This window comes from Drosophila mojavensis, unplaced genomic scaffold (assembly GCF_018153725.1).
Source record: "Drosophila mojavensis isolate 15081-1352.22 unplaced genomic scaffold, ASM1815372v1 contig_136, whole genome shotgun sequence".
NCBI classification, from domain to species: domain Eukaryota; kingdom Metazoa; phylum Arthropoda; class Insecta; order Diptera; family Drosophilidae; genus Drosophila; species Drosophila mojavensis.
Window position 1 is genome coordinate 13,151,207 of NW_025318667.1, and position 139,907 is coordinate 13,291,113.

The 139,907-nt window shown below is 41.9% G+C and overlaps 17 protein-coding genes across 24 annotated transcripts in view; 9 read left to right on the forward strand and 8 right to left on the reverse strand.

Moving 5' to 3' along the window:
• Positions 1–328: 328 nt before the first annotated feature.
• Positions 329–11,991, forward strand: LOC6583719 (probable G-protein coupled receptor Mth-like 1). Of its 2 annotated transcripts, XR_004364456.2 has the most exons (3): positions 329–3,518; positions 9,921–10,255; positions 11,479–11,991. XR_004364456.2 is itself a non-coding variant. In XM_015161418.3 (2 exons), the coding sequence occupies exon 1, from the start codon at positions 1,469–1,471 to the stop codon at positions 3,515–3,517; it is 2,049 nt and encodes a 682-aa protein (XP_015016904.1). In that variant the 5' UTR covers positions 329–1,468; the 3' UTR covers position 3,518; positions 11,479–11,991. The 2 variants fall into 2 exon arrangements, 1 of the variants encoding a protein (XP_015016904.1); XM_015161418.3 differs by lacking the exon at positions 9,921–10,255.
• A 2,957-nt stretch (positions 11,992–14,948) lies between these two features.
• Positions 14,949–17,101, reverse strand: LOC26528407 (inositol polyphosphate 5-phosphatase K). The gene is made up of 2 exons (XM_015161707.3): positions 16,865–17,101; positions 14,949–16,784 (listed from the first exon to the last, which is right to left on the reverse strand). The coding sequence occupies exon 2, from the start codon at positions 16,781–16,783 to the stop codon at positions 15,296–15,298; it is 1,488 nt and encodes a 495-aa protein (XP_015017193.2). The 5' UTR covers position 16,784; positions 16,865–17,101; the 3' UTR covers positions 14,949–15,295.
• Positions 17,102–17,351: 250 nt separating this feature from the next.
• LOC6583720 (mitochondrial uncoupling protein 4) lies at positions 17,352–20,441 on the forward strand. Of its 2 annotated transcripts, none has more exons than XM_032732168.2 (5): positions 17,352–17,373; positions 17,992–18,364; positions 19,167–19,276; positions 19,498–19,986; positions 20,049–20,441. In XM_032732168.2, the coding sequence occupies exons 2-5, from the start codon at positions 17,999–18,001 to the stop codon at positions 20,221–20,223; spliced, it is 1,140 nt and encodes a 379-aa protein (XP_032588059.1). In that variant the 5' UTR covers positions 17,352–17,373; positions 17,992–17,998; the 3' UTR covers positions 20,224–20,441. The 2 variants fall into 2 exon arrangements, with proteins under 2 accessions (XP_032588059.1, XP_002009385.1); XM_002009349.4 differs by lacking the exon at positions 17,352–17,373 and adding an exon at positions 17,380–17,590.
• Positions 20,442–21,084: 643 nt separating this feature from the next.
• Positions 21,085–24,409, forward strand: LOC6583721 (thioredoxin domain-containing protein 5 homolog). The gene is made up of 3 exons (XM_002009350.4): positions 21,085–21,363; positions 22,668–23,076; positions 23,137–24,409. Exons 1-3 carry the CDS (start codon positions 21,176–21,178, stop codon positions 23,758–23,760), a joined length of 1,221 nt encoding a protein of 406 aa, XP_002009386.1. The 5' UTR covers positions 21,085–21,175; the 3' UTR covers positions 23,761–24,409.
• A 496-nt stretch (positions 24,410–24,905) lies between these two features.
• Positions 24,906–28,705, forward strand: LOC6583722 (BTB/POZ domain-containing protein 17). 2 transcript variants are annotated; one of them, XM_032732265.2, is made up of 4 exons: positions 24,906–25,471; positions 25,572–26,571; positions 27,343–27,500; positions 27,569–28,705. In XM_032732265.2, exons 1-4 carry the CDS (start codon positions 25,121–25,123, stop codon positions 27,821–27,823), a joined length of 1,764 nt encoding a protein of 587 aa, XP_032588156.1. In that variant the 5' UTR covers positions 24,906–25,120; the 3' UTR covers positions 27,824–28,705. The 2 variants fall into 2 exon arrangements, with proteins under 2 accessions (XP_032588156.1, XP_002009387.3); XM_002009351.4 differs by having other exon boundaries at positions 25,575–26,571.
• Positions 28,706–31,040: 2,335 nt separating this feature from the next.
• On the forward strand, positions 31,041–46,701 carry LOC6583727 (synaptic vesicle 2-related protein). The gene is made up of 4 exons (XM_002009356.4): positions 31,041–31,296; positions 43,700–44,218; positions 44,318–44,971; positions 45,748–46,701. Exons 1-4 carry the CDS (start codon positions 31,254–31,256, stop codon positions 46,128–46,130), a joined length of 1,599 nt encoding a protein of 532 aa, XP_002009392.2. The 5' UTR covers positions 31,041–31,253; the 3' UTR covers positions 46,131–46,701.
• Positions 32,999–37,716, reverse strand: LOC6583723. Its single transcript, XM_002009352.4, has 2 exons — positions 37,404–37,716; positions 32,999–35,346 (listed from the first exon to the last, which is right to left on the reverse strand). The coding sequence occupies exons 1-2, from the start codon at positions 37,627–37,629 to the stop codon at positions 34,490–34,492; spliced, it is 1,083 nt and encodes a 360-aa protein (XP_002009388.1). The 5' UTR covers positions 37,630–37,716; the 3' UTR covers positions 32,999–34,489.
• Positions 41,653–42,099, reverse strand: LOC6583725. Its single transcript, XM_002009354.3, has one exon. It carries the CDS (start codon positions 41,960–41,962, stop codon positions 41,726–41,728), a length of 237 nt encoding a protein of 78 aa, XP_002009390.1. The 5' UTR covers positions 41,963–42,099; the 3' UTR covers positions 41,653–41,725.
• Positions 46,702–52,657: 5,956 nt separating the features above from the next.
• LOC6583729 lies at positions 52,658–77,239 on the forward strand. 2 transcript variants are annotated; one of them, XM_044006954.1, is made up of 8 exons: positions 52,658–53,137; positions 54,541–54,703; positions 65,256–65,361; positions 72,225–72,378; positions 72,447–72,574; positions 73,344–73,491; positions 74,251–74,373; positions 74,450–77,239. In XM_044006954.1, the coding sequence occupies exons 3-8, from the start codon at positions 65,284–65,286 to the stop codon at positions 75,811–75,813; spliced, it is 1,995 nt and encodes a 664-aa protein (XP_043862889.1). In that variant the 5' UTR covers positions 52,658–53,137; positions 54,541–54,703; positions 65,256–65,283; the 3' UTR covers positions 75,814–77,239. The 2 variants fall into 2 exon arrangements, with proteins under 2 accessions (XP_043862889.1, XP_002009394.1); XM_002009358.4 differs by lacking the exon at positions 52,658–53,137 and having other exon boundaries at positions 54,527–54,703.
• LOC6583730 (farnesol dehydrogenase) lies at positions 67,001–68,035 on the reverse strand. Its single transcript, XM_002009359.4, has 2 exons — positions 67,389–68,035; positions 67,001–67,304 (listed from the first exon to the last, which is right to left on the reverse strand). Exons 1-2 carry the CDS (start codon positions 67,962–67,964, stop codon positions 67,125–67,127), a joined length of 756 nt encoding a protein of 251 aa, XP_002009395.1. The 5' UTR covers positions 67,965–68,035; the 3' UTR covers positions 67,001–67,124.
• Positions 77,240–78,400: 1,161 nt separating the features above from the next.
• On the reverse strand, positions 78,401–86,551 carry LOC6583731. The gene is made up of 3 exons (XM_044006952.1): positions 86,411–86,551; positions 81,238–81,610; positions 78,401–81,180 (listed from the first exon to the last, which is right to left on the reverse strand). The coding sequence occupies exons 1-3, from the start codon at positions 86,528–86,530 to the stop codon at positions 79,580–79,582; spliced, it is 2,094 nt and encodes a 697-aa protein (XP_043862887.1). The 5' UTR covers positions 86,531–86,551; the 3' UTR covers positions 78,401–79,579.
• A 16,955-nt stretch (positions 86,552–103,506) lies between these two features.
• Positions 103,507–105,878, forward strand: LOC6583733 (insecticyanin-A). The gene is made up of 4 exons (XM_002009362.4): positions 103,507–103,830; positions 104,828–104,965; positions 105,361–105,484; positions 105,540–105,878. The coding sequence occupies exons 1-4, from the start codon at positions 103,672–103,674 to the stop codon at positions 105,857–105,859; spliced, it is 741 nt and encodes a 246-aa protein (XP_002009398.3). The 5' UTR covers positions 103,507–103,671; the 3' UTR covers positions 105,860–105,878.
• Positions 105,879–106,119: 241 nt separating this feature from the next.
• LOC6583734 (protein wings apart-like) lies at positions 106,120–115,812 on the forward strand. 2 transcript variants are annotated; one of them, XM_044006950.1, is made up of 8 exons: positions 106,120–106,752; positions 107,207–108,385; positions 109,834–112,656; positions 112,760–113,608; positions 113,777–113,949; positions 114,008–114,096; positions 114,607–114,797; positions 114,868–115,812. In XM_044006950.1, exons 2-8 carry the CDS (start codon positions 107,339–107,341, stop codon positions 115,219–115,221), a joined length of 5,526 nt encoding a protein of 1,841 aa, XP_043862885.1. In that variant the 5' UTR covers positions 106,120–106,752; positions 107,207–107,338; the 3' UTR covers positions 115,222–115,812. The 2 variants fall into 2 exon arrangements, with proteins under 2 accessions (XP_043862885.1, XP_032587872.2); XM_032731981.2 differs by having other exon boundaries at positions 106,120–106,290.
• A 907-nt stretch (positions 115,813–116,719) lies between these two features.
• Positions 116,720–139,907, forward strand: part of LOC6583740 (centrosomal protein of 162 kDa) — a 29,610-nt gene continuing 6,422 nt past the window's right edge. The window contains exon 1 of one of the 2 annotated variants that reach the window (XM_015161420.3): positions 116,720–117,929. In XM_015161420.3, the coding sequence (XP_015016906.1) occupies positions 117,012–117,929 (918 nt within the window). In that variant the 5' untranslated portion in view covers positions 116,720–117,011. Of the gene's footprint in view, positions 117,930–121,024; positions 121,158–139,907 lie in introns of those variants that run through there. The other variant, XM_002009369.4, reaches the window with a different exon arrangement.
• LOC6583736 (carboxypeptidase B) lies at positions 118,521–123,132 on the reverse strand. The gene is made up of 4 exons (XM_002009365.4): positions 122,683–123,132; positions 120,046–120,530; positions 119,819–119,978; positions 118,521–119,393 (listed from the first exon to the last, which is right to left on the reverse strand). The coding sequence occupies exons 2-4, from the start codon at positions 120,467–120,469 to the stop codon at positions 118,628–118,630; spliced, it is 1,350 nt and encodes a 449-aa protein (XP_002009401.1). The 5' UTR covers positions 120,470–120,530; positions 122,683–123,132; the 3' UTR covers positions 118,521–118,627.
• Positions 126,212–129,755, reverse strand: LOC6583737 (carboxypeptidase B). 2 transcript variants are annotated; one of them, XM_032731990.2, is made up of 3 exons: positions 129,298–129,755; positions 127,327–127,693; positions 126,212–127,179 (listed from the first exon to the last, which is right to left on the reverse strand). In XM_032731990.2, exons 1-3 carry the CDS (start codon positions 129,710–129,712, stop codon positions 126,411–126,413), a joined length of 1,551 nt encoding a protein of 516 aa, XP_032587881.2. In that variant the 5' UTR covers positions 129,713–129,755; the 3' UTR covers positions 126,212–126,410. The 2 variants fall into 2 exon arrangements, with proteins under 2 accessions (XP_032587881.2, XP_043862892.1); XM_044006957.1 differs by lacking the exon at positions 129,298–129,755 and adding an exon at positions 127,769–128,119.
• LOC6583739 (fibrous sheath CABYR-binding protein) lies at positions 130,905–136,127 on the reverse strand. Its single transcript, XM_032731982.2, has 5 exons — positions 133,497–136,127; positions 133,218–133,406; positions 131,944–132,085; positions 131,359–131,884; positions 130,905–131,289 (listed from the first exon to the last, which is right to left on the reverse strand). The coding sequence occupies exons 1-5, from the start codon at positions 136,000–136,002 to the stop codon at positions 130,996–130,998; spliced, it is 3,657 nt and encodes a 1,218-aa protein (XP_032587873.1). The 5' UTR covers positions 136,003–136,127; the 3' UTR covers positions 130,905–130,995.

The following is a 139,907-nucleotide window of genomic DNA, read 5'->3' on the forward strand; positions in this document are numbered from 1 at the left end:
GCTTATCCGTAGCACAATCCAAAATGCAAAAGCTCTCCAGGCCTTTAAAAATGCCGCCCAAAACTATGCAATACAATTGTAAACAGCCAAAAACAGAACCAAAATGAAAAACTCCAAACAGCTTATCCAGGACTAGCACCAGCTAACCAAGCTCTAGAGCAAGAGCTGTTGGCGCGACAAAGCAGTGCTGAACAATACCGGCAAGAAGCGCGCCAAAGTATCGATAACAGCGAGGTGGTAAAGCATATCGATATAACAACAACTACAACAGTGTCCGAACGTAAGCAGCTGCACAACGTGAATGCATGCCTGTTAACAGTTAACAGTCCGCTAGTCGGTTTTTTGTAGTCGCTCAGTGCAGGCGTGCAGCTCGCCGTGAAATTTTTTGTATGTGCGTTTTTTTTTTCGATTTATCATCTTTTTTTCGAACGACGCGCTTGGAATTCAATTTGTGGTTCGTTCAACAGACGCGAAGTTAAACCGAGTGTAGCCAAGTTAAAGAAGCCAAATTAAAGCATTTGATTAGTAAGTGTTAAACAAATGCAAATAAAATGCCATTGATGAGCGACGGAGGAGAAAAGTGAAAAGCAAATTTTCTGCTACGCTTGAGAACCGAAACGAAACAGCAACAAGAAACAGAAGAAGAAGAAGCAGCAGCAGAACAAGACAATTGAGCGAGACGAAGACGAAAGCGAAAAGCTGAAGAGAAGTAGAGAAAAAGATCATGCGTGCTTGACGACGACGCTGGCAAGGCCAATACATGCAGTAGAGGGGCGGACAGCGGGCGAGACAACAACAACAATAAATAGTGCCAAACACAATGCACAAGATAGACAACAAGAAAACGAGGAGCAACAACAGTATTTGTATTTCCACATAATTGACAACGAGCGCCTGCAAACGTGCGCACAAGAAGCCACACAAGAGAGAGCCCACGAAATTAGATGAAGAAAATAAGACACAAAACAACAACAAAATTACCGCTCAGCATTGCTCAAGCATATGTATATGTGTGAATATATATATGTGTGTGTGTCTCTCTCTCTCAGTCTCTGTGTTTTGAAAGTACAGCGAAGGCAACAGGCGTCTAACAGTGTTGTGTGCAGCAGCTAAGCTTACCTTCAGCTGGGCTCAGACAAACAGGAGACACCGCTACGAAAACAGTGTTGTGTGCAGCAGCTGCAGAAAAAAGTAGTATTATGACGAACTAATGCAAAGGAGGCTCTTAACAAGAAAAACATTGCAGGAAATGTAGCAACCAATGCAATTAGGCAATTAAAACTGTGTTCAATCAATTTCGATTTTGAATTGTTAATATAAACATATTTATTATATTGAAAGTGCAGTAAAAACAGTGTTGCGTGCAACAGTAAAACTAGGCATACAAACAAACGAGGATTGAGAAACGAAGCCTTGCGCAATACATTTTAAATTCCACTCCCTCACACACACAAACGCACACACAAAGATGAAGAGCTTTTGGCTTTTGCTAGCGCTGCTGATCGGCACTGCGAACAGCCAAGAGGATTTGCTCACAACAACAACGACAGCGGCGTCGCCTGGCAGCGCGTCGGGTCGGCCGCCTCCACCGCGTGTTTTGATAAACAAGTGTTGCCACCATGGCGAATATTTGATTGGCAGCACTCTGGAGTGCGTCGCTGGCTCGTCTGAGAAGTGGGTGCCGCTGGTCTATCTGAAACAGCAGAATCGCTTCTTTGAGCCCAGAGGCGCCAAGCCACGGTTCATGAAGTTCCTGCCGAACGTGCGGCCGCCTTGCCAGGCGCAGGGCCAGCAGCAGGAGCTGTTTAGTAGCCGTGACGCGAATGTCGTACTCCTGACCAATGGCACGATGAAGGTGCACGAGCGTGGCCTGTTTATCGAGCCCTCTCGCTACTGTGTGGATCAAGGCGTGGCGCTGGTCTGCCTCGACAAGGACAAGAACAATGATCTTGAGACCCCAGCGGCTGCTGATGGCACAGGTGCATCAGCCTCCACTGACGATGCACTGCGACCGGCCAGCTCGACAGCGCCCATGCTGCGTCTGCGCAAATGCTGCGGCAAGTGTTGCTACTACGATACCGTGGCCAAGACCTGCAGCGTCCTGACGCCCGCCGAGCGCAGCTCGGACAGTGGGCAGCTGAATCTGCCCAATCTGGAGACAGGCAGTTACCAGACTACCTATGAGCTGCCCGATTGCAAAGGCAACGGCACTGGCTATGCCATAGCCGGGGACTGGCACGAGGCGACACTGAACCGGAGCAGCGGTTCCCTCCAGCTCAGCCACACGAATTTGACGGCTGCGCAGTTCTGCCTGGAGCACACGCAGCGAGCAGGAGAGGTGAAGATCATTGCCTGCACCCAGCACTTTGCCGATGACCACAACAATGTCTCCTATGGCGGGGCAAACGGCAATCTGCAAAAGGCCGTGCTGGACGTGGGCATCATCATATCCATTATCTTTTTGGCGGCCACTCTGGTTGCCGGGTATATGCTGCCGGCAGTGCATCATGCACTGCACTGGCGTTGCCAGATCTACTACGTGTTCTGCCTGCTGGTGGGCAAGATTCTGCTGGCCATTGAGGAGCTGAGCACAAGCCTGGAGCCGGGCACAGCAAGCTGTCTGCTCATTGCCATTGGCATGCAGTTCTTCTTCCTGTCCGCCTTCTTCTGGCTGAACACGATGTGCTTCAACATCTGGTGGACATTCCGAGACTTTCGGCCCAGTTCGCTGGAGCGCAATCAGGAGTCGATTCGTCTGCGTCTATACTCCGTCTATGCCTGGGGCTTGCCCCTGCTCATCTGCGCCATTGCCGCCTTTGTGGATCAGCTGCCGGAGACGGAGACCTCGATGTTGCGGCCGGGCTTTGGTCAGCCGTTTTGCTGGTTCGACAATCGCTCGCTGACCATCTTCGCCTACTTCTACGGCCCGATCGGACTGCTGTTGTGCGCCAACATTGTGCTCTTCATCTCCACCACGCATCAGCTGACGTGTGGACTGTGGAAGCGCGACGATGTCAAGTCCACGTCGGAGAAATCGGCGCTGGGTCGCGTGTGCCTGAAGCTGGTGGTGGTGATGGGCGTCACCTGGATCTGGGACATCATCTCGTGGCTGGTGGGCGGGCCGCATGGTGCCTGGCTGTTGACGGATCTCATCAATGCGCTCCAAGGCGTCTTCATATTCATTGTGGTCGGCTGCCAGCCGCAGGTGTGGACCGCCTGCAAGCGCATCTGCTGTCCGCGCCTCCGACACGACATCACCAACACCACCAATGGCGTGCAGCACTCGAGCAGCTCCCAGGGTCTGCCCTCCATGGCCAATGGCACCGAATTCACCCAAAACATATCCATGAACAACACGATAACAACCATGACACCTGCCAGCCCCACCACAGAGGAGGCCCCCACCTCGATACCTGCGACGTGCAGTCCAACTACCCAACCCCCATCCATACCCCAAGGAGGAGCAGCAGCAGCAGCAACAACAACAGCAAAGATACCCCTGGAGACCATTTGCTAAGGTGAGCTATTTGATCAGTATTCATATAATGGGACTCATAAAACTAGGAATTAGGAACTAGACATTGTGCGGGCTGCAGACATAACTGTTGATCTAGTCGAGTACATAGTTTATATGATATATGTACATACATATCATAGGCTTAGACAATACAATTATGTAAGGAATCTCTCCAGACGGTCTTTAAGACCATACCCAACTTTATGGCCAGCACTGTGCTGATAAGATTATGAGCGTGTGCGTGTGTGTGTTTGTGTTTGTGTGTCTTGGACAAACAGACGCACAGGTAAATCTTGTAATCGAGACACACCTTTAGCAAAGATAAACAGCAATGCAAATGCAAATACAAATATCCAGTCATAGAGCCGTCAATTGCCTCACTTTCTTTCGCTCGGTGGCAAACAGAACTTAAAAGCATAAATAACACAGATATCATTATTTAAACTGAAAATTCCATTTGCCTGTCGCTCAGATGGAGTCAACAAAGCTCTGTTTGTCATGCCACGACGATGAATTCATCGCGCATCTATGGCGAAGATTTAACAGCTGTATCAAATTATTTCGCATTAGTTGCTCTCTAATGAGGTAATACGACCCCAGCTGAAGTTGCGAAACCTAACAGAGAACTCGAGGGAGTTACTCATTGGTGAATAATTTAAATGAATAAATTGCATACATGTGTGGGAACATATTTTATATATAATTCAGTTGCTATATCTGTCGATCTTTGAGAGAGACTTGGGTAGATGACAATCCTGGTAGACAATCCTTGTACGACTGATTTATATGGCAGCGATAGTTTCTATACTGTTTTGATACGACTTTCTAGATAGCTCGACTAAAGGCAGCGAAGCACGTAATTGCCAAAGATAACTCACGAAGAAGAAAAACGTCTCATATTATGCCCCGATTTCATTTAAACTAGTAGAGTAGACTGGAGTATATTGTTTAGCCATGTATATGTGGGATGCCTGATAGAGCTCCTAAAGTCAAGTATCATTAAATATAAACATTTCAGTTATAGACAGTTTCTAGTCTTCTACTATATGATGAAGTATAAAGTATAAGAAATGTTTTCCAACTACTTAATTGACTAACCCTGAATGAGTAATTTATATCACTCTTCCTGCTTACGAATGAATTGGTCTCTATTTAAAACTTTATTTCACCATAGTTAGTTATCTGAACTCTGCTAACTGTACTGCTTGGCATGGATGCCTGAATCAGCTAACAATGATGAGGTAGCTCTTATATGAATTAAAGCTAGAAAATGTATTATTTATGGATCAAGTAAATCAATTCAACTAATCGAATTAAATAGATATAGATATAGATATAGATATAGATATAGATATAGATATAGATATAGATATAGATATAGATATAGATATAGATATAGATATAGATATAGATATAGATATAGATATAGATATAGATATAGATATAGATATAGATATAGATATAGATATAGATATAGATATAGATATCGATATCGATATAGATATAGATATAGATATAGATATAGATATAGGCATGGATAGATATGAATCAATAAGGATCTATGTATATGTAGATCCATCCATATCCATGAATACGGATATGAATATAAATGTAAATAGATTTATGTTTACCACGCTGCAAACATTTCCCACTCATTTTCTGCGCTTCACATGGAGTCAATTAAAATCTGCAAATGGGTTTTCTCTATTTTCTTTTACTGCTCTTGAGTAAGCGCGATTCATCCATTAAGTACGCCCACACAGTGATTGCTGCCGGGTCTGATTCCCTGTGACTTTTGCAATACGCCCAAAGATGGGAAATGAAAATTGCAATTGCAATGGAAACTTGATGGGAAATAACAGGACATATGGAAATCAACGGCAGGCAGACATATGTGTGTGTGGTTATTTCAGTTTCGGGAAATTTTCCAACACTGTCGGCGAAGGCGCCGCGGCGCCTGCTGTTGAAATTCTCGTGCGTGTGTTGACCATGCTTGGCCTAGGCTTGTTTAATTATTTTACAGCTATGCGCCAAGTTTACAATTGCGTCTACTGCTGCTTCTTCTTCTGCATTTATTGCGCTGCGAACGAACCACTTGAGAGTGCCATAAAAATCAAGACGGCGAAGAAGAAGAAGAGCAACAAAAAGAGGCGTAGGAATGTGAAATGTGAAATGTTTTTCATTGTTTTTCAATGGAAAAATGCTTGGGCAGTGCCGTTGGCTATTCGGACATTTCCTGTAGATTTCCACATGGCCATAAAATAATCAGCGCAACCCTTGACACACACACACACACACACACACACACACAGAGACATAGTGTGTGTGCGTGTTTTTATGGCATCCTCTTGAGTCAATTTAAATGTTATGCATATTGATAGAAGAAATGGACACACGTTTAACACGCCGTGATAAGAACTTTTTACTTGATTCCCCCCGAGCCATCGGCGACGACCTAACACCCGGAACACCAACCACAACAGCACAGTTCCCCCACCCCTCCTCTCAATACAAGAGAGTGTTGCCTTGGACGCTGCTGACACAGTTGGCTAACAAGAAATATGTGCTCGACTAGCAAATACCTCGCAGGCCTGAGATACTCCCAGCCTAAAGAGATCTAAGAGGTAATTTCATCAGTTATATGCAGTTTGGATAGTTGATATAATTATAATATTATATAATAGGACTTTTAGCATTTTTTATTGTTAGCAACAGAAGAAATATTTCAATACTTTTTGCTATATATATTTTGGTCAGTATTTGTATTACTACCATTATTTGTATACATATTTGTGGGAAATGATCTGATAGAACCTATATCATTTTATAGATGATTATATAAATAATGGGTTAAGAATTTGACTATTGTACAATGATCTGATATGATATGAGCAATGAGCAATATCATCATCAACATCGTGCTGTTATATAAATCAATGGTAAACTGGATCAAATTATTTCTGTATTAATATATTTAAGTATACATATCTGTATGTATATATTATCCATTCCATTATCAATTCATACCTTCATTGACTCACACAAAATGAAATCAAATTGTTCTGCGATTTCGTAACAAATTTCGTTCAATTCCCCCAAAACGAAATCGAATATCAAGCATAAATCACCAGATATAGGAAATATTTATTCACGACTGTACATCAATTAATTGCGAAATATACAAGCATGATTATACCAAAAATTTCGAATGGCTACAGGGTAGAATGCGGAAAACCATAATGAAATCGAAATCGAAACTGAAATTGAAAATGAAATTAAAATGAAAATGATTTTTAATATACAATATACAATATATATGTATATGTAAATATATATACATACAAACATACATATACTGATTTGTGTGTACAAATTTGTGGACTGCGTCACTGCAGCAACAGAAACAGAAACAGATGTCGGAGCTGCCACGGGGTGGGTGTTACATGCGGGGGGAGGCGACCAAGGGGGGCGGTTGGTATGTTTACCAAGCCAATAATCAAGGCGATTCAAAATGTGCCGAGAGCAAATGAGTGTGCGTGTGTATGTTTGTTTTTGTTTTTGTTTATTGCGGTGGTTTTACCCGGTCAACACTCACACACACACATAACACACATGCACACTATATATGAATGTATCACAGCTCCGGCTTTAACCTGCCCCATGGGCCATTATCGTCTCGAGTATTATGCAAGAAACATTTTGGGCAATGCCATAAAGTCGACGCATCCACCGAAAAAAAAAAACCGGGCTTAAAACTGTGCCGGGTCACAAGCACTCTTAACACGACATACAAACATATATACATACATACATGTGTACACGTCTGTTCGGTTAAGAGCTCTCTTCTTATCGAGCACATGTCACGGACGGTCTTCAACTCACAATTAACATACATATCGTGGCACATTAAAGCTATTCATGGGATTCTGTTTCATTTTTATGACTATATACATGATATCTTAACTGCTTCTATTATTCATAGTTGATAATTGAGCAGTTCTACTTAAATGGGGTTCTTCAAAATTAAGATAGGACGGGAAAAGTTGCACTTACAAATCTCAAATTTAGCTCTTTCACTAATTAATATGAGTGTCTCTAGAGGTTATTCTAATTGGCTTAAAATTTATAAAGCAAACCGCCTTTGCTCTAAAAGGAATACAACTAAATTTATGTATATTTGTAATATAAATATATTGATGTCTAGAGATCTTAAGGATAGATGAAAGACTCCCTCCTGCATTCATTGTATTTATTGGAATTTAATTTTAGATCAGAGAGTTCACCACATGACTTAAATTAAAAAATTAAATTAAAAATTAAAATTAACCTTAAATATATTTTCCGATAACATCTAAAATTTGTACCATGTATTATGGTATATTGGCTGTAGTCAATGGCGGGATCCTACTAGATCGCTAAAGTACAAGTCTTACGACTTTTAACACAGGGGATCATTTTTAAGTAGATAAAAAACCTCCTTTTCATATATCACACCTTACCACAGCCAAAGGAAACATATGACAGCCTGCTATATCACTAAACTCAAGCGACTGATTGATCCCAAGTATATCCTATTTTGATGCCCAAACTAAATGTTTATAAATCGTACCATTCTCAACGATATTTGCTTGCTTTCACTCAACTCGTCTTCAATTTAAAGCAACTTTCCAACGGAACCCATTGAGTATGCATAGACCACATACGAGATAATCGGCTGTTTATCTTTGCCCAGAATAGCTCGCTGTCAAGTATTCAATTCATGTACCTAAACCATCAATGCAACAATATCGAGCACTTGTTTACAATTTATATGTCTGCATGTATGTATGTGTGTACAATTGTTTAAACTATATACATACATCTATATAGTACCTATCTATACCTTTCAGCTAGAGCCAAGCCATGGCTGATTGTCGGTTAACTTTCCAACACTGTTGTTTACTCAAACCAAATGCTATGGAAATTGTTTACTATAGAGACTGCGACTTGGTCTATGACTATGACTACGACTACGACTACGACTACTTGGAATTTGTTTTCCTCGTTTCCTTGTGCATGTTTATAAACAATTACACCTTTATTTACCTGCATTTCCTCATTCAAATGTGAATGCTGTTGACTTTTTGTTTAGATTTAGCATTTCTTGGCCCCACTGTGCGTGCCACAGCTGCCAGCGAGCGTTGCAGTTGCAGTTGCAACTTCGTTGGCTTTTTTGCATAATCCCCATGCAACGTGTCACCGTCACGCTCAGCAGCCGTGCCGCAGTCGATCCGCAGATCTAAATGAGCTATATCCATATGGAGGGGCACTGAGATAGCAGACCGAGAAAAAGAAGAGAAAGAGTGAGAGGGAAAGAGATGGAGATGGAGATGGAGATGGAGATGGGGTCAGGGGCAGGGGCGGCGGCAGGTGCAGATGCAGATGCAGGGAATGAAGCATCTTTCGTCAACCGGTACGCGCATATCAAAGTCTTCTTCTTCTTCTTGGTGTTTTTGTGGCTGTGTATCTTATAAATACGAATGTATCGGATAAATGCGAAAGTATCTTATGGATGCGAATGCGAATGCCAGCTCGAGTTCGAGTACGTGTCTGTATCTTTGAGTACTTTTTTGTCAAATAAGCAAATGCAGCGAAAATGCAAAGCGTACAGCATTTACACACACACACACACATGCACGCACATACATATGTGTGTGTATGTATATGTTGAGGTATAAACAGACTTCGTTCATTAATCGAGTTTGGCCGCAATTTTAATTTGTTCGTTCTGCAGTTTTTCAAGTTATAATTGCAATGTGGCCCATTTACATTTTACGCTCAGCTCTTTTTATAATACCCTCAACGAAGCAAGCGTGGCAGAGACTATATAGTACAATAAATGTATGTATGTGTATGTGTGTGTCTTGTGTCTGCCTGAACTCCACATTCCTTAACATCAAATTTACTGTGAGACCATGATTAATCTATGCAAGATTTTCTGCAGATCATCAAGAGATCAAGCCACATACATAAATATATACATATGTATGTATACATATATCTGTGTAGATACAATCATATATGCACTAGAGCATAAAAACTTCGTTAAACTCAAGTAAATTGTTCTATCCGCTTTTAATTTGCGGCTCAAGTGGAAGTTCTTAAGCGAGGGCAGTTTCAAAAAATGTATAGCTCAGAAATATGTAAAATGATCTGAATTTATAATTATAAAAAGAAGAAGTGTATATATAGTTATTAAATTTCCTGTTTTGTTGTATATACATACCTGATAATAGTCACCATATTCATTTCTTTTAAGTTAGTAAAAGTTTAATGAACTTGTTGAGCAGCCCTCGCACGTTCATGTACGTGAATATCTTGGTAATCATTTGTTGCCCTTTTGTTGTTTCTTCACATTTTGCAGAAAACTGAGACGAGCGACAATGCGAAAGTAAACCGAGTCCTACAACAACTACAACAGCAGCAGCAGCAACAACAGCAACAACAATGACAATGAAGGCAGCAACAACAGCAACCACCGCAAGCGGGCAGGCTTGCGCAATAGCAGAGACAACAACAACAACAGCAGCAGCAGCAGCAGCAAAAACAACAGTAATAACCGCAATAAGCACAACATTCAAGCACGCGCATTGACCGAACGAGCGAGAGGCCAACTTGACTGCCCAGCCCCAGGCCCCAGGCCCGAGCCCATGCCCAGGCCCATGCCCATGCTCAGCTGGCCAAGCTCTTTCTTGCAATGTAAGTGTATTGTGTTGAGCTGTAAGTGCGCAATGTGTGTGTGTGTGTGTGTGTGTGTGTGTATGAGCGAGTGTTTGTGCTTTTCAAAATCAGTTTTTAGCCGCAGTCAAACAAAGACGAGCAAATTACTTACAAACACAAACACACGTGCATATGCGACTGTGAGTCTGTGTATGTGTGAACAGCACAAAAGAAATGCCTTAATTTATACAAATAACGGTGTGCAATAGGATATGGGCTGCAGTAGAAGGGATAAAGCAAGATAGCTGTATATGTATATAAGCATATGTACATACATACATACATATGTATGTATGCTTGTACAACAAATGCAGAGCGCGAGTGCTGATTGAGTGAGGAGAGCAAAGGCCTCGACTTGAGCAATTTGCTATTCTAATTGAAAAGTCACAGGCAGAGGCAGCGGTAGAGGTAGAGGCAGAGGCAGTGTTGCAAAACGCCACTGGCAGCCGGGTAGGCGTCAAGGAATGCCCACAAATAACAAAATACAAGACAATGCGTTGCTATTGTTGCAAAGACTTTCAAATGGCAATTAATAAAAGCAACGAACACACACACGCACATACATACATACATACTTTCTAAGCATTTATGCATGTGTTTTGTTTATGAAAACGCAACCAATAGCAACAGCAGCAGCCACAGCAACAACAACAACAACAACCGCAGCAGCAGCAGCGGCGCCCAGCCACAAGGAATTTATTGTTGAGGCATTTTTTTCATGCTTAGGTCTTTTATTATTGCTGTGGCTCTGCTCCCTCTTCATCTATTATTTCTTAGTGCTGCTCTGTTTTGTTGGTTTTGCTTTTCTTATTTTCAAGTGCTACCGCCGCTTGTCAGCCACAAAAATGCTTCGAGTGTGAGAAAACGGCAACATTTAAATTAGCCGATTCTGATTGGAATTGTGGTTGCGCTGCATTTTACGTCATCGCACGTACGAAAACGTTAGCGTTTGCGTGTGTGTGTATGTGTGTGTTTGCTGTGTATACATATACATACATATGCATGTGTGTCGCTGCTTTCTGTCATGTCGATTGCTTAATCTATTTTGGAATTCTTGTTGTTTGCTAATTGGAGTTTTGTAATTGGACTTTGTTTATTATACAAAATAGCGAATACCTAGCCTAATAAGACTTTTTAGACTTATATAAATATGTCTTTAATTGATTACTAATGCAAACTTGCTATTTTATTTTTTATTTTAGAATTTACCATCAACTGATTTCAATTGGAAGGAGTGGATCTTGTCGTTTGTGGAACATGGAAGCTGTGGATCTTTTATGGCTTGCCATTCCAGCTAAAAGCAGAGGATGTAACTGTAAACACTGGAAATCAAATTGTTTAGGTGTGTGAATGTGTGTGTGTATTGTTTTTTAGCGCGCGTTTAATTAAACAAACATTGAGAACGGTTAAATAGTTTACTTTGATATGCACACATACACACACACAAGCACACAGCAAAGTCATAACAATAACACACACACAGGCCCAAAAGTTCAACGGAATGAAAACTGATCAAGGTTAAATGGCGCAGAGCAATATAAAAAAAATAATAATATAAATAGAAGCGAAATACAAAAAAACAACAACCACAAATAGACAAAAAGCAGAGATAAAGAAGATGCCAAAAGAAGAAAGCGCGTTTAATTAACCGGACGCACAAACACACACGCGATGCACAGTTAAGTTGGTGCAGTTGCCAGACCTGCGCGCAGAGCTGCCAGATCAGCTTTGCTCAGCTGTTGCAGTTGTACGACTTGCAAATGCCCTTACCCCGCCCTAATTTAACAAAATGTATTTATGTTTACATTTACAAAAAAAAAAAAAAAAAAAAAAAAAACGCAGAAACTAAAAAGAGTACAATTATCAACCATTTTTTTTTTTTTTTTAATTTTTTAATATTTTAATTTATTAGTGCGTTAAACGCATGCAAAGAAGATAGAGCAAAAAAAGTTAAAAATGCGTTTTGAAAACCAACAAAAAAGAAAAACTATAGAAAAACCCGAATGTAAACTAATTTTTTTTATAGTTGTTTAAGAACATTTGTATTATGCTAGCTGTATTCGTATAATTTACTTCCAAAGTGTTCAGGCCAAAAGTAATTTTCCCCTCTATTCCCCCTCCGCATTCTTATACCGTGAACGTCCTATATTTAAGTACATTTAATTTTGTTTATTTGATGTTTTTTCTTCGCTCTTTTAAACAATTTGTAAAGAAACTACAACGAATATTTTTAAATTACCAACTGACTGAGGCAAAGGCAGCGAATACATATACAACTAGATTTCTTATATATATATATTTATATATATATATATACTTTTTTATATAGAGCACTCGATTATAAGATATTTCTGATACTACGAACAAACAGTCAATTGTATATAACTGTGTATATATATTTTGTATTAACTATTGTAATTGAACAATTGAACAATTGATGCATGAAATTTCATTAACACATTTACTCGAATAATCATATATGTATATATGTATGTAAATATGCATATATATCATACGTAACTGATCAATGAATATATTGTAGAGCATAACTAATATATAAGCACATTATTTTTACATACACATACACAGAATATATATCATATATTTATATATATATATATACATATATCTTACAAGTATTCCAAAAGAAGAAAAAAACTTAGCTCGAAACAATTTGAAATTGAAAAAGTCTGCAAAATAAAAAATATTATATAGAGAAAAAACTGATAAATATTAAAAAGATATTATGTCAAGTGAATTGCAATATTTTGTATATTTTCTTTCATATATCTTTGATGATTATTTATGGAGCGTACCGCCCTCCGATCTTCCTATCTTTGCGCATTACTTAAAATTTATTGCGCACGAAATTTCGATGTGAGAATTGTTAAACGAAATCGAAAACTGAAAACTGAGCAAATAATTTAATGAGCTTTTCTCTCATATATATATTTATATATATGTATATAGGGAAGTGTGTGTATATATCTATATAGCATGTATGTGTATTATCTAGTATTTCGTATTTGTGCATAAAAGAGTCATGACTAACTAGCGCAGGCAACTATATATCATGTATTTATATTTATATTTGTATTTATATATAATATTCTTATCTAAAAATTAAAAAAAAAAAAAAATAAATAAAAAACAAAAAAATAAAAAGAAAAACCATCCAATAAACTCAATCAAAAGTAAAGTTAAATGTTTTTCAATTGGAAATAAATATATATATATTTATATATTATATATATTATCATTTTTGGGACATGGGGAATTTGTCATCATTTTCGTATGCAAATTGGGTCTGCAGGTGTGGCAAGACGTTTGCGACGTCATTAGACTTAATGGGGATTACGAGTGCAAAAACAGGTTTCCTTTGAAAGCACTTCAAATGCTTCGACAGCGCACATCATATATATAAATAAAGATCAGTGCAGAAAACAAGGCAGAAACCGGAAAGTATGCGTCAGCCAATTGAGATCGACTAGCAGATACCCTGGCAGGCGTTATGGCGAGTTTACTTTATGTAGTCAATCTCTTGAGATTATCTAAATAATCAATTATCAAACTACTTTAGTTTTCAATCGATTTTTTATTTTAGTATTAAATTGATCTGCATCTGCTATAATATATACATCCAAAATTCAAGACTTTAGATGCTATAAATAGAGATCCAGATCGACAATTGATATATACATACATACATAGACAGGTCTATATACATATTTATATTATAAGTATCTGAACGAACGCTAATTCTAGATTTAAGTAGCTAATGTACCATATTTGGGCATATAACTATTAGTTTTTAATATATATATATATATATGGAACACTATATCAGTCTACTATCTGACATATGCGTATATATAGGTGTTTCCTTTATAATGAGCATCTAACATCGAACTTCGATCATTATTAACTAAGCAGAATATTTAGAGAAGTTTAGTATATTTATATAACAATCAGATATTTAAAGAAAATTGTGAACAGCAGATAGATACGTAAAGCCTATTATAGTTGCTCAATATAAATATAGTCTATAAACATTTCTTATCTACAATACCATAAAACCAATATAAAATTCTACAGAAAATCATAATGCCCACTTAAGGCAGGGTATACATGCAGATAAATGTATTTTAGGAACTGCAACAAGTAATGCTCAGATAATAGCTGTATGTCTACTACACTCAAGTTTTATTAAAAGAGATAACGCGAAAAAAGTGAGCGAGTTATGTAAGCAGATCATATATCATATAATATGTGTATGTGTAAGCACTATATCATTTTTAGGGCACATATGTATATGTACATATATACAAAAGTAGCGATGCGAATTGCTTGAGAAATAATGTATAGCTCAAGAAAGAGCAGCAAAACGTTTAAACTGGATATAACTATACGAAAAACCTTGGTATATGCGAACAATCTGTTGAAACTGTATATAAAAATGATATTATATATCAAATTGGGTAATGAAAACCTTAGGGCTTTGTAAATGCCGCCGAATTATAATATGGGATATGAATATATACATACATATATATATATATATAAGTATCACATATACATTATATTCATATATATGTATAAAATTACGATTTAATAAAAGAAACGAATATACAAATTCGTATTCAGGTGTATATGTGTGGGAACAGTCTGACAATTGGTCTATATCGTGTAGTCGTATATTTGTGTATTATATAACAATTATATATGTACATATATCAAACAAAATAATAATAATAAACATATATAAAAATCACGTAGCGTGTAATGAAATGTATAAGCATAGATGGTCATATATGTATAGGTTTACATAGATCGAAGACAATTACAGATCGTTAAAAAGAAATGCATTCACATGAATCATATTGCGAATGATGTACATATACATATGTATATATGTATATACGTATATATAAGATAGAATAAGGTTTAACAAATTAAGGCATAAGAGTTAAGTGCTTGATCTTGCGACTAAAGTATATAGATATCGAGGGCCTCCGCTAGCTAGTCGACATGGTACTCGGTGCGATGCGGCGATCCGCTGCGCTTCTCGGCCACAAAGGGGCCGGAGATGTGCGCGATGCTGGTGACGCCGCGCAGTCCGGTGCTGCGGAAGTAGATAAGCACATATTGTTCGCCGTGGCGCAAGTCGACGTCGTCGGCGAAGTCAAGGCGGACCAGCTCCTCGTTGGCCTCCTGCTGGCGGCGCAATCGTTGCCGGTTGCGATGATGATGGTGGGAACGATGCGGGGTCGGCGCTGGCATCTCAAAGTAGTCCCTCTCGTGATTCGAGTCCGAGGAAGTGGGCGACTCAGCCTGGTTGACATACTCGTAGGCCACATAGTCCGCCAGGCTGGCATAGTCGATGCCATAGATGGCGATCCAATCGTTGGGCCCCTCCTCGAATTCCGCGTGCTTGCGGTACTCAACGGTATTCTCGTCGCCAATCTTCCACACTGAGACCGGACTAAATGTAATGCCCGGTGCACGATAGTTGGGATACAGCTTGATCGTGAAGTCGCTGGTGACCGGCTTATGGTCGCTGATGTTGTAGGCGGGGTGGGATTTGTAGGAGCACTGCTCAATGGCCAGCTGCATGCCAGGCTGCCGGTTGAGCGGCTGCACGGCGTACATGATGCGATCTGTCCATGCAGGCCGGCGCTTCATATCGTATTCGGAGGTGCCTTCCTTAAACTTGAATGTGGGCGGAAAGGCGGGCAGACGCTCGTGCAACACCTGGAATGCCTTTTGCGTACGCTCACGTACCTGATACAATTGATCCCGCTGCAGCAGCTCCTCGTGCTTGGTGTCGTCGCGAAGGGCGTCGCGCACCTCGGTGGCGCTGTCGTTCCCCTCCAGTCGAAAGTTGAGATCACCGAACCAGAAGACGTAGTCGTGATCGTAGATCTCACGATAGCGCTTCACATGGTAGTGATGGCTCTCAAGAATCTGCTTGTAGTCCTCGATGCGCTCGTCCAGCTGGTGATCGTGCGCAGCCAAGTGGGCCACCACAAACACCAGGCCACAGCCGTAGAGCGTGAAACGCACACTCACTGCTCCCTTGTTGCCCCAGATGCCGCCAAAGCCAGTGCGCGTAAACTCCGCCTCGATGTCCTTCAGGTGCTCAACATGCGGCCGGCGGACAAACATGGTCAACAGCAGGCCCTGCATCTGCTCTGTCTTGACGGCGACATAGTTGTAGTCGCGCAACAGGTGCTTCGCCTTGTGCGTCCATGGATCCTCTTTGAAGAGGCCTAGCACCTGATGCTGTGGCTGTGCGTTCACCTCCTGTAATCCGATTGCATAGATGTCGGGCAATTCCTGTGCCGCATCGCCGCTGGCTTCGCCTTGCAGGCCCAGCAGCTGACGCAGCGAAATGTTGTCCGGGAATCGGCTACCAACATTCCAGGTGATCACATAGACTCGATACGTTTCCAGTTTCTGGCGTGCGCTCGACTCCACTTTGGGTGCGGCTGTCTCTGTCTTGCTCATGCTACGTCATAAACACATACACAGACACACATATGAATAGATTACTTATTAGCTTTTGATTCATACCATATTGTTACTTACATTTAACGAGTTCTTTTCTTGTTTTTTTATATACTGTTGTTGCTGCCTTTAGCAATCGGATGTTGCAATTGGTATTCGATTTGGTAATTGCAAATATAGTTTGATTGCTGCTTTAGTTACTAAGCTGCGCTATGAAGTAATCAGCGTAATAACGTACGCAATGTGCATAGTAAATAAAGCAACACAAGCAACAGCAGAGCCCGTTTTTGAACAGCAATTAAGTCATAAACAGCTGTTCGCTGTGCGGCGATCGTTATCGATAGTAAGCGATACATCGCAAACTGCGGTACATGCACTGTTAACTCGATTTTCAAAATTCTGCCTATAAAATAAATAATGCAATTTGAAAATGCATCATCACCTCAATGAGACAAAAAATTTTTACAAAATGAAGCTACCTGAAAATTTATTAATTGTGACTAGTTTTTAATTAGTTTGAGCTTTTTATTTCGTATACAGCACTTACCCTACGCAGTCAGACCGTTTTACAGCACTGCGTTCAGTTTTGGGTTTGTTTTTGTTTTTGTGCAACACATATATATTTTTTTGTTTTATTGATGCACAATTGATAAGCGCTCATAAAGCCGTAAAGCAGAAAAAATACACACCCTGACAAGCAATATCAGTTTTAAACATACAAATCAATTCTGCAATGCGTACGCGGCCAGGTCGTGCGTTTAATTGAAGACAAGACGCCGATATACGCGGGGCTGCGGGAATAACAAGGCGAGCATAACAAACACAACAAAAACTAATTTTGGTTTTCGACTTTTTTGTGTTGTTTTTGTTTCTTCGCACATTGACGTCGTTGGCAGCAGTTGCCGCTGCCTGTTTTTGTTGTTGCTGCTGCGGCTGCTGTTGTCGTTGTTATGTAAAAATATACAAGAGCCAATTGTGCGCACAGCATCATCCTTGAAAAAAGTTGAACTGTAAATCAAAGCAGCCTCTGCATTGCTTAACAAGTCACGCGATCTTTGCGCTTTCAATTATTGGCTTGAGCCGCAGTTGCAGCAGCAGTAACAACAGCAGCATCGCCGCTTGCACAGTTTATTTTTAAACAGCCAACAAAACTATATAGTTGAACAATATTTTGAATTGAATTTGTTAATAAATAAATGCAATTGCAGCGAAGAGATGCCAGCGCCACAGACGATTGCAGTAAGTGCCGCTGCCATAACCACGACCAATGTGCCCAGCGCAGAGGCCAGCACCAACGCCGCAGCGCCAACTGCAACGGCCTCAGCTACGACGGCAACGGTAAACACCACCGTCAGCAGTAGTGGGCGCCATCAGTTGCGACCCGTTAAGTACGATTATGCGGACTCGTTTGCCTGCACATATGTCGTTTCGGTGGTGGCCGCCTCCGTAGCCGAGCTGGCCACGTATCCGCTGGATCTCACAAAGACCCGCCTGCAAATCCAAGGCGAAGCGGCCAGTGTGGCCGCCATTGCCAGTACCGCTAACGCCACCAGTAGCGTCACCGGCGGCGCCAAAGCGAATGTGAGTACTTTGCACATATTTAGGTATATATTTTTTTGTTGCATACTTTTGGTATTTTGGTGTTTGTTATTGTGTTGGTCTCTCATGCATGCTATCTTTTTGATCCTGGCTTTTGCTAACAACCGTTACCCTTGCAGGACCGTTAACCCAAATCGAACGACATCCGTCCATCCGCTTGCCAGTGTTGACAAACGTCCACAACTCGTAGTCTTGTGCAGCCTGCGAGGATAACTTATCGATACTCAAATCCATGATAAGCGCTTCGGCGTGCCGAACTTAATTTTAGCCTATTTATTTATTTATTGTTTTTTATTTCATTATTATTATTATTTTTTTTTTTTTAAGTTCTTATTTTTGATCAGTCATGCGTCTTATCAACATGCTGATAAGATAAATGTGGTGCTGGCATTTCATTTTGTCATCATTTCTTTTTCTTATTTTGGGGGGGAGCGTCCATCTGGGCGTGAGATAAGGTTTTCTAGAGAGCTTCAGACTAGTTGACTGCCATAAACCCAATCGACCAACACCAACCACCCACCTACCTACCCCACTAGCTGCCCGATATCCATAAATCCATCTCTCTGTGCGTTTGTTAAATGTGGAACGTAAAATGACAAAAAAAAAAAAAAGAAAACCAAAACAAAACAAAAGCTTGAATCCACGTTCTATACATGTACATGTGCCTGTATGTATGCGTGTGTGTGTATGTATAGGATAGGTATATGTATATGTATGTATATACACAATATGAGCTGCACATATATATATGTTATGTAACTGAACCACAACCCCCCATTACCAGATGCAATATCGCGGCATGGTCGCCACGGCCTTTGGCATTGTACGCGAGGAGGGCGCCCTCAAGTTGTGGCAGGGCGTGACGCCGGCGCTCTACCGACACGTCGTCTATAGGTGGGCATTCAATCAATCAATCAATCAATCAATCGATTGCTCAAACAATCAATTGAACCAACCAGCTACAAACCAAGTACTATTATTGAAATTCAAATGATCTGTGCCACTCTTTAAGTAGCATCCGATGCGATTGCCTCAAGCATTCCAAAATGACAAATTCGCTCCACATGTGCCAGTTGCAGCTAGCTTGAACTAATCTCGTCCTCCTCCATTGACAGTGGCGTGCGCATCTGCAGCTATGATCTGATGCGCAAGGAGCTAACCGAGAATGGCAGCCAGGCGCTGCCCGTCTGGAAGTCGGCTCTCTGCGGCGTCACAGCCGGCGCTGTGGCTCAGTGGCTGGCGTCGCCCGCGGACCTGGTCAAGGTTCAAATCCAAATGGAGGGCAAGCGGCGACTGATGGGCGAGGCGCCGCGTGTGCATGGAGCCGCGCATGCGTTCCGCAAGATTGTGCAGCGCGGCGGCATCAAGGGCTTGTGGAAGGGCAGCATACCGAATGTGCAGCGTGCGGCGCTAGTAAATTTGGGTGATCTGACCACATACGACACGATCAAGCATCTGATCATGCGTCGCCTGCACATGCCCGACTGCCATACGGTCCATGTACTCGCCTCCATTTGCGCCGGCTTCGTGGCTGCCATCATGGGCACTCCGGCGGATGTGGTGAAGACGCGCATCATGAACCAGCCCACCGACGAGCTGGGACGGTAAGCAAAAAACCTCCAGCAATGTCTTCGACTCCCATTCTTAACCATATATCATTTTGCAGCGGCTTGCTCTATCGCGGCTCGGTGGATTGCCTGCGTCAGACGGTTGGCAAGGAGGGTTTCGTTGCTCTCTACAAGGGATTCCTGCCCTGCTGGATACGCATGGCGCCCTGGTCACTCACCTTCTGGCTGTCCTTCGAACAGATACGCAAAATGATTGGCGCCTCCAGCTACTGAGAGCCCTTAGTTATTAAAAATCAAATACTAAATGCTTAGCATTGAAAAAGAATCAAAAAACAAACCACAAAACAAAAAGGATGAAATTGCAATCGATTTTTAAGCAAAAAAAAAAAAAGAGAATCCTGTTTAATTGTTAATAGTATATTATTTTCTGGTTTTTGTTGTAAACAAGTTAAACAAGTGCCATTCGCTTTAAATGGTACAAATACTCTGAAGACTGTTTTTATCTATGCCTCCCCATTTGATTCTCGCTATCCTCAAAATTCGGCTGATGATCCACAGAACTAAAAGATTGATCCATCAAACATATAAATATATATACAAATAGAATCGTATGCAGAACCCATATATATAAAAAATGCAGAGAAAAAATTGCAGATTATAAATAATTTGTAAGAAATCTATATACATATGTATTGTTTAGGCAAATATATATATTTCTTAAAAGAAGTTTTAAAAACACGTAATATATTGTGTGCGGTTTTTTTTTAACCTTAAATATATTTTTTATGTCTTTTAATGAATGTGCTAAATATACATATTTCCTAAATTTTTGGCCTTTCTTAATATTTTGAAATTAAAAAAATATATATATTTATTTAAAACAAAAAGTAAATACACATATATACATATTATACATTATTCCTAAATGTATCATTGATTATATAAATTATACGGATTTTAATGTTTATGTTTTGCATTAAATATTTAAAAAATAACGCAAAATAAATGAATACCTAAATATATTTTTAAGCTTCTCTTCTTATCGAATATATTTTACTAGTTATCGATATCAGTCGGAGCAGTTCGTTCATTTTGTGTAGGCGGCAAGCTAATTTAGAATACTTGTGCCAACTGAAGCTGGTCACACTGCCGCAGACGGCCAACATTTGGTGTAGTGTATTTAATAAGTGCAAAGACGACAGACAAACATTTTCTACACTCCACAATGTTGTTTAAATCAATTATACCGCTGGCCATTTGTGCGCTCACCTTCAGGCCATTTTTGGCAGCCGCATCAACGGACGAATCAGCAAAGCCGGCCGATGAGAAACAATTCGCCGTTGAACTCGATCCGGAAACATTCGACGAGGCCATCGGAGCCGGCAATGTCTTTGTGAAATTTTTTGCGCCATGGTAAGCAATGAATTTTAAAACGAAAAGAAAAAAAAAAACGCAACTGGCGCATCGAGCAATATGCAAACTCTGCAAGATTTCATGGAATTGCAGTGAACCAAGCACACGCACACACACGCATGCAGACAAAGCCACGCAATCTTAAAGATACGTACATTCATACATGCGTATGAAAACATAGGAAAAACAAAAACAAAAAACACATTTGCTTGTTGACACATATGGATGCACGCACACACGCTTGCAAATTCATCTGTGTTGACTTAGTGAAGTAAATAAATTGCCGCTATACGACTTGAAATTATTTCTTGTATTATTTACACACATATGTTTTTGACATACATAGATCTACGCAAAGAGCTAATAAATGTGAGGCTAATTATATTTCTATGTCTTACTCTCTCTCTATCTCTTTTCTTCTACCACTTTTATTAAACTTTTTTTTTTCGTGTCACGATATCTTCCAGACTTTAGAATTTTTCTAAAAAATGAGAAGTTATTTTTATTCCCTTTCTCATTTTTAATTGCCTCTTATTCTAATTTTAATTTCGGGTTTCGTGTCACGAATGCCGCACTCGAAATCTAGCGATAGCATAGAAGTACACTTTATACTATATAAATATTTTATGTGACGAATTGAGGATTAAAACTCTTTTTTTTTTTTTTTTTTTAATTTCAAATACCACGTACTTTGATAAGGGCGCTACGAGCGGTCAAAGGGGCTTTCACTTAGGTTTTTTTCATTTTAGTTTTTCAGCTTGACTAAAGTCAAGAAGTGCCTTTGATTGACACACACTAAGCACGCACACTCACATGCACACACACACGCACACACACACGCACACACATTCGCTCACGCATATACGATTTCAAAATTTACAATCGTACAGCAATGGCGCTGTTATCTGCGTTTACATATAGACATACAGATATTTAGACGCATATCATGAGCTCTTTGTATTCAAAAACTGGTCGATGCCCGCTTTGTTATACCCCTAATCCATAGAGTGTGCTTTGTCTACAATCATACAAAGCTTCCACACTTCTTATCTTAAAAAAAAAAGCAACTTGTAATAGTTAAACAAAAGCTAATTTAATTTAATGAAGGCGATAATATATGTATGTAAGTAGAAGTGTTTCGAAACGATTTTATGATTTGTCGGCTTGCAATATAATTATGTCTATTAAAATCAAAGCTAAAATCGAACTATTACGGATTTTAAATACTTTTAATTAAATTTCGACAAAGAATTGACTTTGGGAACTCGACAACATCTCAATCGATTGTACAACTTTCGTTTCAGGTGTGGCCATTGCAAGCGTCTGCACCCGCTGTGGGAGCAGCTGGCTGAGATCATGAACATCGATGAGCCAAAGGTGACCATTGCCAAGGTGGACTGCACCAAGCACCAGACGCTGTGCGCCGACCATCAGGTGACCGGCTATCCGACGCTGCGTCTCTTCAAGCTGGGCGAAAAGGAGTCCGTCAAATTCAAGGGCACACGGGATCTGCCTGCCATTACGGATTTCATTAACCAGGAGCTGAATACACCAGCCGAGGAGGACCTCAGTGAGCAGCAGCTGCAGGAGGGCGGTGACAAGAATCCCAATTTGGGCAAGGTCGTTGACCTGACCGAGGACACGTTTGCCAAGCATGTGTCCAGCGGCAATCACTTTGTCAAGTTCTTTGCACCCTGGTGCAGCCATTGTCAGGTAAGAGAATCCATTTGCCTTTTACTCCTGAACACATATTAATTGCATTCGATTGTGCAGCGCCTGGCACCCACCTGGGAGGAGCTGGCCACAGAGCTGATCAAGGAGCCGGATGTAACGATTTCGAAAATCGATTGCACACAATATCGCAGCATCTGCCAGGACTTTGAGGTCAAGGGCTACCCCACGCTTCTCTGGATCGAGGATGGCAAGAAGATTGAGAAATATGCCGGTGCCCGTGACCTGACCACGCTGAAGAGCTACGTGGAAAAGATGATCGGTGCTCCCAGCACCAACAACAACGACCTGGACGATGCGACCAAAGAAGCGCAAGATGAGGCCAAGAAGCAAACGGTGCAGCAGCTAAATGGCAGCGAGGAGTTCGAGAAGGCCATCGCCGATGGCATTGCCTTCGTCAAGTTCTATGCGCCGTGGTGCGGACATTGTCAGAAGCTGCAGCCCACCTGGGAGCAGCTGGCCACAGAGACGGTAGGCATTGTGATTGCCAAGGTCGATTGCACCTCGCCGGACAACAAGGAGATCTGCGTCGACCAGCAGGTCGAGGGCTATCCGACGCTCTTCCTCTACAAGAACGGCAAGCGCCAAAACGAGTACGAGGGCAGTCGCTCGCTGCCGGAGCTGCAGGCGTACGTCAAGAAGTTCATTGGCCACGACGAGCTGTGAGCTGTACATCAGCATGAACGCCGAAACCAGCTCCAACACCAACATCATCTACATCAAATGGTGAACAAATCCAGATACGGAATCACATGCGAATGTTATAAACAAAATGGAATGCAGTTGCAGCCTCTGTGAGGGAAGTGTAGTCATCCATTTAGACAAAAAGAAAGATAGAAAGAACATAAATCAATCAGAAATAATAATTAAAAAATCTAATTAAAATTAAATGATCAAAACAAAAACAATTAAATGTACGCCACAAATGTAAATCTGTTTGTGTTGTGACTGTCCTATTCTGTTTGCTGTGCATTAGCTTCCTATGTATTTTTTTGTCTTTTTTTTTTTTTTTTTGTATTGTTTTGAAAAGTTTTGTTCACATGTGCCAAATATTCAATTGCAATTTAACTAATATATGTATTTCTCTGACAACTTTGATATTGTATCGTGAATTTAATATTAATTAATTATGATGTAGAGAAATAGGCATATATACATAATACATTTGTAGAAATCCGGCATATTTGATCTCAACTTGAGACATTGAAAACCAATTTGTTCACTTTGTTGTTTATCATTTATAATTTCTTGTTTTAAAACAATTCCTAAAATTTATATATATTAAAGAATCCAATAAAGACAATAAGGACTTTAATCTTTTATTACACTGCGATTGCGATCTGGCAATTAATGTTTATCATTTATATTGAACGAAGCAATATATGAGGACTGTTTCTTTCGAAATTAATTTTTTAAATATCACTTTCAATTTTGTTTCCTTTCAAGTAATGCCCATCATTTTTACTAATGTTCTTTACGTAAATTAATTTTTTTTTTTTGAAAATTGCGGTTTCATATTAAATACTATTTGCTTCTTGACGTTTGGTATTTTGGTTTTTGCCTTCGCTAAAATACTTCCAGGCAGTGTTTCTGGCTCTGTGTTTTGGTATTTTTTCAGTCACTTATTATATTATATTTCATGATAATTACTTACGTTTGTCCTGTGCGAAGAACGCTCTAGGTGTACTTTTTATTTTAATTAATATTTTAAATTTCTTTTAATAAACAGGATTTTCTTATATTTTAATCTAGATACTAAATGTTTGTTAACGTTCGGTATTTTTGTGTGCACTGCTTTTCAGGGTTTTGTTATAGTGCAATTAAAACGGTCACACGGCACTGTCACACAAACGCAATTTGTTGTTTTATATTGCTTGAAACTGAGATTCACCAATTGGGCATGTCCTGCGAGACGAACACAAACTTTCAGCAAGAGTTGTCAAACCAATTGAACCTGGGCTAGTAACGGAGCTTGTGTCAGCTTGTGTTTACCATGAGGTAAACAGAAGCGAGTGCAAAGATTTTTATGAACGCAAATAGTAACGGTGTGGCCGCCTCTGGTGGAGCTGCTGCCTGTGGTGGCGGTGGTGGTGGAGTTGCAGCAGCAGCAGCAGCCGCTGGTGTTGCTGGCGCTGCTGCGGCAGCTGGTGGTGCAGCAGCCGCTGCGGCTGCTCCTGCTGTTGCAGCGGCTGCAGCTGGTGCGGGCGCTAGTCCAGCTGCTGCAGAGCCCAACAGTGGTACCAATGGATCCCCTGCAGCAGCGGCAGCAGCTGCAGCCACCAATGGCACAGAGGGCAGCACAGCCCTCAACGATGACCAGGATGCCAAGCGGCGCAAGTGCCTGGAAACAGACGAAGCTCAAGATGGAGCGAGCACCGTGAGTATGCAAATGGCAACTAGTCCCCGCCCCTAATCCCACAAACAGAATCTTGACAATCAATCTAAACTGATATTTTCGTATGCGTTTATGCGTATAGCAGATGATTGACCCGAACAGCGTGCTCAATAAGATCGCCCACATGTATGCGGAACAGCTGATGTCGGACATTGTTCTGCTGGTGGATGGCAAGGAGTATCCGGCGCACCGCGTCATACTTTGTGCGAGCAGCGATGTCTTTCAGGTGATGCTGATGAACCCACAGTGGAACGAGTGCAGTAAGCACGTGATTGAGCTGCATGAGGAAGCCTGCTGCTCGGCCGTGTTTCCACAGTTCATCAAGTATCTGTATGTGGGCCAGATCGAGGTGACACTGCAGACGGTGATGCCAATGCTGGCGTTGTCCGACAAGTACAATGTGCGGGATCTCATCGAGCTGTGCATCGGCTATATGACGAAGCATGTGGCCAAGGCGGCGACCAATGGCTTCCTGGTCTCCTGGCTGCAGTATACGCTCTCGTTTACGCCCACGCACAATGATCTCACCGAAACGCTGAAGCGTTTCCTCAAAAACAATTTGGAACTGGTGGCCGAGTCCAAGGACTTTGTGGAAATGGATCCGGCTATCCTGCAGTTGCTGCTGCAGCAGAACGACATCGTTGTCACCAGCGAGTACAAACTGTTTAGCATCCTGCAGACGTGGCTGCTGCATCGCCGTAAGCTAATCGAAGCCCAGCCGGGCCTCAGCGCCGAGAAGAAGGCCAGCAACTTCATGGAGCTAATCGAGCAAACTGTCATGCACATACGCTTCGCCATGATGACGCCCCGAGAGCTTTCACTCGTCGTTCCGTTCATGGAATATCACAAGAAATTTCTGATCGATCGCATCGCCATCGGCCTGAGCTATCAGTCCGGGCAGGAAGATCGCGTGCGCGAGGTTCGCGCAACTGAAGGCGGCCAACTGCAATTCACTCCGCGTCTCTACTGGAACGACACGTGGAGCCTTGGCATCAAAGTGCACAACTTCGACAAGATCGAGGACTACAAAAACTATGTCACCTGCTTCTTTTCGCAACGACACATTGCGGAGACCAAGGACGGTGAGTGTTGTCGATCTATATGTGCATATATGCAACTATTGAATAGAACGTAGAGTAGAGAAGGTAAAAGTAGAGTAGAACGTGGACCAGAACATAGAGTAGAGTGGAACCTAGAGGAGAATGGAGTAGAGTAGACAGGACACGAGTAGAGTAGAACGTAAAGTAGAATAGAGTTGTGTGAAGCGTATAGTAGGGTGGATCGTAAAGTAGATTGAAACATAGAGTAGGTCGGAGTAGAAATGGCAAGAGTAGAGCGAATCGTAGAGTGAAAAAGACTAGAGTAGAGTGGAACGTAGAGTAGATTGAAACATAGAGTAGGTCGGAGTAGAAATGGTCTTGCCAGAGCGAATCGTAGAGTGAAAAAGACTAGAGTAGAGTGGAACGTTGTGTAGAGTGGAACGTAGAGAAGAGTGAAACATAGAGTAGGGTGGAGTAGAAAAGACAAGAGTAGTGAGAAACTTAGAACAAAACAGAGTACAGAAGAATGGAATGGAAGTGTAGTGTAGAATGGAACATAGATCTTTTCTACTAGTAGAATGATTGATTCTACACTCTAGTCTAATTTTAATAGACAATAGTAGAGTAGATAGTGGAGCAGCATGGATATTTCTTTAATAATTAAACTAGAGAAGCTTACGAAACAGAGCCTTATTAATACAAAGAGGCCATGTATGCATTATATGCAGTGTATAAAAGCATTCTAATTTAAATGTTGATCGTTCCAACTGGTATCGTTGCCTTTATTAAAATTGAATTTGATTCTCCATTAAGACGGCTGCATGATCTGGGAAATCGAGTTCTTTCCGCGTGGCGTCAAGTACAACAAGGCCAAAATGGTCTGGGGCGAGGACGTGCCCGGCTATGCGATCAACACGGTGCGGCTGCGAGTTACGTGCCAGCTGAAAAATATTGGCGAGGAACGCTTCAAGGTGCGTATATACCCCAAACGGCAGTCATACCAGAGATTCGCACTTTAATGCAAATATCGAATTCGCAGGTTGCCGTGCTGATTGTTGGCGTGCAGAACAAGATTGAGCACATACGCACCGTGGTGCATCGCACGGAATACTTTTCGGATAATGCGCGCGTCATCAATTTGGATAATCTGCTGCCCTTCGACGAACTGGAGCAGACCTCCCGCAACTTGAGTCCACACTTGACGGGCAGTCAGCGCAATACGCTCTCCCTGCACGTTGTCATAACGCCAATGGATGCGCACACCTGCCGTGATGCGCCTCCATTTCAATTTTGAGCCAATCAACCAATGAAAATAGACTTCGCGATGAACATCTACCAATTCCTTGGAATGAAATGCAGAAGATTGCAGACTGCGGACAATGGCGCTTGGCTTTATGCACTAGCATAAAGCTGAGATCTCTCTCTCTCTCTCTCTCTCTCTCTCTCACTCGCTTCATTTCTATTTTGAGTTAATCAACACACACACGCACACATTTACAAAATAGAGAAAGCATAATAGTAGCCGCCCAGCCCCTGGTTGATCCTAGTCGTTGGAAGCTTTTAGCTTCGATCTGCTCGAATTGTGTGCATACACCTAGCTCTATGTTTAACTGTACATATATATGTATATATATAGACAGTATATATATATATATACGTATATATAGATATATATATATATATATATATATAAATATATATATCTTCCAAATAGTTTTAAATCCATTGTATAAATGAAAACCATTTGAAGCGCAGCTTTTCGTAGCACATCGATGCGTCATATATCTACTTTTTCTGCTGTAAAAATTCCAGCTTAAACATGGTATATATATGTATATGCATATATCTGTATATTTAACTTTCAAGTAACGGTCTATGGGCGTGTCTCTTCTGCAATATTTTCTGTTTTCGTTTTTTATAAATTCCCTAATTTGTATCATAGTTTTTATGTTATTTTAATTATATTCATTAATTTGAATTCAATTTAAACTTAAGCGTTTAGCTAAAAGGGCCATTTATTTAATGTTTTTGTAGTTGGCTTTTTACCTTCTTCAACTTATTTTTCTGTTTTAGACCAAAATACAAATATATTTACTGATCGCAATGCCAAGAAACATTGCAACTAGACTATGGAAAGGATAAATTTCTAATAAACGTTGATTTGTATAGAAACGAATGTGAGTTTTTAAATATTTTAATATTTTAAATATTTTATAAGCCACAATGTATTTGCCAAACAGTTGTCAACAATTGCCATTAACTTTAACAGGCACTTTATCCTCATTGCGCTGGCGTTGCCAGATTCCGGCATATGTTTAGCTTGACACTAGCATGATTTCTTTGTCATTTGATTAACGTGAACTTTGATCGATAAATGAGATAGCAGTTCGTCTGTCTCACCAGCTTCATCTACTTCTTCTTCTTCTAGGGCTTTAATATCTGCCTTTTCAGCTGACAACCTAAGGAAAGATTCATAAATTTTTACCGCTTGGTATACAGCAAGATAATGCCGATCTATGTAAGGCTGTTACCAACTTATGTTGCTGCATTAGAGAGATAACTGTGTATTTGTAAACGACGACTTGGCTTTTGTTCTATTGTAGCATTAACGAAACCAGCTTAAGCCGACAGTTATAATAATCTAGACATATATACATATATATATATAAATCCAGGCATATATAATGTCCGAATATGTGTCGAAAAGTGCCCATAGATAAGAAGAGTAAGGTACAAAGAGCTTCAGGTAGCGCAACAGGAAGGGAGAGAGCGAGTGTAAGCGAGATAGAGGATGAGCGATATGTTTATCAATAGACAAAAAAAAACAAAACCATTGTTTATCTAAATCAAAGTCTGTATATCCTATATGCATACATATGTATATATGTATATATATAGAGCTGTATATCAACGATATATAACGATATAATTGTAAGGCATTGCCAACACTTCTGTTGCTTGCTTTGATTAGGTTTCTTTAATTAATTGTGTAATAGATGCACTCATTGTATATTAAAGCAATCAGGGGGTATATACATATATACGTATATACATGCATATATAATAAACCAGATGTTAAACATATTTTATATGTCAATTTGAAACATTTTCTCAAGTGCAAATATCAAAAGATCAGAGATATACATACATACATACATATATGTATATCTACTAGTCCCCTAGGCTAATTCTGTAACGATCTGTGCTTGTTTGATATCTATTTAAGCACTTTCCATGTTCGGCTCATAAATTGTGTTTATATTCTTAATTTATTCACTCAAACTGCAATCACTCAATTTTTAGTGTGTAAATAAAGAACTCAAAATCTAGAATAAAATCAAGCTTAGTTTTAATTTTAAATCAAATATATATTGCATATATAATAAGGATCCATTCCTAGGATATCTTTTACTTGTAATTACGACTCTTGAGAAGAATTTCTTTGCGATAAGGCTTTGCACTATTCGGAGTTTCCTATTTGTTCTGACGTCTTTTATTTGAGCACTAATACATATTTAGTTAGACGTGTCGTGGGGCCTAATCAGGCACCTCGTGCGCCGTTTGCCAAGAGACTGCGGGTGCTGGCCACGCCCACTCGTGCGCTGACTTGCAGATATTCTTAGCGATATCTGAGTGGGTTGTTTAAGTTATTTTATAGCGCCATGTTAAACCATTATTACGGCATTTTGGCCAAGAGTTCTTTCCAATCTTCAAATACCCTAGCTGCATTGGGGGAGAGTGGTTAACAGATAAGACCTTCAATGAGTTATTTTTATTGCTATACGATATCCAATATTGATTTGACAGCAAAATTACTGCTCGCATTTCAAAAATAAAATCCGATTTAATCATTCTGGTAGTTTCTTATATATACTTCTTATATATACAATTGATTCATATTCCTAGGGTTAATGTTTTAGTCAGTCAACCAATCATTATCAGTCCATCCAGTCAATCAGAATATATAACAATCAATCAGTCAGTCAGTCAATCAAACAACTTATATAATATAAGATGTATACCAGAAAATATTCAGAAATCAATCATTCATATATCACCCATCAATCATCAATCAATTTCTAATCAATCACCTATCAATGACCAATTAATGACTAAAAAATCATTAATTAATCGTCAATCAATGGTGAATTGATCACTAATGCTTCATCAAGCATTCATCAATCATACACCAATCAATCAGTTATAAATCGATCAATCCGTTAAGCAGTCAGTAGTCAGTCAATAGATGCAATCCAGATTGGATGCTGGGTCATCAATCACTCAGTTGATCTGTTCAATCATCCATTTAGTCCCATGTCGCAAGCGAGTTACCTGACCCGTCTGACATACCCAACAAGGCGACTTTTACTTTTGAACGTCTGTTTATCTTATGTGTTTGACTACTCTTCATCCATCGCTTTACAGAACACCGTTGTAATTGGCTCATATAATAATACCAAATAGAACGCAGAGCGTGTTACCAGATGGTAAATGCTTATGCTTAAAGTGGCATTGACTGCTCTCGGGCTGTATTAGTCGAATTTTGGCAACGACAGTCGTCGCAACAGTGAAAAATCAACTTATCTAAAATTGAGATATACTTGGACATATGTCTAGACGTATATCTTTGACAAGTGATTTTGCGATTATTCGAGTCTCTGAACCCTTTTTTTTTTACGTGCTTCGAATATATTTATATATATAGACATAAGTAATCTTGTGCCATGGATAATCCGGGCTATGTGATAGATTGTGATCGCGAGTTCGGTGAGTTAAGCCCCATGAAAAATGAGCTAATAAAAGAAAACACTTCTCGGTTCCGAGCCTGCTTGTAATTAAATTGTGTAAAAGTGAAGTTTCGCTGATAAGAACTCGAGGTGCTGTTCCACTAATTAATATAGAACAATCGGCTTTATGTGAGCTGTAAAGCTAATTAAATTCTCATTAAAGCAAGACAGAAATTCTTTGATTGTCCATACTCTGTAAGGGGTGCTTAGGCGGGCTATATTAACTAGCCAAACTGACTTGTTATATATATGAAAAGTATCGCTGCATAGTTCTTTAAGTAGATAATTCTAAATATAATGGATTTATTAGTTCTATATACATTTAGAACTAGCATGATAAAGAAGTTTCTTTAGTTCTTTCTTTTCAATCTTATCTTTCACTATGTTCCTTCCACTTTCAGTCAACGAGGTTTCAAGGGTATCTCTTTGTCGACTCATTGTCACTTTATATTGTTAATGAAAACGATTTTTTGTGTTTGTTTTTTATTTTTATTTTTTTATAGTTCATTCTATGCTTTATTATTGCCAAAATGATTCGTTTATTTTCCACTAAGTACACACATAGTACATATACGTATATGTGTGTGAGTGTGAGTCTGTGTGTTTGTGTATTTATATTATATGCAGTTTATATGATTTTCTCAGTTTTAAATACAGTTACAGGATACAATTCTATGTCGTAAAGCCATATTGTTTTTATTTTTATAATTATTTGCCTCAACTTGATTTTTTTTTTTTTGTGTAAAAACATTTTTTTTTTTTGTGATAATGTTTTTCTTTGGTTTTTTGATTGCGATTTTGGTATATGATATAGGGTTTATTTCTTAAGGCTTCTTTTTTTTTTGTGTTTGTTTTTTTTTTTTTTTTTTTTGGGGTGCGCATTTGCAGTTCCTTTTCTTATTATGAAGGTGCGCCACAGCAATTTATCAATTATACAAATATGTAAATAGTTCTCGTATATGTTTATGGAAATGTTATACGTCATATGTCATAGGTCATATATCATGTGTCATGTGCCATATGTTATATATATATAGATGAATATATATATGGGGTACACTATATAGAGCACAAAATAATGCATGCTTTAACCAAAAATTAGAAAATCTCCAGCTATGCAAAGACAACAATTTAAGTTCAAATCGAGATATATGTATATATGTATGTATATATAGAGAATGCAAGTACACTAAACACTCATGAAAAAAATTATATATATATATATATATATATATATATATATATATAGAAAAGGTACACATTTTATATACATATATAGTTTTTGTTCTAAATTTCAATATAAACTTTTACTATGTATTATAATAAGTTTTCTTTTTGGACCAAAATGAGTTTTTTTTCGAATGACAACTTTACCCAAATATTTATAGTAATATTTTTTTTTCGTCCTAATTGAAATTGAAATATTTATTTTCTTTTAGGAACAAACACTTTATCAAAACTTTTTGCTGATACTAAATTCTACGGTATTATATATGTATATATAATATAATTGCAATTTATATATGTATACATTCAATTTCAAATTTGTCTCACTATAACTTTACGATGCTACACAAATCTCAATGCAAAAAAGATTTATTGAAGAAAAAAAAAAAAAACATGCTTACATACATATGCATATCCAACATTCTATATGTCGTATGAGTGTTTTTAAAAAAAAGAAAAACACGCACTACTATTTGAAAGTTCCATTTCGTAAATATAAATGTTGTAGCATACTTTTGAGAGCGCGAAAAAATGGATGAACTTTGATATTTGTTCACTCACAATTTCTATGCGTAACTGAACTGAAGATTGTAGTTTCCACATATATGTAAATATTCTTCTCTGCTTATATAGGTATGTAGTTAGTTATATGTGTGCTGTGCACTTGGTGTTATATTATATATACAAATATCGTATAAACATCGTTAACAATTGTAATCCATCTATGAAATATTCATGCCAAGCCGAACCCTCTCCGAAATCTTTGATGCCGTGAGTGATATAGTGATATACATACGTATAGCTATGTATATGTGTGTGATATTTAGTGAGTGTGATTATACCATATATGTATATATACTATATATCTTTCGATTTTAACTAGTTATTGTTGTTGCCTTAAAGCAGTGTCCTAGGTGGGGTGTCGTTTGCTTGCCGCAGTGAGTGACGCTCTATTGGAGTGGGTCCCGTCTAGGTACATATGTCAGTAAGTACCTAACTAACGTTCGCATGCGATACTATCGCATGCACTATATATGTATCATCTATGACTATTATTGAGTATTGCGTTCGCCGTGTGCTGCCAGTGTGTCTCTCTCTGTGTGAGTGTGAGTGTGTGTAGAATATCTGTAGGAATCAATGTTAAGTAAAGCCCCTCTATATATAAATATATATATATATATATAGTTGTTTTCTTTGAAATATTTGGATATATATATGTCTGGGTGTGTATATATTTGTATATACGTAGTGGGAGGTGTCGCTAGGTGCCGTGCAGTGCATCGTCTATGACCTCTACCAGAGCTGTTCTAGAATTTCTTTGAGCGCAACTCCATTTCAAATCCATTTAACATCAATATCTGCTCTAAAATGAGCATGAAGTTCAATTTAGCTGCTCATTTGACTAGCTGTTAAATATTAACCAAGCTAGTTAAAGTGGCTGTTAACATATGTCAACTCTCTGTTAACTTGTTGACCCACTCTTGTCGAAAGAGTGCAGCAATTGACAATTCCTCTGTGAAGAAGCACAACTAACATGAGCTTTACAAGGAACTTTAGCAGCTGGTCAATTATATCAAATCATTTGCCATTTAGATATAGAGTTCAGTGTGAACTGGGCCTAGAAAGAAATCTGAAAAGCCAACTCTGATATATATATATGTATATGTGATATATATATATATATAGTCATATCTGATGCATCTGCTAGAGTGCAAGTATTTGTAGTTGTAGTTGTAGTAGTAAAAGTCTCGCTATAACTGTGTGATATGACAGTGTCCGAGTCTCGATCCCCATCTCATCCGGTGCCGATGCCAGATGCTTAAAGTAAAGTATCTTTAGCTAAACTTTGGCCAAATGTTCAACGTGTATCTCTCAGCGAGTGTGAGTGTGTCTGTGTCGGTGTGTATGTGTGCGTGTGCGTGTAAGTGTGAGTGTGGCTCAGCTGCTTACTTCTCGAAGATGAGCTCGCCGGTGAGGAACGGATTGAGGTAGGTCTGCGCATCGTAGCCCGATACGGTGGCTGTGGTGGCGCGTCGTCTGGCCTGTGCACCACCCATGCCGCGCCGCTCGCCGTGCGCATGGCTGTGGCTGTGGTGCGATAGGCGTTTCTCCCCATTGCTCGGACTGAGGATGAGCGGTATGGGCATGGATGTGTAAAGCTGCAGCGGCTGCTGCAGGATGGTGCCGGCTGCCGGATTGAGTGGGGCATCCATGTAGCCGAGTGGTGCAGCCACCGTTGGCTGCTCGCTGGCTGCAGTGCTGACCGTTACAGTGGCTCCGCCAGTTCGCTCCGCCAGCTTCTTGGCACCGGCTCGACTGCGATGGTGCTTATAATGGCCACGATGAGTCTTCCGCTTCACATGCTGAATGTTGCCCTCTGCCGGGGGTGAAGTGTCTAGCACGAGGGGCAGGTGGTGCAACGAGCTGTCCCCATTCACTGCTGGCTCTAGGCGAAACGGGTCTCTGCTGCTGCTACCACTACTATTGTTGGCCAGGGCGAGGGAGGAGATGGAGGCGGAGGACAACGACGAGGCAGCCTGTAGAGCCTTTGACTTCTGGAGCGGATCACGTGGTTGCTGATGCGCCTGGTAGATGGTGGCCGTGGCGAACACCTCCTGGAAGCGATTGCTTGCCTCCAGCTGCTGCAGCTGCAGATGCTGCTTCTGCAGGAACTGCTGGCGCTGCATTTGCAAGTGGTTCAGGATGCGATACTGTTCGAGGATGTGCTTGTAGAACTGCTCTGCGGTGACTTCCGATGAGTTTAATAGGCGTATGGCAATCTTTTCGGGTATCACAATTTTGTCTGCAAGCAAAATGGAATATTGTTGAGAAAAAATCAGGTAGAGCGATACCCGCAAAGTCTACTCTCTGATTAGTTTAACTGTTACTTTCAGAGCTGCTATTTATGTATGTGTATTTACGAAAAATTTGTTAACGATAATTAATTATATTGTTTCCTATGCAGATACAAAGGAAATAGATCCAATCAATGAGTCTTATTTTTGTGAATATATCAGATATCAGATATCAGATGAGCTCTTGGAGTTTTTTAAGCTTCGAATCGCGAAATGATAATTGATATTTATCTGTTTGCTTGACGTGCAGCTATATTTATCGACGGTATTCATAGAAGAGGTAGCATGTCAGGTCTAGTTTATTTTGAAAAACAATTAGTCCAAATCGATATTTATCGATTCACTTAAAATGCATCGATATTATCGATCTGTTGCATTATAATCTATATTTATCGAAGAACTAATATTTCTATCTAATTGGATAGGTCAAGTTCATACTCACAGTCACACATAGAAGACCGATACTTATCGATTCTATTGTGAGCCAGTACACCCATTTTCTCAAACTTAACTCTTAAAACTTCAATAAACCCCAACAAATTACCATAGACTTTGTTCAATTTTATTGTGCAGCTATATATATTTTTGAACAAATATTCCAAATGAATCTCAAGCTATCCCAATTTATTGCTTTTAGTGCAAAACGAAAAAATTTCAATCCTTGTAATGAACTAAGAAAAAACTAGATTTTATTACCATTTCTAAATTGTATTCAAGTCAAAGTCAGTACGAACTCATATCCAGTTGACTTTAATAGATAAATGTGGAATAGGAATGGCTTTAAGTGGGCACAGCTTAGACTGGGTCAAACTATTTTTAAAAACATTCAAATATAGGCTGACTAGAGTGGACTTCAGAACTGGTTTATTACAGCTTCACGCTAGCTAAATGTGTTCTGAAATGAGCTCGTATAAGAGTGTGTATAAGTGCGTAAATAGAAGATGATCTGAGAGTTAATAGATTCAGCTCTAGAAGCCGAGCTTATACTTATATATGTAAATGAATTCGCTTTGAATTCTCTTTTAACTTCAAAGTGCTCTATAAAATATAAAATTATTAAAATTATTTAACTCTATTTATCGACTCTTATCATTCAGTTATACACAAATATATAAGTATTGTGGAACTTTAATATATATTATAAACTACTCAATTCCGAGTTGCCCGCAATCGCCTTGCAGACCCATAAAATTTGATATCTAAATTTTAACGGTACTTCAACGATGTTTCCTAACCACACATTGGCCTGCTTTATGATAATGCATTAGTGTTGGGTCAAGCATTGGGCAAATTTTTCGGGCTGAGCCAATTTCATGGGTTGTGACAAAGCGTTTATTGAACCGCAAAAGCCATGCAGGCACTACCACCACACACACACACACACACACACACACACACACGCATGAGAGATAGCCCATTGACCCAATTTCGAGTTGATTTACAAAACTGTAAAAGGACAACAGCAACAAGAATAACACAAGGAGAGAAGGAAGAAGGAAGGAGGAAGATGAAGACGAAGACGAAGTAGAAGAAGAACGGCTAGAACATGCAAGCAAACTCTCACGCCCTTCCGGCACAACGAGAGCCGCACGAGAACCGAAAGCGTTCCGAGCCGTTACCGTTATTGTTATAACGCCTCATCTACTTCTTGCTCCAGCTAGTTAATGTGTGTGTGAGTGCCAGCGAGTGTGTGCGTGTGTGTGTGTGTGTAATATGCAATTTAGCTGTAGCCTAGTTGAAAGCCTGTGTCCCAGTTTGATTTAGTGGCGGAACCCTACCCCCACCCCTCCTTCTTTTCCATGTCCACTTGACCATTGCCCAAAGGCACCCACATTTCGCCCCTCCCCACCTGCCCCACCTCTCCCACATACTTTGCAAAACTAGTGCAGTTTCAGTTACAGTTAATCCTTAACTTATTTAACGGCATTTTTGGGCATTTGCCGTTAGACGCCGTCGCCGCTACCGCCGACGCCGTCGCCGTCGCCGTCGCCGCCAAAACACTTACCGCACTGATTGGCCTTGGTGACGAAGGGCCGTATGGTCGGATCCCATATGAAAATATAGTAGAGCGATAGCATGATGGCCGCCAGCGATACGCACAGCACATAGACGGCTACCGTTAGGATGCGTATGACCTTACGGTTGCTCTGCTGCGGCTGATAGCAACGGCTTATTGTCTCCGTTGGCGGCAGTTTCACTTTCTCCTCCAGCGAATTGACTTTGGAATTCATTTTCGTTGTTGTCTAACTGTTCTTGTTGCTCTGCTTCTCTTTTGATTTTCGTTGTGTCTATTATTTTTTTTCAAATTGTTTTCTTTTTTGATTTTGTTGCTGGGTTTTTATATATTTTTGATTGTAAATTATTTATTGTTATTATGCACTTTCATTTTCTATACATATGTATATGTCTATATATACATACGATGTATATATTTAAAGTTTTTAAAGTTTTTTACTTCTTCTTTCTGGCAGTGCAATTTGTTAGTCTACTTGTTGTTGCTGTTGTTGTTGTACATAAATGCAAAGTTCTTGTAGTTTGTTATTGTTATTGTTGACAGTTCCAGTTGGAACAGTCGTCGCTCTCACAGTCGCCGTCACCCAAAAAAAAAGCTGCCAACCGACGCGTCGAGCGAATGCAAGCGAAATGACGCCCAAGCGCAAAAAGCTTTTGCCGTTAGCAGAGCCTTTGCTGCTGCTGCTGCTGCTGCTGCTACTGGTGCTGCTTCAGCTGCTGCCTCTGTCGGTGCAGGAGCCATTCGCAGCGGCAGCGCGGCATCGTCATCGTCATCGGCATCGCCTGCTCCTCGTCGTCTGCTGCTGCGTTTCGTTCGGCTTAGACTTCGTGTCAGCCTGTCGCCCGACTCACACTCCCTCTCAGGCTCCCTCTCTCGCTCGCTCACTCTCTCACTCTCTCTCGCTCTCTTTCTCTCTAGCCTTTGCGATCCTCTACATTGCGTTGCGCTTTTTCGGCATTTTTCGCATATAATTTCATTCATAAAATGCCTGTTTACTCTACGCCAGCTGTCAGCCGCTCGCTCGCTGCCTGCCTGTCTGTCTCTGCTCATTTCGCTTTATTTCCATTTACATACAAATTTGCCGACGTCGACGTCAGCTGCGACGTCTGGATGCGGCTCGTTAGCTGTCTTACTGTTGCTTTTGTTGCTGTTGTTGTTGCTGTTGTTTTTAAATGCAACTGGCACGCGTCGCTGGCATTCCAAAACAAAAACATAGGCAGTCAGTCAGCCAGCCAGGCGAGCTGAGACTGCAACAGCGACGCCGGCAGCGCCAGCGCCAGCGACTGAGGCAGCATATCGGCACGTCTTGAGGCCCTGTCACTGCTTTATGTGTCAAGAGCGCAACGCCCACGTTCACGCCCACGCTCGTTTTTGTTGTTTATTGCACGCGGAAATACAAATGCGCGCCTCAATTTGACCGCAAAAATAGATGATTAATAAATAAATAATTTAAGAAACTGAAGAAAAAACTCAACGAAGCGCGCATTCGTCCATAATTCAAATGAAATCATGTTCCAGACATTTCGACAATTTAATTGGCATCCTCCGCCATCTAGCGGGGCAGCGGCGCTGCAAGCGCTGCAGTTGCTGCAGTCGTTGCAGTCGCTGCGCTGCATCTGACTTTTGAGTGTGACCGTGTCCGGACAACCTTCGCAGACGGCTGTGTGCGAAGGACAACAGTGGGCAAGGCGAATTCAACTATACTGTTGCGTATAAGTATATGTAGGTGTCTATCTCTGTCTGTCTGCATGTGTGTGTGTGTGGGAAACTTTCGCTGCTGGGATGTCCTGCAACCGCACCAGCACCTGCCCCATGCGCACCTTTCGCCAGCAAGCGCCATGCGCTGCTTTATTGCTTTTCAATGCCCTACAAACTGGAGGATAGAGAGTAGTTTCGGCTGCAGCTTCAGAAGATATGCCACAACTCTTGTATGAGCTATGACATGATGCAAATCTGATCTGTTAAAGCTCTGTTAAATAACATTCTTAACATAGCGATCATCGAAAACTCTTGTGCATAGACTAGAGCTTCGCTCTATATTTTTAGATCTTTGTAAACTCTTGTACTCTTACACTCTTCTACTCTATTATGTCTAGCCCTACGCCACCTGCCCCTAGTAATTAGCTTTTACAGGGTATACGGTGAGTATATCCTTTGTGCATTGTGTAAAACTTTTACTTGTTTTCCATTTCAATTCGGCAAATCCGTTTGTCGTTAACTGGAGGTTAATAATCTGCAACTAGGTCACTAGGACAACGAAACGAATGCAACTGCGCGCGCGAGACAGAGATGGAGAGAGGGAATGACAGAGACAGAAACTGAGAGAGAGGGTGCGCGCCAGAGAGTGGCCGCGTGAGAGAGCGAGACCGAGAGCGGGCATCGAACGATTGCAGCGGTTGGCCATTGATTTTGTTGTATAAGCGAGACACACAGACACACACACAGGCACACACACACACACATAGGCATACACTCTCGCGCACACATTCATCATGTGGCTGGCGCGAATGTAGGCCAAACGCCCAGTGCCTCAGCCACTCTACCTCCATTACCTACCTCCCTCCCTCCATTCAGAGCCCATTCCAGCCCCCTCCGCCCATTCCGGTTGCCCAGCTACAGCGAGTGCAACATTGTTTGCAAATGGCCCTCAAGGATTCTTCGCAGGTGTCGCGCCACCTTGAATGGCAAACAAACTCAAAAATAGTCGACGCTTTAACGGCAACTAACGGTATCGCTGTTGCGTATAAGTCACTCTTATACGCAATTGAGAGTTACCATCAATCAAGCAGATTGTAAAGTAAAGTAAAATAGGAGTTTGCTGGAGTTGTTGATGCACGACTAGCAGATACCCTGTATACACACAATATCTCTCATTCTCTCTCTCTCTCTCTCACTCCTTTAAAAACCGAAGTAAATTTAAGAATACAACTACAGAGACTTTTGAAGAAGTTTTGTGCTCCTCATTTGCACTACTCATGCAAAATTTCTCTTGATTAAAAAAATCTGTTAGTAAAGATCTCCCTTATAGGCACAAATTTCCATATATAAATCAGCTCAAATTTCTATATAGATTCTATATACAAATTGTGCAATGGTCTTAATTTTAGTCTAATGTGAACTAGGGTAGCCCGATGCGATAGTGCAGTATTCTTACATAGTTTCCCCATCATCTGCCTCTTTCCCTTGACCCCATATATGGCGCTAAAGTTGATCAATCTTCCATCTCTACCTCTTCAGACCCCTTCATTTATCCCTCTTATAGATCTAAGCAAAGTATCTATATCTATCTATAAGAAAAAGGTAGAGTTTGCTTGTCTCACCACACTCTTCCTCGCCCGCCCGCCATGCACTTACCAACGTGGTCAGCTAGCTAGCAATTAGCCAAAGGCCGGCGGCTTCTTTTGGCCCTTGAAGACGGGCGGCATGCGCGAGTCCCAGAAGAAGAGGTGATAGATGGAGAGAAAGAAGCCGAGACTGCAGAGACCGCACAGATAGATGACCAGCACAAAGTAGCGGGCGAATCGCTCCGAGCATGTCGGCTCGGCGAACACAATCTCCTCCAGCTGCGGCGACTTGGGCACATAGCAGTAGGCGGCCCGGCGAGGGGTTCCGCTGCTGGCGAGACGCACACTCCGTGAGCTGCCGATGGGGGAGATCGCCTCACGTGGTGCTGCTGGTGGTGGCTCGCTCGCCGGCTCTGATGGCATTTCGCGCACATTCGAGCCAATGATATTGATAATCTTGGCCAAGTTAGCGCTGGCTGGGATTTCGGCTGGCATGCTGAAATTTCAGATATCTCCGCTCTGCGCTCTATGGCCCAGTGAATCGAGGGTCTCTTTGGCCCGGCTAGCTGTGCGTCGCACCGATTACTGATTTCATTTGATTGACGTCGACGTCGATTAAATCAAAATCGGACGCCAGCGACGCAGTGGCGCTGAGCTGGCTAGCCCAGTAGGTGCTAAAGCGGATTAGTTTTCTGCGTGCCTGTCAATTTTTATTTTGTATTTCGTTCGTATTCACTTGTATATCAAATGCAGACCGGACAGGGTCCCTCGCCCCAGAGCCGACCCCACCACGGCTCATTGAATTGCATTTCGCATTGGATGAGCAGCCCTGCCACGCCCACGTACTCGATTAATCCGTGTGTTTAGCATACAGCGCAGGTCAAAACAAAGTGAAAGCGGGGCGGTGTCAGGGACGGTGCCCTAAGACACCTTCCCTCCCTCCACAAGAGACTTACCCAAAAAAGAAAAAAATTAAAGAGGAAGAGAGTAGAGTTTGGTGTTTGATGCCGTCGTCCATGTGTCCTCCGTCTAGCCAATGGGATGCGTATGCTTGAAGATGGGCAGCGGCGGCATACGCGAGTCCCAGATGAACAGATAGTACATGGCCAGGGTTAGACCCATGCCGCTGACACCGCCCATATAGAGCACCAGGGTGAGCAGGCGGAAGGTTTTCGACTCGAAGAAATCGTTCGATTTGGGCACTTGGATCTCCTCGTCCTTTGCCTCCTTGACAATGGCGGCCAGATTCAGCGTGGGCGCGGACATGATATCCAGTTATTATATATTTAACTATATGTATGTCTATATATGTAATTATATTTTCGAACTAATCGAAACCCGTTCGAACTCGGCGCTCTTCCACGGCTCGGCGTTTCTGGAGGGCTACTGAATCGAGGCGTGCGACTGCCGGTCGCATTTGCTGCTAATTTGCATTTCATGTGTTTAATTTTGCGGTTTTTCGCTTCTTCTTCTTCTTCTTCTTCTGCCGCTGTTGCTGCGGCTGCCGCTGCCCTCGCGCTGCCCCGGGCCGCCTCGGTCGTGTCCGAGTCGAGCGTGCTCCGCTGATGAAGGCAGCGTCTTGACCGCCACACTAATAAGATTCAGCACTGTAGCTGCCTCGAATCTTCTACCCTCCACCTGTAAGCCAACTAACCACCAACCCACCTGGCCTCCTCCTCCTCCTCCTCCTCATGCCCATATTCAGCTAGCCCCTCACTCAACCACATCACGTGCTCTATGCTTTGGCCACTTGACCTGGTTTGATTTGTTGTCGACGTTGTCGTCATTTGTTTTTCTATATACCCTGTACCAAGTACTTAATGATGGGTATATTGTTTTCGCCACAGTATTTGTTGCAGACAGCAGCGAGTTTTCTTTGGGGAGTTAGTCTAGCTAATCCAGCTTATGAGCCCAGTCCAATTCAACATGCCTAAATGGATCCGAACTCTTGCCTGTTTATAAAATATCCAGCGAACGTGTATACTGTGTACAGGGTATCTGTTAGTCGGCCACTGCAAGATGCAATTGCAAGTTTTCTTATAGAAAAGATGCCCCGCCTAAGGAAAAACCCCGATGACAATCTGAATGAAAATAGCACAAATACCATTTCTTCAAAATAAATGGGTATAACCTCTAGGAAAAAGCGTTAAAACCTGAATAAAATACTACATATACATACACACGTATATAAGCTATTGAGTCTGTGATTTTTAAACAATACTGTAAACATTTTTAATTTAAATTTTATTAGAGAATATATATGTGTGCCTGTTAAATATTTAACATGGACTTCACATGTACTTAACATGCACTTCTAAACTAACTTTTTCAATTCATAAAAGCTTTGTGCATTTCTTGGTTACTTATAATATGATCTCACTCACTCGACTGGTTTTGCCATTACAGGGTATAGACAGGTCGAGCAATTCAATTCGCTCTAGCCATTGTCCGAATGGCAAATCCAATTAGGCAAGCGACAGTGGTCAGTTTCAAATGTGTCCGACTGAGGGCTGTGTTTGCCTAGGGTATGGGTTGGCTTGGACTGGGGCTTGGACTGGGGCTTGGGACTGGGACTGGGGTCGACTTGGGTGGGACTCACCGGCTATTGGTACTCGTGCACTTTCTGCACCGGCTGGCCGCCAATCGAGACGGGGAACTTGAGATGAATGTCCGGCATGCCGGAATCGAAGAAGATCAGATAGTAGAGGGCCAGCACCATGCCCAGGCCGCTAATGCCGCCCAGATAGAGGACGAGCGAGATTAGTCGAAACGTTTTCGACTCAAAGAAGGCCGCCGGCGGCTGGTCCTTGGGCAGACGCACATCGTCCGACAAGTCAGCAGCCGGATCTGCGCTTTCCTCCGACATGACAACACCGACTGTTCGAGGAGCGCATTGCGCTGCCCCTACTTAAGGCACTGCCAATTATGCAAATGAGTTTCGACTTGTGTCGACTGATTGGCACTCTGATTGACGCGTGATTGATGGGCGACTCTGTATTGCAGACACTGCGGTGAGCAAGCGCAAGTCGTTGGACACACGCGAATACAGCTTCGAGGAGGCCATCACGTTGACGGGCCACGGACTTTTCCATCTGAAGCTGTTGCTCGTCAGCGGGCTCTGCTTCATGGCCGTCATGGTGGAGATAATGGGCGTTAGCCTGATCATGCCCCTGGTCAAATGCGACCTGCAGGCCACGCTGGATCAGCAGGGCATACTCGCCTCGGCCGGATTTCTGGGCGTTGTGCTCAGCTCCCATGCCGTGGGCTTTCTGGCCGATACCTGGGGTCGCGTCACGACGTTGCGCTTAGCGATGCTCCTAAGCGCCATCACCTCGATCATTTCGGCCTTTTCGGTGAACATCTGGATGCTGATCGCCTTCCGTTTCCTGACGGGCTTCTTCATCTCCGGCGGACAGGCGTGCGTGTTCAGTCTGTGCGGCGAGTTCCATGGCAACCGAACACGAGTTCGACATGTCACGCTGCTCTCCTGCTTCTTGTGCATTGCCATAATGTTTGCACCAGGTAAGACTCACCAGATCCTGATACGTCTTCTCTCTTATTCTCTCTCTCTCGCTCTCTCTCTCTCGCTCTCTCTCTCTCACCTGCTTTGCCCTCTTTTAGCAATGGCCATCGGCATCCTGCCCCTAGAGTTGAGTGGCTCGATGCTGGGCGTGAACGTAGCCTCGTGGCGCTTGTTCCTCATCGCTGACGTCTCCGTTGCGCTGCTGGCCTTTGTTGGTCTGCTGACGGTGCCCGAGACGCCCAAGTATTTGTTGGTTCACGGACGCACCGATGAGGCGCTGGAGACGCTGCGCAAGATTTACGTTTACAATTCGGGCCGGCCCGCCAGCGAATATCCCGTGGAGTGCCTGGCCCCGGAGGTCGGCGGCGCCAGCCTGTCCAATGTGCACAGCGTCTGTGACGCGCTGCGTCTCATTTGGCAGCAGACGGTGCCGCTGTTCCATCGCTCTCGCGTCTTCCACACGCTCAACATCTGCGGCATGCAGTTCGTCATCTATGGCATCGCCCAGGGCATCTTCATGTGGTTCCCCACCATACTCAACGAACTGGGCGAGGAGAGCTCCCACGGCGCACTCCTCTGCACCGTCCTGCAGAACTTCAATACCGAACCGGATCCCGCCGAGAATGGCACCTGCGCCATGAAGGCTGACGTCAGTACCTACCTGGTGATGATCACCATTGGAGCCGCCTTCACGGTCATCTATTTAATCTTCGCCTACACCATCGATATGATTGGCAAGCGGAACCTATTGAGTGAGTATACCAGGCATAGTTCGCCTATTTCAATTTTCATCTGACTGCTGAATATCAATTGCAATTTGTAGTTACCTAAGACTATATCTTTAATCCTAGTATAACTTTACCTCTGAGCGAGAATATTAGATAGAGAAGGTCTGGTTTTGAGAACATAGGTAGTTCCGCATAGCTTAACATATGAGTGGGATTATATCAAAGGAAAGCAATGTGAGAAACTTTCCGAAAAACTCCCGTCCATCTCTCCCTTCATTTTTCTCCGTCTATCTCTCTTAATTTCTCTCATCTTTCTTCACTTTCTTTCTTACTATAATTTACTTTCTTTCTTTTGTTGTCTCTTTCTTAAAGATTCCCCAGCTTTATCTGCCCTATTTTTTTTCTTATCATCTTTTTCTCTTCTCATCTCACTTAACTTCCTGTTCTCTCACTTTCTCTCATTCTGTTTCCCTCTATATCGGTCTCTTCTCCCCTATATCTTTCTCTCTTCCTCTATCTCGATCTCTCTCTCTCTCTCTCGTTCTCTCCCTCTATATCTCTCTCGTTCTCTCCCACTATCTCTCTCTCGTTCTCTCTTTCTCTCTCTCTCTCTCTCTGTGTTTCCCTCTTCTTCTTTTATCTTAAATTTTCTGCATCACTTTCCCTCTGTATCCCTCTCGCTCTTCCTCTTTCACTCTCCCTCATTTTGTCTCCATCTCTCTTCTCTCTTCTCACTCTTATTTCTTTATTTTACTATATCTAATCTTTTCCTCTCTCTCTCTCGTTCTCTCTCCTTGCAGTGGCCTGGATGGTGCTGACAGTCGTGTGCTTGGCTCTGCTCCATTGGCTACGGGAATTCATCCTGATAGTGATTGCGGTGACCCTGGCCATGGCCATTGGCAACTGCGGGGGACTGGTCAGCACCATCGCCATGGACTTCTATCCGACGCAGATCAATGCGATGGGCATGTGCTTCATCATGATGGTGGGCCGACTCGGCGCTGTGGTGGGCAGCAATGTGCTGGGCAATTTGCTGTTTAGCAGCTGCGACGCCACCTTCTGGACACTGCTCGGCTTCGTGGTCGTTCTTACCGTCATGGCATACTTTCTACCGGAGCAGACCAAGTCCAAGGCCAAACGGCAATCCTCAGCTGCCAACGGGCAGGAAATTAGCTCTAAGTAACTGTAGCCCCTACTATCTAGCTCTATGTGGTTCTACGTTTTGTATTAAGCAAATAGAAGAAGAAGAGACAAACGAAGCGACAAAAAAAAACAAAACAAAACAAAACAAAGACAAAAACTGGATGAATTCTACAAGGAACGGGAACGTCAATGGGAGCGACTATGGCAATAACCAATGGGAACGGGAATGGGAATTGGAATGGGCACGGGAGCGGGAACGGGAACGGGAACGGGAACGGGAACGAGAGCAATTGCATTGGAAATGGATTAAGTAAATGTTTGTCCTCATTTCTATACTTGTTGTTCTTGTTATACCCTGTAGAGAGCATGTGCAAGCAGCTGGGGTATGCTCGTCTAATTGAAACTCATTGTTCAGGACGTCAATTTGAGTATCGGATGTGATTAGAGCTGGCTTATAGCGCTGTTTTAGTATTCTTCAGTATTTAATATTATAATATAAACAATTTTTAGTAGTTCTTCAGAATTTTGTGATTTCTGAAAGAAAATGGAAGACAACAAAAAATCATATTAGAATTATATATAATTATTACTATACTGTAAGACATATTTTTACAAAAAAATAAATAACTCTATAAATTATGCAAAATATTAATTATATAAAAATCTATATAAATACACTCAAGCTTTTGTGAATCTTAAAGCTCTGACAAAGCCATATTGAAGCTTTGCAACTTTGCAAATTAGAGTCTCTCGTTTGCCAGGGTATCGCATAGTCCATCAAATCTCGTTTCTCTGCTGCGCTGCTGCCTCGTCGACGTTGTCATTGTCGATAGCTGCTGCCGCTGCATTAACATTCTTGACATTGCCCCGCTGTGTGGCTGAGTTGTGGTGCGCGGGGGGGGCACACAGCCGACGGGCGGGTGGTCAAAGAGGAGGCGGGGCGGTAGCGCTTGGTACTCTTGGGGACCTGAGCCGAGTCGCCGCTAAACGCATTCCAACTGCAACGCTGCATCTGGAATCGTAAGTACGCTTTTTATTTATACAGCCAAACGGTGTTTGCGCCACAGTCTGAGCGACTGCGTCTAGCGGCAGCAGCAGCACCACCACCACCACCAGCATCCGCACCCACCATCAAGCACAGCTGCCAATCATAAATGCGAGTACGTAACACACACGTTGTCATTGCCATCCAGCATGCAGCATCTGGCATCAGGCATCAGGCATCAGGCATTGGCCATGGAGCACGGCCTAACTGCGCATTTGTCGACTTATATGGCTTGGACAGATAACCAAATAACAACTGCCAGACCAACTCCCAGTCCCCAGTCCAAGTCTCAGTTCAAGTCCCAGTCCGAGTCCCACTCCCAGACCAAGTCTCGGTGCCATTTCCATTGCTCAGCACGCACAGTGGAACCATTCGAATGCAGTGCACGCGCACAGTGGGCGCGAGAGCACGTAAATTCGTTACTCTGCAAATTTATCAAACTGAGTTCAGAATCTAAATTTTTGAATTTTTTGAAAAATAATATTTTACCAAAAAGATTCAAACATTTATAATTCTATCGAACTTTTAGAAAAAATTACTCAAATACCTCATAAAAAATCGTTTAACTAAACGAGTTAAGACAATTGGAAGGCTTTACAAGTTCCATTTGTTATGGTTGACCAATTCATTTAATTTATTTTGGATCAGTTTTCTTTAATTTCCCAACTATCAATATCAAACCTTCATTTATCTCCGAATTTTCTTTCACTTTTTTGTCTTCTAAAATCTATAATCCTCCAATTACTATTATATTTATCTCTGTTTTTTTCTATTTTCTGATTTTCCTAAATATATACCCTCCAATTTGCACAAGAGTTTTAACCGTCTTGGAATGTAGTTTAAATTTGTCTTTAATTCTTAAATAGATAGGAAAGTCCGATATGAATGCAAGTTATATTAAGATTACAAATTGAATCTAAGTGGCAATCATATAAGATTTTCATACTTTAATACTCAAAATTGGAGTTTATTTTGACTTGGCTCAACAACCTTTAATACATCTTCTTTTCATCTATCATTTCCGGAATTGTCTTTAATCCAACATATCCTTACTTATCTTTCCTTTGTCAAACTATCTTGGCAACTATCCAGTATTTATCTTTGATTTACTTTAATCTTATCTAATTATTTGAACAGTCTTATTTATATATTTTCTCTGAATATTTTTATATCTCAAATCAAACTTTAATTCATCTTAGATTTTCTTAACTATCTTAGAGTCCAACTCGCATTTATCTTGGTTTCTTCCTAATTAGTTTCAATCCAATTTATTTATATCTTCACTTCTCTAAGATAGTTGTTAAATCTAGCTTGTATTTAGCTAACATTTTTCAACTTTCTTATCTCAGCTCTCGTTTATCTCGGGATCTCCGCTTCATCAATCTAAATACGCTTGCATCTAATCTATACTTAATAGACTGCAGCACATGCCCGTACAGCTCGGCCTCCGCCCCGGCCCTTGTCTCATTTCAGTTTTTGTTTTGTTGTGTTTTTATTTTTATTTTTTTGCCTACCTTGTTTTTTTTCTGGTTTTCGTGTTCGTTTTTCTATGGGGGGCGTGGCAAACGGCATGTCTAGTGTGGGCCTAATGTCGCGGCAATTAAGAGGCAGCGAGCTGTCGTTCATCAATCATGGCCCAGCCAAAAGGCGCTCGTCTATTGAGGTTCGCGTCTGTTGACCCACAATGGGCCACAAATTAGGCGCTGTGTGTGTGCATGTGTGTCTGTGTGTGTGTTTCTCTTTGTAACTGCTATGCAAATAGATTGAAGAGACAGCAATTGGGGAAGCAGGTGGCGCTCGTCTACGTTGACTGACTGCTAACTGGGCAACAAGCACAACAACAATCGAGACAACAGCAACAACAACAACAACAACAACAACAACATACTGAAGAGGACGCCCCACAAGCGACGTGCCATGAAATAAAATAGAAGAGATAAAAGTCGCACGTCCAAATGGAGCAGCATCACATCAACATCAACTGGCCAAGAGGAGAACGGCAAAACGACAAACGGCAAATGGCAAAAATAGTTAAACAGACGACTTAGGCAAATTGGCACGAGGCGATCGCAATGCCAACTTCTAAACTGGCAACAGTTGCTGCCAACTGGCAACGGGCAATTGGCAACAGGAGCAGCAAGTGAGCTGAGGAATTACAATGATGCGTTGCCAGTCATAGAACGAGGCGACGTTAATAGATTTACACGCCAGCTGAAACAAGACAAGAAATGAAAGACAACAACAGCAGCAGCAGGCAGCAGCAGCAGCAGGCAGCAGCAGCAGGCAGCACCAGCAACTGTTGCTGATGATGCCAAATTGAAAAGTAGACTGCGCATGCGTGGAATGGGAATGAGAATGAGACTTAGACTGAGACGGGGACTGGGACTGGGACTGGGACTGGGACTGGGGCTGGGACTGAGATTTGGACTCGGGGACTGAGAATGAGAATGTGCACAGAATCAAACAGAGGAACGAGAACGAGCTGAACGAGCAAAACAGTTGCCCGTTGATGACCAATGCGCGCAGCGACAACTGTTGCCCATGTTGCAGCAACAACACCACCAGCACCACCAGCACCAGCAGCAGCAGCAACATTGTTGCCCAGTTGCCCAGTTTGCCCCCGTGTGGCATGGCGCGCCCATGTACAGCTAATGAAGCGAACGGATGCAGCGTTTAGACGCTGCATTTACGCCATTTCAGCTGTGTGGCAACGCTGCTCAACTCTATAGAAACTCGTACTCATATATGTATGTATGTATGTATGTATGCACATACTCTATGAGCCCAATTAATAATCACAATAAATTGTCGCCGCTTTCAGTTGTGGCAAATATTTCTAATAACTTCATCAAACATCCACATTCTTACAGTGTGGCAACGCTATTCAACAATGGTTACGCTTTGAGCTACATACATGTACATACATACTTTCATCTCTTGTATTCTACATATATTTACATCATTTTATATAAGCTAATCAAGCATCCGCCAGTATTGCACTCATCTTTCAACAGTATGGCAACGCTGTTCAGCTATATATAGGTTTATTTACTTATCTATATAAAGAATTCAAGTAGGCTTACATATCATCATACAATAACGTAGTCAAACATTTTTTAGAATTGAGCCAAATGCAGTGTGGTAACACTGTCTATATGAGTACATACATATGATATATGTATAAGCTCATCTAGTCATATAAATAAACATTTATGTTTTCGTATTGGTATCCGATTTCTATAATCTTATATTGTTATAATATCAATATTTCAACGCATTGACCTTGAAAAGAATTTATATTGAAATATGCTAAGAATGCTCGACTCTTTATAAGTTTTCATTCAAAGACCCATCATATTTTTTCTAAAGTTCTAATGTAGTATGGCAACTCGATTGAGCTCAATATAATATTAAATAGTTAATATTATGATAATATTAAACAGATTTGTGAATAAACTTTAAGATATATTAAAGACAAATGCTATCCTATTGCATTCAAATAGCTATTAAATTCAGTTTTTCTGAATATTTAACAGAAAGTCTGGCAAATCTTATTAAACATACTATATATCCAAGTTTCAAAGACGAAAATCAAATTGCTTCCGAATTATTTTAAAAGTATATATAGCGTTATTATTATTATTAAGCTTTATTAACTCTTAATGCTCTCTAAAAATAGTATTGTAACCCAATCTATTCATATCCATGTCCATATCCGTATCAAAGCCATCCGAATAATCTAATGCAATAAATAGCATGCTAGAGTCTTCAGTTAAGCTTTAGAGGGTACCGTTATTCCTATGACATCACAGTCATGGCTATAAAATGATATATTCAAAAATAATTTAACAAAAGCTCTCGAAACAATCAAAGCTCAACTTTCATATGCCTTCATGTTCCTTATATAAAGATTATAGAAAAGAAAATTTTAATTTGTTGAAATTAGAGCTTAAATAGATCAATGAGAGGCAGACGCCATTTCCATGTGAATGCGACGACAAGTGTTGCCACCTAACCAAGCGTAAACAACAGTAACAAAAAAACAAAAAACAGCAGAAGAAGAAGAATTATACAAAATGACAGTTGTTATCTGGCAGTTCATAACGGGCACTGCCTGTTGCATACGGGGATATGCATGTGTGTCATACGCCTATGTGTGCGTGTGTGTGTGTGTCGCATAAACATGGTAGGTGACGAGGACGCAGACAAAGACGAAAGCGTAGACAACGCAGACGATGTCGACGCCCGCCAAGTCAAACGTTATTTAATCAGAATCGCAAAGGCAAAGGCACAGACACAGAGCGAAAAATAACTGGCCAGCAGACGTCTCAGCAGCGTCTGCAGCATAACAACAACAGGTGCTTGGCAGCGTCGACAGCGACAGAGGCAGTGGCAGCAGTGGCAGCAGCAGCCACAGCAGTGAGTGCTTAAAAAAATGCAACAAGAAATAAAAGCTGGCGTGTGTAGTATGCGAACGCGACGGCCAATCAATTCTGAGAAATGAAAACGCCGTCTTCGGCATCGCCTGTTGTTGTTATTGTTGTTGCTGGCACAATTGTGCGATGGCTGGCAGTCCGCAGGCAAAGCTAAAGCCACAGCCACAGCCACACATAAACATAAAAGAATGCGAAGAAATGCAAAATGCAAACACCACGAGCCACTTTCCAAATGCATTCATGATGTTTACCGTTGAAATGCGCCCAGTTGCCGCTCAGTGTGTCTGTGTGCAAAAGAGAGCCAGCATCATTGCAGACTGAAGCAGTGGCAATGGCAAAGGCAGAGGCAGAGGCAGCGGCAGCGACTGCACTGTCTCTAACAACAAATGCGGAGAAAAGCACAAACACAAGCGCAGCAGCAGCAACCGCTTTGAATCAAGCACACACACATGCGCACAAAGCACAGCAATATCAGCGCACGCACACATGCACACAGCGAGTGCGGACAGTAGAGTTGCCAGTGGCGCTGATTTTAACAGGTGTAGAGTAGAAGATACCCATAACTATATGAAAGTATATAAATTAATCCAAATAAAGTTAAATAAATATACATATTTGAAAAAAAAAATGTGATACATACGTATATAGATTTAAGCACAGACTAAAAAAATCCTGCTGCACTTATTTTTCATTCTGGCAACTCTGTCAGCAACAGCAACAAATTAGCTGTTGCTGCCCGCCTCTGCCGTTAGCTCGTAATGAACGCTGTGCGCCTTAAGTTCAAGTTCAAGTGCGCGTGAGCCGCGGCGACTGAGCTGCCACCAAAAGTGATCCTGCCAAAACTTAAGTTGCCGTTGTAACCTTTTGTATGGCTCGATTAGCAAATGATTCAGCAATATTGGTGTTAGACATCAGACGAACTGTGGAGCAACTAGTGCTAATTGAGCCCTGGCGACGCGTCGGCTGCTCTGCTGTGCTCATTTGTGCAGTTGGCGTCGCTGTCGACGACAGCAACGGCGTCAGCGCGACGATATATCGTTGAGAGCGCCGGCGCAGCCAGTCACAGGCGGCTGCTTCTACTCTGCCGCAGATTTTACTATGTGCGCGAGCGTTCGTCTGTTTGTGTGCGCGTGTATGTGTGCGGTTGTGTATGCCTGTGTGTGTGTGTGCTTGTCTTGTCTTGAATTTCTTCTTCTGTTCCCGACAGTTACATTACGAGGCCAAAGAAAGTATCTTGGCTGGCTCGCGTGTATTTCGCGTTCGTCGCTCGACGAGTTCACACGTCTTTGGCTCGCTTGGCGCATCTAACACAGAATCCGAACAGTCGATTCTGAGTCTCCGAAACTAAATCCGAATTCCGCTCGGATCGTGAACGAGTCTCGTTTTTTGTCTCGTGCTCTCTAGCTGCAGACGCCGAGTGCCGCCAGTGCCAGTGTATTAAATTCTTTTTTTTTTGTTGTATTTTGTATCTTGCTGTTGTTCTTTTCGCAATTACCGTTATTCAAATACACGCACACACACACAGAAAAAAAACACACAGAGATTTAGCGGAGATCACAGAGTGAAGTGAGTGTTATTGTTGTTGTTGCTGTTGTCATTGTTGTTGTTGTCAGACACATAAGTTAACCCTGAGTGGGTAATTAAGCACTAAAAAAAAAACACAACTGCATAGCAAAAAGAAAAGAAAAAAAATTGAAAGAAAAACTCGTAAACTAAAAACGTATTTTTTTCGGTGTTTATATTTTTTTCTTATTTTTTTTAAATACATATTTATTTTATTTACTGTGCAACAAAAAGTTGTCAGAAACGAGAATTGTGTGCGTGCGAGGATGCCAATTGAACTCCAATCAGACCAAACTAGGACATAAGCCAATTGAAGAAGAAGAGCTTGCATTAAATACCGTTGCACAGCCTGTTGCATAGGGGGAACGGAGACGGCGAAGGGGATTAGGAAATTGAGGCTTCTGTTGCGGTGCAAACGGATTCGGCATTTCATGCTTTCTAATTTTTTCCAATTAGCACAAAAGCCGTCTGCCGTCTGCCGTCTATCGTCTGTTGTCTGTCCTCTGTGCTTTTCTCGCTTGCTCAATCGAGAATCGAACAGAAAAACAAATCAACCGAAATCAAAGTTTTTCCCGGTTTCCACAAATATTATAAAAATCATTACGCACACATATCAAAACGACCCACAAAAAGTGGCTTGTCATCGTGTACCCTCCCCCTTCCTACCTCCGGCTCCTTCCCCACAAATTCCCATATTCTCGTTACTTATTGACAATTTACCCAATGCCATTCACATTCTCCATTCACATACAACACACACACACACATAGTCATGTGCCTGCACCTGCATCTGTATTGCTGCTGGCTCCTTTTGCTCTCTTCGTCTGCGATCCACATACCAAGCGACAACGGCACACACATAGAAGAGAGGAGCGACTGAATGAAAGAGATGGCGCATAAAAGCGGGTGCGAGGGGAGTGAGCGAGTGAGCGAGCGAGCGAGCGAGCTTATGTGTCAAATGGCAACTAATCACTAATCAGTTGGCATCATCATTGGACTTTTCAACTCTTCAATGTGAAAAACACTTTATGATATGGCAGCCCCGTCTGCCCTCTCCCCTCGCACCCACCTCGCCACCCAGCTCCCGCCGCCCCTCCACCGCATTTCACCTGAGTTGCTTGGCTGGTTAAGCAGTAAGCACTATGCTGTATGCTGTATTCTCTGGCTGCTTGGCTGGTTCCTATTTACGTTTACGTTTTACGTGCTGTGTCGATTTCACTTCAGCTTCTTCTTCTTCTTCAGCGTACTTGCATGTTCTTCTTCTTCTACGACTACTACTACTACTACGACTACAACAGCAGCTCTTCGTTTCTGTTTTTTTTTTTCGTATCGTTATTTATTTGATTTACTTTTATTTCGTCTTCTTTTTCATTTTTTCCCTGGTACATTTTATGCACTCGCTTAAGAATTTAGTGTGACAAACACACATACACTCAAACTCACAAACACACACACACAGAGAGAGAGAGAGACATATCAGAAAGCTCTCATTGAGCGCAGCTTTCAAGGAGTAAGCGGCAAGTGCGTGCGCGCCAGAGACTTAAAAACGAGGACATTTGCTTTTCAACGGTAAGTGCTAAATAGTATAAGAGTCCCCGGGCATAAGTATAAGAGCGATCTAATTGATATTGCCTATGCACATACATATGTATGTGTGCTCGTATACATATATAACTGCATTAGGGCTCTCCTCCTTGCAGTGCTGCCAGCGATTGCAGCGCTTGTTAATGTATGTTGGCAACGCCAATTATACAAGAGAATGCTAACATTAACCGTTATATCAATTATACACTGTGATGTGCGCGAGTGTTGCTTAAAAAGTTGTACGTCCTTCAGGCCAAAATGCTAAACTACTTGATTATCTAAATATTACCTTAACTAAATGTTATGCCTTGTGAGATTCCTTTGAATCCCAATCTAGAAAAGTTGACAAAATTCCAAGATTTTATATAGTCTAGTCAATATTTTTTCTGATTGGAAATCAACTAAGTCTTCACATTAAAGTAAAAAATAGCTGGTTCTATTTTAGCTGGAATCAACAAATATATTATTTAGAAATTCCCCTAACACAAATCCTATAAAATGATGTTAGCTTATATCTCTCCAGTTATTTCGCTGAGTGCATGGCCCATAATTAGACTTTAATGCGCGTCTAATGAGTTCACATATCAATCAAGTCAAATCAAATCGAATCGCATCGCATCGCATTAAAACGCGTAGCAAACACAATGTACACACAGAGAGTCGAGCATACACTGAGCGAAAAGATCGGTGTTAAATGCATTTGATCCGTCTTGGAGCGCATTAAATGCACCGTTAACTACTTCGAATTCTAATCAAGCTGATGCGACAAACCAAAGAACGCCGCGCGGTGGCACAATAAACTCAATTCCGCAAACACACACACACACAAACACATAAAAACACTCGCACACACACACACAGCAAAATAACATTAAGAGAGACAGGTAAGAAACACGCGACTTGGCCATAAATGCGATGCAACAGCTTTGCCATTTGCCAAGTTGTTGTTGTTGTTGTCGCATCTGTTGCAAGTTGGCAACAGCTACACCTGTATCTACCTCTCTCTCTCTCTCTCTCTCTCTCTGTGTGTATTTCTTTCTTGGCCTCAAATCATTTGGTTTTCAAGCTCTGCAACACCCTAAGCAGACATCACATCGCATCGTTCATGTCACTCGAACAACTATTTGATCTATGGGCGTGTTCTGTCACTTTTTGCTCACTCTTTCTAGGGTATTTCTCTTGAGAATTGACTCTAAGTCAAGTCTAAGACAGTTGTTTATACAAAAACCCCTCGGTTCAGTTATTATAGATTTAAATTGATATATTCCACGATTCTTGGGAACATATTTGAAGATCCCTGAGAACGATCTTCATTCAGATAAGAAATTGTAGGATTATATTAATATATCTATACAATATCTATAGTAATAATATATAACAATTTTTATAATAACTTAGGATCCTCTTAATTGATTGATTGAATTTAGCTTCAGCTCGAAGCTCGTTAGAAAAAATGAAGTCTAGCTATAGCTTTAAAATCTAACTAGATTTGGCTATATATTTAGTCGTGTTTAGCCATTTTTTGCATCTGGTTGCTCGATTGGCATTTGAATTCAATTCACACTTGCTCATTGAACTCCGCTCAGGTGTATTTTCGTTAGTCAACAGCTGTGGATAAAAGCCAACAAATCGAACGGGTCCCCATCCCTATTCGCTTTCGGCCAACTCTTTGATAACGCATAATTTATGAGCTGTTGGCCAAGTCAATTGGATTTTGGCCAGCTTCTTTTTTATGCGGCACAAGAACACACACACACACATACACATTTACAATTCAGATAGAGATACAGCTACAGATACGTTTACAGCTTGGCTAACACGCGATTGAGCCCTGCCTCATAAAATGTTAATTTGCAGCTTAACAAGTATTTTCTTCTTCTGCTGCCTCGTCGTCTTTCAACAATTTCTCGATATCTTCATCTGCCTCGTTCGTCTCGTTGTGTGTTGTGTCGTGTTTCTGGCGTCTAACTGTTCTTTGCCTTTCTACATGCGGCGGCAACACTTCCTCTCGCGCCCCTCTCATTTGAATGATGAATGAACGAGTGAATGAAATGGAAATCAGTTTGCATCTCGATAAGCCCAAATGAATGAAAAGGGAGAGTGAAGCTGGAGCTGGAGCTGAGGCCGCAGCTGTGGCTGAGGCTGAGTTGAAAGAACATGCAAGCACATTAAGCCCACAAATGAATATTCGAAAAGAAACTTACAGTCTCAACTGTAAATGCGAGAGAGAGAGAGAGCGAGAGAGCGAGATAGATTAATCTTTTGTTACTAACTACTTAACTATTTTTGGTATTGTATTTTTAGTTTTCCAAGCGAATTCGATAGATTGCAAAAGCTTTTCAGCTGGTATTTATTTGCTAGCTATTTAATACTGAATATATACTGTGAATCGCAAGAGGCAGATCATTTTTATATTGTTTTCTAGAGAGTTTCTTTATTATTTATATATTATTTTATATATTTTTTAAAGATTTTAAAGATTTTATATTCCAATTATTAAAATACCAAATTTTTTAGCATTCGAAAAAGTATTTTTACTAGTATTTTAAGTTTGAAGTTGTAATTGATGGAGCAATATTATCATGAAATAACTAGCTACATCTTAAATTTGAGCAATGAAATATAAATTATGTTTTGAATACCTGTGGGACTTACATTAAGTCTAATTTGACTCAGAGATTTGGATGCTTAACTAAATGTTAAATTTGAAAGCAGCTTTAGAGCTTCAACAGATATGCATTCTTTTAAATACATACATGTAGATCTAATTTTCAAATTTCATTCAGAGTGCTAGACATATTAGTTAAGTACATGACAAATTTGACATGAGCCTTCCAGTTAAAGACTTTTGGATGGGATTTGTTATTTATTGATCTTAACTTAAGTAGAAATCGCTGCAGTTGGCCAACAAACATTAGTTAAGCACATGTCAAATTTGACATGAGCTTAAAGCTTTTATGAGCTCGTTGCTCGTTCCATTCCAGTAGCCTGTTATCTAGAGTCCCAGCCAATTCAGAGCTGAAGCAGCTTTGGCTTTAACGAGCAGACAAATTTCACACTTGCTGCTTGACTGTGGGTAATGCAGATATCGGATATGAGGCACACGTCAGTCTGTCAATGATATGCAGCTTCGTCTCCCTCACTGCCTCTCCCTAGCTCCCTCTCTCTCTCTCTCTCTCTTTCTCTCTCTCTTGAATGAGATTTCAAATTTAAACAGTGGAAAAGTCAGTGAGTTTGAGTGAAATCTTCGAATCGTTTGCATATTGTCGTCAAATGAGTTAGTTTCCATGCGGCCGCATGTGGCAAGCGCTGATAAAGAGCGGCTGGGGCATTCACAAGCAAAACAAAAGGGCTCTGCCAGCAGCAATACCCAAAGGCAAACTTGTGCCAACTATTTGCTGCTGCTTTCTCGCACTCTTCTGCATGCTCGTCCCCTGCTGCTGCAGCTGCTCCTCCTCTTCCTCCTCTTGCTTCTTCTTTGTTGGGACATTTGACAACGGCAAAGCTCAAGAGAGAAAACTTCTCTAGCCCTTCGCGTCTTTCTCGCGCCCTCTGCCACGACCAGACAATTTGCATCTTGTGGCAAGCACAGATGCGCAAGCAGCCAAAAACTTGGCACTTGGCCAATTCCGATTCCAATTGCAATCCCAACTCCGATTCCAAATGCAGCCAGTCAAGTCGCTTGAAATGCTTTAAGCAATCGCACTTCATTTAAATGGCATAACAAATTATCAAATATTATCATCATTAAGACAATTTAACAGGCAGTTTGCGTAGCTGCATAAAATTTCAATTGAAAACCATTTGGCAACAACATCTGGCCCAAAAGCGATTTAGATAACGGAATATATTACAACTTGTTTAAATTTTGTACATAAATATATTAAAATAAAAATATATGAAACAAAAATAATGGGGGAAAAATATATATGTTTAAAATATGAAATTTAAATGAAATTTAAATATTCATAAAGGTTGCTAGATGAAAACTATTTAAGCTGAATTACAAAAAGTATGAAAAATAGAACACATATTTTAGTGAAAAAAATAAATATTAGAAGCTTTCAACTTTAAGGAGTATTCATCAAAATTCAATAATTCATGCTGAATTGAAGTATTATAAAAAAAAGTAAAAGAAATTTTAAAATAGTATAAAATTTTATAACTCTTCTTCAAATGATGTTATATTTATTTAAATATTGTCGTTGCTTTTATAATATAAATATTTTATTTTTCTTATATCCAACAAATTTTTTTATTATATGTTAAATTCATAAAAATTATTACAATTTTTTTAGGAAAAAAAATTACTAAATATTTGTGAGATTTAGTTATTAGGCAAAAATCCATTAATCAGACAAATGTGGCCGCACAGCTAATAGATATAGTGAATCAATCTTGCTGAGCTATTAGTAAATTCGTTGAGGAGTCAAATAAGAATTTAAGAATCTAATAGGAATGCTAAGAATCAAGCAACAGGAATAATCTATGTATATAATATATAGATATAAATAGAAAATATGCTGCCAAGCTTTTGTAATAGAGACAAACATTTTAAAAAGTTACATATAATTTAAAATTTTACTGCATTATATAGCTTTTCTTTTTTATGATTATCGTAAGTGTGGCTATTACATTGACCATGAATGTGTGGAGCGCCCAGAGGCCAGTGATGCCCATTAACAATTACCAACTAGACCAGTTCGGGCGCTAGAAACCAGTTTAATTAAAATCAGGTGCAAAAGAAAGTGAACCATTTTCAAGAAAAAAAAAAAAAAAAAACAATATATATATATATATATATATATATATACTATGTATATATTAAATATAATACCATCTATATATATGTATATCTGGTTTATAATTACCATTAATTCATTGTGCACATAAAAATTTGCAAAAAGGAAGAGAGAGAGAGACACCCACAGCGTGACGGAGAGAGAGAGAGAGGGAGATGGAAGAGTAAACAAAAATTTTTTTATAAATATGTATATAAGACTAACTGCGTTTTTGTTCGGTGATTTACCGTTAAATACTGTCTGTGTGAAAATTCCGCTTCGATTGGAAAGTGGTCTTTTTCCCAAGCCCGAAAAAACAACACACACACACACACACATACACACGCACATACACCGCCCGCTTTTGATAGCCGATACAAAAATGAGAAATGAAAAAGCCAAAATTAACCGCTAAGCGAGTTGCGTGAAAGAAAAGTGAAAACTGGGCGACAATTGGATTTTCCATTTCATTTCATTTCGTTTCGTTTCGTTTCATTCCGCATCGTTTCGATACGTTAATGCATTATTATTTGGCATATGCCCCAATAAGCATATCAGCCACGCCCACCTGCTGCCAAACGGCCAAGCCAAGGCAACTGGCCGCGTCGAGTGGAAATGCGGCTCTGTTAATTGGAACTGGCTGTGTGGCAGCAACTGTGGCAGCCAGCATTAACATTAATTAAGCGTTAGCGGAGCGTGCAACATGCTGCACGAAGCCCCCCTGCCCTCCTTCCCCCTCACCAGCTCGTTGGCCACACGCTGCCTGCCACTTTCTTTGGCTTACATATTTAGGCCCGCCAACTCGCGGCTCAAATGCATCCCAAGACCAAGCCAGGCGCACTTAATTGGGCGCCATAGCGGTTGAATTGGTCGAAGGCGGGCAGGAGGCGGGGGGAGAGGAAGGCACGTTCGTGTGGGGGAGTTAGATTGTAGCAGCTGCTGCCACATGCAAAACAGTTAGACGTAATGGCGTCTGCAACGCTGCCGAGACTGCGATCGATCGATCCAACTTGGCTAAGATCAAGGCAAACAGTTGATGTTGTAGCTGTCATGGTTAGAGTCAATCGTAGAGACTCTCAATTAACTTTCTAGGTCACAGTCGGTGCTCAGCATTATATAATAGAGAACAGAGCTTTCGTAGAATTTCTTTTTAGTTTTGATTTTAAAAGCTGAAGCTTATCATGTTAATTATAAATATAATTAGACATATTATATAGATACTGCAATCAGACTCTATACAGATCATTTTATTTAAATCATATTTTCGGAGCTCGTTCTTCTTGTAAATCAACCTTATCTTCTGTCTCAGAATAATTTATTTCGATTGCCATGGCCTTCCCATGGCTATGAACCGTTTATTATCAGAGCCACTTCCATATTAAATGATTATAATATAGAGAAAAAAGAACATCAATTAAAATTATTAGCACATCTCACAGATATTTTGCTAAATTGTCTTCTGCAATCATGAAATCAAAGTTCCTATCAAGCAATATTATATTTATGTGATATCACTAATAAATAGACTACACTTTCTGCCTGAACTACATTAAAATTGTTTGCTAGCGAAATGATATCCTATGATCTACAGTAAAGAAATGATGTTCTATGTAAGAAACTAAGATCTTAGAATATATTAACTAATATGCAAATAGATTCTATATAGTTAAGACACATAGCTCTGTCAGATCTATACATAACTGTTTTGCGCTCTATAACTGCAACATATACTTATAAATTCAGGAAGTTGGTTTTCACTCCCAAATGGATGTATTGCAATATCTATTTTGTGGAGATTCGCACATGTTTGACAATAAAGATTTCTTAATTTCTGATTAACATTAAACAGTTAGGCAAGAAAACAAAGAAGAGGAAGCGGTAGAGGTGGAGGTAGAGGTAGAGGTAGAGGTAGAGGTAGAGGTAGAGGTAGAGGTAGAGGTAGAGGTAGAGGTAGAGGTAGAGGTAGAGGTAGAGGTAGAGGTAGAGGTAGAGGTAGAGGTAGGTTGAGGTAGACTAATAGTGAGTTTGATGTGATCTACGCGACGTCAGCTCTGATCGAGAGCCGGTGCGACGCATCGGCCAATTAGCCAACTTAAAAGCGGGCAAAGAGTGAAATGCGCTGCCCAAAAAAGAGAAATTAATTGGGCGCAAATTAAAGACAAAAACTTTAAGAAGAAGAAGATAATATAATAAAGTAAGACAAAAAAAAAAAAAAAAAACAACGCAAAAAAAACAAGCAGATGTTTAGACTTTATAAGCAGACAATTTACCGTTGTTGAATCGCATTTCTATTGATTCATTTGTTGTTGGCTCTTTTATATTTGTTTTTCCCCTCTTGCTCCCCATCTTCCGCTTCTTCGTTTTTTTTTTTTTTTTTTTTTTTTTTTTTTTTACAATTTACAGTTCTGCGCGCGATTCTGACCGCATTTTTGCGCTTGAATTCAAGCGGCCGGTGGAAGTAGCCAACTGTATCTGTATCTGTATCTCTGTATCTGCATTTTGTATCTCTTTGTCTTATTGTATCTATGGCATGCACACAGCTGCCGGCTACTGTCTGTGTGTGTGTGTGTGTGTGTGTGTGTGTGTGTGTCCGCCTTTTGTTCGGGCTGTAACTCACAAATCGATTGAAAGCAGCTCAACACAATTTCGATTTCATTTTCACCTGTTGTTTGAGTTTAGCCCGCCCCCTCCTCACCAGCCCCTTTGGCGGTAAAAGTGCGCAAATAGCCAGGCAATCATAAAAGAGAAAAACAAACGGCTTCTTCTTCTTCTTCTTCTTCGTTCACCTCCTCCTCATCTGTTTCGCTTTGCTTTTATTATGATTGTGGGCTCGTCCATTTGAGTCACTCACTCGCTCACCTGATTGACTGATTGATTGACTGCTTGACTTGGCCGGCTGATTGTTACCATGATTCATATAGCCAAAATGTCGGCGAATTGTCTTTCAACAAAATTGCAGTGAAAGTGCGAAAAGCTGCTTTTGACTTGGCTTAATCAAAATTATTTTGAGAACTCTCCACAAAATTTCTTTGTGAAATTGAACAAATTTTTATTTGAATAAGTTGTTGTTGTTGTTGTTATTAGTATTATTATCATTGCTGTTGCTGTTGTTGTTGTTGTTGTCATGCTCTATGAAATTTGTGGAGTTTGTTAGCCCCAACTAACAATTTTGGCCAGCAAATTTCTACAGCTAACAACAGACTTGCATTTGACATTGATAAATCCCATTAGACTTGGGCATAGTCAAAGTTGAGTTAACTTGAAGAGTTTTGGTGGGGAATGCACGACTAGATAATACCCAACATTCCGTATTTTTCTGTATTTAAAAATAAAACTTGGCTTGATATGGAGAATTTGGTATAGATATATATATATGTATATGTATATATATATATGTATATACGATATACCCACTGAAAATCGGCTAAACAAAATCCGCCAAAACTAAAAACTCGCAATATTTTTTGGTCTTTTGTTCCCAAAATGTAAACATATGCGCAATTAACATAAGTTCGATATCGTTTTCGATCTTATGGAATTTATGTAACAAAAATATATATCGCTAACAATCGATGCATTGATAGAAGAATTGAATTGAATCGATTGTTCGCCCCGAGATCAATTGAGATGCTTTCAAAATTGCTCAATGGGCCCAATTCATATTTATATATTAATATAGTATTGGATATATTAAAGAGCATAATTGTATTCCATAAAGAAAATACTTCGTAAAGCATTGATGATATCGAAATTTCGCATTAATGAAGCCAAACTCGAGTCTTTTTGTTAAATCTTTAGACTTAACTTGATTGGCTTTCAATTTATTGTCATAAAAGTGTATTTACCCACTCCATATATTATCTCTATCTCCCTCCCTCTCTTTCTCTTTCGTACTCTCTTGCGCTTTCCCTCTCTTTGTCTTTCTCAACACAATCTCTCTAATTTTTATGTTTTTTTTTTTTTTTACTCTAAAATTTATGTATATATTTTTCATTTATTAAATTTGAGTAGCTTTAAATTATAGCCTCGTAATATCATAAAGCAAATTGCTTTGGCTGTTGGGGCGTTAACATAAATTGCGGCACAGATTTTGTTTTTGTTTCCGTTTTTTTTTTTTTTTTTTCGGCAGTAAACAATGGGGCTTTGGCCCCTGGCCCCAGTGAAGGGAAGCCGCAATTCGTCGGGCTTCAAGCAACTTGTCGTTTACTTAATTTCAATTATGGCTTGTGGCTGCTCGGGTTAAATGCAATCTGAGCCTGAATCGGACTTTGTGGATGGGAAAAATTTATTCTGCTTTCGCGGAGGAATGCGTTAAGCACCTCAAGCAACTTAAGGCTTAATGCTTATTAAAGCTATAAAGCCTTAGGTGCATATCTATATAGTTGCTTATATTTGATAATGATCTATAGCTATCGATAGAACAATTTTCTTTATGGATTACCCGTCATAATGGTCTGATTAATGATTATAATACTTAATAATCTTTTAACTAAAACTTAACTTCCCATTACATTTACCATTGAAATGTATACTAATCGATAGTTATCGATAGCTCGTTATTTTTTACCTGATAGCCTTGAACAACAGCTATCATAGTAATTCTAGCCCAGCCGTCTCTATATGCAGCTTTCCATCTATCTTACACAACTTTCCGATAACTTCTAATATTTACAATCACTCGAATCTATCGATAGGTATACAAACTGAGGAGTTGCTTGCTCAATAATTTAGCTCCTTTGTGGGTCAACAGCTGCAAAGAAAACAAAAAAAAAAAAAAAACTAGACCAAGCGTGAGCGACAGGCGAAATGCATTTCGCACTTGGCACTCGCATTCGCATTCGTCAAGCTCTCCCAGCAAGATTTTCGCAATTGGGCAATTTCTTTTCATTAGCCGCATTCGCTATGCCACCCACTCACGCCAGCTCTCGCCTCAGCTGTCAGCTAATCGGCGGTTGCAAGCACAGTGGGGCAAAATGCATAAAAAACCAGACAAAGAGAGAAAGAGTTATACGATAGTAGGCAATAGTACACTAGACTTATGCATGCTGATAAATAATACTATATAAATGAATATATTCTGCTATACTAATAATAGGCTAATAAAAGTCTATTGCTCTTCCTTTGTCAAAGTAGCTCAAACACCGTTGACCTATTGACCTATTTCCACCCATTGTTACCCATATCATATCCATTTATGATTAAGCTTAAATGTCTGTCCATTTGCCAACTAGGCGGTTACTAATTAACACTTGTTTACTTAAGCCTCACGCCCATTCAAATGTTTATGAGCCCTAAAAGAGCTACATACACACATACATATACATATATGCAGTTCCCATTGCGTCCGACTGTAAAATGTTTATTTCGTCTTAGTTTATTTGCCTTGAGGTTGGTCAGTTTGACGACTTCCTCCGTAATCTCAACGGCAATTATTCGCAGTTCCCTATAGGTAATCACTAAAGATAACACAAAATGCTTAACACTAAGGCTTAAATGATCTATATGCAGTCAATTAAATATAGACAATGTATAGTGGAGTATAGATCAATGTATAAGATTCTCTCCTACTAAGATGCTCTCATATCTCATAATTTCACTTGAATTTCATGGCATTTACAATCATTTTGCACCACTGTGCTCAGCTGCTACCCAAACACTTGTGTCTAGGTCCACTCCCATGACATTTTCATATATATATTTGTCTTTAGTTTGAATACATACTTACGACTTCTTCTTGTTCTTCTTCTTCTTTGCAGATATAGCCGCAGCGTCCACATCTCCAGCATGTGGAGCCCACAAAAAGGTCCTACACGGCTGTGGGACCTTAGACTTAGTAGCTGTATATTTATTTTACATTTAATGGTAAGTCACTTTGAATCATATAAACAAGATATATTTACAGAGCATAGATATTACATTAAGTTATACTATAATTAATGGAATTTTTGGATGGTTTAATAAATGTAAGCTGTGTATTTGACTAAGATTTCTGAAACTTATAAAGAGAGAGAGAGAGAGAGAGAGAGAGAAAGAGAGAGAAAAAAAGCCTCCTTCGGGTGAAAGAAAGAAAGAAAGAGAAGTACTGGTAAAATGATCGAGAGTAAGATCGCGAGAGTAAGAATGAAAGAGAGTTCTTTAGCTAGTTCAATGTTATGATAAGCTCTCAATTCGATTCGATAACAGAATTCGAATTCTCTTCGCTTTATTAGCTACTTTGTTTTACGCACCTGCTCAGGTGTCACACAACTAATCGTCTGCATTATCTCTCCCGTAATGTTCAAGTAGTCAGAATATTAAATATGATAAGATTTTAGTTCCTCATGCTGATATTAACATTACTCGAACACTCGTTATCAGTTCGTGAGAGAGAGAAAGAGAAGGAGCTGTTGGACTATATCAAAACAATCACTATTCTCCTATCTAACTCTATCTCTGTCTCTCGCATTGTTGTATTTTGTTTACCTTGATTAAAAATCAAATTCTTGGCCAAATTCGGTCATGCTCGAAACATTGTTGAGTGCAAAGTGCTCTAGGCAATAAAACTGTTATTAGGGATTAATTTCAATGACGCGATCAATCCACAAATCTATATTACTCACTGTGAGTTCGATTTTTGCCGATCATCTATAGTATTACTGGAAATCGTTTCTGTATAGATTATTCGATTACGACTATACAAATATAGCATATATCTATAATTAATGGAATTTTTGGAACGAGGCTTTTCTCTCTCTCTCTCTCTCTCTCTCTCTCTCTTTATAAGTTTCAGAAATCTTAGTCAAATACACAGTTTACATTTATTAAACCATCCAAAAATGCCATTAATTATAGATATATGCTATATTTGCATTATATGATAAATTTGTATGTTATCCTAAAGATCTCTATAAAATGCATTTTCTGAAGTATCTAAATATCAATTCGTACTAATATACAGTAAAATCTCTATTCAGGCTAAGTCTATGATTGAGCTTAGCTTGTCTTACGGATCAAGAATAAATATACTTGATATGCGAACTCTTCTGCAACATTCTCTGGTTACAAACTTTTTCACAAAATCAGTATGTCCAAGTGTACAGTTCAATGGACTTAGGGTATACAAAGCTAAGATGAGGATAGGATAGGAGGAGTCCATATAATTGCTTTTATATATAACTGTTTACATGTACATACGTAGGCAAATATAAACAATTGAAATTATCGTCATGCTAGATGGTTGTTGTTCTAATGAAGCGCTATATATAGATAGAATCTATTTATATTGTTTATACAACTAATCAAAAATGAGTGGACCGTTTAAATGATAATAGTAGACAGTAGTAGAAGACAGAGAGAGAGAGAGAGAGAGTGGTAGACTGAGCAACAGATCAAGTAGTGCTCGAAAGAGAGAGTCAGTGGGAGAGAGAAGGAGAGCAACATTTGATAATCACTTTCCATTCTGTATTTGTTTATATACCCTACGTGCATACCCTGTAATATATAATAAACAATGCAAATGTCCTGCAGTTGCGTCAAGAAGTAAAACATTTTATTGGGAATAAAAAAAAAAAAGAAGGCGTGGCAATAAATATGACTAAACTTCGTGAAATGCAGAGTATCCATGGGCAGCGGCCATTTGAGCATCTCTAGAATTTCTCGCCAATTGGCTTGATCGTCAATTCGTGTATCTGGACATGCGGAGGTGTCTGGATGCAGTAGGTGATTGCATCGGCCACATCCTCCGAGCGCAGCATGGGGAAGTTACTGAGTCCGGCCACTTTCTTCCTGTCGACGATTTCAGTGTCGACGGCGCCGGGACTGATGCTCTATAGGGGTAGGATGAGGAAGACATTAGCAAACCATAGATAGTTCCCTTTCTTTCTTTTCTGGCTACTCCAATTGGCACTCACCGTGATCTTTGTCTTGGTGCCCTTGGTGAGGAACTCTTGGCGCAGGACCTCGGTCATGGCGGTGATCGCATACTTTGACGACGGATATATGTTCATGCTGATGTGCGGCACAATGGGCACATGATGGCCGGCAATGCTGTTCACGATCACTATGTGTCCGTCGTCGACCTTGCGCCGCTGCAACGACTGGAAGGCCTCGCGTGTGCACCAGCTGACGCCCAGCACATTCGTGTCGAGAATCTCGCGCAGCGCATTGCTGTTGCCGGAGTCCACGAGGAACACGTTGTTGCGCGCAATGCCCGCATTGTTCACCAGGACATCGGCGCCGCCCAGCTGCTGGTCGATCCAGGCGAACGTCTCGATCACCTGCTGCTCCACGGAGATGTCACAGACGCGGTAGTAGAAGCGCTTGGCCTGATCCTCCGGCAGCTGGGCCTTCAGCTCCTGCAACCGATTCTCGCGGCGAGCGAGCGCCACCACGATCATGCCCTTGGCCACCAGATCTTTGACGCTGGCGGCTCCAATGCCCGAACTGGCGCCGGTTACGACGGCCACACGATTCACCCAACGATTCATGTTGATATCGCAATTATTTATTTACTTATGACGTGACGCCGCTGAGCTTTTTGCGCTTCGACTGAACCCCAAAGTCTCCAGCCGCCTCGTTTTTATAGGCCCCAAGAGTCCAAGTGTCCGGCTGCGTGCCTCTCATGATAATACATATACAATATACACAATATGTGTACATCCATATCTACGTACGTTATGCTTAGCGTTACCAAATAGCCGTGTCATGCTGATATTCTATTAAGCGCTATCCAGCCGGCATTTTCTAACCTTGAAGCGCCTTAACACTGGCAGAGCGAGAGAGAGAGAGAGAGTGAGGTAGAGATGTTTGTGCTTATCACAAAACAATCTCTCGCTCACTCTCTCTCTCTCTCTCTATCTAACTCTTTGTGTGTCTCTACGATCATCCAGATTGTTTATCACTGAGTTCTACTTGAGAATATTAGAAGAGTTATGACAATTGAGCTATATAGCTATATATCTATGATCGGTATGAAAACGTTTGCTATTTCTATAAACTGATATCTGTTAGACATATGTTTTCTATGCCTAATCTAAAGCTGAGTAGCTACTCTATATATTTGATTTAATTTTTCTAAATGGAGCTCATTTATACAATGTAGATAATGTCTTGGTATATAACTGATTATAATCGTATAGGATTGATTTGCTATCAAAATATACAACGAGCTATTGCATATGAAAATATATGAGATCAAATATAAATGATCGTATACATCAGCAGATATATAATATATATATAGAATAATTATAAATAATGGCCATAATAGAGCAACAAATTGGCGACTTTTATTTTTACCTTCATTCTCTTCGTGCCATTAATTAAATATAATTAACATATTCATAAATATTGTTGTATATACACGCTCAGAAAGTTCAACTGAGCATATTGGAATACATAACTGATATAGTTGAGCGATATTTTATAAAAATAAAATTTATTATAGAGTTATATTAAGTTATATTAAACGATCGATCGATAAGTCTACTATATACATATATTTAGTATTTATTATTCCCTGTATTACTCTTTATAGATGTGCTTGATGGATTGCGCGTGCATGGCGCAGTCGTCTACGCCCAATCGCATATTTATTTTTAATTCATGTTTATTTATCATGCGAATTTGTTTGCTTCTCCAGCTTCGAATTTGTTTTATCGTTTGTTGCGCATTTTAATTCAATATAATTATAATGAAATTAACTTAATCAGCATTTGAATTCTGTGGGACACACACACGCAAAGGCATGAAACTTATGCAAAATTAGCTTGTTGATGCACCCTGTAAACATTTGACTAAATGGGGTATATTAGCCTGAATAGATTATTATTATTATTATTATTTTATTAATATATTTGACTAATTTAATGAATCTATGTAAATAGATATACATATACATATGTCAACGTGATCAACAAACAAAATTATGAAAGATTTACTTTAATTATGATATATGTATGTATGTATGTATGTAATACATACTATGTATATATATCATAGATAGAGTAAGGGACAGAGGGAAGGAAATAGAAGAAGAAATATACATATAAGGCGTATATATTCAGCCCTTATCTCACTTTGTTTCTCGAGATTTCTCTTTCTTTTTTCCTCTCGCCCTTTTTATCCTTCGTTAATCTTCTCTCTCTCTCTTTCTCAAGCTTTTGCTTTCCTTCTCTTACAATCTTTTTTCACTTTCCATCTTTATACATACACATAAGTGGATCTTTTTCCCTCTCTCTCTCTCTCTCTGTCCCTCTCGCTTCCTCTCTCTCTCTCTCTCTCTGTCTCTCTCCTCCCCCTCTCTCTCTCTCTCTCTCTCTCTCTCCTTCTTTCTCTATCTCCCTCTCTCTCACTCTGCCTCTCCCGATCTCTTATAAATATTAACTTAAATTACTTCAGTCTCGTATAACATAAATTACTTGCGCTTTTACAGGGTATACCATAGTTAACTACTTCAAACATGTTGACTATAGGACAAGTTAAAATGCTATTTATATAAGTGTCACACTACACAACTGTACTTAGCTATGTACATATATTTATATAACAACTCTTCTAGATCCTCTCAAATAAATATTTTTCTGGGAAAATTTTGTACTTTTGGATTCAAGAAAATAATAGACTTGGATGTTAAATGCTCCCTGACTGAGACTCAGAGGATGCTCTAGTCTGGCATCTGTGCTGTGGGCCAGTGTAAATGCAAACACTAATCATGTTGTGCAGTGTAGCTGCGCTGTAGACAATTTGGCACCGTCTTTGCGCCAGCACAGCTGTCAGTCAGGCCAGGCTGGCTGCCAAAGTGGGCGTGGCATTTTTGAATGTTGCTGTTGTGTGTGGGGATCAACTTTTACTGCAAGTGCAGCTAGAAATTCCATTTGCCGTTCAATTAAAGCCAACTCAACTCAAAGACCTCGTCTAGGAGCTCTGCACTCTCGTGTGGCAGGCTCTTGGGGCAAGTATGCAAATATAGGCAGAGGCAGAGGCTGCTGCTGCTGCTGCTGCTGCTGCTGTTGCTTCGGCTGCTTGGAATTTGCTTTCTCAATGCGAAGCGGAAACCTGGCCCGCTGCATTTCGTTTTTATTGGCAACATGTTTGGCGGGATGTAATTAAAAATAAATGTATGTATGCCATATGGATCGAATATGAATAACAATAAATCGATTGATTTGCAAGGCCGTCGACTGAGTGAGGGGCGCGACGGGTCGGTGCGGGGTTAACGTCCTCGAAAACCGATCTGGCAACGCTGGCAACTCTATGTATTTACCCAGCCAAAGTCAAGTCAACAGCAAATGCCATGCCAAAACCAAAGCCAAAGCCATTCCAGTTCCAGTTGCAAGTTGCAAGTTGCAAGTTGCAGGTTGCAGGTTGCTTGCTGGCTGTTACCTGTTGCTAGCAGGTGGCAGCAGCAACAGGTGTCAAGTTTTGCCAGTGGGAATCGCGTTAATTAGAAATTATAACGGTCTACATATCTGGTTGTCAGTCTCATCAGTTAAGATCTACAAATGCACGAACATAGAAAACTGCTCAAAAAAGAGAGAGAAACGAACAGAGATAGAAGGAGAAGAAAAAGTAGAATATAATAATCATAATAAATTACATCCAGAAAAGTCAATTAACACGCCGCAAACTGTAGCCAAGCTATTTTAAGGCTTTGATAACAATTCTCACACTTGGCCAAATGTGTAGCAAAGCGAAACCAGTTAAGAAATAACTCAAATATCTCGCCAGCCATCAACTGCGCCCTCAGCTCAGACCTTGTCTGCGCTTCAAAATAGAGATTCTTTTGATTCAGTTTGATTTGCTGGCAGTTAGATTGAGCTGGCTCTAAGAGTTTCTCTATGAGGTGGCTTAAAACTCCTTTCGATTCTAGAAAGCTGAAGCTTTATTCTGGGTGTTAAGCTTACAATATGGTTGAAAGCTACATTGCAAGACAGTCTGCCTTCTCTCTCTCACTAGCGCTCTCTCTCTCTCCCACTCTCTCTCTCTCTCTCTCTCCATTTGTCTCTAGCGCTCTCCCTCTTTCTCTCTTCTTTATTATTTAATCTAGGAATTCTATCTTAGCTCATTTGGGCAGCTACTAGAAAATATTTTCGTTCTCAAAAAACTTACTCCGAGCTTACAATGTGACTAAAAACTACTTCAAAAGGGGAATAAGTACCCTCTTAACAAGTTTAGACGTTAGTTTGATATGATTTTAGGAACTACTGTGGGTGCTCGTCTAAGTCTCTATCAGAAATCCTATTGGTTCTACAAAGCTGGAGCCTTACTCGTCAAGTTAGTTTGAGTCTCCGTTAAAAACAATTTGATTTTAGATAACGGGAGACTAACACTGATGTTAAACTCAAAATGTATCCAAAAAATTCTTTGCAAGGCGGTTAAGGATTTTCTGTAAAAGTTGATTAAGAAGACGGATCATTATAAAAGCTAGTTTGATATTATTTGGGTAATTTTGGTATGATCCCTGGAGCCTGTTTATGTAGAGGTCGAAAATTTGTCTTCGAGTATACTAAATGATCAATTTAGGTTAAAAAGTCACCAAAACTACTTTTCGAGATAGTCGAAGCACATTTGGTATACAGGAAATGTAAAATTAGTACTGAAATCTTATTTGAATAGTAACTTTAATAGGCACTTAAACATCCATTTTAAGCTCTGATTTACAGTGAAAATGCCACGGCTAAGCCTTTCATTCATATAACAATATCGACAACTAATCTTGTTAAATTGCTTTACTTCTCCGTTTACAGTTTAGTTTAGTCATAGCTGGTAATGAACTGTGGCCCATGGATCGGCCAGATGGTATGCCAAACATAGTTTCACTGGAGGTCATGTGCGGTAAGGATCACATGGATGTCCATTTGACGTTCTCCAATCCCTTCGAAGGCATTGTCAGCTCCAAAGGTGCGTAAGCCCAGATCTAAATCCAATCAGAGAACGATTTAATTTACTCTCCTATTTGTATTGAGCAGGACAGCACAGTGATCCACGTTGTGTCTATGTGCCACCGTCGACGGGCAAGACGTTCTTCTCGTTCCGCATCTCGTACTCACGCTGCGGCACCAAGCCGGATCTCAATGGCCAGTTCTATGAGAATACGGTAAGTGGAACGACGGGAACGAAGTGTGGGAAGGTGATCTGAAGGGATAGTGATCAAAGGGCCTTGGTAAATTGATCAATAATGATGTTAATACCGATCAATGTAGTGAGTGATCTTGATATGAGTTCACTCTTATCATAGTTGCTGCTCTCTAACTTCAATGACCATTAGCCTATGTATAGGAGTACTGAGGGTAGAGCAGAGTGATCATAATAATGCTAATACAATAGATGGATCACATAAGTGATGCTGCCTAGAAAGTGATCGTGCAGTTTGCTGATAGCCCCAGCCCTGAAAGATATCCTTCATTGATAGTAGCCGGTATTGTGTAAACCAGGATCATTACAATTACAATTAACTTGATGATCAGTTTCATTATTATTCATCATTATTGAGAGAGTGTGACATACTGACATGAAAAGCCAGCATTAATATGAACAAATGAACGCAGGGCAAAGAAAAGGGATCATCAATTATGAACGGCGATCAGCAAACAGAGCTCCCTAATGAATATTCCCATGGAGCCCGAATGTGAATGATCATACAGATAGCGTACGATCCGTATGCCAAAAGCAGACCCATGGGAGCATTGATCACACTGAGCCGCTCCGCATAACCAACCGATCACCGATTAGCGATCGCTAAGCGTGGAACGCTTTCCCACGTCCCCAACGTGCTGGGCATTCACCTGCTCGGGGGCCCTGGCAGTTGGGCCCATTTACTTAACCCACTAAATCGCTAACCGCTAAATGGCATATTGTGACCGCAGGTAGTCGTGCAGTATGACAAGGATCTGCTCGAGGTCTGGGACGAGGCGAAGCGCTTGCGCTGCGAGTGGTTCAACGACTATGAGAAGACCGCCTCCAAGCCCCCAATGGTAATTGCCGATTTGGATGTAATACAGCTTGACTTTCGCGGTAAGTAACGTGGGCCCTTGGCCGTTTCTTTTCTCTTCTTTATTGCTTCCCAGTGAAATGTGGTCAAGAAGGGCATAAGGCTAAGGCAGACAACAACCTTAGTCTGTATGCGAGCTCAAGTCTGTCATTTGCTCTACATTTCAGTTAGTAACAGCTTGTCATTCGATGTATACATATATTTATATATCGATAAACATCGATAATATTCATACAATCTATATCTTTTTTTTTGTAGCCCTTAAAGTATTAAAATATAAATATTTTCATATTTTTTTATGAAGTAACAAACTAATCACTCAATACTTGAAAGATCGCTAAATATCGATTGCAGGCGATATTCGAAAACTTTTAAAAGCTAAAATATAATGATATTAATTTAAATGTTAGATAATCGATAAATATCGATTTCAGACTAGATTGCTTGATATAAATTTTTAAAATATATATGTTTCAAAAACTTTGTATGTATGTATAAGTCCTAAAAATGCAAATAAAATTATATTCACTTAAACGTTTGTTAATCGATAAATATCGATTACACAAAGCTTACACAATAAGCACTTTCCGCATCGTATAAGAACCTTGCGAGACACTGCCTAGACTTTGGACTTGCAAATGACATATCAATCTTGACATTACAGGGTATCTGTTCGCCGTGCCTGTGCTTTCCTTTTTCAATTAGCTGACCCAAAAAAAAAAAAAAAAAAAAAACCAATGTAATTATAAGTATATAACATTTCTCTGCTCTCCTCCGCGCAGGCGATAATGTTGATTGCTGGATGGAGATACAGCATGGCAAAGGACCCTGGGCGCCGCCGGTGAGCGGCATAGTGCCGCTAGGATCAACGCTCACTCTGGTCGTGGCCATCAATGACTATCGCGGTAAGTGCGCCATTCAATCAGTCAATCAATCGAGCAGTCAATCAATCTCTCACTCTCTCTCTCCCTCCCTGTGCAGGTGAATTCGATATGCGCGTCAAGTCTTGCGTCGCCTCGGACGGATCGGGACATGTGATCAATTTGTCGGACGAGTTTGGCTGTGTGCTGCGTCCCAAGATGATTTCGCGTTTCCTGAAGGCGCGCGCCCCCGACGAGCGGGCGACGGTGATTACGTATGCCTTCTTCCATGCCTTCAAGTTTCCGGATGCGCTCAGCGTGCACATCAAGTGCAAGGTGGAGATCTGCCGGCATGGCTGCCTGGATCACTGCCAGAACACGGTCGCCGGCGACGGACTGGGCCCGGCCATTAGCAATGCCCATGAGCGCAAGGATGTGCACATTGGGGATGCGATGGGCAGCAGCAGCAACAACGATCTGCACAGGGATCTGGCCATGCCGCCGGCTGGCATGGGCCATGGCTCGCAGAGCCAGATACATCACGGCCTGGGCATGGGCTCGTCCATGGGCATGGACCATGACATCTTCTACGATGACATCATACACGATCACAAGCAGAACATGGGCGGACCTGGCCCCGATCTATACGAGGAGAAGAGCGGCAGTCTGCAGCCACGGCCCGTGCACGAGGATCCCGAGGAGGAGGTCGATCTCTCCGATTTGTTTGGCGACGACGATCTAACCGGCATGGATGGCGACGGTGAACGCTATTTGGGCTTGAAGAAGAGCGGCAAGTTCCCGCACGGGCCACGCCAGCTGGAGGCGCAGAAGCGCATGGGCGTGCCCATGGCCGGACCACGCTCCCTGGAGCCCAAATCGGATCTGGACGATGTGCCGCGTCCCGTTTACCGGCCGCAAGCCGAGGCGCTGAAGAAGCCGCGCGAGGATCACATCGATCTCGACGAGCCGATTGCCAACAGCTCCGCGGAGTCTAAAACGACAGAGTCGCCGTCAGACAGTCAGCGGCGTCGCCGGCGTCGTCGATCGCTGGTCATCTCCGATCGCAAGGTGCGCAGCGCCGATGTCGGAGTCAGCGGTCTGTACGATGTCATCTCCGAGGCGGATCTGGCCTTTTCGCCGGACTCCAAGCAGGAGGCGGTCACCGTCTTTCAGGGCAAGATCAGCGAGGAAGTCGTCTATGGCATCTGCATGCCGGTGCCCGGCTTCAGCATACTCTTCATCGTGGTCATCTCGGCGACCATTGTCTCGGCGCTGATCGCCGGCTCGCTGCTCTATCGCTACCAGCTGCAGAAGGAGGCGCTCGAAAAGCACACGCCCATGCCGGTGCCGGGCACCCTGGCCTCCTGGATGACGTTGCGACTCTTCCGCTTGCGGCACCTGCAACAGCAGCAGCAGCAGCAGCAACAACAACAACAGCCGCAACCGTTGCCCACTCCCGTTGCTGGCCATGAAACGGTGCAGTGAGCCGATTGCGATAAGCGCCCTAAATTGAGACCAAGACAGCCCCCACACCCTTGCCCCTTTCCTTGATATACCCTAGATCGTATCCCACAACGTAATTAATTAATTAATTTTTTTTTTGTATTTTTTTTTGTGTAAACACAAAGAAAAATGCCCAATTGACTGGCAGGTTATGCACCTGCGCCTAATTCGAATTCCAATTCAGCACACTTAGAAGAAAAGAGAGAGAGAGAGAGAGTAGCAAGAAATCTAGTAAAAAGACAAAACAAAATGGAATGGAACGAGCAATCGATATGAGTCGAATGTTTGTTACAGCTTCACAATTGAGAAAGAGAAATTTTCGCACACATTTAGTTCTAAGAACGAAGAAACGATGTGAAATGGAACATGCATCGATTTACGCTTTGAAATGAATGAATAGAGCACATGGAATGTAGTGAAAACCAATGGAATAGAACATGCCTGTATTCAATTTTATAGTTGGTCACATTCCGAATGGAATGGAACAGACTTCATTTCGTCTTCCATTAGGTTGCCACAATTAAAAGCGAGAGAGACGACAAGGAACTAGTTCAACATGCTTTGACGCATAAAGTCTGAGCGGAACGAAATGGAATGAAACACAGCTAAGTTCACTTCCACATGTTTTAATTAGCTGAAATAAACTACAACCGAATTCGAATTGACTAAAACAGGCTAATGAAACAATATGGAATGGAACACTCGTCGCCCTCATCTCAGCTAGGCACTACTAAAAACACAATCAGTTGCTACAACTCCAGAGTGTTGCATTCGATGTTCCGCTCCTCACACACACACAATACTTTTTTTTTTTTTGGTGCTGCATAAAATATTTATTTATTATGTGTATTTTTTTTATTGGGTGCATTTAGTCGTAAAATTTGCAATAACAATAACAAAAAAATATATATATATACAAATACAAAGTAGAGTTTTTTGCCCGATGTAATCGTACTTCTAAATAGATCATCAACGCACATGCTTAATGTTAGGGGACACTTATTTATTTATTTAACTTATCTTAATCTGTATAAGAATCTTATCTATATCTCACTCTATGCTAAACCATTGAGAGAATTGCGTAAAATTTGTGGAAATAAAACTCAAACAATATATTTCAAATTTCAGTCAATTTGGCAAATTTTATGCGAACACAAAACAAAAATTTTAGTTGAAATTTAACGAAAACTTTTATTTTCATATACATCTAAATTCACATAGAGCAGTTGTACATACATATATGTATCTCTATTTAGATTTGGTCTACTTTTTTGGCATATTCATCATTTATCTGATTCCAAATTTGCGTATAGCTGATCTATGTGAATTTGGGCTTATGTATTTATTACCTATTTAAACCGCTAGAAAATTATTATTAGAGAAATGGAATAAAGAAAATAAAACAAAAAACAAAAAAAAATAAATTAAATATATATATAATACAAAAACAACAACAAAGTAAAATCGGTTGTCAAGGCCAAATAATTTATACAATCTTTATAAAACTAAATTTTTTTATTAACGCTCGTAAAGCTGAATAAAAGAACAGAGAAAACTCGGAAAATTGTAATGAACTAAAGGCAAAATGATAATAAATTATAGTTAAGATTAAATATACTATAAATATGATAAATCATGGCGTGTTTTTTATTCCTTTTTTTCTTTTTTCAGCTCGTGGTAATATTGTGGATCGTTGATGAGAACACTTATATCGGAATATCCATCAAATCCCTACCCATTTCCCTGTCTTTTTTCTTGTGTATTCATTAAACAAGTTTAAATTATGGGAATATTAGTTCTTCGAGTGGTTCAGGAAATCTTGTAGTCGAGCAGTCTCGACTTGAGCACTTTCACTTGTTTCCATCTGGCATTATTAATCTATATATCTATTCGTCTTTGTTTCTATTTGTCAATACATATATCATATATGTTAAATATGTCTACCTATCAATTTATTTATCTAAATATCTATCAATTTATCTATCTTCCAACATCGATAGAGCTGAAACAGATATGCATACTTACTCTTAAGGCAATTTAGTAATTTTCGCCCCATTCTCCACGCTCAACATGCTCTCCACTTAATGTGAAGTTTATGCAGGTTTCGATTATAACCAGTATAAGCAAGAGGTTTGCTTTGGCACTTACCTGAAATACTAGGAGGAATGCGATTTGTATGTATCAACATTTTTATTGGCCCTTAAAAGTTTCCATTCATTTTGAATATTTTGAAATGTTTTTGAAACTTTCATTTGGGAGCGAGATAAGATCTGGTGAACGACTGAAGCAGAAGTTAGATAATCAGAGAGAGGGGGAGAAAGAAAAAGAGAATGAGAGAGAGAAAGAGGGCGTGGGTATACCAAAATCGATAATGAAGCTGGACAAATAAATTTAATAGAGCAAGTTTAGTTGTATACGCTCTAAAAATATCGTAAAGTGATGATCTCATTTTTATTTGAATACACTACGGCTGATATTATGACCAAAAATCTCTGAAACTGGAGCATATAAAAACAACAAATTAAAGAAATATTCCAAGACTTTGTGTGTGTGTGTGTTTTTTTTTTATAATTGTCGTTTATTGGTCTTGCTCGTATATAGATGCAAAGCTGTATTTGTAATTCGTACATTTCGTAAGTAAGTAAATAGATATGATTTGATATGAAGGTTATGTAAGTGCTCGTACACTCCGGCAATTGTGTTATTCATCTAAGGAATTCGATTAGATTTGTAATATGTATTTGTTTTTATTATTATTTTTTTTTGTTATTGATGATTCACTGAACATTTCTGTTAGCTTAGTTTCCTTCTCTACAATTAAAGTAAAAGTAAAAAAAAAAAAAAAAAAATACTCATCGTAAACAAATTGGGTGTTGGATGCGGGTGACAACTAGATGGTACGATAAATCAATAGATAAATCAATAAATAAAATCAATAAATAAATCAATAAATAAGTATATAAATATAAATATATTTTAAATTAACAAGATGCAATCAAGGTTCGAAGGATCGACGGATCTATGGAGTCAAAAAATCGAATCAAGTTCGGAGCTTAGACTAAGTTTAAAGCACTTAAAATATTTAGTGACTAATTGAAATACACACACACACACACACACACACCCAAGCGCACGCATGCACGCACGTACACACGTGTATGTATATGTATGTGTGTGTGTGTATATAGGTATAAGCATATTGTAAGCATAAATGTTAAGAATAGTCCTAGAGAGAGTATGCTAATGTTAAAGTTAACAGTGAGCTTAACAGCTCCTGTTAACTGCAAACGAAACAAGCTCAGACAGTACAGTAAGAGGAAGAGACAGAGAGTGAGGAAGAGACGGACAGAGAGAAAGAGCGTTGCCAGACTGGGCATAAATATTTGAACTGTGAGCATTGGCTTAGCACCGATTTAAAATAGAACCTAGGCTTAAACTAGAGCATATATTTTAAATTGTGTTAAATCTGATTTTTGTTTTGTTTTTCAATTGACCGACCACCAACAGAGAGAGGGGCAGAAAGAGTAAGCAAGTTGTGGAAAGAGAGAGAGAGAGAGAGAGAGAGAGAGTGATCTGGGCAGAGGCGGGCGTGAGCCCAGTTAACGGGCATTATATAATTATTGTTATTTAACTAACGCTTTAGACAATTAGCTAGTTGCATGGCCTAAACTAGTGCAATCTGAAATGCTTTTGGGGTATTTCGTGGGAGTGTTTGTGTATGGGGCGATATACGAGAGACGCGTTGCGCTCATGATAGCGATCGCTTCTTGGAGAGCGTGCCCGCCAGTGCCTCGGGCGGCGATGGCAGGTGGATGACGGGCAGTGGGCCGGCGGCCAGCTGTGGATTCGTGAAGGCGACGGCGCGCTCCTTGGCCGCGAAGCTGGAGAAGGGTCGCAGACGGACGTACAGCACGGCGGAGATTAGGCACGATGTCACCAGAATGCCCAGCAGCACGATCAGCGTAATGGCAAAGCCCGGCGTAGTCATGCAAATGAGTCCCTCCTCGCGCAGCGGAAAGACCATTGTCTGGGGCAAAGTGGTGCTCCTGTTGTTGCCGGCACCGGCAGCCGCCTGTTCGTCAATGGCAAAGGTCAGATCGCCGGAGGACACCACCTTGATGATGCGATTGAGACCCACTTGCTCCGTGGAATCGGCCACGGCACGAGCACGTCGCTGGACGCGTCGCTCATCCCGTCGCTTGCCGATCGCACTGGCCACATGATACGCATCGCCATGCAGCTGGGGCGGTGGTCCGTACTGGGACTCGGGTCCCACCTGCAGATGGTGAACATCCTGGAGATTGGTCTCGGCACTGCACTGATCCGGGCAATGGTAGCGACAGATCTGTATGGTGCACTGGAAGTGCACCTCCATCGAATCGGGAAACTTGAAGGCCTGGAAGTGAGCGTACGACAGCACCGAGGCGGAGGCACCGAAGTTCTTGATCTTGGTGAAGCGCGACATTAGCTTGGGACGGGTGACACAGCCGCGCTGATCCACCAGCTGGATGGGCGCCCGCTTGCCGTCGTGGGCAACACAGTTGCGCACCAGCATATCGAACTTGGAGTCGTCGTCCTTGATGGCCAGCACCATGGTCATCGTTTGTCCGATCTTCACCAGTCCCGACACCTCGGATGCCCACGGTCCCTTGCCCACCTGGATTTGCATCCAGCAGCCGACATTGTCGCCAGCGAAATCGGCACGCACCACGTCCAGCATGTCCACCGGGAAGGGGCGGAAGGTCACGCTCTTCTCGTACTGATCGTGCCAGGTGCAGCGCAGCTTGCGCGCCTGATCCCACACCTCCTGCACCTGCGGATCGTACTGGATGACAATGATGTTCTCGAAGTAGGTGCCAGCACCGGCGCTGCCGGCGGCATCGTGGCCATAGCCCTGATTGTAGTTGTCCGTGTTGCCGGCGGTGCCGCACTCGTGCAGTCCAATGTCGAAGCTGGCCGAGCTGCGGCCCAGGCCGGAGGGCAGGTGCACGCAGTTGATGTTGCTGTAGTGCCCCTTCGAGAAAACGATGCCATTGAAGGGCTTATCGAATTGGACAAACACCTTCATGCCGTTCTTCTCGCACTTCACGTCCAGCGAGACGATCTTGGGCATGTCCTGGACGGGCGAGGCCCAGATCTCATTGTTGCTGGAGGCGCCCACACTTAGATCGGCCAGCGATGGCACCTGCTGCACCTGCACCTGTTGCACCTGCTGCTGCTGTGGTGGGGGCAGGGCCAGTGGTCGTTGCGGTGCCGGCGGCGGTGGTCCCTTGTAGAACTGGGCGCCGGGCGGCGGTGGCGGTCCGAAGGGCTGGCCAAAGCTCATCGGGATGTTCTGATGATTGTTGCCTATGGGACGAAAGGGGATTTACGCTAGAGCCAAAGCGGATGTGGACAACAACTTACTGCGGGCCGGGCCCAGGCCGAGGCTCAGGCTGAGTCCAGGTGGCGCCTGTGGCAGACCATTGTGGGGGTAATGCACCTGCACCTTGGGCATGGAAACGGATTGCTGTTGTTGGAGTTGTTGCTGCTGCTGCTGTTGTTGCTGTTGCTGCTGGTGTTGCTGCTGCTGTTGCTGTTGTTGGTGTTGCTGCTGCTGCTGCTGTTGTTGCTGTTGTTGCTGCTGCTGCTGCTGCTGCTGCAATTCCTGTTCCGATTCGAGCGCCATTTGGTCCACCTCATTGTCTTGCTCGTTCAGGCCAAGGGAGAGCTCATCGTTGCCGCCGCCGCCAGCGATCGCCTTCACCACCTCGACCTCATCCGCGCGTATCAAGGCGAGCTGTGCAAAACAAACAAGAAAATGGGTCACAAGAGCACAAGAAGAAGAACAGCAGTAGTATTAGTAGCAGTAGCAGAAGAAGAAGCAACAATGTTGCTTGCTTGCTTTAATGAGCTGCCACACAAACACACACACACACAGACACACACAGAGACACACAGAGACACGGAGACAGATAGACACAGTCTCGGCAAGAATTTCAACTAAGTACAATGGGAGCAGAGTCACATGTCGCATGCCAATTGCCAATTGGCAACTGTTGTTGGCGAATGGCGGATGCGACTAGCGATTCAATTGCATAAGGAAAGCCAACAACAACAGCAACAGCAACAGCAACAGCAACAGCAACAGCAACAGCAATGGCAAGCAACAAAAGAAAACTGCGCCAAGTGTAACAAATTTCACTTTTTTTGCTGTCGTTGCTGTTGTTGTGATTGTTGTTGTTCTTTCTTCTTATTAGCCATCTCCAGCGACCCAATTGGCCCGGCAAATCCGTCTTGGCCAAAAACGATGTCAAGGCTAGAAAACGGGAACCGGATGAGCAGAGCTCGCAATTTTCAAATACCTTAGCACAGTGCACAGCACAGCACAGCACAGCACAGCACGTAAGGCATCTGGGTTTCGCCGACTCGGTTCGAGTGCCGTTAATTACTCAGCGCGGATCAGTCAGAGATTCTGCTGGGGAATCCATTCAATGGCGAGGCCAACTATCAGCCAACTCTTGTAGCACTATATAGGGCATTATTGTAACGATATCATTTAGATTTACACTAATGATGGCCCCAGACTGAGGGTGAGGCCGGGAAGTCTATTGAGATCCATGTCGATTCGAGTTTAAGCAACTGAACTTGGGGATTATGTGAAGTCTTAGATAAGATGATAAGAGGCATCTGAGTTTGCTTAAGCTGGTCTTAAGATGTTTAAGCAAATTTTGATTAGGAAATTTCATAGGAATTTATTTTCTATTAAGATTATATGAATTATGACTGGCTTTGGTTAGATTATTTTAGACTTGTCTCCAATTTCGAAAGCTTTTTAAGCCATGAATATAAACATATATATAATGAATATCTTAAGATTCGAAAACTAAAACTAAATTTCTCGTACATGCAGAACATTTTTTTTAATTAATAAAATTTAAAAATAAATTAAATAAAAAGTGGGTTAACATTTCTTTTAGATTTTTTTTTGTTTTTTTTTTTTTTTTTTTTTTTTTTTTTTTTTTTTTTTTTGACGTATTAAAATGATTTTTAAAACTTTTGTATTGGTTTCAAATTTTTAGAATTTTCAAAATTTAATTTCTTTTTAAACATACACAAAAAAATCTAAATAATTGCTATTAAGTGAAGCTGAATAATTTTTAGAAAATGTTCTTAATTTTGTTTAATCTAAATTTAAATTCTTTAAAAAACTCAATTGACATAATTTTTATTTTTAAAATTAAATTTATGTTTTTCAAATTCAGATTTAAAGTTTGTATGCAATTCATCAAATATAATAAACAATTTTTCTTTAGTTGTCCATTTATTTGGAATTTTCAAAATTTAAATAAAAATTTTCCTTTCTAATAACAAAAAGTATAATAAAATATTCTTAAGATATTTTCACATAAATTAGTTAACTAAAAAAAAATTATTGAATCAAAAATGTATAAAAAATGCAGTTTTCAGATTTTCTTCAAAATTTCGCCAAGTTTTTTCCAGAATTTTCCAAATTGAAGCTTAAATTTTGTATATTATTTTTCCTCCTATCAGCTAGTCAAGTGAATTAATGCAGAGACATAGAGAGAAAGAGCGAGAGAGAGCAAGAGAGGGATAGAGATAGATAGACAGGTGGCAGACGAAACAGTCTATGTGGCCAGCTGCCAGCCCAGACCCAAGCATTTTCTTTGGTCCAAACTGTGCCGCGGGCCCAAAACAACTTTCACCCGGCTGCAGCCGCAGCAGCAATCGCAGTCGCAGCCGCAGAGGCAGAGGCAGAGGAAGAGGCAGCGGCAGCCGCAGCGAACAGCTTCCAATGGGGATGTCACATAATCAGCGCGACGTGGCATCCTGTGCCAATCCTGTTTAAGGTAGAAAGTGATGATGCCCATGCGGCAGACGACACACACACATACACAATCACACACACACACACACACTCATACACTGAGATAAATTGGCAAACGAGTTCCCAAAACAAATTCTAAAAATATCAAAAAACCAAAGAAAAAAATGAAGATTTTTGCATGCCAAGTCCGCGGCTTGGACGTGATTTGGAGCACTCCATGGGCGATGGCTATGAATAACAAAGAGGAAGACCAGTGCTGGGTGTAACAGGGGGGGCGTCAGAGAGGAGGGGAGGGACTAACATTTCGCTTTTACAGATTTTGAGATGCGCGTGAGCCGGTTCCGCAATGCGCTAGAACGATGCGCAGAGGCAGCGACGGAGGCAGAGGCAGCGACAGCGGCAGAGGCCGGCAGGCGGGGTTGCCTGTGAAAAGGGGCGAGGGGTAGCTGCTAGCGCCTGCGTTAATAGAAATGTGTGCCAAGTTTTCCATTTTGGCGACGGGCAATGCGCAAAATGCCCAACGACAATAACAACAACAACAACAACAACAACAAAGTCGTGAGCAGCTGCTGCTGCTGCTGCTGCTGCTGCTAATGCGACAGCTAATGATGCGGCAGCCGGAGCTGAAGACGGAACCAAAGCCAGAGCCAGTGCCAATGCCGGCTGTTGTTGTTAATCTTGACCTCGACCAATGCTGAAATGTCGAGTTTTGCTGTCTGGCTCCGGGTTCGAATCGCAGTCTGGCAGAGCGAGAGAAAGTAAATGTGAAAAAGTTGCAGCTAGCAGCCGCAGCAGCCGCAGCAGCTTCTCTCTGTCCAGAGCATGCGAAAATCTTTTGTCTTCTTTTTTCTTCCTACCATTTTTTTTTATTTTTTGGCAGCAGACAAAAACCTGGACAAGATCTAGCCGATGGTTCAAAGTTGAACGCAACGAGGCTGGGAAAAAAAATGAAATTTTTGGAAGAAGAAAACAAAAATCGAAGCGAAAAGGAAGAGTTTTCCTTTGTTGTTGTTGCTGTTGTGGCAGCAGTCGTGCCAAAGGAAAGGGAAATCAGCTTCGAGTCCATGATTCAATTGTGTCATAGGCAGCGCGGAATGAGCGGAATGAGGCACAGGGAATGTTGCATGGGAGTTGAGGTGTGGGGAAAACGAAATGGGGGAATGAGGAACGGGGAATGAGGAATGGTCAATGGTCAACGCGATATGGGAGAACGGAATATGGGAAACGAGCAATGCGAGAAGGGTGGGCGAAGGGAAAGTGGGAGAACGGAGACTGTGTGCGCAAGGAATAAGGAATGAAGTATAGAGAACGAGAAACGGGAAACGGGAAATGAAGCAAGACGATGGTCGAACTAGGAGCACGAAATGAAGAATGAGAAACGAGAAATTGAGAACTACGAATTAAGAATGAGAATCTACCATTGTGAACTAAGAATGAGGAATGTGGAAAATTGTGAGTAACGAGAAATAAACGCCGAGAAGGGAATGAGGAGAAATGAGGTGCTGGAAGTGGGCAACATAAACTGAAGAATGACGAACGATTAGGAATTATGAATCAGAAAGGAAACCAAGGAACGAGGAACTATTAGGGCAAAAAAATGAAATATTAAAAATAAGGGGCGACGAACTGGCAATTAGAAATCAGGAATGTGAAAGAGAGAGCGAAGGTAAGATATTGGGGAATCAGACTCAAAGCAATGAGGAACTAGAAAAAGTGCGATAGATGAAGTTAATAAGAAGTAGACAATGAGAAGTGAGGTAGTAAATGGTGAGCTAAACAAGAGAGATGAGGAATGTAAAACTAATTATAGATAGACATATCGTACAATCCTATGCATTATCTACAGTTCCATTTTATATCATGGAGAGCTTATCATCTTGAGCTTCATTTTCATAGCAAGATAAGTCGGATTATGTATATACATATATGTATGTATGTATATAGACATATATGGAAGTATATATAAATTTTTTTTACTTATACAACATATAATAATAAAATATTTTTATAAATAAATTTAAAATCATTTTTATATTTCAAATGGTTATCGAAATGGTTCTAAAATGCAGCTGATATAGCTCCTAGAAGCTAGCAAGATCTATAGTAATTATAGTTGAAATCTCTTGAAGATAAAGTTTTAGACATTGTCATTATCCATTGAAATTGCAAAAGTAGAATTAATACTAATCATATCTAATATTTATCTATATGTTTTCTCTGAGATGTGGAGAGAGCTTGAAGGCAAAGTTAAGTAAAACTTAATATATAACATGATATACACATATGGATATATTACATATATAATAATAATAATTGATCAACATCTATGTTTCGTAAGCTCATAATGCTGTCTATATCTGGCTACTACGTATATCTATATATCGATCAATCAGCTCGATTGTCTGTTTGTACATAAAACTTGTAGTGGCATTTGGCATTTTATCTAAATCCAAATCGGATTACTAGATTATAGATAAGTGGAAAGCACAAGATACCTCTGCTGCTCCAGCCATGGCTATCTTTTGATCTTTGCAGCTACTTTAGAGCGTGTTAAGTTGCAAATCTCTTTCACTTTACACACAGATGCGCTGATCGATAATTATCGAAATTGCAAATTGTTGTTGTTATTTGGCTTTAATAGATTTAAATGATGTGTGTGTGTGTGTGTGTTTAGCAGTTGAAAAGAAGCTTATGTTGTTTGTTATTGTTGTTATTGCTATTGTTGTTATTGTTGTTGTTGTTGTTGCTCACCTGCAGTGAAAGGAAGATGATAAGCGGCAGCCAAATCTTTTTGATCCCCAGACGTTGTCGACAGCTATGGCAGCGCATTTGTTGTTGTTGTTGCTTTAGTTGTTGCTGTTGTTGTTGCATTAAGTTATTTGGCTGTTGCTGCTGCTGCTGCTGCTGTAGCTGTGAGTGTTGCTGTTGTCGCTGCATGTTGTTGCTAGCTGGCACGTTGTTTATTATTGTTGTTGTTTGTTTGCTGTTTGTTGTTGTTGCTGTTGCTGTTGCTGTTGTCGTTGTTTGTTGTTAATGTGCATAAATTGCAATTAATACGTTATTTTTGCTGTCATGTGCGCGCTTTTGGCTGTTGTCGCTGTCGCTGCCTGCAATATATTGTTGTTGGAAAGCAAATGAAATGAAATGTGACAAGCAGTTAGAAATATAGAAGCAACAGCAACAACAACAGCAACAGCAACAGCAGCAGCAGCAGACACAGCGGCAACAGTTGTTGAAACACTAGAAAGTGTTTACTTGATTGCTTTTCACATGTGGCTGTTGTGTATGTTGCTGCTGTCGGTGTGTTTGTGTGTTGCTGTTGTTGTTGCTGTTGTTGTTGCTGTTGCTGTTGCTAGCATCATTATTTGATTATTGGCATTTTCGCTTTCAGCTGAGGCTTTGTCTGTTAATTATCAATTTATTGCTATTAATTTCGCGGCTGGAAATGCCGCCGCTTGACTGATTGACTGATTGACTGTTTGATTGACTGATTCGTTTGATTGATTTGACATTTATTCATTGATTCACATCGATTTCTCCTCCGACTACACCACGCCCTCCCCCCACCCATACACCTGTTTGACTCTCACTTGCAACAGGTACTTAGTGACCAACTGCCCAACTGCCCAGCTGCCCAGCTGCCACGCCCTTCCAATTGAAAGCCCAAAGCGGTGCATTGGGCAAACGAATTGAAAAACAAAAAGACAACAGCCAAAATACATTAAACAGCGACAAGTGACAGGCTGCAAGCTGAGAAAAAAGAAGAAGCAGCAGCAGCAGCGGCTCTCTTTTTTTTTTTTTTTTGTCTTTCTTTTTAATGACAACTTATTCACCTGGTCAGGTGGCTTGCTGGAGGTGAAATGTGTTAATAATGTGTTCCATCAGCCAAGTGGGTCAACGTCAACAGGCCCAAGACAAATACGAGTCGAGCAATTAGAAAACTCAAGACTGACAAACTGCAAAACTCGAAACTGAAGAGTCTAGAGTGAAGACTGCAGAAGACTGAAGACTGAAGTCTGAAGACGGGAGACTGAAGACGGGAGACTGCAGACTTCAGTCTTCAGACAGGCTACTTTCAGTAGACCAGAAATAAGTGGCAGGCAGTCCAAGTGAAAGAGAAATAGGGAGGGGGCAGAGAGGGGGCGAGAGAGGCAGAGAGCGAGAGAGAGAGAGAGTGAGGCTAGGGCCATAAAGATAAACATAACCCCATATAGAATCTAATGAATCAGTCGAACAGATCTTTTTTTGGATAAAGCAGCAAGTACTCTGATCCTATATCATCCTCACATCATATATCTGTCATGTGTATCATCTATACATACATCATTCAAATGTTTCACTAACATTGAAACTCTCATCAATTTCAAAATTTGATATTTTTATAGTTTTATCTCTGGTAATATATATTATTATTATCTTTTATCTATATACTTATAGTGGCTCAAAATAATTCAGGAAAAGGTGAATTTTATATGTATGTATTTAAGCAATATATTTTAGATGTTAGCATATCATGGCCATAAGATCTGAAGTGAACTGTTGTCAAAGTCTTTGAGTACAATTTAGGAGAAAAATATATTTGTATATAAGATTCCAAAATATATGGTAGTATATGAATACATATAGAACACATCTGCTTCATTCTAGTATTATCTTTCAAACAATTTATGAATTAAGATCAAACTGTTCTGTAAAATTAAATATTCTTAGAAACAATTTGTTATGTAGGACTATCTTGTATCTGAACTAACTGAATATTATTCTTTATAAATACGGAATTTATGAAAACTAATAAATTCTTAAGTCCTATAGCTCATATATTTCTTTACAAATATATACGAGTGTGAAGAAATCAAATAGGTAAACGATATGAGATTCTTATATGTATGTATATATATGTTTATAGGAAAAATACGAAAAAAGAAGTAAAAGCGGATGTGAATTTTCGTTTTTATAAAATTGCATAAATATATATCCATATCGCATTCTAGATAAGATCCCATATATTATACTGTTCAATTGAAAGAATTCGACAATATTTCTACATTGATTTTGAGACATTTTGATCTTGATACGTGATAAACCATTCTAGTATTTAAACGCAACTATAAATATATATACTCTTATGCATATATGAGATTAGTTAGATCACATATAATCAAATGATTGCTTATGCAGGACATCAATAAGGAAAATATACTACTATAGTAATATTTACTTAATTGTCCTGTAGTCTCATAAATCCTTTATTCCAATATTTTTATTCTCATATAAATAGATAAAATGTATGTAAATATCTTGCTATATTTAGTCAATCATGATCTAATATATAATTTTTTCACTAGAACACTTTGTCTTACATTGATTGATGATTGATAAAATGATTGTTAGATTGATTGCTAAATTCACTGATAGACTGATTAATTGAATGATTGATTGATGTACAAAGGTATCAAGGCCTTATTCCTAACCAGTACTAGCTGCACGCTTAGCATTAAAATTGAGTTGGGCCTCAGTTGATCAATCAAGGTCAATCCTTGGAAACTTCAATTCACAATTGATGGATTAAGCCATCAAAATTTTAGAGTTTAATTTAAATTAAGTTTGTACACAGTTTAAGAGACATTCAAATTGACGAGCTATGACAAAATTGATGCTAAGTGAGTTCATCAATCAAATTGATTGAGGCTACAAATTTCTGACTGAAGCCCAGCTGTATAGCAACTTCTGTTTGTGTATTTGTGTATGTATAGGGGTACGTGTGTGTTTATGTATGTGTGTGTGTGTGTGTGTGTGTGTGCGTTTGCACAACACTTACCTACACCTTGGACCAATTCCAAGAGCTGAGCAATTCCAATTTTGATGCAATGCCGAACAACAGGATGTGCTCGATGCGACTTTCGAAAGCAGTTGCTGTTGTGCGTTGCTATTGTTGCAGTTGCTGCTGCTGCTGTTGTTGTTGTTGTTGTTGTTGCTGCTGCTGCTGCTGGCAGTTGCAGTTGCACTTATTGTTGTTGTCAATGCCGCAAATTGCCTCAAATTGAAGCTCTTATTGTTTGCTGTTGTTGCTGTTGCTGTTGCAGTTCGACTAGCACGCGGACAATCAACAACTGTTGCAGGCGCGCGAACACACAATACAAAAAAAAAAGTCTAACAAAAAGAGTCAACAGAAAAAAAAAATGAAATTATTTAATAACAAAAAAAAAAAAACAAGGATACGCGCGCTTTGGCACACACACGCACACACACATACACAGAGGAGCACAGGAGTGTTGTTGCTGCTGCTTCTTCTTGTTTGTTAAAAAAAAAAATGTAAATGTTGCACTTGGCCAAAACAAATACAAATTTATTGTTGGCTTTCGTTTTGTTTTTCGTATTTTTTGTAGGTTTTCAATTACAATTTGTGTTTATTTTTTTTTTTTTTTTTTTTTTTTTTTTTTTTTTGTTCTTTCTGTTTAGTGTATATTGGTTGTGTCTGCTGCTAAAGCTGCTGCAGCGGTTGGCGGCAAGCGTTGTGGTTGAAAACGCGTCTGGTTCGCGCCGTGGTTAAGCGCCGAATGCTGCATCCACCTGCTTTCTCGCAGCGAAACACTTCGCATGCGCAACGGCGCCGACAACCACGAGCCAAGCAGCGCAGCGAGCAGCGAGCCGTTGCTGTTGTTGTTGTCGTTGTCGTTGTCGTTGCTGCTGCTGCCGTTGTAGGTATTGCTGTAGGTATTGATGTTGCTGTTGCTGCTATTGTTGTTGCTGCTGCTGCTGCTGCTGTTGCTGTTGCTGCTGCCGTTGTTGATGGCGAAATTTCTTCTTTTCATTGATAGACAGCAGCAAAAAGTAATATACTGAGACACGAATACAAATACGGTGCTGCGGTATCGGTATCGGTATCGCTATCGGTATCGACTTAGCCGGCTGCTGCGGCAATTGTTGCTGCTGCTGCTGCTGCTGTTGCTGCTGCTGTTGCTCGTGGCATGCGTTTGTTGTCAGCGCTGATCGGTTTCCCCATTCGTCTGTTTGTTTATACCGGGCAGACGGGGCAACTTTCAGTTGCAGACGCATCGCATTGGACAAGTCCTAAAAAACTGTTTGCACTTTCTATGCACCGCACCAACAGCCGCACCACCAACACCACACACAATTGCCATTGCAGTTGCAGTTGCAGTTGCCGTTGCAGTTGCAATTGCAGATGCAGATGCTCTTTTTCCTTGGCTTGTGTTCAATTCGTGGCTTGTGGGCGCACCAAATGCCCTTCTGGGTGGCTATTGGTCAGTTGTTGTTGTTGTTGTTGTTGTTTTTCTTTATCCATTGCTCCGATTGCTACTACTGTTGCTGCTGCTTGGGCGGCACCGCTGACTGCCCTAATAACAGCAACATTATCTGCTGCTGCCGGTTTGCTGTTGGTTTTTGTGTGTGCTATGCTGCTGAAATGCTGAAATGCTTAATCGATTGTTCCACTTTTCCGTGAAATATTTGCGCATTTGATTTACTTTAGCTCTGTGCACTTCACCAGCCTCAATTGCCGTCGTCGAGTCTTCACTGTACTTGCTCCGGTTGCGTATGAATTGATGTGTCGCACAGTGGTCCCACATGAAGTGAGCGGCACTGGAAACTGATATGAAATAATTGATTGATTGATATGCTTGATTGATCGTGCCTGCTAAGTAACTAACTGATGGATATTTACTATTTATGATTGATCTTGATTGATTGCTTAAAATGGACTATTTGATAGACTCCAACTATGATGGGTTGGTTGATAAACCAAATGACTGAGTGAGGAAATCAGAGATTGATTGTCCGATTGACTTACGTAACTGATATGCCTATTGATTGACCGATTGACTTTAACTGATTGCCTTACTAATCAATTGTCAAAATCATGCGACTGACCGACAAATTGAGTGATTGATTGGTTAGTTGATTGACCACTTGATTGATGGACTTATTGAATGACGCAATAAATGTGTCAATCATTTGATTTCATAATAAAATAACAATTTTATTGTTGATTGTTTGACTGCTTGATTGACAGAATAGCTTACAGAGCTATATACTGATTATGTGACTGACGGACGGACAAATTGACTGACTGATTGAGTGGGTTATCGATTGACTGATTGATTGACAGCTTGACTGTTAGACTAATTGAGTGACGAAATGATTTGATTGACTGACTGGTAACTGACAAGCTGATTGAATAGTCGAATGATTGACTGAGTGATCGACCGTCTGAGTGGTAGGCTAATTTAATGAATACATGACTGATAAATAGTCTCAATTGTTTGCCAGAATAATTATTCATTGATTGATCAACACATAATTATTAATCAAGCCCTTTTACATCATATTTATATTTTTAGCTAGATACAAATTTGTGACACTGTAAATGACAGTAAATTAAAGTCAAGTCTGAAACAAAAATGATGAAAATTATGATAAAGTGTATGAGTTTTGTAATAGATCGGTTTTTGAGCAAATTATACATTGACTTACTTATTGTAATTCATAAACCTTTAGCATAGATAGTAATATGGCCAAAGCTAGTCGCAGCTACAAACCCGGACCCGCATCAATTGAATAGTTGCGGAGCTTAGCTACTGAGGATGACCAGATTCATTATGCTGATGTGTGTGTGTGTGTGTGTGTGTGTGTGTGTGTGTGTGTGAGTGTGCGTGTGACATGTGTGTGTTTATGTGTCTGCGTGTGCGCTGCCTGAATCAGTGTTCAGCAGCGATTTCATCGCCATTTCAAGCCAAGCTGGCAGCTTCTTCTTCGCCTCCTGCTCCACAGCTGCAGCAGCTCCTCGCCGTTCGATTCCTGTTTGCTAAATATGACCAAAAAATACTTGTCTCGAAATTGGAGTAATTTCATCGCAACCTGCTGGCCAACTGGCCAACTGGGGAGGAGGGACAGACAGACAGGCGGACAGACAGACAGACAGGCGGACAGATAGCCGGACAGACAGTGGTAGAGTTCGGTTCCGCCTGGAATTGGCAATTGGAGCCAGTCGCCACTCGCCGCTGCTGCTGCTGGGGCATTGGCGACGTCTTCTTCGTCTATTGAGGCACATTAAGTAACACGCGGACGCGTCTGCCGCCTGGCTTGGAGTCGCGCCACAAAGTCTGCCAAATGTTGGACGCTCAATTATTTTGCTAGTTTTGCATGTCCGAGAGAGCCAACAGCCAACAGCCAACAGCCAAAAGCTAAAGCAGAAGCAGAAGTAGAAGCAAGCGTGCTCTCGCTCGTCTCATCATCAAAGAGGCAACAGCCGCTGCAGTTGAGCAGCAGAGCGCCAAAGGGCCTCAGGGTCTCGGTTCAGCTTCGTTGCTGGGCGCACGCCGTACGCATCTTAACTAAATGCCCTCTCTACACCCCCCCTATTTCTATCTCTTTCTCTCTGCCCCCCTTGATGCGCCACTCGGCTCAGATGTCTTATTAAAAGTATCTTGTTACTTTCACCAGCCGCCGACTTGAATTGCGCTTCAATTTCACACACACTCAGTTGGCGAGAAAGAGAGGGCGAGAAAGAGAGGGCGAGCTCTCGGAGCTGTTGTCGGCCAGTTGACACTGACCAAATTTGGTGGCATGCCACATGCCGTATGCCGTATGCCGTATGTCGTATGCCGTATGCCGTATGCCGTATGCCGTATGCCGTATGCCGTATGCCGTATGCCGTATGCCGTATGCCGTATGCCGTATGCCGTATGCCGTATGCCGTATGCCGTATGCCGTATGCCGTATGCCGTATGCCGTATGCCGTATGCCGTATGCCGTATGCCGTATGCCGTATGCCGTATGCCGTATGCCGTATGCCGTATGCCGTATGCCGTATGCCGTATGCCGTATGCCGTATGCCGTATGCCGTATGCCGTATGCCGTATGCCGTATGCCGTATGCCATATGCCGTATGCCGTATGCTGTATGCTGTATGCCGTATGCCGTATGCCGTATGCCGTATACTTTTATCGATATCGGCATTGATAACGATAGCATCTGCTATCCCAGTAGTGTCTCTAGATATAAACAAAGAATAAACGGAATGGATGACAGATGGATGAACGGGTTGACAGACGGATGGACAGGCAGTCGGAATAACAGTTGAAACTAAAGTGACAGACACTGAAACAGACATTCTTACAGATAGTGGGGATAGATAGTAGTAGATAAATAGGCATATGGACCGGCAGTTGAACTGAAAGACAGACACTCGGACAGAAAAGCAATTAGGCAGACGGACAGATAAGCAGAAATATATTCCTCGAGCGGATTGAGTGTTAATTCAAATCCATATAAATATATACACCTTATAGCATCAGCCACGCCTCCTTCTACCTGTTACATAAATTCAAACATAGCCGTCATATCCCAAAACCTAGTGTATCTAAAAACGAAAACTCTGTTGGATTACAATGATAAACGTGATGTTCATATTTTGTATTTTAGTTTTTCGTAGCTTTATGCAGTTGGTCAGGGAGTCGGTCCGGGTGGGAGCATTTGCATAGCTCACACAGTTAGAGATAATTTTCGCATGGGGCCTCCCCCTCTGCGCCCACCGATTGCTGCTGCTGTTGTGGCCCTGTGGTAAAGCCGATGAAGCGATGAGCGCCCAGTTAAATCCTCTTTGCCACGCCAGGTTTCTAGCCAGCTATTTGGGTCGCTCTCACAATTTATTAGTTTAGTTTTCATTGCATTGACACTTCATCATCGAGTGGCTGTCGTTTGTCATCTGCCGCAAAACAGTTGCATGTTGTTGTTGTTGCTGTTGTTGTTTGTTATCGTTGTTGTTGTTGTTGTTGTTGCTGCTGCTGCTGCAGCTGTTTGTTGTTGTTGGTAGTTGCAAATAACCTTTGGGCTGGCTGCAATCGGTCGCATGTGTCCATTATTGCCAGGTTACAAGGTGGCAACTGCAACTGCAACTGCAACTGCAACTGCAGCCAAAGTGAAAACGACACAAAACAAGCAACAACAAATGACAACACACAGCAACAACAACAACAACAACAACAACAACAACGACAACGACAAAAAGCCAAGAAACAGTAGCAACGGCTGCCATTAAGCAATGAGAAGACACTTATATTTTTTAACCATTGCAGCTCGGGCGGAAGGTTAGCGAGGTAGTTGGGAGTCTAAGTTGGACTCAGAGTGGGAGACGGAGACGGATTCGGAGTCGGAGTCGGAGACGGAGACGGAGATTGGCCCTTTTGGTGCAGTTGGCAGTGCGCAGTGCGACGGAAATGCAGTCAAAGAATTAGGTTAAAGCTGTTGTTGCCACCATTGTAAATACCCTGTAATTGGTCACGTGTCTGGGAAGACGAGCATGCCAGACTGTTTGGAGCAAATAAAGACGTGCCCAAGGGGAAATAAATACATATTTCTTATCTTATTAGACTTGCTTTATCATATATCCCTATCATCCGCTGACATTCAAGAAAATTCAGAGTGATATGTGCCTCTATTAAACTAATTCGAGTGATATAAATACATTACATTAATGCCAATGGTAATGGTAATACTTATACTAATACTAATACTATGGACAATATTAATGCTAATGATAATGATAATGCAACTAGTAATGCTAATGCTCATGCTTATACTAAGTCTAATGCTAATAATAATAATGAATATGCTAATGCTAATGCTAATGCTAATGCTAATGCTAATACTAATGCTAATACTAGTGCTTATGCTACTAGTAGTGTTAATCCTAATGCTAATGATAATAATCATAATTACTGTGCTAATGCTAATGACAATACTATATACACCTTATTGCCAATGCTAGTGCTAATGCTAATAATTATACTAATACTAATGCTAATGTTAATTCTATTACTAATGATTGCTAATAATTACTGTGCTAATGCTAGTGCCAATGCTATTGCTAATGCTAATGCTAATACTACTAGTGATGCTAATGCTAATACGTATACTAATGCTCATGCTAATGCTAACACTAATACTAATGAAATTAATAATAATAATTACGATTATAATACTAAACGAATGATAATCCAAATAGCTATGACAATGATAATGAGAATGCTAAATCTAAAGCTAATGCTTATGACAATGACAATGACTTTGATAATCCATGATCCATTATATCATGATGATTATAGCATATAGAATAATATAATGTTGTTAAACTTGTTCAGTTGTCCTTAGCTCAGTTGTATTTGTGTATGTCTTATCAATTTTACAGGGTATCTGTGCGAGTGCCCACTGTTTGAGAGCAGTATTCTGACAGCTTGCTGTTCGCTGGTGTTTTAGTTGCTGTTGATATTCGCCCGCTTCGTTTCGTTTCGTTTCGCTTTTAAGTGTCGCCGGCATGCGTGGTAAAAGCTGAAGCTGCAACTGAAGCTGCAACTCATGCAACTCATCCCCAGCCGCAGCTAAGGCGGCTTAGAAAGCGGCTGCACTGCTCCAACTCCAGCTACTGCGCCAATTGCTGCTCCCTTTTGTCAGCACCATCCTTAGAATGGCCCTCGACAAGAGTCGACGGCATATGAGGCATGCAGCATGTGGCACTTGCTGTGCGATCAATTTCACTTTCTCAGCGACGGCGACGGCAACGGCAACGGCAACGGCAACGGCAAGAGCCAAAAAACCAGGTCCAAACATTGAAAGTCAATTAGCTGCTGTCCAAAAAGATTCTTCTGTTGCTCCACTCTCTAGCGAACGCCCAAAGAGAGAAAGAGATAGAGCGAGAGGTAGGGAGGCAGTGACGCAGGGGACTGAGCTTAGGGAGTGGGCAGTGGTCCACTCATCAATTATGGCTTTTGTTATTGTTGTCATGCCTCAGTTTTGAAACGTTTTTTGTACATTTTTTTTCGTCTCTTTTTTTTTTTTTTTTTTTTTTTTTGGCAAACTTGGCGTGCGAACACAGGCACTCACCTACTCAGGCACACAGACAGACACACACACACACACACACACAGACACAGACAGACACACACTCGTACAGGTACTCATGCGAATACTCCAACTGATACTCACTCGTCTTTGAGTTGACCGTTGAGAGGGCAGCGAGGGAGGCCTCGAGGCGCCACACTCTGCGGTATGTACCTACATGTGTAGTACTTCTGCTTCTTCTTCAGCCTGCTCTTCCTCTTCTGATCAGCTCTTTTCTCCTAATGTGTTTATTTTTATGGCTCTGCCGATCGTAGATGAAAGTTAGCAAACAAATATTCGACAGCTTGGTGGCCCAGAACATATCCTACAGCTAAAACATATTCAGATTTATTTGTTTAATTTGAAATAAAGTTAGAAAAAGAAAAAAGTGAAAGTTAAAAAAACAAAATATACATATATAAATAAAAAATTAATCAACATTTTCGAAGTCAGTATATAAAGTAGAAAGAAATCGAATTATGATCTTACAGAAATTGCATATGAATGGGAAAATATATAACTGTTGTCCAGATCAAAAGGCATTAGTCCTTATTAAAGTATTTCTACTATATGCATAAACATGGGATTTCGGAGTCAATCTAATTTCCATAAATTCCATTTATAACATCATTCAATGGCATTTGGAAAATCTTCACTTTTAGAAAATCAACAACATTTGTCCTAGTTGCAGTCCGTCATTGGAATTTATATACAATATATGACAATTTCGGAGCTGACCCGAATTTAATTCCCTTGCTGTGCTTTAACTATGTATTCGGAGTTGATCGGGACTTGCTTAATAATTTTCTTGACCTAATTGAATAACTATACTGAAAGACTGATACAAGTCCTACACTGCTTAAAGATGGAACAACCTTAATTTACCTCAATTTTGTCCATAAATAGATTCGGAGTCTATCCGAACATCCGTAACATTTACTTTCTTTAAGTTTTTTAATAGCATAAGACTAATGTGAAAAGGTTAGGCATTTGCTAACTCGCTGACCAGACTGTCATCAATCAATCAATAAAAATTCGGAGTTCGAAGTTAGCCCATTAAAGATTTTACAATAATAATTTGGCAGCATGGCTTCATATAAATGAAAAATAATAGCAAATAATTCTTCTGCCTGGGACAGAAACTGTCAGACACAACGATATACCCCATGTGGGTTGAATGGGCGCGGGGTATAAGAAGTATGAAAGAAAATACACAAGTAACACACGCACTTTCCAAACGAAAACAAAATCGTAGATCAGCAAATAGCATCACGAAGTGAGGCGTTCGAAATGCTGCGCTAGACCGGGACCCATCCCAGCCCATCTAAAACGATATGCGATGACAGAGGGAGACGCCAGATGGTGATGGGAGAGGCAGGGGGAGAGAGAGAGAGAGAGAGAGAGAGCGACGTTGATTGTAAAGTATGCAAAGTGTTTGGGCAACGCATGCGCAAACAAATGAATGAAATGAAATGAAATCGACTCGTGTGCCGCTAGTTGTTTGTGGCAAGATGGATGGTGCAGCCGCAAGGGCACGCACGAGCAGCTGCCCGCGCATAACTTAAGCTTGCCACAGAGAGCGCTGCAGCCACAGCCAGAGCCACATTGCATGCGTCGAGCATGCCGGCAGCCATAACTCTTAGCCAACTAACTTTTGACTACAATGATTGATCAAAAACGAGCTGACACAGTTCCACAGCACTTGACTGCTCAAAAGTATTCGCATACAGATGAGCTGGTGCGCATGGCCGAGCACATGACGATTTCAGCCAGAATCTCATGTGCACGTCAGCTACATTACATACATACATCGTGATGTATGAATATTTATTGAGAGCTCAAAGCTGTTGAAAATGACATCAAAAATTTATGTTTTCTATATAAAAACTTTTTTCACAGACTATTATCAGTGTTTATTTTTTATTGCATACATCAGTCATACATCATGATGTATGCTACGATATGAAACAAATAACATACCAAAAGTCAAGTCGATTCTTCTCTTTTATGTATTTCAGCTTTGTACATCATGCCATACGACTTACAGCATATAAAAGTTAGTCAAGCAATTCTAAAAATGTATTATAGAAAAATTCATCAGTCGTACATCATCATGTAAGCAAGTAAAATCAAGCAAAGAAATATAAGACTCCTATCAGAAATTAAGGACTGTCAAGCTATATGCTTCTCTGAGTTATAATAGTTTTACATCATGATGTATGTCATATAGCTTATGGAAGAAAAACAGAGAATATTTATATCCCATAATGTGGCAACAGCTTGTCAATCAATCAACTATCTAAATAATATATAATATTTTATAATATTATTATTTTGTATACCTATGAACATATATGGACATTATTATTCACAAGTCTTACATCATGATGTACGCATATCAAAATAAACCTTAAGAGAGCTTAAGCCAACATCTCCATAAACATACATGTACATACTTAAATTGTTTAATTACTTTATGATTATGATGTCTCAAATTGGATAAGCTCTATAGACTTATGAATGACAGTGAGTCTCAATCGAGACGAACTCGTCGAACTCGAATGCTATAAAAGCTAGATTACCGAAATTTGGTATGTGAATGGACGGCTGAATGGCCGACCGACTGCCTTTAGCCCACGCAGCAGAAGATATTTTCACTTTTTTCAATCTGAGCACCGTCAATCGATAAAAAATACAAAATAAAAATAAAAAAAAATAGAAAAACTAACGAATTGCAACCACAACGATGATTAGTGGAGGCAGCAATTGTTGTATGCATTCCCAAGCCCCGAGCACTTCCAGTTGGCATTCTTCTCAGTCCAATTGGGCAGCAGCAAAACTCGGAGAATGTTGATGAATTTGTTTTGGATGGTGCAGCAGCAGCGGCTGCAGCGGCTGCTGATGCTGCTGGTGGTGCAGTGGTGCAGTGGTGCTGCTATGGTGTTTGTGCATTGAACGATGTCCAGCCGCGACATTTGGCTTTGCGTTTGCCGCCTGCCAGCTGAGAAGAAAAAAGGCATCAATCAATTGCAAATAGAAAACAAAAATCTTCCAATCAGACGAATTGATCTTTGAATTGGTCTTGCTGCCGCTGTCGCTGCCTTCACCTGGGTGCGTACAGCAGGCCCGAGTTGCTGCTGCGCCGGCTGTGGCTGTGGCTGGGGCTGTGGCATGTTGCGCTTGCGGGTGGCCCCACCTGCCACAGCCAGAGGCTGTGACGCCGACGGCGATGCCAGCAGCGACAGCGACTGAGGATTTGGGTTAGGAACGTGGCCCGGCCCGGCTAGAGAAGAAAGTGTTAAGTCCAATTCCAAATATTCGCTGGTGAAATTTAAATCATTTTCAAATTTAATTACCGACAAATAAACGTTTGACATTCCAGACGAGCCGCCTGCCACCTGCTTGTCACCTGGGGGCTTGTTGTTGTTGTTGTTGTTGCTGCTGCTGCTGCTGCTGCTGCTGTGAGCTGCTGGGCGTGCCATTTGAGGCATTCCAGTGTAGAGCATCTCAACATCATTATCATCATCATCTGGCACCTCATAATGAGCATTGGCTCATTCTACGAATACGCACAGCTTTTTCTCTTTTGTGTTTTTGTTGTTGTTGTTGCTGCTGCTATTGTCGTTGTTGTTGCTGCTGCTGCTGCTGTAGTGATTGCTGTTGTCATTGCAGTCTTGTCCAAAAAAAAAAAAATTTAAAAAAGCAAAAAAACGTAATTTCAATGGCCAGCGCTTTTGCTTCATTAAGAAATCGGACCACAGTGCACAGTGGTGCACAGCAAGCAAACAATTAAATTTTATTAAACCTTCAATACAATTAAGATTATAAAATGCGATTTGAGATGATTACGAAATAAGTGAAATAAAACGATGAATGGAAAGTGAAAAGAAAGAAAAACTATTACATTTATATTTACATGAATCAGCATTTGTATATACGAAATCTGATTCATATCATATCATATTTACTAGACCTTATACTAGACTTTGTATATGTATATATACATATGTGCATACATATATACACATCTCATATGGTCAGTTAAATTTTCCGCTTTCACCCTAGAAATTGTTATTTTAATTTTATATATTATCAATTCGTATATTCAAACATTTTCAACTGCCTGCCAAAGTTCAAATTAAGTTGACAAGCAGTTAAATTATCATTTCGTTTGCCGACTGACAACTTAAATTCGTGCTTGACCAGCTGGCAGCACTTAAATTTAAACCGCTTGCCAAATATATTTAACTGCATGGCAAATTTTAACAGCTAGCTTGAGCTAATCAATTTAAAACAAATTTAACGCCAGCAGCTAACACTAGACTGTTAAAAAAAAAAAAAAAAAGAAGTTATAAGTCATCAACTCATTCCGATTTTCGCACAGTGTCATTTCACATTATGATCTGTAGATTGTAAATTATGAACTGTAGACTGTAGACTGCCTGGCAGACAATCAGACAATCGAACAATCATCTAGCCACCCACTGCTGCCCCCTGCCCCTCCCCTTAGCCTGTTTTTTGTCGGCACACTTCTTGTCATTGCAACAATGTTGCACGCACTGTGAATCGAGCGGATGGGCTATCCACGCCCTTGGCATATGCGCCAATTGCCAGTAATTATACCCTGTACTTGCAATGGCAACATACCAAATTACGATTGCTTGACTTTGGTAACAGGGTGCAAAGCGGCATATCCGACTATAAATAGTGTATAATAATGACGTAGGATATTAATTATGGTGATAAGAAAATATTAACAATTCCAAAAATATCGAATATTAATAATAATAATAATAATAATAATAATAATAATAATAATAATAATAATAATATAACATACTAGTTCATTTGTTAAATGTATAAACATATTTGTAATAAATTCTCCAACAACTAATCTAATCTAGTCTCTAGTGCAGAATCATGTTAAGATCATATTATAACAATAATAATAATAATATTAATACCAATAAATATCGCTCAATTTATATCATCATACATAGCTACAGGGCAGCGGCTAGTCGAGCACTTCACCAGTTGCATCAAATCGACTTGTTTTCATTCATCTTCAGCGCACAGGCATGTGTAAGTAAGCGCCTATGCGTGTGTGTGTGTGTGTGTTTGTTCATTCGTTTAAATGCGTGCGTATGTGTGTGTGTATGCGTGTGCGATCAGGAGACATTTCTCGTTGGTCGTTTTCTCGCCTTTTTCGCGCTGGCCGCTCTTTTCTTTTCTTGTTTCTTTCTTTTTGGCGCACATAAAAAGCGGCTTTTCGTTTAAGTGCGTTGCGCCTGGATGAGTTGTCTGTCCGTCTGCGTTTGCGTCTGCGTCTGCGTCTGCATCTGCAGTAAGATGACCGCTAAAGCCGGAACTGGCCATGGCCATGGCCAAGCGATGCAGTCGCTGTCGCTGTCGCTATCGCAGCGGCAGCGCATCGAAAGTTGCGCCGCATTTGGGCTGGCCAATTGACTGACTAACTGGCTAACTGGCTAACTGACTGACTGGCTGACTGACTGACTGCCTAACCAACTGACCAAGCCAGACAGAGACGCAGACGCCGACGCGGCCGCAACGCAAGCGCAGGCGGAAGAAGGAAAGTGAAGACGCTGCGCGCGTTGCTAGCCTCGACGTCAGCGCGCTGCCGGCCCACCTGCTGCCGGCAGAACGCGAACGTGAACGCAATTGCCAGCGTTGTCAACTGTAAATGTGGATGCTAAGTGCTGAGATGTGCAAGTGAATGTGGATGCTATTGTTGGTGTTGCTGCTGCTCTTACTGTGGATGTCGAATGGCAGCGATGGCTGCGTGAAAATGCCGCCCAACGAGTTTCGCAATAAAGAGAAAGTGTCCAAAGGCTGTTCTCGCGATCGTAAAGAATAAATTTGTGTTTCCTGTTTGCTGCATACCTTTTGCAACGGTCTCACCAAAAAACTACCACTGCAAGGCAACAGAAAAAAGAAAAGAGCTGAAGAAAAAAGAGAAGCAGATTTCATCTTTATCAGGGAGAAAGAAAGTTATGCGTTTATACACGCATGTTGAGCCTGTTGCTAGGGTCTTCACGAAACCGCCAAAGGGAACGGCGCAAAAAGCGCAATTTGGTAAAAATAAAACACATATAAAACTAAACTGGAAATGTGCTCGCCAAAATTCCAAATGCGGCCAAAAATACTTGTCGCTCTGCACCGTCTGTGGAATCCAAAGTGGAAGCGTGCACAGTGGTGCCAGCACCATTGGAAATAACACAAATCACAACTATGCATATATAAGCACACATATACATACATACATACATATGTTCATACTTAAATACAAACATACATACATACATACATACATATTTATGAAACTGATAAGAGGCTGATGATGGAAGGCATTTGTTGGATTCCAATATCAATATTCATGTTTAAAAAAATGACGCATTGCAACACTAAACACGCACACACACAGATTTGCTGTCAGTGTGTGCGCCCCTGTTGCTTACTGATTCGCAAAAGTACCGCTAGCTCATTGAATCAGTGCAGCGCAAGGAGAGTGAGCTAGAAAAAAGCGAAATGATATGCAAATTGAGTGAATCTGAAATTAATTTAGCTAACATCGACTGCCTGACTGTATTTTATCGTTTGTGGTATATATTTGATTTATTTTTTATATATAATTGATTAAAATAATATTTGCATAATCTATAAGCACTACAAAAAACTAGCTATAAAATAGCTAAGCCATCAGTTCAAGGCATGCAACTCTTTGCTTGCATGTATGTGTCTGTGTGTATGTGTTTTATTTTCAGCTACGATAATGAATAAGCTGCGACGACAAAAAGAACGCGCAATATTTTAATAAAACTCTACATAAATACTATGTGTAATATTTGTATATATGTATTTATGTATGTAAATATGTGTGTATTTATGTATGTACTGAGTACATGGCGTCTTATCCGTTAAGAGTGAATCCGCTGTGCGGCATCCGTTCGCCAGTCAGCCAGCCACAACGCTGAGGGCAGCGCACGTCTCTAAGTAAACGGATAAAAACCAAACAACAATAAGAAGAAGAAGAAGAGCAACAACAGTCATAATAGAGAGCAACACAAATTATCCTTATCCGCACAATATTATCTATCAGCATGCTGCTCTGGCATCGGGTGGTTCAAGTTCTGCCATTGCTGCTGCTTCAGCTGCTCCTCGATCTAACGGAACTGCCCAGCGCAGCGGCCTGGCTGAAGTTTAACAGCTACACGGCGCTCAGCAAGAAGCGCACGGATCTGCGCAAAAAATGCCCAAACGTGAGTCTGCCCCACCCACAGCCCACACAATACAGTTGACAGTGGAGCAAAAGCAATTGGAAATAGAACAAAGATTTGTTGGAACAGAAAAAAACATTATAAGTTTGTAAAGTGCTCAGTTTTTGTCTCAATGCTTCTCAGCAAACATTTGCATGTCTATGAAGTGAGAGTGTGTGAGTATGTGTGTGTGTATCTTCTCTCATCAATATGCGAGTCAGCCAGGCTCCCATTCAGAATGTGTCTGGGGGCAAAGAAATGGGCGCACACTGATGCCAAAATCAATCACACTTTCTAAGTGCCTGAGTTGACGGACCGCGTGTCGCAGTCGACGTTGCCGTTGCCAGCGCTGTTGCTGTTGCTGTCGCTGCCAGCAGCGTCAGCAACGGCATCGCCATTGGCCGCGTCGCGTCGCAGCTTTGACAGGCGATTTCTGTTCTATACCCTGGAAATTTTGAAGCTGCGTGTTCGTTGAAGTGGGGATATGTGTATATCTTTATTCTAAATCGGATTTATACAAAATTAATAATATATATAATACAAATTCATATTGAACAGAGCTACTGTGAACTATGGCAATGACAGTTGATGCTAGAGAAGCTAGGACGTCTATAGGGATATGTATAGAAATTTATACATACTCTCAATTATATACAGGGTATCTGCTAGCCAAACAGTATTTCATTTTTTATTTATTTTTTTTTGCTGCACTTGTAAAACTCACAGCCAAAAGCTAAAGATACAAATTGAACAAATGCACAAAGTGACATGCAACTAGACACTTGTGTGATTGTGTGTGTGTATGTGTGTGTGGCTTAATTTCAGCTGGCACGCACATTTGCCTCAATGAATCTTTGCTGTTGTTATTCTGATTTATATTTATGTGTTAGCTTTCTACGAGTGCATTCTACACACACACACACACACACACACACGAACACACTCATGCACACTCCTACACTGTTACTCTAATGACTTTCCCATCCCCACCCACCGACAGGTGCGCGCCATACGCAACTTTGATCTGGAGCTAATGATGGGCAATTGGCATGTGGTTCAATATTACGCATCCACCGAGGAGCTGCCCGAGTATGCGTGTATGCGCAGTAATTTCGCCTTCTCCAGTGAGGATCAGCATGTGAGTACGAGTCGAATGAGATAGCAGTGATTGATTGATTGATTGACTGGGTTGCATAAGCAGCTAGACTAAAGGGAAAGTTTTTATATATTATGAAGCATTGATTGACTGACTGACTGACTGATGGGCAAAGAAATCATATACATATTCGATTTGAGATGTCTTTGGAAAAGCTGATTGACTAACTGACTGACAGCACGGTGGATGATTAATATTATTAAGAACAGCTATTGATTGACTGACTGATTGATGGATAGTCAACAGCTCAAGGTGCAAGAAGAATGATTGACTGCAGACTGATTTCTTGACTGATTGATGCCTAAGAACTATACCTAGTATAGAGAGATATACAGAAGCAATGTCCGATAGAGTGATACGTCCAATTACACTTGCAGATAACCATGAATTTTAGCTACATCTATGCGGAGGATCCGCTGCGCGAGAAACTACAGGGCAACATCACATGGCTAATACCGGACTTTGGCACGCCCGGTCACTGGATGCACACTGAGGATATATGTAAGATCGAAATCAAGGCAAAGATATATGCTTAATAAATGTTTACCCTGCATAGATGAGGGCATCTATAATACCTATGTACTGGACACGGACTATAAGAATTGGGGCCTGATTATGCACTGTGCCGAGAAGAAAAAGCATCCGCGCTATTTATCCGCATTGTTGTTGTCGAGACAACCAACGCTGGGCGATAATGTGATAACATTTTTGCGAGAGAAATTGCCAAGATACGATATTGACTTATCTTTCATGTTTGCCATCAATCAAACATCGTGCGAGCATCTGATGGAGTCTAGCAAAGATGATCCATTGGCTTATATAGTAAATGGTCAGCAGAGTGTTGCCAATAACATTAAGCTCATTAATAAACCATAAAATTAAAATTTTTAATCAATATTCAAATAAATACAAGCAATTTAAATCTGGCGCTTACTTGAAGTTGGCTACGCCTAAGCTTGAAGTTGGCTGCGCGTATGAAGGCTGAGCGCATATTTGCGTTCACTGAAAGTTGGCAGGGCAACGTGCGCAACGTAACGCAAAATGTGCAACGTTAGCGCTTATTGAGAAGCGCGAAACGCAAAAAAGAGTCACGTAATACAATAAAAGACAACACTGTGCCGTTCGTGGTGAATGTCAAGCTGAACAACGCAAACAAAATTTGGTCACTCTAAAACGTAGTTGCGAAGAAAAAATTAAATATTTTTGTGTGTTTTGCGAGATTTTCAATTGCTTTAACAATTCGGCAAACATACAATTACCAACGCAATCGAGCGCGTATTCGCAATGTGCAATAGTTCCAGCGATTTGTATGTATATAATCTGTAACTGTTGTTGTACCTGATTCGTTGCGATTTTCGTATGCGCTGCGTTAAAAGTGGTGGAAAATGTGTGCAACAAAAAACATGCAATTGCCACTAACTATGCAAAATAAGCAGCCTGCGGCAATAGTGCGTTAGTTAATATAATAACAATTCTGTTGATCTGATACAAGTGCGTTCAAAAACGCAAAAACTAGCTAAACGGCAAAAAAAATTCGCGCGTGCAACACAAAATTGCGCCAATAAGCGAACGACGACGTTTCTGTCTGTTTCTGTTTTATTGCATTCCTGCTCGCACACATACATACATACGATACAGAGCAACAGAGACTTTCATGCACACATATGCATGATACACACGCACGCACATGCATTCACGCAATAAACGCAGCACAACAGCAACAACAACAAACAACAAACATTGGCTGCAACACAAATGTTTTGTTTCAGGTGAGCATGAAGCAGAGCATCAATACAATTTGTACAGTTTGAGGAAAATCAAGATACAAACCAAATAACAAGTGCAACAAATAAATTGAATGTGCATTGATTTGTTTTTGCCATTTGTGAGTGTGTGCGTATTTCTCTTCTTTTTTTTTTTTTTTTTATTTTTTATTTTCTTTTTGGCAATAATAAAAAATGGTAAATCGCTCGCGCTCGCACAGTGTGCGCGCAATGACACACACTAGTGTGTGCTCGCTCGCACGCATGCTATGCTTACGGCAGTTAATTTGTTGTGTTTTGTTGTTGTTGCCTCTTGACATTTGCTGCTGCTGCTGCGGGAAGCTCCGCTTAAAAGTGCTTCCTTTGCAATACTTCAGTAAATTAAATGAAGAGTTAACTGCAGTTTGACAAGTGATATTGAGTGATTACATTTCTAATGATTCCAATCTTCCACTTGCAGTGTAATTGTTGCAATTGCCATCAAACGGCCACGCGCGCCAACCATCGCATAGAAGAAGTGTAAACAACAAATTGAAACACAGGCGAAACTCGAATTGAAGTACGCTAGCTGAACGACTGGCATCTGGTCAAGATGTCGCGCTGGGGCAAGAACATTGTGGTGCCGCTGGACTCGCTCTGCAAGGAGAAGGAGAACACAAATCGGCCAACAGTTGCCCGCTCCGTGGGTACCGTTGGCAAATGGGGCAAGATGGGTTTCACCTCGACCCGCACCTACACACTCTCCGCTCTGCATCCGATGGCAGCAGCGGCTGCGGCTGCTGCTGCCGCCGCGAGTCCTGCTCAGAGTCCGGCCTCCACACACGATCACGATCCGAATGATATGTCCGTGTCGGTGCCGGAGCCACCGAAGCCGAAGAAGTTCTTCAAATCTCGCAACACGGCGCCGCCGGAGGTGATAGCACAGATTATACAACAGCTGCCGCATTGTGTGGCCGGCACGTCGCCGATGCGGGATCAGGCATCGACGGCGATACACATGACGCCCACACGGGAGCCCATCAAGCTGAAGCTGGCGAAAGGCAACTCCGCAGAGCGGAAGCGAAAGTCGCCCAAGAAGAAGGCAGCGGCAGCGGCAACTACGGCGACGGCCGCTCTAACGCCCGGTGCGTTTAGCGCCGCCGAACTGGGCGACAACCTGGCCCTAGATGCCGAGCATATGGACACAGCTACCGGTGCATCGCCCGCAGCCGAGCCCAAGGGCAAGAAAAAGAAGCTGAAGGAGGAAAAGAAACTAAAGCCAGAGGCGCCGCCGTCACGGATTTTGGGACGCGCCCGCAAAGCGGTCAACTACTGCGAAGTGGATGAGGACGAGCGCTATCCCACGCCCATCAAGGATCTGATCATTCCCAAAACGCGAGCGCCTGAAACGACAACAGCATCACATGAGATTGCCACACCTGCATTGGCATCGGCGTCCACAGCACTCCCCGCCGGGGCAGCTGCAGTGGCCGATGTCAATCCATCGCTTCCTCCGCCCACGACGGCGCCCAGTGTAGCAGCTATTGGCTCCGCAGGAGGAGCAGCAGCCGCAACATCCTCTGCTTCCACAGTGCCATCTGCCTCGTCTAGTGCTTCCCGAACGCCCGAGCATCCGCCAATTGTTCTGCGCATTTCCAAAGTGAGTTGCTGTCACTTTAAGATTCTATTTGTATTGGGAAAGCTTAGGAAGAAAAACTTGACCTTTTATATCTGTATGTTAGATTATAAAAATACTCAATACTTGAGATATTATTATAGTGATCTTACATAGATTCTCAAATTCGAGACAGATATATAACTGATATATACATATATTTATATATGGCTGTATAATGGATATATGTATTGAAAGATTTATATATCTTATTCACATATTCACATAAAATGATAAATAATAATCGATTTATAGATCAAATAGGCAGACATGTAAATATGTAGACAGATGGATGGATAAATATGATATGGGTAGGGTGATAGATGACTGAAAGAATAGATAAGGGAAATAGATGATACTGACAAAATGATGATTTATATACATAGATAGATAATATATGATAATGTAATTTTGTCCAATAATTAATAGGAACACTGCTTTAAATTAAGAAATAAGTAAGCCTTCAGATTTTAAATTTCAAGTCGTTTTTACCATAGATTATTTTCAAAAATCAAATTCATATTATTTAGTTTAGGGTAGTATATCGATTACTTACTTTGTTATGATTTTGACAATTTGAATTCACGAAATCGATTGAAAATCTACCATATATATTTTACAATCAGAAGTGCTCTTATCTACGCTAAGAGAGTTTGATAAGGAATATTCCATAACGAGCCATTATCTAAGTAGAGTGCAGAGTCTAGTATATTTTGTTTATGGATCAATTGGATAATCCAAATGACAATTCGCTGAATCTCCAATTACCCAAAGTTAGCTGAATTGCATTTGTGCAGAGTTGACACATTTTTGTCGTCTGATCAACCACTGTGCGTTGAGCTGAGCGCGCACGAGTGACGCGCTCAGTGAGAGGAGATTCCTCTCTGCCTCTCGCTTACTCACGCGCTCACTCATTCGCTTAGTCGTTCGCACTCATCGCGCTCACAGACACACATGCTCCTATACTAACGCACTCAACCCCATATTGTTGGTCGGCTTGAAGCGCTCTGTGTGTGGGAAAGAGAAAGCGACACCAATAACAACAACAAGCAGCACAGTGTTAAATTACGCGCGCTTTTACATTAAACGGAGTTTTTTTTTTTAATTTCTTTTCTTGAGTTTCTGTTTCTTTTCTTTTTTTTTTTTCGTTCGTTCAGTTTATTTCTTAGCGTTTTCATTTGACTGCGGCCGCCGCTTGGGCACAGTAGCCGTTTGTGTGTGTTGTGCGACAGTTGTCGCTGCCGTTAGCCAAGTGTTAATTACGGCTGAAATAAAAAAAAAAAAAAAAACAAACTATCTACTATCCTACATAGGCAGGGACAAAGACAGAGAGTAGGAGGGATAGAAAGAGACAGCTAGAGAGAGAGAGAGAGGGAGAGAGAAATGTTTGCTTGGCTATCAACAATGGATTCATTTAGCCTTCTCCATTGCAGGGCACCTCACGTCTAGTCAGCACGGACAGCGAGGAGCCGCCAAATTGTTCGCCTGCCCAGCAGCACATGTCATACGAGACGCCCAACGATGCGCTGCATGATCATCCAATCGATGCTATAGTTCCTGCACCAAAAATCACTGTGAAACCTCTGCGACAGCCGCCGGCAAAGTCAGGGAAGGACGACAACGACGGAATAGCGGGCGGTAACAGGGAATCCTTAGCGCAGTCAGCGGTTGACAACAACAATAGCAGCAGCGGCGCTAGCAACAACGACGACGACGAGCAGGAGGGCGAGCAAGAGGAGGAGGAGGAGGACGAAGAGGAAGAAGAGGAGCCACCTGAAATTAACTATTGCACAGTGAAAATCTCACCAGACAAACCGCCGAAGGAACGGCTGAAACTGATCATCAAAACGGACGTCATTCGGAACGCAATTGCCAAAGCAGCCGCCGCCGCAGCTGCCAAAGCCGCCGGCGAGGAGTCGCGCAGCGAAAAGAAATCCAAAAGCAAAAAGCACAAACACCTCAAGCACGCCCAGCTAGTCGAACAGGTGCAGCCCACTCAGCCAGTGACAGCCTCCACGGCCAGCGAACTGGCTCAGAGCTCCGAGTTCAAGACGCCCTCACCGCATCTGGCGCTGGCGAACGAGCAACACCAGCAGCAACAGCAGCAGCAGTTGCAGCAGCAACTGCATCGGGGCTCGGTCATATCGCCGACGACACGCTCGGATCACGACTTCGACTCGCAGTCCTCGGTGCTGGGCAGCATCTCATCCAAGGGCAACAGCACGCCGCAGCTGCTGGCGCAGGCCGTGCAGGAGGACAGCTGTGTGATACGCAGTCGCGGCTCGAGTGTCATCACTAGCGACCTGGAGACCAGCCAGCACTCGTCGCTGGTGGCGCCGCCGTCGGACATTGAGTCGCGCCTGGAGTCCATGATGATGACCATGGATGGCACCAATGCTGGCGGAACTGGAGCTGGAGCAGCGACAGCAGCAGCATCAGCCGCCACAACAGCAATCGCGGCTGCAGGAGGCGCAGACCAAATGGACGGTCGTCTGCCGCTCGTGGAGCAGCCGCTGCAGCAGGACATATTGGCGGTTCTGCGTGGCGATGCGGTGCCGCGGCTCAATGGCGCCGATGATACCGCCTCGGCTCCAGCCGAGTCCAAGCAGCCAAAACGCACAACGCGAGGACGTGCGCGTGGCAAGACCAACAATAATGCGGCAGAGGCCACGGCGCCGACGGAGACGCGCACGAGAGCGCGTGCCAAGCCCACAGAGGCATCGCCCACATCCACGACGGCCACCACCACGACTACGACTTCGCCCTCGAAGCGTGCGACACGGGCGCGTGGCAGCCGGCGACTGGAGGCAGCTGCAACAGCTGAGGGCACGGAATTGGCTGAGTCGCCCGAGAAGGCTTTGGCGGAGGCAGTCGAGGCGTCGGCCAATGAGGCAGTGCCGCGACGTGGACGTGCCGCAGCGCGCGCCATCAACAACAATTTGGCCAGCAGCAACAACAACAACAGCAGCAGCAACAACAACAACATCAACAAGATTGCCGCTAATCTGTCGGCGAAGGCTGAGGCCAGTCGCGCCACCGACAATGGTGGCTCTAATGCCGGCGGTGTTGCCGGCACGCGCAGCTACGGACGCAAGCGCAAGAATCAGCAGGTGACACAGTTGCTGCAGCATGCCGAAACGTCGGAGGCGGAGCAGCTGAGCCAGGAGATGAGCGAGGCGCAGCCAACGCCGGCCAAGGTGCCGCACACAGAGCTGGATGCGGACGCGGAACCGGATCCCGGCATGGACGAGCTGTCGAACACCTCGAATGGGTCCTCCATGCAGCACGATGGCTCCTCATCGTCGCCGCCGCCGCGTGACTTCAAATTCAAGGACAAGTTCAAGCGCACCATCACGCTGGACAACCAGATACCGGGTGGAGCGGCCGCTGCTGCAGCCGCTGCTGCTGCTGCCACTGCCGCCGCCGGTGGGGCAGAGCCAACCGCGAGCAGCGTCAGCGTCACCAATGTCAGCAGCAGCGAGGAGACGCAACGCGGCGCCGTCAAGCTGGTCATCTCGAAGAAGAAGGGCAGCATATTCAAGAGCCGGGCGCTGGTGCCCTCAGACCAGGCTGAGCAGGCAACGGTGGCCAAGCGGGCGCTGTACAAGCACAGCTGGGATGCGGCGCTGGAGGCCAATGGCGCGGGCACGGGCAGCGATGCGAGCAATGCGTCCGCCTCGACAGCAGCGGGCGGTGTCGGTGCCAAGGCTGACGGCTCGGCTGCCGGCAAGGCGGCAGCCATCGATGCCATCTACGGCGACTTTGGCGACAGCAACTCCAACAACAATACCTGCAGCAGCTCCGCCCTGCGCGGCGAGAGCCCCGCCCTGGGCAAGCTGAGCCGACTGGCCAAGCCGCAGCACAATGCTCAATCCCTGGCAGCGACATCTGGCGACGCCTTCGACATGGATATGGAGCCGAGCGCGGATGAGGGCAGCGGCGGCGGTGCCGGCAGCGGCAATGGCAGCAGCGGAGCTGCCGGCGGCGGAGCTGGCGATCGCACGGGTCTCCGGGTGGACCGTAAGACAAAGGAGTACTATACCGTGGTGCGGAATGTGAAGACTGCGCACCAGATACAGGAGATTGGCGAGTACCAGGAGATGTACGACGATGTGGAGTACATACTGGACGCACTGCAGCCGCACAATCCGCTGCCTACCCGCTGTCTGTCCGCCCTGCAGCTGGCCACCAAATGCATGACGCCCGCCTTCCGCATGCATGTGCGCGCCCACGGCGTTGTCACCAAGTTCTTCAAGGTGAGTGTGGGAAAAGTTCGCAATGCAAGCCAATAACTAATCTGACTCCCTCTCTCTCTCTCTCTCTCTCTCTATCTTTCTTTCTTTGTGTAACCCCTTGCAGGCGCTCTCCGATGCCAACCAGGATCTGAGCCTGGGTCTGTGCACCTCGGCCATTATGTACATACTCTCACAGGAGGGCCTCAACATGGATCTGGATCGGGACTCACTCGAGCTGATGATCAATTTGCTGGAGGCTGAAGGCGTGGGCGTGGCCGCGCACACAGATCGACCCATCTACGAGCGCAACAAGCAGAAGGTGCGCGAGCTGTGCGAGGAGATCAAGGCGCAGGGCAAGGGCACTCACCTGAACGTGGAGTCCATTACGGTGGGCACATTGGCCATGGAGACGCTGCTCTCGCTGACATCGAAACGTGCGGGCGAATGGTTCAAGGAGGATCTGCGCAAGCTGGGCGGCCTGGAGCACATCATCAAGACAATCTCGAACTTCTGCGATCCAGTGATTGAGACAGCGGCAAAAGACATGGCACTGGTCAACTGGGAGCCGGCGCTGCTCGACAATATGCAAACGGTGGCCCGCTGTCTGCGGGTGCTCGAGAACGTGACGCAGCACAACGAGGCGAACCAACGGTATATGCTCACCTATGCCAACGGACGAGCCGTGGACACACTGTGTTTCCTCTATCGTCTCTGCGACCGACAGCTGCTGCTGCATCCGTCGACAGCGGAGCAGAGCAGCAGCAAGGAGCATCCGGGCGTGGCGATGCGAGAGCTCCTGATACCCGTCATGAAGGTGCTCATCAATCTGACGCACACGTTCAACGAGGCGCAGCCCTCGCTGGGCGCCGAGCTGCTGGGCAAACGGAGCGATGTCATCGAGACGAGCTTCCATCTGCTGCTGCTCGCATCCAACTACATTCCGGATCGCTGCGTCTTCGAGCTGAGTATTTTGGTGAGTCACACTAGCCAGTCATAGGCTGCATCCCATGCCTCATCATATTCCCATTAGCATAGTCATATTCTCATCTGCCACACTAGCCAGTCATAGGCTGCATCCCATGCCTCATCATATTCCCATTAGCATAGTCATATTCTCATCTGCCATTTGTGTCTCCTCCAGGTGCTCACCCTGCTGATTAACTTGTGCATGCACACGCCGTCAAATCGCGCCACTCTGATGCAGGCGACTGCGCCTGCCGAATACGTGGCGGACAATCCAACGCCTGGTGATTTGGCCGTCAGCGCGGTGCAGGCGCTGCTCGAGTACTTCTACAAGTGTGAGGAGCTAGCCAGGTGAGTTAGAAGATCCATAATCTGATTTGTTCATTAACTAATTCTCGTTCGCTTGCAGATTGGTGGAGAAGAACACGGATGCCTTCCTGGAGAGCAACGAGAAGAGCAAAAAGAAGCAGGAGGAGGTCGAGGAGACGGTCAACAATCGTAAGTTTCTTACCGATCGCCAGGCGGGAATCAAGTTTCTCTCTCTCAATATTCAATATCAGCCAGCAAGCTGTCAATTTCTTTATATTGATTCGCTGTCTGGGAATATGAAATTCTGCGTAAACATCATCCATATGCGTTGAAATTTGAGTGTCTCAATTACATTCCCCTCAGTCAGCTGGGCAGAGCTGGTAATTGAAGCCAGGCCAAGATATATTGATTTACAAAGAAATAGACTTTGAATATTTACCAAAGAATACGTTATTTGAGGTGGGAGGTAAATAAAACAATTGATTGGAAATGGAGACAGTTCTGAATAAGCGGAAAAGTTTAGCTAAGAAAGAGAGAGAGAGAGAGAGAGAAATATAGAGAAAGAGAAGGAAGATCTATAAACAAGAAAGTTTACGCAAGTGCAGATTAAGAGATAAACAGGTGTCGATGTAGATTATATATTTATATGTTATATGTATGTCTATATAAGTCTAATTTAATTTATGTAACAATTTACAGTTGTGCAACGCGCTGGCCATCACATGGAGCACACGCTCAAGGGCAGCTATGCGGCGATATTAATCGGCAACCTGATCACGGACAATGAGCAGAACGAAACAATTGTGCGACAACAACTGCGAGGCAATAGCTTTAAAGAGATCATTGGCGTCCTGGAGAAATATCACACCTTTATGAATCTGACATCCAGTGTACGTAAAGCCTATTCCCATATCCATATGTATATCCATCTATATAAATGATTTTGTTGAATTACTACAGTTGGAGGCCGCCTTTGTGGCGCACATGAAGTCCACCAAGAAGATCATTGACAACTTCAAGAAGCGTGATTATATCTATGAGCATGCTGATGAGGATCATACGATGCCGATGCCACTCAATCTGGAGACGACGACGCATCATCATCATCATCAACAGCATCAGCATCAGCACCAGCACCAGCACCAGCAGGCGCAGGAGGCGGCCAGCAGCACGGCCGTGAGCAACAACAACACTAATAGCAGCAGCAACAGCAGCAGCAGCACAAACACCACAACCAGCAGCAGCAGCACCGGCGGCAGTAGCAGCAGCAGCAGCATGCCGCGTGTCTTCAAGACGTACAGCAGTCACAGATAATCAATGCTGGATGAGCATGAAGCCAAATCTATGGATAGCTAAATGCCATCCACATAAAACCCTGCCACCAAATTAATAACTATTTATGTTGTTTCGTAATAGATGATGATTAATTATTTATTTACTAATATGTATGTGAATGAATATATATATATATAGATATATATGTGTTTATATATGTATAGAATTATGCTGTGCTCTGCTCGGCTCTGTCCTGGGTTTTAGCTTAGCTTTGCAATATTTTATTGTATTTAAAAAGAAAAAACAACAACAACAACAAACAAACAAAACAAAAACAAAAAGTGATAGCAAATTTCATGAGCATGGTCAGCGTTTTAACTACACACACAACACACATACACACGCAACACACAGACAAACACTCAAAGATCCAAATTAACTACTGATAATGTGTACGTTATATAGTCATAAGCAATACTAGCAATTATTATTATACATTTAACTATAATTATTATTATTATATATTTACACGCAGTCCACTGTACATATTGTTTTTTCCAACGATTTTATTCTGAGCAAAACTAGTTATTATTTAATGTATCTACTATCCATTTTTTACTATTACACTTATATATATATATGCTTTTTTTTTTTTTTTTTTTTTTGTAACTAGTACACACACACACACTTGTACATGTATAGAGTAAAAAAGAGAAAAACAAGAAATATATAAATATTTTATGCGTTTAGTGTTAAGTAAAACAAAAAACTTTATCCATAAATAGAAGAGAAAACGAAAAAAAAACAATGTATGTATGAAATTATGTGTATGTTTAAAATTATAAAAGATAAACTAAAACGAAATACAAAAAATGTCATATTTAGGCTTACAACTGAGATAAAAACAAGATATATAAATAGATATGTATATATATGTATCTATGTAAAAGAAAAAACACAATTTCGGGAACAAATTAAATATGTATTTATTTTTGTTTTAAAATTTGTGGATAATGTGAATAATCTATACATTTAAGAATACCTTTAAACACTATAAATGTATATATATATATAAATCTCTATATATATATATGATAATTGTTCTTGAAAAAAATCTAAAATAAAATTTAAAGAAAATTATTTGTCCGCTTTTTATTAAATATTCATAATGGAAATATTGGGGAAAATGAAATAAAGTTTCATAGAAATTAGTATATATATTTTTTTTAATTAATTACGCTGGAAGTCTAATGAAATGTAAGAGTTTGAGAATTATTTCAGCTATATTAAATGTTGTTTGCATAAAAATGTTATATGAATATCAACAAATTTACTCAATCGAAACTTACGAGCCTATTAGCCTATAAAATATTGGCGCAAAATTACAATCCAATTAGAAAAATTTTTTAATGTTGCTAAAAATTTTGTATTCTTTTTGCTTTTTGATAAAATTTGAACATAGAAAACTGTTAATAACAGCGCGTACTGTTATTTGTGGAGTCACGCTGTTAGATGTGGAGTGAATACGTGAACGGGCGAATGTCAAAAGCAGCAGTAGTCGTAATTTATAGCAATTGTACAAACAAGACGGAAAAATAATGCGAGCGTAAAAATTAAACGAGAAAAATAAGTAGTTTTTAATTTTTTAGTTTTATAAACGTATTGCTGTTAAGATTTAAGAGTGCGCGACGACGGCAACGGTGGCGGTCAGATGCAAGATTATCTTCAAAGCAGTAAATTGATAAAATAAAAGAACTAACAACAACAAGAGGAACAACAACAAGGCAAAACAAATAAACAAAACGCAGCGCCACTGCAGCTGTGTGTGTATGTGCGTGAGCGTGTGTGCAAAGACAACAGCAGCCAGTGGTGGAGAGCGAACGAGAGGGGGCGAAGAGAGCGGGAGTAGGAGTGAGAGTGAGAGCAGGTGCAACTGCAACTGCAACTGTAACTGCAGCTGGAAAATGTCCAAGGTGCAGCCCATGGCGTCGACACGTTCACGCCCTCGCCCCCGGCAGGCGGACAGTGAGAATGTAAACAAACACACAGACGCCATTAACGGAGATGTGAGCAGTGTCTTGGACTACACCAGCAGCAGTTCGATCATCGAGTTTCTGGCCAAGGAACAGGACTGCACCCTGGAACCCGCCGATCCGGAGACGATATTCCAGGAGGTGAACCGCCTTGCAGACAGCTCAGACATGCGTTCCGTGGATGAGCTGTTGCTGGAAGCTGAGCGTCTTATACAACAACAGCTCCGCTTAGGCGACGGCGATGGCGAAAGGGTCGGCGATGGGGACATCGATGGCGATGTGGATGGTGACATCAGCTGTCAGCTGCAAACGCCCTCGACCACGCCCTCGCCCCAATCTTTGGCATCGCCGCAGAACAGCATCAAGCTAAACACACGCTACTCCCGCTGCATCAGCAGCAGTACCACCACAACTACCACCACCACCACCATGAGCACCATCAAATCCAGCACCAAGTCTCCATGCCAAGCCAAAGTCAATGCGACTAATAATAAGGTCACATCGTTGGGCAACTCCACAGCCTCCACGCCACCGACAGCCGCTGAGCCGCTGACCAATTTTGTGGCTTTCGTCGATAATCTGCCCTCAGAGTCGGTCATCTCCGAGGAGTCCACGCCCAAGGATCTCCATAATCATACGCACAATGGCGGAGGCACCTTGGCTCGGCAGCTGCAGCTGGAGCAAGTCGATAATACCGATGACGATGAGGATACGGTGAGAATATTTTTCTTGTTTGCCTATCGATATGTATGATGCATTGATTTTCGATTTGAGCCGATAACATTGTCAATTATGATCTAGTTTATGGTCTAGTTCAATTTCGCTACTAGTGTCAGTTGGTATAAGTTGCTGATGAGCTAATTCAATTTGACTTCTACGAGTATATATTTATCTGTTGATGGTAAAGATTAATATTTATTTGTTTATGAGCTAGTTTATAAACTAATTTCGTTCATTTCGTTCATTTCGCTCTTGCTTCGATGACATGGATCAGTTGAGCTGTTTCCAATTGTTGTTGTGCTTCTGTGCTTAGGAACTAGTTCAATTTGTCATCTACAAATATATTCGTCTGGCTCGCTTAGTAGTGGATTTACTTCCAACGGTCTAGGATTTTGAACTAGTTCAGTTTCGACTCACTCTATTTGTCAGCATAGTATATAGTGTATTTATGTATATAATTTTAGTCAATATAAGTCCGGCAAGTCATGAATGGACTGATTCATCTCTCATCAAGAAAAAGCAACAAATTAAGGATTTCTATATAAATTTTAATTTTGGTACAGTATATATATATATTTTTGTTTGTTATCTTTTACATATGTACAATGTACATGCATACATAAATAAACATTCACACAGACAGGCGCACTCACACACTCATAGATCGTAGCTGCAGAGGGGAATACCCCTGCTTAGCCAATGGCCTGGGCAACTGTCTCGGCCACAGTCCAGCCCTCGATGGCCGTGTCCTTGATGTACTTGGGCGGCAGGACAAAGCCGTTCAGGCCACGATCGCGCAACTCAACGGTGTAGACATATTTCACGCCGAGGACGCCACGGCTCCAGTCATCAGAGCCGCCGCCAGCAATGCCAAGGACCTCGTGAGTGACGGCTGCCTTGTAGGGGGTGCCAGTCTTTTGGATGATGCGTTCGGCAGCAGTGTTAGCGACACGCTGCAGGACATTCGCATCCTTCACCTTGACCGCCTTGAAGGCCCACGGATAGACGATCAGCTGGCCATAGCTGTGATAGGTTAGATACGCTTCCAAATTGTATTTGCGCTTGCTCAGAAACTCGGCCACCGCCTTCGTTTCGAGCTCGGAGTTGGGTGCAGAGCCACGGTAGATATCGCTGCATGGATCCTTCGAGGATCCCTGGCTAGTCCAGCCAATATCGAAATTGCGATTCAAATCGACGCCAAAGCAATTGGCACGTATCGTCGATGGCGAACGATTCTTTCGCCAGAGTCGATTCACCGTACGGCTATATTGGTAGCCATCCGGATTCATGACTGGCATTATATACCAGGTGAGCTCGCGTATATATTTTGGCTGATTCTCCCAGTCATCCATCAGCTTAGAAAGTATGAAGGTCACCGTTGCGGGACTGATCCACTCACGTGCATGGATGCCGCCATCGATCCAAATCTTTTTATTGTCGCGCGGATTCTCCGAGATGCTGCAAAACAGAAAAATGCAATCGAAGTATGGCTTTAGGCGAGCTATGTTAAATCCTCTTCAGCTGCTGTTAGACAAGACCCTTGACAACATAATGTTAGCTTGGCGCATTAAATAATTTATGTAGCATACTTCTAAGCACCGACTCAAAATGTTAATTCAGCATTTGTGAGCCGGAGCCGTTGATATTTTTCGTTGCATACTTTCGAGCGGCATGTGAAATGCGTGCTCTGTTAACTTAACAGTGTCACTGTTAAAAGCAGCTATGTTATCTGCTGATGCAACAAATAAATGCAGTGACTTGCAGACGGATATGTGAATTTTATGATATATATATATATATATATATATATATATATATATATATATATATATATATATATATATTCTTCTGTAGGGTAATTCAAATTTCGACTTTTAACATACCGCAAGACCTTCAATTCGCGTCCTCCGTACGTATGTCCAATGGTGTAGAGACGGCAGATGTCTGGATACTTTGCCCGTATTTCGCGCATATAATCATATATGGTTTCCAGAGACTGGTAATCATTCCAGTTCATTTCGCTGCCATCGTTTGAGGCCTTCCCTGATTGGAGCAATCGATGTAAGTCGAGCGCAATTTTAGATTGAATTTCATTAGATTCCCAACTCACTTATGCGTCTTCCTAGCTTTGCCTGGGTGGCTCTGATACCTTCCAGCTGCTCTTCATCGATGAGATCCTGAACATTTCTGGCCAGCACCTCAGTGTCCAATCGATGGGCGTTGAGGAAACTGCGTGCGCCTTTCGCCTGCGTCTTGGTAATGGACAGGTCCACATACTTGGGATTTTCCTTCCAGATGTTGGCGCCAAACTTATTCTCCATTATCTCGGTGACGGGTACGGTCCAGAGCAATGCATCGCTAATGTTGTGAATACGCCACAGTTCCGTGTCATCATACCGCACCGGAATCTCATTCAGATCCTCATGATCGCCCAAGACATGTCCGGTCAATGAGGCGTTTGAGTTGCCCCTCGCCACGGCCAAGGCTAGCAGCGAGCCAAACAGCATCCAGAGCAGCAGCGACCGATGATTCATGTTGCTATCGATCTTATCAGCAATCAGTTAACAGCTTGCAGTTAACAGTTGTCAGCAATATCTGTGCAATGATAACAACGTTTGATACTGATCAGTCAAGTGCTCGAATGTAATTAACACGCCCAGCTACCCACTCAGTGACGCTTTGCTGGGTATTTGGGTCAGCAGCTCTATGGAAAAAATCAGCCTAAAATTTATGGCTAATTGTCTCAATTTTGTTTGAACTTGATTCTGAATATCTATCCATATGAAATTGATATATGTATATTATGAAAAAGAGCTAAGAACTTTGCATAATACTCGTTCACGATCTATATCTATCTATATTGCCTGTAGTTCTATCCGTAGAGGAGATCAATAGCTGAAAGTCTGCTGGTTGATTTTAACTCTTGCAATATATATAGTTTTGCTCGCTCTGCCACGCCCCCCATTGGGTCTTAGTTTAACATGTTTATCTGTGGGCGGTCCACTAGAGTGTAAATTTTCCTGCATCTAGTCGCCTGCCTCTAAATAGTCTCTAATTTCGTTTGTGAATCCCCAGTAGGCGTGTTCAAAAGATAAGGGCACACATTAAAATATTTTGCATTTATCAGCCGAGAATCTCTAACTCCACAAACTGTGAAATATTGGACGGACGAACATTGCGTAAAACCAATATATTCGAAATAATCAAAATCGTGTACAAACTGTAAGTGAATCAATATCAACATTATATAACTTAGTTGGACAACCATTTAGCCACTTCTGCGTAGAAAATCCTGCCTAGAAAACTGTATAATTTATAATTACTTCTGTGTTTGAGTTTTGTTGGAATATTTTTGGAGAATTAGAAAGTCAACTGATTGCGATTAGAAATCAAACTAAAGCGTCTATTTACAATACCCGATGTATAAAAATGTTGAGATTGTCTGTGACTTTTATATATTATTATGTACATATATCTCTGTATATGACTAATTAATATAATTTTCATATGGAACATTTTGATTTCTGTTTCAAATGTTTGTTTATCCATCAAGCTGATATTAAACGATTTGATATGCAAGTCGGTAAAGCTTAAAATGAGAGAGAGGTACAATATCATATTATGCTGATGGAGGCCAAAAATTTGTTTGATTGATTTGTATGCGAGAGGCATTAGCGTAATATCGAGACGAATGAATTATATATGCACACAGTTTAAAGTATATATATATAGAAATTATTCAGTTTTATGTGTGCATTGCTATTTCGCGATTTGCACTGAATCTGAATCAGATCCAGAATCAATCTTCCGCTCTTTACAATTTCGGGCGTGGAAAACGTGGCGTTGCAAAATTGTTATCGCCTTTGGTTAGCACGCAATTGTGTTAATTAGCTTTAGACGAGCTGTACAGATTAGTCTCTATTTTATTTACTTTTTTTTTTTTTTTTTTTTTTTTTTTGATTTTTTTTTTTTTTTTTTTTGTATGTATTGTAGTTCAGAAAGCGGCCCAGAGAACAGGTTCTGGGGCTTCGCATGGTACTAAACAAACGTTGAGGAGTGTCTGACACCTGGACGGACAGATAGACGGACGTATGGACGGACAGAATCTTCTGTATGGAGAGTATCGTTTCGTTTCGTATCATATATGGGCCGACCTTTGTTTCGATCACGTGTCCCAGATGTTATCGCTGGTTCGTGCTTTGCTCCATAACTGGAGCGACTGCACATTTCCCTTGACCAGTCACAAAACAGTCTGAAAACAAGTAAGAGTGCACTCGTGGAGAGTGATTGACGTGGCCATTACCCTGTATCCACATGGACTGTAATTACACAAAAAACAGTTTCGGATACAGGCTGAGAATACCGATTGCTGGGTATTGGTATTTATGGAATTCGTACATACATTTTCGTATATATATGGAAAGTTTTCTATAGTGTAGCTTGTATTTTATCTAATAAGCTGACTCATGCACTCAGCAGCCTTAGTGAGTAGTTTAAAATGCGTACAGGGTATTAAAACTCGTTGCAAATCGCTTGCATTCGAAAATGTGCACGCTAAAGGTTCGCCACAATGTTAATGTTAATGCTAATGTTAAGGTACATACATGTACATATATGTTAATCACGAATGACCTCTCTCACTCACAAATGCAGGCGCATTGGCGTTCTTCTGCTGTTGCACTCTCTGTCTCACTCCCCGTCTCACTCGTTCGCACACAATTCAATTCAATTCAATTTATTTGCTTACATTTGGCGTTTCACAGTGATTAATGCACCAGCTGCTGTTGTTGTTGCTGCTTCTTGGATGCTGCAGTTGGCGGTCAGTTGCTGACACACCTTTCCAGTGTGTGTGTGTGAGTGTGAGTGACTGTTACACTTGGCAGCCCCCACTGACTGAGCCAGACTAAATGCTGCCTTTGTGTAGCTTCAATTTTTATATAAAATCAAGCCGGGCCACTGCGCCGAGGGCTGTTTCCCGATTAAACAAAAAAAAAAAAAAAAAAAAACAGCAACAAAAAAGAAAACATAAAAAAAAAGTCGATCAGAAAAAGAGACCGGGCTTAAGAAAAAAAGTGAATAAACAACCAACGTCCAACGTTAAACAGAATTACAACAGAAAGTGAAAAAAAAGAAACAGTTTTGGAAAGAAAAATACGCTGCAAACTGACGACCGATCTTGGAGCGATCGGCGCGTACTGAATGAATTGACAACAACAGCAGTATCAGCAGCAGTCGAAGCATCCAATAGCAGCGCAGCAGCAGCGGCCGCAGGCAGCAGCAGCGCAGCCAGCAGCAGAAGCAGCAGCAATGCGAGAGACTCAGTCACGCATCAACAGCAAATCGGCAACAACAACAGCAACAACGGCGAATTCGTGAAGCTCGTGCGTGGTGGGGTGGTTACTGCTGCTATTACAGTTAGCATGATTGTTGTTGCTATTGCTTTTTCTATTTCTTTTTAGAGAGAGTGCGCGCGCTCTCTCCAGTCCGCTGCAAGTTAGCGACATTGACTCTCTCTCTCGTGCTGTAATGCGGCGCGTCGCTGCGCACGCAACTGCTGCTGCGCTTGCGCCTGTTGCTGTCGCTGTTGCTGCTGCTGCTAGTGCTACTGCTGCAGCTGCTGTTATTGTTGCATTTCGTGTGCTTTATCAAAATTCAATCTATTACTCACTGTCTCACACACACACACACACACACACAATCGTGCAGTTGTCGTCCGTTTTGCACTTTGCACTTGCCTCGGCAAACAGTCACAGAGCCTCAATGATGTTTTGATACCCATTGAAAATGCTTCAACGGGGCATAATCTCTCTCTGTGTGTGTGTGTGTGATAGTTGACAAAAAATTAAAGTAAATAATATCTGTAGTGGAGTCGAGCTGCCTGATTTCGCAATAAGGCTATTTCGAATTGGGAATAACTCGATAAAAAAAAATCTTGTTATAGGGTATCTTCTAGTTCACTATTTTGGAAGTTTGCTCTATTTTAAATTAGTTTTCACAGCTTTGCATTTGTCATTCTAAGCCTTCTCAGCGCTCAGCGTAACGCCGCAAATAGTTCATTCACAATTAACACTTCTATTTTAGGCACAGCTTGATTGGAGCACAGTCTGTGCTAAAAGTATGCAAGCGTCTTAGATGAATATATCTCTGAGTGTACACTGCAATAAGCAGTTTATGGTGAACTAAACGTTATATAGATATAGTCACATCAATTAAAATTCACATATCATCTTATGGAAAATTCAATTTTCACACACTTTCACTTATTCCAAATTTAAATTTTGCAATTTTATTGGTTTCAATTAATGGGAATATACAACATTTCCTGCTGTTGCTAAGGCCTTGAAGTATGGAAATTCCAGACAAATCATTTTGAATAAAATTCCATACACATACATACATACATACATAGAGTACAGCTAGAACTGCATACACACACTGTTGCAGGCAACTTTAATTATAGAAGTAGGAACCAGAATAATTTAAAGATTGGTTTTCCCAGCCGATGACTTGAGATGAGTATGATGCATGCATGTGTATGTATATGTGCATATATGTACAATAGATATATCCAGTCTGCTTGTAGGTGTGCGTTTTCATCAGTGAGGCACTGTGATTTGTTGTAAATTTAATTTAAGCACAGCGCAAGCTATTGAAATGTGCATGTGTGTGTGTGTATTTGCATCTGACTATGTAATTGACGTTTATTAATGCAGTTGTATTACTCACGTCTCTCTGTGTGCATGTGTGCGTGTGTGTGTGTCTGTGTCTGTGGCGCGCTTATGACGGCGCAATTTTTGACCCACTTGGCATGTTTTTACTTTCTTTCGCCTTTGATGATAATCAACATGTTGTTCCACAAACCCCTCCCCCTCTGCTCTCCCCCCACACCAATTAAGTTTTATATATCGTTACTTCTTTGTGCTGCTTCTTCTTCTTCTGACTGCTGCCTGCTGCGGCTGCGCTTTGTATTTTGCGTATTTGGTATTGCTGCTGTGCTCGCCTTTTATTCTGCTTCTTTTACTTCTTCTTCTGCTTCTTGTGGTTTCGTCTTTGTACCTTAAAAACGATTTTCACTTTTGTATTTTACCCTTTTTTGACGATCCGATGCGCTTTTGTGGCCCATTCAAAATGAGGCGATTCATGCTTGTTGTTAAAGGAACACGCATACACACACATACATGCAGACATATATGTATATGTAGATATGCACACCCACACACTCTCTGGTCCAGCTTTGCCTTTGATGTCAGCCTCTTTGTCTCATTGTTTGCATATGTAGGGTATCGCATGGTCGTGAATATGCTGAGTTTCGAGTCGTGTTTTGGATATATTGCTTCGCTTTTTTTCTTCGATTTATCGTTGTTTTTTTTTTTTTTTTCGTCTTCGTGCAGCGCTTTAAAATCACTTTCTTTGCGCGGCAAACGTTTATCGCTGGCCTTTCGCCTGCTTCGCATAATTTTTATATGCATGTTAAATAAATAGATAAATGAATAACATCTTTTGCCCGTTGTCGCGCCATTCGTCGTTTATCCAATTTCAGTTCGAGCCCCACTTCCCACTCCCCATTTCTCTATCTATCTCTCTCTCTATCTCTCGTTCGCCCCCGATTTGTTTATACTAGTTTTGAAAACGCGATTGAAAGTGAAAGTTTCACCCAGTTCAACTAGCTTTGGCTATCGGTGGTTCTCCCTCTCGCTCTCCCACTCTCGCTGTCTCGTTCTCGCTTTGTCTTTGTCTTAGGCTCTAGCAGCAACAGCTTTTGCAGACCTGCTCTCTCACCCGCTCATTTATAGTTTTTTTGTTTTATTCCTCGACTGCTTTCTATTTGGTTATCTATGTGTGTGTGTGTGTGTATATATATATTTTGATATATATTTATTTATACTCAATATATAGCTTCTGCTTCATTTAATAATTGCTTCAAACTTTAAGTAGCTCGCCTAAAAGCATGCAACGTTTTTTCTCTCCCTCCCTGAAGCAAGCAGTTCAAAGTTCTATAAGTTACAATCACATAATTAATAGTTTTAGTTGGTAAATAAACACATTAATTACTCTGGGTGTTTCCCTTGCATCATACATCAATACTGATCACGATCGTGGCATCATTACTAATGGTTGGCTTAGCAGTAGCTATTAGCTCAAGTCCATTAGCAAGACTATGCCATAATTATTAGATGATCAAAGTAAAGATATAAACATTTGAAAGTTGATGTGGCTAACTATTGTCTACTGTTTGCACAAAGTGTCAATGGAAACCTATAAAGAGACAAGAAATCTATTGTTCGTCATGTTTATTTAAAGCAGAATTCGGTTTGACATACAGATGCAGCGTAAATTAATTTAATTAATATAGCGCGATGTTTGCATTGAAACAAGCAAAACAAATAAATAAATAAATAGTTAAAAAAAAAAAAAATTAAATTAAATTTATATAAATTCTAATCAATCAATCAAGATCAATCAATGCGGCTTCACTTATTGCAACTGCTGAGCTATGGTCTTTAGGAATTCGTAAGCCTCCTCGCCGGACTCGAGTATGTAGTGGGGCGGCATTAGATAGCCGTAGCGACCCTGATCCTTGAGGAAGACATTGTACACGAACTGCGGCTCGATGTGCTGCTGCACCCAGTCGGCCGCGTTGCCCGATCTCGCCAGCTTCTGGCGATAGCTGCTGCCCATGCTGTACTCGGCGTGGTTCAGGCGACGGAAGTTGAGGATGGCCTGGCGAGCTGTGTGGCGCAGCTGGCGCTGATTGCTGGTCACATAGTCGGCATCGCCCCACGGATAGGTAATCGTCTGGCCGTAGCCGCCGAACGAGACATATGCACCCAAGTAGTCGCGCATGCCCAGCAGGAAGCTTCGCATGGCTCGAGTTTCCGACTCGGAGAAGCTTTTGGCGCCCCGATAGAGATTCTTGCACGGATTAGATGAGGCGCCCGCCTCGCCCCAGGCATAGTCAAAGTTGCGATCCAAATTGACGCCGTAGCAGCCGGTGGTAGTGTCGTAATTGCGATTCTTGGTCCACAGTCGATCGGTGAGCCGCGAGTACTGATATCCATCGGGATTGACCAACGGCAGGAAGTACCAGTCGATGTGACGCATCGCCCTGTCCGCCTGACCCTGTTCCCACAGCCAGGTCAGCTTCGAGATGGCATAGGTCAGCGCGGCCGGGCTGAGCCAATCACGTGCCTGCATCCCGGCATCCACAAAGACCGCGAAATTATTTGGATTGCCATTCGAGACTCTGCAAAGCCAACGGAGCAATTAGTAGCATTAGCAGTGGCTAAAACAGCCGTGTTAATTAACAGTACAGAGTTAACAGTGAGCAGTACACATACGTAAGACGTTTACGTAATGCAATACGTAACTGTAGCAGTAACTGTTTACAGACCTGAGCACCTCCAGCGGTCGCTTGTTGCGTGTGACGCCAATCTGCACGATCTCCGCCAGCTCGGAATGCGTTTCCAAGACGCTCTGCAGGAATTGCTGTATATCTGACTGATCGTGATAGCGGCGCCAGGTGAGGAGAACACCCTCACGATTTAGCCAGGGCAGCGAGTAGTTGGCCAATGGATTGTCCTGGTCGGTGTCCGTGTCGCTGATCTCCGTGTAGGTCTCATCGATGGCCGTCTCCAGATCGTCGATCATGATGTTGTAGCTGAACGCGGTCTGGGCCATATACTGCTGGGCGGCAGCCACGTTCTTGTGCTCGATGATCACGTCGATGCCGTCTTGATTCACATTCCACACCTCGCTGCCTGCGGAATACACAGATTAAGAGATCTATCAGCACGACGATGGATGGTATGAGGCAATGTTTTGCTCATGGCTACCAAAGTGTCGCAGGAATGTGCGTAGTTTTGGCTGCCTGAGACGCGTTTCGTGCAGCTTCCAGAGCTGATGGCCGTAATATCGTTTCACCGAGGCACCACTGCGATAGCGTCGATTGATCTGATATGTGGAGCTGGGCGATAGGAAATCGAAACGTCGCAAATCTGTGGGCGAGAGCCACTGCAAACTCTCAAAGGTCGCCTCGTACAGCTCGGTGCTGTTGAGCGTCCACAAGTCGGGCAGCGTCGCGAGACCCGGCACTGAGACACTGCGCCACAGCAGCCACTGTGCACCACCGACGCTGGCAACCGTCAGCAGTGGTACGAGGCCCAGTGCCAACAATAACATCATGCCGATCGTGCCACACAAACAGAACTAATTCTCCACACTCTCGCATCTCTCAGCAGAAGGTCATGATTCGCTGAATTCTAAGTTCGAAAATTTCATGATTAATGTCAATTTTATGCGTACAGAACACCTGCCACCTGCCTCTCGCCAGGTGATTAGTAGTTGACTGGCTGACTGGCTGACTGGCTGACTAGCTGACTAGCTGACCGGCTGTCTAACTGTGGTTCACTTGAGTCACTGTTTGTGGTTGGGCGTTTGATGTTTGACACGCTGCTCGATTCTATTCTTTCGGTAAAGAGGTCAATAGCCCACCTTTGATCTCGAATTCAGCAGGTGTTTTCGAACAGCTACAAGTTTCGGATTCGATTTGCATACCTGACAGTTTCTTGAAGTCTATTCTGCATATCTTTAAGGATAGTCATCAGCGACTAATATAAATTTCTTAATCACGGCTATTATCTTAAAATGCGTATTTAATATACATGGATCTATATTTTGATTAGTTTTTTGTTTCTCTTAAGTTATGATAGAAGACTGACTAATATATTAGATGGGTAATTCGCTGTTCTAGCATATTGCTTTCTTTATCAATCAATAGGTCTTGAGAATCAATCAATCACTCAAATAGACTGCCAGCAGTCAAGGCATTCGTGAAGTAATACTAGTTCCAGTATTATTTCTAGTTTCACAAGTTTTTCCCTTATTAGCCAAACGTAAATTCATTCATTGTATCAGTCAATTAGTCCGCCTGTAAATCAATCAATTATTCGCACAGTCAACACAATCATTCAATCCATCAAATTGTTCTTAATGTAGTTCTTCAATCAAACAATTGTTCAATTTGACTACTTCTTTTTCACTTTAACGTACATCATCAATCAGTCAGTTAGTCATTCAGGCAACACATGAGTTCAGCTTTACAGCTTTGCCAAACTGGTCCAATCAATCAACAAATCCGGCTCCCATTGATTAATTCATTAATTTATGGTAGAGCATCAAGTCTTCGGTAAAGCCTCACTCACTTTTGTTTGGTTGCCAATCGGAAACATGAAATATGTGGATTCCGTGATCGAGCGCCTCGTTAGAACGTCGCTCGAGTCGATTTCTGTGTATATTGGCTAGATTGATGGGCTGAGACTGAGAGGCCTCAGGTGGTTGCCTCGCCACGCCTCGCACTACTCACCGAAGTCTTCGACGAACTGCTGAAACTGGGCATCCGGTGATTTGTCGCCCATTTTGCGAGTGCCATTGAAGTTGAGCTTCCAGAGCTGAACGCCGCGATAGCTTACATAGTTCTCGTCCAGCGCAGCGCGCAGAGGCGAGCGTCGGCTCATGCCGCCGCTGGGCTGCTCCATGGGCCGCAGGTAGCGCAGCAGCTGAGCGACGCCGCCGCCGAAGAAGGGCAGACGGACGAGATTGTCGCCGCTGCGTGCAAACAGATCGTAGCGCCTCACTGCCTCCGGCTGTGGCAGCCACAGTGCGCACAATGCGACGGCCAGCAGTGCGTATGCGTAATGCATTCTTAGAGACTCTGCGTTTGCGGCGTTCGAATTTGTTGATGAATGTTGCTCGATTCGATGTTCAATTCTGTTTGGCATGCGGCACGCTTCGAATTGGCCAAATAACGGCTACATTTTTCGCTTTTGCCGCTGTTCTCAATTCTCTAGACACACACATACACACAGACGCACAGACGCACAGTCGGTGGGCCAGAAATTTGCATAGCTTAACTTTTACTTTGCTCGAAATGTTATAAATAACTGTTATACTGTTATACTGCCAAAACTATTTGTTGCAATTCTCAGTCGCTTTCGTTTCGCCGTCTCTCCCTCTCTGCTTCTGTCGAGGTCTTTCACTTACGTTCTCTCTCACCATCACTCTTAGGCATACTCGACCTCTCATCATCTTTAATATTTGACTTAACCAGTTTTTTTATTTGCCATACTTATCCATAATACTCATATAAATTTTATTTGTGCCATAAATCTTAGTTAAATTTCATTGTCGTAGCTCGTGTGTCTGATTTACATTCAATAAATTCGTATATTTTGTGAACCGGGAAATTAATTAATCCATCAAATTAAAAAATTATTATAGATATAAGAATAAACTGTTAGATATATATGTATAAAACACTCCTGAAATAAATTTGTATATATGTATATTTATAGAAGTCTTTCAGAGAAAGTTCAGAGCAGAGATACTCCGTAAAAGATCTGTAGTTCATTTATGGATCATCAATAAAATATTTGTAAACCATCTGAAAATAATTTATAAGTCATCCGTAGATCGTTTATAGATCATTTGCAGATTATCTGTAGGTCATCTGTAGATTATCTGTAGATCATCTGCAGATCATCTGTATATTAACTGTAGATTAACTGTAGATCATTTGCAGATAATATTAGTAAATTATTTGTTGGCAGACAATTGAGCATCATTTATAGACATATGAAAAATCATCATCTAATATCTCGAGATTTTCATAAATAGTTTATATTATTTGTAGAGCATCTGAATATGATATTTTTGGTCTCATGCCTCTGATTTTTGTACACTTTTTAGATAATTATAAATGCAACAAAGCAAGTGTAGTATTTTCCACTTGTTGCCCAATCGTAATATGACCCAAAGATATGTTCGTCTGCCCCCTAAAGTTTTCCCTTTAACGGTAATTTGAGTATGCCTCTAAATCGATCGTTCTTGGTTTTCTTTTTCAATAAACATGTCTCAGTCTATTTTGATATATTCAATTTGTCTAGTTACAAATAAATAAATAAATAAATAGTTTCGTATAAATAACATTACAAAAAAAAAAAAAAATAAATTATGAATGCGAGAAAAAAAAATTCATATTGAGCTAAGTCTAGGAGGAAGGCAACTAGCGAACGCGGCGACGGATGCTGCGGGTGCTGCTGCGGGCATCCTTCGAGCGACCCTGAATGATGGCGCGAGCGAGGGTGTCGGCAAAGGTGTAGCCATCCTTGCCGTTGTTCTGAATGAACTTGGCGGGCAGGACGAAGCCGTAGCGACCGGTGTCGCCCATCTCAATGGTGTAGGCGTACTTGATGCCCGCAATGCCCTTGGCCCAGTCATCAGAGCCACCGGCAGCGGGATAAAGCGTCGTAGCCGACGATCCTACAGTATACTTGACGCCCGAAGACTTGGTGATGATCTGAAATGAGGGGAGAATGGATATTGAATGGATATTCAAGAATCATTCACTGGGGCCAACTGATCTTACCGAGCCCGCTTGGCGTGCCACGCGATCCAGATCAGCGCGATCCTTGGTGAGTTGATAGTCATAGCCCCATGGATAGAGTATGTATTGGCCATAGCTGTGGAACGAGAGATACGCCTGGAAGGTGTCGCGAGGGAAGCCGCTAATGAATTTCGAAATGTAGAACGTTTCCGGCTCGGAGAAGGCCTTGCTGCCACGATACGTCTGGGAGCAGGGACTGGCCGAGGTGCCCTTGCCGCCCCACTTGTAGCCGAAGTTGCGATTGAGATCGACGCCCGGACATTGGCGTCCATGCGAGCGCATGTTCTTGCGCCACAGGCGATCCGTTGTGTGAGAGTATTCGTAGCCATCGGGATTGGCCACCGGATGGATGTACCAGTTAATGTTGCGCATGTGGTCGGGCAGATCCTCCCAGCCCTCGATCAGCTGATTGGCTATGTAGCTGACAGTGGCCGGACTGATCCATTCGCGGGCATGCATGCCACCATCGATCCAGACGCTGGGATTGCGAGCATTGCCATTTGAGATCCTGCGACGTTTGGCATTAGTCTTTACCGCTCCTAAGCTATTTAGTTTTATTCCACTTACTTGAGAATCTTGAGCGGGCGCTTCTCCACGGAGTAGCCAATCGTTTCGGTGGAGCAAATGTCCGGATAGGTCTTGGCCATATAATCAATGAAGCCATGAATGTCCTCCAAGCGATGATATGCCTGCCAGGTGAGCCGGTGTCCTGTGAAAAGACACCAAGAGAGAGAGAGAGAGAGAGAGAGAGAGAGAGGGAGTGAGTTTAGTTTACGCTAACAAACTATGGCAACCCCAACCGGGCGTACATTCAACTCGGTCGTAAGGAAACCAAGTGTCAAGTGCTTCGACTTGGCTCGGGACTCAAGGAAATTGCGTGTCCTGTCTGTTATTGATTAAACAAGTGTCTTGCCGGGCTGCCTACCTAAGTTCATATCTCAGTCTCAAGTGCAACTTCGGTGGGACGGGTGATGGCCGTAAACGTGCGAGTGGGCGTGGCAATGGCATTTAAAAAGCTGTCGCAACTATTCCGCCTGTCACTCAATCGACAGACTCGATGTCTATTTTTCCCTTTGCAACCTCTTTTCGATTGTCTTCTTGATTGCATAAATTTTGAACCACCTTCACGGTCTGTTCCTCTGATACCCCTTGCCAATTGAAATACTAGATATGGGGTATATCAAATGTATAGCTAAATTCACATTACCAAAATGGGCTAAGCAAATGTCATATGACGATCGCATAGGCTAATTGAAATAACTGATCGATTATTGCATATATCTATTCATTCAATTAAGTTCGATATATATCGCTTTTGTTATTGCTTACAAGTCCTACGCATCATAAGTTAAGGTTTCAATAATTATCGATTACTAACGTTAATCAATGGGACTTATTGGCACTACAATTGGTATAGAGCCATACCGATTAGGAATATATATTACTTATTTCACTTTATCACTTTATATCACTAGAGTCATTCAGATAAATTTTCTATATTCAAATAGTCGATCAATTATCATAATAAATTATCAACCATCATGATTAATTAATTGAATTGAGAAAAGTTGCGAATAGCTGCATTGTATAGGGTATATGTGGTCGACTCACTCAAGTTTCTGCTCTACCTTTGCTCCGTGCCCTGGCAGCGACTTGATTTTTTGTTATCGTGCGTTGTGACACTTTGCGTTTTATGACTTTTCACACGCCTCAACTATTAGCTGCATTAAAAGCTCATTTATGGCGACACCTGAGCTGGGGCACAAACGAAATGCTACCCCAAAATTTGCATTTCTCTTCATTTCAGTTCTTTACTTCATACTTTTGCCTTGGGTACTCACCCTTGCGATTCTGGAGCTCGGCAATTTGTTCAGCGGGCGGATTCTCGACTTCGATAACCTGCTGCAGGTTATCGATCAGCACGATGCGCGATAGATTTGCGGCGCGTATGTGACGCTCAGCAGCGGCCAGCACCTGTGGCTTCAGCAGGTAGTCTACCTCCTGTTTCACCTCCTTCCAAAGCTGTCCATCTGCAGTAGATACATAAATAGGAAAGAGGAAGTGAGGGTTTAGTCATGCATGCGGCCTGTGGCATGTGGCATGTGGCATGTGGCACTTACCGTATTTCGTTTGCAACTCGTCGGCCAGCTTCTTGTCCTTGTCCGTTTGCACAACAATACGCCACAGCTGTGCTCCATCGTAGCGTCTCAACTGTGCATTGAATGCACTCTCTGTGGCCGACTCCTGCTCCGCGTCCATGTCTGGCAACGGATCTTGCTGTATGAATGAGGCATTCACATAGTTCAACACGCTGTCCGCGACCTGAATGGGCTCCGGCTCGCGCTGGGGTGTCTGTGGCACTACGGCGGGTATGATCGTGGTCAGGATCGACTGCTCGGGCTCTGGCTGAGGAGCAGCTGGAATTTCGACTGCAACTGCAGCGGGGATTTCAGCGGGGATTTCAGCGGGAACTTCAGCGGGGACTTCAGCGGGAGCTTCAGCAGCAATTTCGACTAGAGTTTCAGCTGGAGTTTTAGCGGGAATCTCAGCCTGGATCTCTGCTGGAATTTCTGCAGCGATTTCAGCTGGAATCTCAGCTTGGATTTCAGCTGGGACTTCATCTGGAATTTCTGCGATAATTTCAGCTGGCACATCAGCTTGTTCTGCTGGCACATCAGCTTGTGGTTCTGCTTCCGGTTCAGCTTGTGGCACAACCTGCTCCGCTGCCTCTGGTTCAGTTTGGATTGCTTCTGGCTCTGGCTCTGGCTCTGACTGTGGCTCAGCTTCAGTTTCAGCTTCAGCTTGTGGCTCCGCATCGATTATTTCATCAGCCAAGATCTCATTTTGCTTTTGTGTTTCTTCTGGCTGCTCCTCCACAGCTTGCTCCGCCTCCTGCTGCACCTCCGGCTGAACAGCAGCTGCCGGCTTGCCAGCTTCCTCTTCGTTTTGTTCAGGCACTCTAACAATTTCGATGCGCTGTGATTCGGCATCGCTCAAGGGTTCCTTCTCAGCCTCCGCAACGACGGGTTCCGATTCGGCTTCAACTGGAGCTTGCACTGGGATTTCTACGGGAACCTCAACTGGAGTCTCAGCTGGAGTTTCTATTGGAGTCTCAGCTGGAGTTTCAGCTGGGGCTTCTACTAGAGCTTCAACTGGAGTTTCAGCTGGGGCTTCAACTGGGGCTACTGCTGGAGTTTCAGCTGGAATTTCGGCTGGAATTTCTACTGGTGTTTCGACGAGTGTTGCCACGGGAATTTCAGCTGGAGTTGCCACTGGTTCCTCCACTAATGTTTCGCCATCGTTTTGGCTCTCCTCTGGCGTTTGTTGCTCTTCAGCGGCATCACTAGCCACTGGCATGGCCTCCTCGTTTAACTGTTCCGTGGCTGTCTCCATTATCGGCTCAGCAGCATCCGTTTGTGTTTCGAAATCTTCCACTGGCTGCTCTGCTGGTGTCTGCTCAGCTGGGCTGATTGACTGCTCGTCCTGCTGGGTCTGCTCCTCGGCTTCGGTCACGTTCAGCTCCTCGGGCAGCAGTTCGCTCATGGCTGCACTCAGGCCTTGCTCAATATCCGCCGAGATGGTGTCCAGCATGGATGATGCCTCGGTGGTGTCCACTTCGTTCTCAGCGACTGCAACTGGCTCCGGCTGGGAGTCCTCCTGTTGCTCCACGATTTCTGGCTGAGATTCAGCTGCCTCTGAGTCCACCTGCTGCTCCACTGGCACAGCGGGGCTGTTCTGCTCATCTGTGGCAGCTGGCGTGCTGTCCTCGGCCACCAGCTCATCATCGGCCTGCGCCTCCTCGTTGGCTTGCTGAACTGCCTCGGTAGTCGCCTCTGCCATGGCCTCCAGCTGAGCTTGTTCTATAGACTGCTCCATGGGCTGCTCAACCACATGCTCCTCGATCAGCTCTGGCGATGCGATCTCCGCTGCCACCGGTTCCAGTCCGCCTGTTTCTGTCCGCTCGGTCTGCGCCTCAACCACATCGCTGGGCAGCTCCACCAGCTGCATGACCGGCGCATCTTCGCTCTCCAGCATCAGCATATCGGCGCTCTCGCCCATCGCTGCATTCTCAGCCTCTGCGGCCGCCTCTGCCTCAGCTGCGGCCTCGGCGTCGGCCTCCGCTTCAGTCTCTTCGATAGTGTTGCGATTCACATGCTCTGTGTCGTCCAGCTGGCTGGCCACAGACTCTGGCACCAGCATGAATATATCCGTGGCGCCATTCGCCGGCACGGCGGCCATCTTCATGTCATCCACGACAACGGTGGCTGGTTGCGTTTCAGTTTGTGTTTGAGCTGGCGCGGACAATTCGTTCCGCTCCAGGGTCAAGCGATCCAGTGACATGGCCGCCGTTTGGCTGACCGCCAACACCAGCAGCAATAGAGCTGTTGCTGTTGTCATAGTTATTTTTGTTGTTGTGGCTTGAAATGCTGCTCTTGATCTCCCGTCGTACATCTTAACGAGATCTAACAGTAAACCGTAATGAGACATGTCCCATTGGTGGAGTGGAGCTTTTATACCAACGCTTCGAAAGTATTGCCATTTCATTTTCGATATTTCTCTCTCGACGGCGCCGTTGGCAGCGCAGTCAGCGCTCAGTGCGAGCGAGTGTCCGCTTACTGTGTGCATGCGTGTGTGTATGTATGTGTGTGTGTGTGTGTGGGGCAATCGTGTTATGTATGTAGATTGTGGCGATTGCTTGTGACCAGCACCAGCAACAGCAGCAACAGCAACAGCAGCAACAGCAACAGCTACAGTAACAGCAACGTTAGCGGCGACTGCGACGCTGACAGCGACAGCGACGCCTCTCTTCCTTGTGGGACGCGAGCGTGGCGCGTCGCCCGCTTGTATCGGTTGCATGAATCTTCATAAATGCGATGCTTTTTGTTGTTGTTGTTGCTGCTGCTGCTGTTGTTGTTGTTGTTGTTGTTGTTGAATCTTTTATGTTAATTTTCAAATCGAATCGTAGCCAAATGTCACCAACTGCCGCCCGCTCTCGCTTTCTTTCCAGGGGTTGATTCGATTATAATCATAATATTAATGTTGCTTTTGCTGTTGCTGTTGCTGTTGCTATCTTGTCTATTCCATTTCATCTTCATCTTCTTCTTCTCTGATATACGTTAATACATAATACCATAGTTTAAAGTCTGCGCTCAGAAGTACCTGCCCAACAATTATCACACATACCAAGTTTCTTATATTTGTTATCTGTAAATAGTTTGTGCTTACCTTAAATGGGGATTCCCCATTTGGCTTGACTTTCTTTGTAAACTGTTATATTGTATATATGTATGTACATATATTATATAATGTATTTTTCTATCTATGCACTTCCCTAGTCGAATTCTGAGCATGAATCGGGAGCGTTATACAACGATATACTATAGTATGTATATTTACGATATCTTAATATCTCTGCGCATTATACGATGCACGTCATACGCCATACGATATACCATATAGATATCTGCGTGTATGCACTTTCAATGCCTCACCGAAAATGACTTGAATAAACGCAGCAGATTATTGATTGACATTTGGAGCATGTGCTATATTTATATAATGCTGATTACACTTTCTATATACGCATAGGCCCAGGCAGCTGATTATCGATCAGTAATTAGTGTCTGGGCCTTGTTTATCGATTTCAATTTGCTCATAGTGTCACTTAATACATATGTATGTGTGTGGCTTTATCTTAATCGGACTTATTGTTGCTTGACAAAGCGCGAATGGGGCGTGGCTGGTGAGACGTGCCCGCCCACAAATGAATGACAAACAGATGAAATTGGCAGCTACTCAAAAATTGATCGATTGTTGTTGTCTTCTCGTTGTCTTGGCTTTTGAGATTTCCAATTTGTAAAGCATTGACATGATTTCTGAATGAGCGCAGCTCTTGTTATTGTTGTTGTTGTTGTAGCTCTGCTCTGATCTACTCTCGCTCTCTAATCAATCGGCGCTTTAATGCCGCTCCTTTCACTTTAGATATATGTATAAATATATATCTATATGTGTATAAGCATATGTATATCGGTTTATCAATTGTCAATTGAGGAAGAGCGTATGGAGCTCAAGTAATTGCGAATAATCAACATTTGACTGAAGTAGTGAAATTGTCCTTAATACACATAAATACCCAATCGACTCTGCTCTGTATTTATGTATATACATATATAGTCATGAGTATATCTACTTATCCATAGCAAGTATTTATAGGCAAATTGCAAACGAGACACAGTTTGCGCTTCAAGATAGGAAATTTGCCTTCATAAAGATTCACTTTCCTCTCGATGTAGAGAAATCGATTGAAGCGGAGGAAATGTTCCATTCTATAGCTATATTATCTATTATTAATATATATCATTCAAGAAGAAGACAGTATCATTTAATGCTTTTCCAACTAGAAATTTATATTATCAATAAGTCAAGTATTGGTTGGAGTATATATAAGATCTATTAATTTATGTATTATCTTGGTATCGATTATTATTATAGATAAATACGATTCTTTGAGTGATGTTTACCTAGATATTAAAATGATATTGCGCTCTTCTCACATCTCATATAAAGATAGTATATGATCGATAAACACTATAAAATGTTATTGACAATTCAACGCACACTTTCGATAAGAATTAGAGCCAGTTAAGCTAGACTCTTTAGACAGTTCTTTGACAAAATACTTGCATATATGAACCTTTAGTATAGCATACTTTTGGTATACTATGACACATATTACAGGGTATCTCTCTCATAGTATAATAAATTTAAAGAACTATTGATAGAAAAATTGTCATGGAGAAAACTTGACATGGGAAATGGTGCTGCCAGAGTGAAGATTTATTGCTCTACCCATGCTGGGCCACATGTCTCAGACATTCCCCTTGGGATTAAGAGTTCACTCTCCTAAATACCTAAGTCGAAAAGTTCGTATACGTCACGAGTCGCCATTCATACAATGGCTCAATGAAAGAGGAAAATAAAATACCTCTTGTAATATTTTAAGTTGTTTAAAATGTTTCGCTCGCTAGGTATTTTAAATGAAATGGAAAGTGGGGATTAGCGAGCGAGTTTGTTTTTTCTTTTTCGAGAAATATTTAAAAGACACACACAAAAAAAAAAAAAAAAAAAAAAAAAAAAAAAAAAAAACGAAACACGTACGTAAACATCATTAACATATGAGAAACAAGACCCAAGACTCGTATATGGGTTAGTCGAGCTGGTCTATGGGACCCAGTGGATGACATTTGCCTTGGCCAACTACCAACTACTACCAGAATCCATACGCGAAATGAGCTGAGCGATGAAAGCGAGAGTGCTGTCAGAGCGTTTCAAGTGGCTCGAATGGGTAGTCAGCAAAGAAGAAGAAGAAGCAGAAGAAAACACACAAAAAGCTGAACGCTTTGTAATGAGACTTGAACGAGTCCAAGAAAGGCAGCGAGAGAGAGAGAGAGAGAGACGGAGAGAGATCGTTCAATAGGAGCTGGACGCGTGGGCGTGCGGACAAACTTCGGTTACATAGAAGAGTCACAAAACTTTCTTCTTCCAATATTTCCGCTGCCTCATAGTGCATTGTTGTTACTGTTGCCATTGTTGTTATTGTTACTTGAACAGCGCAGCGCAGCGCAGCACAGCTGAGCAGAGCAGAGCACACGCACACACACATGCACGCACACCCACACATCATCAATGTAATTATCTGCGCAGTATAGCCAAAGTCGTCATCGCTTACCCTTGTTAAATACAACACACACACAGACAACACACACATACACATGCAAGTGTGACATGCGAGGGCACGTACCAACGCACAGTGGTACCAAATTTCATTTGCAGTACTCATACATCCATGCTTAGGGAAATTGATCTTAACTCTCTGATTTCATATTGAAAACAAAGTGATCGTAATATTAGACTTGAGCTTACTTAATCTTATCAAATTTCCATACTGTTGTTTCGAGTTGAATTTATGGTATTAGTTGTCTATGCCTAGGTATTAATCCTAGGTGTAATTCTCTGCGCTGATTTTGGGTAGAATGTAGGATGGAAATACAAGCATTTACTGATTCTATCCATCTGTTTCTCTCTCTCTCTATCTCTCTCTTTCTCTCTGTTTCTATCTCTCTCGAACTCTATCCCTTCCTCGTTCTCTATATCTCTGTCTTTCTGGCGCTCTATCTATTCCCTAAATTGTCTGTGTTTGAGCAACAAGTCTAGGCTATACAATAAAAATATAAGAAAATTACTGGAATTATGTTATGTTCCCACTTTTCCGCTCTATGTATATATGGTATAAATAAATTTGTTTGCCTATAGATATTACAGCGCAAGTTACAACGATTGGGAAATATGTGGATACGTTAGCTCCATTTTATTGACAGCAATCTCCCGAGTGGACTGCGGGAGAGCATTGATGAATTTACTATTATCATTAATATCATAACTCTAGAATAAGGGAGCATATAGAAGTAGTAGTAGAAGTATGCTCAATCAAGCAATATAAATATTAATTCATATAGCTGTACGATTGCTAT

Coding starts and splice junctions, on each gene's coding strand:
- LOC6583719 (XM_015161418.3), top strand. CDS start 1,469: ATGAAGAGCTTTTGGCTTTTGCTAGCGCTGCTGATCGGCACTGCGAAC.
- LOC26528407 (XM_015161707.3), bottom strand. CDS start 16,783: ATGAGCAAGACAGAGACAGCCGCACCCAAAGTGGAGTCGAGCGCACGC.
- LOC6583720 (XM_032732168.2), top strand. CDS start 17,999: ATGCCAGCGCCACAGACGATTGCAGTAAGTGCCGCTGCCATAACCACG. Junction 19,277..19,497: donor TACCGACACGTCGTCTATAG/GTGGGCATTCAA, acceptor CTCCATTGACAG/TGGCGTGCGCATCTGCAGCT. Junction 19,987..20,048: donor CCCACCGACGAGCTGGGACG/GTAAGCAAAAAA, acceptor ATCATTTTGCAG/CGGCTTGCTCTATCGCGGCT.
- LOC6583721 (XM_002009350.4), top strand. CDS start 21,176: ATGTTGTTTAAATCAATTATACCGCTGGCCATTTGTGCGCTCACCTTC. Junction 21,364..22,667: donor GTGAAATTTTTTGCGCCATG/GTAAGCAATGAA, acceptor CTTTCGTTTCAG/GTGTGGCCATTGCAAGCGTC. Junction 23,077..23,136: donor CCTGGTGCAGCCATTGTCAG/GTAAGAGAATCC, acceptor TCGATTGTGCAG/CGCCTGGCACCCACCTGGGA.
- LOC6583722 (XM_032732265.2), top strand. CDS start 25,121: ATGAACGCAAATAGTAACGGTGTGGCCGCCTCTGGTGGAGCTGCTGCC. Junction 25,472..25,571: donor CTCAAGATGGAGCGAGCACC/GTGAGTATGCAA, acceptor TTATGCGTATAG/CAGATGATTGACCCGAACAG. Junction 27,501..27,568: donor TTGGCGAGGAACGCTTCAAG/GTGCGTATATAC, acceptor TCGAATTCGCAG/GTTGCCGTGCTGATTGTTGG.
- LOC6583727 (XM_002009356.4), top strand. CDS start 31,254: ATGGATAATCCGGGCTATGTGATAGATTGTGATCGCGAGTTCG. Junction 31,297..43,699: donor AGATTGTGATCGCGAGTTCG/GTGAGTTAAGCC, acceptor TCTGTATTGCAG/ACACTGCGGTGAGCAAGCGC. Junction 44,972..45,747: donor TGGCAAGCGGAACCTATTGA/GTGAGTATACCA, acceptor CTCTCCTTGCAG/TGGCCTGGATGGTGCTGACA.
- LOC6583723 (XM_002009352.4), bottom strand. CDS start 37,629: ATGAATTCCAAAGTCAATTCGCTGGAGGAGAAAGTGAAACTGCCGCCA. Junction 35,347..37,403: donor CACCAAGGCCAATCAGTGCG/GTAAGTGTTTTG, acceptor TTTTGCTTGCAG/ACAAAATTGTGATACCCGAA.
- LOC6583725 (XM_002009354.3), bottom strand. CDS start 41,962: ATGTCCGCGCCCACGCTGAATCTGGCCGCCATTGTCAAGGAGGCAAAG.
- LOC6583729 (XM_044006954.1), top strand. CDS start 65,284: ATGTGGAGCCCACAAAAAGGTCCTACACGGCTGTGGGACCTTAGACTT. Junction 72,575..73,343: donor GCCAGTTCTATGAGAATACG/GTAAGTGGAACG, acceptor TTGTGACCGCAG/GTAGTCGTGCAGTATGACAA. Junction 73,492..74,250: donor AATACAGCTTGACTTTCGCG/GTAAGTAACGTG, acceptor TCCTCCGCGCAG/GCGATAATGTTGATTGCTGG.
- LOC6583730 (XM_002009359.4), bottom strand. CDS start 67,964: ATGAATCGTTGGGTGAATCGTGTGGCCGTCGTAACCGGCGCCAGTTCG. Junction 67,305..67,388: donor GCACCAAGACAAAGATCACG/GTGAGTGCCAAT, acceptor CTACCCCTATAG/AGCATCAGTCCCGGCGCCGT.
- LOC6583731 (XM_044006952.1), bottom strand. CDS start 86,530: ATGCAACAACAACAGCAACAACTAAAGCAACAACAACAACAAATGCGC. Junction 81,611..86,410: donor TCATCTTCCTTTCACTGCAG/GTGAGCAACAAC, acceptor TGTTTTGCACAG/CTCGCCTTGATACGCGCGGA. Junction 81,181..81,237: donor CGGCCTGGGCCCGGCCCGCA/GTAAGTTGTTGT, acceptor TTCGTCCCATAG/GCAACAATCATCAGAACATC.
- LOC6583733 (XM_002009362.4), top strand. CDS start 103,672: ATGCTGCTCTGGCATCGGGTGGTTCAAGTTCTGCCATTGCTGCTGCTT. Junction 103,831..104,827: donor TGCGCAAAAAATGCCCAAAC/GTGAGTCTGCCC, acceptor ACCCACCGACAG/GTGCGCGCCATACGCAACTT. Junction 104,966..105,360: donor TCTCCAGTGAGGATCAGCAT/GTGAGTACGAGT, acceptor TTACACTTGCAG/ATAACCATGAATTTTAGCTA.
- LOC6583734 (XM_044006950.1), top strand. CDS start 107,339: ATGTCGCGCTGGGGCAAGAACATTGTGGTGCCGCTGGACTCGCTCTGC. Junction 112,657..112,759: donor TTGTCACCAAGTTCTTCAAG/GTGAGTGTGGGA, acceptor AACCCCTTGCAG/GCGCTCTCCGATGCCAACCA. Junction 114,798..114,867: donor TTATGAATCTGACATCCAGT/GTACGTAAAGCC, acceptor GAATTACTACAG/TTGGAGGCCGCCTTTGTGGC.
- LOC6583736 (XM_002009365.4), bottom strand. CDS start 120,469: ATGAATCATCGGTCGCTGCTGCTCTGGATGCTGTTTGGCTCGCTGCTA. Junction 119,979..120,045: donor AAAGCTAGGAAGACGCATAA/GTGAGTTGGGAA, acceptor TGCTCCAATCAG/GGAAGGCCTCAAACGATGGC. Junction 119,394..119,818: donor CGCGAATTGAAGGTCTTGCG/GTATGTTAAAAG, acceptor TCTGTTTTGCAG/CATCTCGGAGAATCCGCGCG.
- LOC6583737 (XM_032731990.2), bottom strand. CDS start 129,712: ATGCCAAACAGAATTGAACATCGAATCGAGCAACATTCATCAACAAAT. Junction 127,694..129,297: donor GCAGTTCGTCGAAGACTTCG/GTGAGTAGTGCG, acceptor TGTATTCCGCAG/GCAGCGAGGTGTGGAATGTG. Junction 127,180..127,326: donor CGACCGCTGGAGGTGCTCAG/GTCTGTAAACAG, acceptor TTGGCTTTGCAG/AGTCTCGAATGGCAATCCAA.
- LOC6583739 (XM_032731982.2), bottom strand. CDS start 136,002: ATGCACACAGTAAGCGGACACTCGCTCGCACTGAGCGCTGACTGCGCT. Junction 133,407..133,496: donor CGAGTTGCAAACGAAATACG/GTAAGTGCCACA, acceptor TATCTACTGCAG/ATGGACAGCTTTGGAAGGAG. Junction 131,885..131,943: donor CGCCCGCTCAAGATTCTCAA/GTAAGTGGAATA, acceptor CAAACGTCGCAG/GATCTCAAATGGCAATGCTC.